Source organism: Vulpes vulpes, chromosome 13, assembly GCF_048418805.1.
Source record: "Vulpes vulpes isolate BD-2025 chromosome 13, VulVul3, whole genome shotgun sequence".
NCBI classification, from domain to species: domain Eukaryota; kingdom Metazoa; phylum Chordata; class Mammalia; order Carnivora; family Canidae; genus Vulpes; species Vulpes vulpes.
Genome location: NC_132792.1, coordinates 132,919,296 through 133,063,474, shown reverse-complemented (window position 1 = coordinate 133,063,474; position 144,179 = coordinate 132,919,296). Strand labels below are relative to the sequence as shown.

The 144,179-nt window shown below is 40.3% G+C and overlaps 2 protein-coding genes across 40 annotated transcripts in view; one reads left to right on the top strand and one right to left on the bottom strand.

Moving 5' to 3' along the window:
- MYOC (myocilin) overlaps positions 1–4,331 on the top strand; it is an 11,660-nt gene extending 7,329 nt beyond the window's left edge. Inside the window, exons 2-3 of the mRNA XM_026003278.2 lie at positions 1,206–1,331; positions 2,985–4,331. Coding sequence (XP_025859063.2) covers positions 1,206–1,331; positions 2,985–3,769 — 911 coding nt within the window. The 3' untranslated portion in view covers positions 3,770–4,331. The remainder of the gene's footprint in view (positions 1–1,205; positions 1,332–2,984) is intronic.
- A 28,730-nt stretch (positions 4,332–33,061) lies between these two features.
- Positions 33,062–134,740, bottom strand: PRRC2C (proline rich coiled-coil 2C). 39 transcript variants are annotated; one of them, XM_026003299.2, is made up of 36 exons: positions 134,476–134,740; positions 103,347–103,508; positions 102,472–102,649; positions 100,741–100,850; positions 99,483–99,608; positions 97,193–97,416; positions 93,449–93,531; positions 92,461–92,594; positions 92,293–92,380; positions 91,112–91,256; positions 89,489–89,542; positions 84,669–85,290; positions 74,726–74,895; positions 74,044–74,293; positions 72,291–72,501; positions 68,633–70,885; positions 66,500–66,708; positions 62,413–62,567; positions 60,852–61,635; positions 60,372–60,457; positions 57,357–57,545; positions 56,960–57,211; positions 55,670–55,762; positions 52,684–52,785; positions 49,078–49,279; positions 45,581–45,784; positions 43,983–44,095; positions 43,467–43,603; positions 40,611–40,842; positions 40,259–40,381; positions 39,021–39,239; positions 38,361–38,464; positions 37,862–37,988; positions 36,698–36,934; positions 35,005–35,057; positions 33,062–34,562 (listed from the first exon to the last, which is right to left on the bottom strand). In XM_026003299.2, exons 2-36 carry the CDS (start codon positions 103,456–103,458, stop codon positions 34,490–34,492), a joined length of 8,454 nt encoding a protein of 2,817 aa, XP_025859084.2. In that variant the 5' UTR covers positions 103,459–103,508; positions 134,476–134,740; the 3' UTR covers positions 33,062–34,489. The 39 variants fall into 39 exon arrangements, with proteins under 39 accessions (XP_025859084.2, XP_072589096.1, XP_072589097.1 ...); XM_072732995.1 differs by having other exon boundaries at positions 40,274–40,381; XM_072732996.1 differs by having other exon boundaries at positions 40,274–40,381; positions 60,372–60,454.
- Positions 134,741–144,179: the final 9,439 nt, after the last annotated feature.

The window sequence follows — 144,179 nt, the reverse complement described above, 5'->3', positions numbered from 1 at the left end:
CCCTTGGGAGCAGTGAGTATAATAAACTGTCTTCCCATTAGCAACCAACTCATCTGTTGGCTTCACCATACCTGAGTCATAAACCTACATTTTAAAACAGCAAAGCCTGCCCCTCGTGACTCTTGCTCTTTTGTTGTATTCAAGGACTCCTGTATAAGCCTAATCCTAGATCAAAGTAGCGAAATGTGACACAGTGTGGCAACTTCATGTCTAACCAGTGTCCTCCCCACCCCTTCCATTCAACATGGGCAACCCCCACCCTGCCCACAAATTCCTGTAGGAATCCTGGACACTTTGTCCTTGTCCAAGAATGGCCTCAGAAAGGAATCTGATAGGTCAACTGAGGATGTAAAGCTGAATATGTTACCTCTCACAGGAATGATTGCATTATGACAGGGAAAAGAACCTTATGTCAGGCACAGAATTGTTAATTGTTGAATTTCAGGTATCCCAGAAGATGCGAGGATCTTCTTCTCAATATCCCTGAATCACACCTCACCTGCTCATAAATTAGGGAATTATTTGAATTGTGTACAAGCTTACTTTATTTTGAATACCCTATTCTGTGCAAGGCACATTGCTATGCAATTTACTATTTTTGCGAGCTTTTTTTTAAGATTTTATTTATTTGAGAGAGAGAGAGAGCGTGAGAGAGAGCATGAGCTGGGAGAAGGAGGAGAGGGACGAGGAGGAGCAGACTCCCCGCTGAGCAGGGAGCCAAACTCAGGATTTGATCTCATGATCCTGGGATCATGACCTGAGCCAAAGGCAGACACTTAACTGACTGAGCCACCCAGGTGCCCTGGGAGCTTGGTGTTATGGACATTTTTCAAATATTCACAAAAGTATCAAGGACAACACGAACCCTGTTGTACCATCACCCAGTTCCAACAGTTGTCTGCTGAGGCCAGTTTTGTTTTACTTCCACCCCCGACACTACATATTTATTATTTTTTAATCTTTTTTAAAGTTTTATTTATTTAAGTAATCTCTACACCCAACATGGAGCTTTGAACCCATGGCCCCCAAGATCAGGAGTCACATGCTCCTCTGACTGAACCAGCCAGGCGCCCCTACATAGTTATTATCTTAAAACAAAACCCAAACACCATCATATCTTTGAAAGCCCATTAAATACCATCCTCAGCATAGTCATTGGGCCGTTTTTCCTCATGGTACAAGTTCGTCTCTTTCTTTTAATACAGTTTCGAAATGGAACGTGGAGACCGTGAACTTCCAGGAACTAAAGTCAGAGTTAACTGAGGTTCCTGCCTCCCGAATCCTGAAGGAGAGTCCATCTGGCCATCCCAGGAATGAGGAGGGAGACTCTGGTATAAAGCTAAATGTCCTCCCTTTTGCACATACATGGTCTTTATCTGTGCCTGGTTGTGTTCAGAGTTGGTCCGCCCACCTTGGGGGGAAGGCGGACCACAGGTCAGCCTGGCAAGAGGCAGGGGAGGGGGAGGGGATGAGCCCCTTCTCTGCTCCCTTTCCAGGGCATGCTGGCAGGGAGTCCGCCTTTCCTAGCACAGCCCTGTGTCTCACCACCCACTCAGGGATCGTGGGCTCAGCTGGGCTGCCCTCGGGGAAGAGGAGAGATGGGTTTATTTCACCCACTGGATTGCCATATAGAGTTAGTTACATTTTTTTAGTAGATCCTTCATATCTTTCTTGATCTTAGGGCCAGATGACACCATGCACCATCTCAGCACATAGTATATACTCAGAAAAGGTATCTTTTGTGAACTTTGGGTACTGAGGGAAAGTACAATCACCCCTCTCCAAAGTGTTCCCTGAAAGCCTGACTTTAAGGCTGGCTGTGGTTTTCAGAAACTGGGACAATCTGTGTTATTGACAATTATTCCCAGCAAAAGAGCAATGCATGGCTATGGGGACGTTCTGAAGTATTTAAAATGCAATTCCCTGAGACATGAGGAGCAAAGACTTCCCAGCTTCTGAGAGTAAATTGAAAAAAGCACAGAGATCTGTTATGTTTGCTTCCGCTAAATCTAAGTTTTCAATCATCTTTACATTTTAAAAATTATGTTCAGGTTTTACTGTATTAAAATGATGCCTGAACTATGTGGTCCATTGGTTTGGGCTTGAAGAACTTTGTTTTATTGAGTTTCTTATAATGACTTGATTTTTGTTTCATTTTTATTAAGAATATTTATTAGGGACACCTGGGTTGCTCAGTGGTTAAGCATCTGCCTTCGGCTCTGGGCATGATCCCGGGGTCCTGGCATCGAGTCCGCATCAGGCTCCCCTCAGGGAGTCTGCTTCTCCCTCTGCCTGTGTCTCTGCCTCTCTGTGTGTCTCTCATGAATAAATAAATTAAATATTTTTTTTTAAAAAGATTATTTATTAGAGAGAGAGAGCATGAGCACACGTGCACACAAGTTGGGGGTGGGGGAGAGGGAGGAGCAGACTCCCCACTGAGCAGGGAGCCCCACGACAGATCATAACCTGAGCCGAAGGCAGATGCTTAACTGACTGAACCACCTGGGTGCTCCTGTTTCATTTTTTAAAATGAAATAAATCAGATATGGAAGTTATAAAGAGTAGTATAACGAACTCGTGAGTTCCTGCCAGGCTTCAATCAAAGATTAGAAATACGGTTTGAAGCCCTCTGTGTAGCCTTCATCTATACACCTGATACCGAGAAGAAGTTCAATTCATATGACACATTGATCACATAATACTTACTGGGCATTTACTCTCTACCCAGTACCTAACACGTGTAGTCACATTTAACATTTACAACATCCCTACTACCCAAAACACTATCCCCTTTCACAAATAATGACAGAGCCAAGGTTGAGGGACCTGCAAGTCACCCCGCCAGCCAGCGGGCGGCAGAGCCCGGATTTAAACCTGGACGCTCTGTGTCTGGGCTTCTGGCTCTTAGTGGCTCTGCCACATGGCCACGTGGCGGGAAGGTGGTGGCAAAGCGATCGGGGTGATGTCTGTCTTTAATTCTCCAGGATGCGGAGAACTGGTTTGGGTAGGAGAGCCGCTCACCCTGAGGACCGCTGAGACAATCACGGGCAAGTACGGGGTGTGGATGAGAGACCCGAAGCCCACCTACCCGCACACCCGGGAGACCACGTGGAGAATCGACACGGTGGGCACGGACATCCGGCAGGTGTTCGAGTACGAGCTGGCCAGCCAGTTCCTGCAGGGCTACCCCTCCAAGGTGCACGTGCTGCCCAGGCCGCTGGAAAGCACAGGCGCCGTGGTGTACCGGGGCAGCCTCTACTTCCAGGGGGCTGGGTCCAGCACGGTGGTCCGCTACGAGCTGACCGCGGAGACGGTGAAGGCCGAGAGGGAGATTCCCGGGGCCGGCTACCACGGACAGTTCCCGTATTCATGGGGCGGCTACACGGACATCGACCTGGCTGTGGACGAGTCGGGCCTCTGGGTCATCTACAGCACCCAGGAGGCCAAAGGTGCCATTGTCCTCTCCAAACTGAACCCGGAGAGTCTGGAGCTTGAACAGACCTGGGAGACTAACATCCGGAAGCAGTCCGTGGCCAATGCCTTCGTCATCTGCGGCCACCTGTACACCATCAGCAGCTACTCCTCCCCGGATGCCACCGTCAACTTCGCCTATGACACAGGCACAGGGCGCAGCAGGGTCCTGAGCATCCCCTTCAAGAACCGCTACAAGTACAGCAGCATGATTGACTACAACCCCCTGGAGAAGAAGCTCTTCGCCTGGGACAACTTCAACATGGTCACCTATGACATCAGGCTCTCCAAGATGTGAAGAGCCCCACATGTCAGGAAAGGCAACAGGAGCTGGTGGTGAGGGCTCCTGAGGGCAGAGCCAGCCGGCCTGTGCCCGTGCAGCTTTTCTCGGCTTTTTAGGCTTTCATTATTAATCCAGAAGAATGTGCGTGGTCACCGGGTCTGACCGTGTGGAAACAGCAGTTGGGATTTAGACAGTGTCACAATCAATGGTCTTTTCTTTGGTCAGCTTTTAAAGGGCGATTTAACCAAAAAACAGTGCAAGTTTCGTGGTGATTTGGGGCAGAAGCTGTCATGCATAGTCATCTCTTCATGGAAACCACAAAGCTTTTGATAAAAGGCCCTTACTGGCTAAAGGGGGCATATTTGGAGGAGAGTTGGGGCAGAACAGCTTACTCCACATGGCACCCAGGGTCGTCCCCTGCCTGTGCCTGGTTACCACAAGCCGTAATTAGAGGAGGGGGAGCAGCTCTTGTGGCCAGCACTGAACACCTGCATAGTGGGCTTCTAAGGCTTCACGTAGCATCCAGTGGGGCATCACATACCCTTTGCCCTGTGAAATAAAGGAATCTTACCTACTATCCTCCTCGACCTTTGTGAAATACTTTGCTCAGAAGAAGAGTACTGATTCTGACCATCAGGTCAGCTCTTCGGGTTGGGAGCTGTGATTGCAGAGCGTTACTGGTGTGTGTGGGGGGGTGGGGGTGGGGGGGCTGAGAGTCTGCACCTGGTTTGGAGGTGCTGCCCAGGAGGACACCAGGCCCGCCGTGGAATCCAGCCCTCCTCTGGTGTTCCTGGTCCTTCCCAAACCATCTTATCTTTCCTCAACTTCCCCTCTCTTCACCCTGGCTCCGTGTTGGTTCTTACTGGCTGTCATGAGCATGAACTTCATAAACTACAACCTCAGCCGAGCAGACCTTCCACCATGACTTTTTGGTAACTGAACCTGCTTACTATCCTCAGGTGCCGCCGTACCTAACAGTAGCACACTTTATCTTGCCAGTTCAGCTTGGACTCTGTCCCATCACATATTTTCAATCAATTCAGGTCGTTCCTCTCCCCCATTCTCCTCTAGGTGGCATCTGTGTTTTTGAGGGAAGCCAGGGCACACCCCCAGGCCAGGAGGGAGGGGAAGCCAGATTCTCATGCCTGCTGTTAGTCACCAGTGTGGTTTCCAGCATTTGCTGCTGGTGCGCACGTCTCCGTGGCCAGTTCCAGCTCAGGCGACCTCCACGTTCTGGTGGCCAGCTCCATCAGACTGCTGCTGTTTTCCCAGCCTGCTCTGTGTCCCGTCAGAAGCTCATGTGCAGGGCAGCCCCCGTGGCTCAGTGGTTTAGCGCCGCCTTCAGCCCAGGGCATGATCCTGGAGACCCGGGTTCGAGTCCCACGTCGGACTCCCTGCATGGAGCCTCCTTCTCCCTCTGCCCGTGTCTCTGCCTCTCTCTGTGTGCCTCTCATGAATAAATAAATAAAATATATATTTTTAAAAAAAGAAGCTCATGTGCACCAGGGGAAGCAAGGGGTGCTCGGACCCTGCCGCCTAGATCCATCTCAGGTTCCCCTTTGCTCTTCGGGCTGGTGCAGGGACACTTCCTGTAGAACTTTGCCACGGCCACAGGATTTATCTGGAAGCAAGAACAAGTTGCTTCTGCCTTCTCATGCTCCAAACTGTCTGGGACACAGAGGCCTGACAAGAACTCTATAGAATCTAAGCTCTCTTCTTCTTCTCTCCTTTTTCCTTGATTCCCCCAGACTTTATGTAGACTATAGGGATGCCACCATTGAGCCCTTTCTCTGTTATCTTTTCAAATACTGTTCATGGGAACCAGGGTTTAGCCCCTTGATTTCCAAGAGAACCAGCACATTAAAAAGTCAAAAGCTTGACTTTAAAGACAATTCTCTCTGTCATGAATTCTAAAGAGCATGCTTCAGAAAGCAAACCCAGCAAAACCCAGAATGACCCACTGAGGGTCAACCCTCAGGAAGGCTATGCATGCCAAGCATGAGCAGGAAGAGAGAGAGCTGTCTCTCTCAGGTATATTCACCTGCTCAGGTCATGGATGGGGTGGCTGAAACTACAGAAATTTACTCTCTCACAGTTCTGGAGGCTAGAAGTCTGAGATCAAGGCCTTTCTTGGCTTGTAGGTAGCTGCCTTCTCCCTGTACCTCCACACGGTCCTCCTTCTGTGTGTGTCTGTGTCCTAATCTCTTTTTTAAGAACAGCAGTCAAACTGCATTTGGGCTCACCCCCATTGACCCCATTGTAATGAAATTACCTCTTTAAAGGTCCTATCTCCAAAGATGGTCACATTCTGATGAATTACTGGTTAAAACTTTGACATACAAATTGGGACGGTGGAGGGACACCATTCAGTCCATACCTCCTGGATATCACCACTGCCTGTACGGACAGCAGACTCTTAAAGACTAGAAAACCTGGGGCAGCCTGGGTGGCTCAGCAGTTTAGCACCTGCCTTCGGCCCAGGGCATGATCCTGGAGACCCGGGATCGAGGCCCATGTCATGTTCCCTGCATGGAGCCTGCTTCTCTCTCTGCCTGTGTCTCTGCCTCTCTTTCACACACTCTCTCTCTCTCTCTGTCTCTCATGAATTAAATAAATAAAATCTTAAAAAAAAAAACAAAAAAAAACTAGACAACCCGGAAGTAGGAACTCATAAACTCATTCACCCTTCTGAGCACCTGTAGCTGCCAAGTGTTGAAGGGAAAAGAGGAAGGTGAGGACACAGCTCTGGATGAGGAGACAGGCAGTCACAGTACACATGCTGGTGAGGCAAATCCCTACACAGACCAGCCCGTGGTTCCTTTTCTTTCCCTCTATCAGCCCCTGCCTCTAGCTTTGGGATGGAAGGAGGGAGTGAATGAAGAAGGAACAGAGGGAAGAAAGAAATCTGTCTGCACTTAGCTTCCAGGATATTAGACTCCCCCTACATCACTGATTGCTCATTTTGGTTTCTTTTGCTGGTTCCTCCTCCTCGCCTATATTGGGTCCTCGAGAGAAACAGAACCAGTAGAAGACAGAGGTATGAAGAGAGACTTAGTATGAGGAATTGTCTCATGCCGACCATAGAAGCTGAGACGTCCCACCATCTGCTTTCTGCAAGCTGGAGACCCAGGAGTCTGGTGGTGTAATTCAGTCCAAGTCTGAGGGCTTAGGAACTGGGGGAGCTGATGGCATAACCCCCAGTGCAGGCACAGGAAGGCAGATGTCCCTGCTCAAGCAGGCCAGCAGGCAGGCAGGAAGCAGAAGGGGTGAATTCCTACTTCCTTCAGCTTTTTGCTCTATTCAGGCCCTACATTGAATGATGATTGAATGATGCCGACCCACACTGGGGAGGGCAGTCTACTGAGTCCACTGATTCAAAGGCTAATCTGATCTGAAGTCACTCTCACATCACACTCACAAACAATGTTTAATCTGGGCACACCTGGGTCCAGTCCAGTTGACACACAAAATTCACAATCACATAGCCTCAACCTCTTAAGATTGAAGTGCTTCTGGGCTCAGTTTATGGTTCTCCTTTTTACCTGCTCATTCTTCTGGTCTCAGCTAGCATTGGGGCTCTAAAGGCCATATCTATGCTGATAACCCCCAAATTTATACCTCCAGCCCAAACCTTACTTCTAAACTCCAGATTCATATATTTATTTGCACGCTAGACCTCTCCCCTTAAATCTCTATTAGGCAGGGGCACCTGGCTGGCTCAGTCACTGCAGTGTGCAACTCTTGATCTCATGGTTGTGAGTTCAAGCTCTATGTTGGGTGTAGAGATTACTTAAAAATAAAATCTTAAAAAAATGTCTATTAGGTATATCAAATCAGCAAAAACAGAACTTTTGAGTTTCCATACCCCACCCCTGTAATACATGCTAAATCTGTTCTCCTTGGAGCTGGAGAGTATCTCTATTCCTCCAGCTGCTCGAGCCAAAACTCTTAGAGTCATCCTTTACTTCTTGCTCTCAAATCCCACGTCCAGTCCCTCAGAAACTTTTGTTGGTTCCATCTTCAAATATGTATGTGCAGAATCTGAGCACATTTCTCACCAGGCCAACAGCTAGTTATTCAGATTCCCATTGCCTTTTTCCTGGATTGCTGCGGAGCCTCTGGAGTGTTTCTGTTCCTTCCATCCCCCTCCCAGACAGCCTAGTCACCATAACAGCCAGGATGACCCCCTTAAAATATAAGCCAGATCTTGCCTCTCCTTCCAGAAAACCTCGCATAGCCTCCCATTTCAAAGTCAAAGTCTGAATCCTTGAAAAGTCCCCCATGATCCTTCCCCCGCGCCTGTGACTTCACCTTTTACTGATGTCCCTGATTCTCTCTACTCCAGCCAAATCGCACTGTCCTGCTTACTCTCCTCTGAATACTCCAGGCACATTCTGATCTTGAGCCCTTTGCACTGACTCTTCCCTCTGCCCCAGATGTCCATGCACCTAACTTCCTCTCATGTCTTTACTCAACTGTCACCTTCCTAAGTAGGCCAACCCAGACAACCCTATTTAAAATTGCAACTGACTGGCTGTTTTGTCTGCTACTTCCAATCTTCCCGACCCTGTCTGATTATGTAAAATTTTCCTTTCCTTTCCATTAATCATTTCCTGACATATGATATAATCCATTGATTTTAAATTGCATATACTTTTCATCAGACTTCTCTCTCTGGAATGTTGTGGAAGGTCCTTGAGAAGACATGACTGCCAGTTGACGTGTGAGCTAGACGTTGGCAGTTGGAGGCTCCTAACCCCTTCCCCTGTCCTTGCATGTGGGTTCCCCTTGTTTTTCCTGTCCCCCAGTGGTTGCTCCAAGGATGCAGCCTTGAGATAGTGGTGTGTGGTGTTAAGAACACCTTCACCGCTCATAAACTGAACCCAGTTAAGGGCTCCTTATAAACTTTTGAGATGTGGAGGGTGGGTGTGAGGATCCACTTGTCTTGCTGCCATTTAACACAAGGCTTATATGGATGTTCCCTTGCTTATTAAACCTGAGACCCCCCAACCTGGAGTGGCTGTTTCCTTCTTCAATCTCTCCCTGCCCTCTCAGTGCTGGGGCCAGTTTCAGATTGCACCCAGGAAGCTGCCAAGGGGATTATGAACCAACAAGTAGTGAGCCTGCCTGGAGAGAGAAGGAATGAGGCACCTGTGGGGAGACCCCAGGTTGCCAGCTGCCTCTCTTTGTGGCGGGAATGGGGGTCGGGGAGCCTGGTTTGTTAGATGCTTGTGGACTGTCTCATGAGTATGGGGACACCCCGCAAAATGCCAGGTGCTATCAGGAGCTTATTTGAGAAAGTGTGCATCGCTCACTGCAGCAGAGCAGAGAAACAAATGGATGGCGAGATGGGCTGGCCTCTCCTGTGGACATCTAGAGGCTGAGCTTGAGTTAGAAAGCTAGAAAAGCTGAGGTTAGAGAAGAGTGTGGGAGTGTCCACTAGTCCGCTGGCTTTGGGGCTGGCAGGCAGGTGGGGGAGCAGGATAATAAGTGAGAGGCCTCAGCATGCCACTCTGCGGAGCTAACATCTGGGCACTCGCAACAAAGCCTGGTCAGGACATGAAGATGTGGAATCTCTGGGAAAGTGATGAGAATGAAGAGGAGGGTGGAGTGGTGATTGATGAGGAAACAGACAAAATGCCCCCTGCCCTCCGAAAACAAAGGAAATTTTAAACAGCAGTTCCCCCAAAATTCAATAAAAAGTACTTTGTCGGGTGTCTGATAACAGACTAATTTGCCTCATGTGGGAGGGACAAAATAAACCTTTCAAACCTTTCCCCCAAGGCTACCTGCACAGCCTGAGACCCGTCCCTGTCGAGCTTCCCCACAAGTAAAGCAGGCCCATTACACTGATGATAGGACACTGCCATGTGAAGATTTGCCTCTGCTGCAGGACACCTCGCAGATTAGGTTCCTGGAGCATCTGTTTTGTGTTGTTGTTGTTTTAGTAATCTCTACACCCAACATGGGGCTCAAACACATGACCCCAAGATCAAGAGTAGTGTGCGCTACAACTGAGGCAGCTGGGCATCCCTGCTGGAGCACCCATGAGGGAGGGGATGGACAGTGAAACCACAGAATCAAGGCTCAGGCACCACCATAAGGTTTTGGGAGCTGTCTGGTCAGATAAGACTCACGTTGTCCCACAGGCTGTGATCCATAAGGTACAAGCTTACCCAAACCCTAAGAATGTGAAAGAGGTACGCAACTTTGTCAGGATTTTGGAGTCTGGAGGACTTTTATTCCCCACCTGGCACAGAGCCTCTGACCCTTATGTGGTCTGGTAAAGAAAAGGCCTGTATGGGCAGAGGGAAGAGCAACAAGCCGCCTTTGAGAAAGCAAAAATATGAATGAAACAGACAAAGCTCTGGACATCTTCCAAGCAGGGCTGCCACTGAGTTAGATGTGTCTGTGACTCCAGAAGGTATGGGTTAGGCCCTGTGGCAGAAAATAACACACAAGGAGAAAGTGCCCAAAGGATACACAATTCAGCTCTGGGAGGACAGAGCCCAGTATACCCCCATGAACACAAGCTCCTAAGTACACACAGCTCTCCTCCAGGTAGCCTTTCATACAGCATCCAGGAGGCTGAGCTCAGCATGGTCTGGTTAGTGATTATGTATGGGCCCCAGCCATTAACCCTCTGCACTCATGACTCTGACCGTGAGAAGCCAAGGGATGGATGATCATGAATAAGACTTTGTGGGATCAGGATATGTGGCAAGACATCGGGGGGCATCTGCCAGAGAGCAAGGCATTCCTCACTTTTTTCCATGTCCCAGCTCATGAGGCACTGACACCCCCTGGCTACTAGGAAGCTGGTGCCCTGTTGGTAAGAGCCCTAACTACTAACTCTTCACCCAGCAGATAGGGTGCACAGGAAGGGTGGCCACCACAGTGCCCAAGGAAGATGACGTATTGGTAAGAATGCTGGATTGTCCTTGAAGTACAGTGACATAGTCAATGCAGTAATAGCATGTCTGGGTGTTCCCAACGATGCCCAAGGCAACCACCATGGTAACCATTCACCAGAGTTCCTAGTTGATGAGGGATTGACAAATTGATTACATTGGCCCTCTTCTTCCGAGTGAGGGCTCTAAATATGCCTTGGTTTGTGGACACTGCATGTGGCCTGTAACCAGCTTTCCTCTGTCACCACACAAACCTGGTTGCCACAATTAGGGGGGAAGAAAAACTATCATGGGTAGACACCCTCATCAACTAGACTGCCATATCACAAATCATGACATGCTAGACTGGGCAACAGAACAGGACATTGAACAGATGTTCTGTCTCTCCTGAAATGCACAGGCAACAGGGTTGGTAGAAAGAAAAAAAAAAGGAATATTAAAGGAGCAGATCAAATTACTAACAATGGTGGGGTGGGCTGAAGTTCTGACTCAGTCTTTAAGACATTTGAATCATCAACCAGTAGGGCCTGTTGCCCATATACCAGACTGGTGACCCCTATGGAGGCACAGGATACTGTAAAAGTATGGAAGTCATGAGAAACAGCCAGTACCCCGACTCTCACTGTGGATGAATGTGCTATGCTGCTGAGGATGCCAAGCCCCATCACACCCAGGAAATGAGTTGTCTACTGAATGTATGGGATGCCCCAGCAGGATGGATGAGTTACTTGGCATTGCTAGGTGATGGGAAAGTGCTCAATCTCCACTGGAATCTGTTGTCAAGACCTTTGAAATGCACACTGAGGGGCACCTGGGTAGCTCAGTTGGTTAAGCATCTGCTTTAGGGTCAGGTCATGATCTCAAAGTCCTGGGATCGAGTCCCATATTGGGCTCCCTGCTCAGCGAGGAGTCTGCTTCTCCCTCTCCCTCCACACCACTTTGGCACTTGTGTTCTCTCTCAAATAAAATCTTTAAGGAAAAAAAAAAAGTTCACCTAGCAAGTCCTAAATAGCTGTTAAGCCTGCCCTTACTGAACATTGAAATGACTCTACGTTTTCCAAATAGAATGTTGTGTGTTCATACTGAGAGTGGTAATGTGTCATCTTTATTAAATCATGTGACACAAGTGAACACCCTGATGATCCAAACTCCAGCTTAGGGGACTTGATAAATCAGTAATTCAGATCATAGGCTCTTGTAGAAAAATGTGTCACTGCTTTTGGGAATCATTGGCATATGCCAGTGCTCCAGGTAGCTAGCACAGGAGCCAGCTCCATGCTAGGGAAACTCCTTGCTGACCTCTCAGGGCCCGTTGCAGAAGAGGGGGCTTTAAGAGTGGTCATGAGGAGGTAGTGTTGGGCAAGGTCATCAACAAGAGGGGACTGGGAGTTGCCTGTGATTTGGACCCGGTGCAATCAGAGGCTCCTCACCTCCCTTCCCTGTGCTTACAGTGTGGCTTCTGCTTGCCTTTCCAGCTCCCAGAGGCTGCTTGAAGGGTACGGCCTTGAGACGGTGATGTGATATTGAAGACACCTGCATGGCATACATACCCCAGCCCAGTTAAGGCCTCCATATAAACCTCTAAGATGTAGCAAGTATTGCAAGGACCCACTCATCTGCTGCCACCCAAGGCAAGCAAAGCTACCTTTGCTTACTAAATCTGCCACCTACAAACCTGGAGTGGGCTCTTTCTCCTCTTTTCCCTGCCTTCTCAGTGCATGGGCTGGTTTCAGATTTCACCTGGGAAGCTCCCGAGGTGGTTGTGAACCAACAAATAACATTCCATGAGGTCAGGAGTTGATGGTTCTCTTCAAAAAGTCCTTAGAGCAGTGCTTGACTCACATAGTAGATAATAAAAAAATCTAAAATAGACCATTTTTTTCAGTCCATGTTCTGAGTGCAGAGATTACTTAAAAATAAAATCTTCTAAAAAAGAAACTGGAAATAAAATACCATAAGGTTAGTCTTTCTCACATTTGCTCTCCTGGATTCTATTCTTAACTGTTTGACCTTAGACAAGTCACTTAACTTCTGTTCCAGCACTATCCAGAACTTTCTGTAATGATAGTCATGTTCTATAGCTGTAACATCCAATATGGTGGCCACTAGCCACATACAGTTACTGAGTATTTGAAATGTGGCTAGTGCAACGGAGGAACTGAATTTTATTTAATCTTCCTGAATGTTTTTTTAATCTTCCTGAATTTAAATTTAAGTAGCCACATGTGGCTAGTGGCTACCCTATTGAACAGCATAGCTTCCTTGTCTGACCAATGAGGAGCTCGTGTGTATGTGGAGTACCCAGCTGGCAAGGACAGGAACTCCGCACATGCTCCTGCCCATCCCCTGCCCCATGCTGCTGCAGCAGACCACAAGCAAGGAACCCGACCTGATCGGAGGCACAGTCCCCTATGCGGGTAGGGGGGACCAGAGTACATTTTTAAGGGCAAGCTTGGAGAGAGAACACCAATGAGGACCCTATGAAGAAGTAGATGAAATAAAAGCACCTCAGGACATTTCCCATAGGTGGATTTAGATGATCACATTTTTTATGCTTTCAGACTGCTCAGAAGTCCTTAGAAGTGCTTTGGGATCAGTGGAGAGTCTTGTACATGGGATCTGAGCCATGGACTTCTTTCCCACTCTGCACTTAGCTGGTTTTCAGGTTGGGTTTCTTCTGTTACAGGGTTTAAAATTCACTTAAATCTCCTAAAACACACCTTGGAAATACAGTCCATAAATGTGAAACACAGCCAGCTTGGCACTAGCACAGGAGATATGGTGCAGCTCAGTTAAACTAGTGCAAAAGGCCATAAAATTGTAGTGTCCCAGGCTGAGTTTTGAAAACTCAAATAACTCGTGGTTCTTTGGATCTCAAATCTTCAGATTTAAAGTCACAGATTCCTGGACTTTTTTATTCATCCATATTTAATAACAAACATTGAAACCTGATCTTTTTTTTTTAATTCCAATACAATTTACTACGTTCTATAGAAGGACACAAATTAAAGACCAAATGTGGACACATATCAGGGACTTGACTTGAACGACCAAAGATGGCTCTACATGCACTAGTGAGGATAAACAACACTCAGCAGTGATTGACAAAAATAGGAAAGAAAGAAGAAAGATGTTTCAAGACTGTCTTCAAAGACACCCCCAAAGACATCAGGGGAACTTTGCTAGAATGATATAGAAGCCCACTTAGATTCTGCAGTCTTCTACTGGTGAAGGAGGAGGGGCCGGAGGTTCTGTAGGGCCAGCCACACTAGAAGGGACTTGCTCCAGATCCAGAGTGGAGGATATCGCCCTGGCTTCATCGCTTTTCTTAGTAAATCGCTCTTTTCTGGGAGGAAAGGCACAGTGAATGTTTTCTAAATACATGTAGGATTAAAAAAAAAAAAAAAACAAAAACAAAACAAAAAAAAAAAAAACAGATCCCAGCACCTAAAGAGAACGAGTCAATATTTTGAAGGACAGTTTTCCTGACTCATCTACCCAGTCTCACAGGACTATCAGCTGGCAAGGGGGAGACGTACAATTCTCAGCTTCAATTCTCAGCTCTCCTCAGAGCTCAGCTGTCTCCAGCGGCCCCATGGGTCCGGCCCTACCAGCCAGCATTCTGGAATTTCAGCTGAGGCCAAGCTCTGTCTCAAGGTTTTATTTGCACTCCAGCTATTCTCTGGCTAGTTTTTTTTTTTTTTTTTAACGATTATTTTAAAGTTTATTCCTTCATTTATTGAGAGGGAGAGGCATAGGACAAGAGAGAATCCCAAGCAGACTCCCCACTGAGTGCAGAGCCCAACACAGGGCTCCATCCCACAACCCTAAGGTCAGGACCTGAGCGGAAACCAAGAGCCACTCACTCAACGGACAGAGCCACCCAGGCGCCCCTGGCCAGCTCAGCCTTAAGTTCACTTGGCCTCTCCTTGCTACCTTACTGCGCCCCCTGCACACACGACCCCCGCGCCCCCACCCCCCCAAGCCTGCAGGCTGTCCTGCCCTTCTCTGGAGTCTAGCAGGGTGTTCCCATCCTCCTCAGGGCTGGGCAAGCCCCGTCTTCAGGAGAAGAGGACTAGCCTGTCAAGTGCTTAAAGAGTCAGATCAGAGTCAACCGTTGCCCTGAAAATCTGCTGGGCTCCAGGAACCGGAGCAAGCTGCTCCTGACCTGCAGGTTCACAGCCACCCCTCCCGCTAAGCTGCTCAGAGGAGGAGGCTGAGACAGAAGGCCATCTGCCTGCTCAGGGGCTCGTAACGGGCCGAACTGGAACCCAGTCTCCGGTCTCCAGACCACAAGTACCAGCGCATCTCCCAGTCCGAGCAGAGCCCTAACTTGGCTGACGGGATAGGAGGTGCGGGGAGTGGGGACTAGGAGAGGCTTCAGAGTTGTGGAGGCTCATCCTTCTTCAGTAGATGCTAGAGCCCAGTGACCCCAGGCCCTCTCACAAGGCCTCACATCATCAACCCATGGTGTCAAAGCTGCCATGTAACCCTGTCAATGAAGGTTTCCAACACCCCGAATCTTTAAGAAATTGTATATAATTTTTTTTTTTTTAATCAACTGGCCAAAGTCTTCCATCCCCCAAAACTCTATGGTCTTAAGTAGCATTGTGAATAATACTGGATAGAGGTATTGGTATTTCAAACCAATCATTTTTATTTTTTGCCCAACAACACATCAGTTCCAATAAAGCCATTATTCTTACATTCCCACCATACCTGACAAAGAACGCAAGCCAAAAGTGCCAGCTCTGCCAATTTTTGTCATTTATGCGTGATGAGAATCCTTTCAAGCCAGGTTTCTTGGTGGAAATTTCATTAGGCTGCTCGTCTCTTTTGAGTAGTAACACATTGAGTAGTAACACAACGTGTAGATCCACTTAACCAACACAAGTAAATTGTAATGTGTTCGCATTTGCTGCAAGTGAGTGAAGCAGCCTCCTAGATTTCCCCCAGCTTGTAGCTCCCATCCCCCCCCCCCCCCCCCCCCCGCCCCAGAGGAAAGTCTCTGACTTGACACCTGACCACCTGACACCCAGGCAAGGAACTGCATCGAGCCAGACATCAATTTCAATAGAGCTCGGTTTTCATATAAATTGGAGTATAACCTTTTCTTTCTGCACCTTTATATAGCAGATATCTTGGGCACCCAACCAGATCAGAGGAGCTCAGCCCAGAGAGAGGACAGGGAACTCCCAGAGGCCATTATGAGCTTGTCAGAATTAGCAGACAAAAATACAGGGTACCCAGTTAAATCTGAATTTCAGATAAACAGCTGATTTTTTACTCTGAGCAGATCACAAATATTGCACAGATGTACTTAGGCCAAGAAAACTTCTTGTTTCTTGTTTTTTATTTAAAATTCCAATTTCAGGGCAAGACCTTAGGGGGGTTTGGCGCCCGCCTTTGGCCCAGGGTGTAATCGTGGAGACCGGGGATCGAGTCCCACATCGGGCTTCCTGCATGGAACCTGCTTCTCCCTCTGCCTGTGTCTCTGCCTCTCTCTCTCTCTGCCTCTCATGAATAAATAAATAAAATCTTTTTTTTTAAAAAAAAAAGAAGTCTCTTAAAAAATTTCCAATTTTACTAGGACATCCTGTATTGTATCCACCAGCCCCATCACCATCAGGGGAAGGCGTCAGGCAGCGGAGGTTCAGAACTCCGACCTGCCCCACAGGTCCTGGCTGCTGCCTGGCCGGCAAAGCCTCTCAGCGGGCCCAGAGCAGCTGTTGGCAGCTCTTCCAAAGGCCGGCCAGCTTGGTCCCGGGCGCGGGGCATGCACCGGTGGGGAGGAAAACTGCCTGCCTGCAGGGAGCTTACAGCCTAGTTGGGAATGAGGACAAGCTTCCCAGAGTCCACGCTGTCCCCAAACTTGGCAAAGTCACACGTTTTTATATCGGGAGGGTGCATGGCAACTCCCATCCAATTACCAAAGTGATCCCCACCCCCCGATGAAGAGCCACTGATCTGAAGTTCATCTCAGCACCCTTATCATCACCTGCTGAAAGACACATAAATCTGTTTCCCAGGGTGAGTGACAAAGTGCTTTCTCACCCATAAGATCTGCCTTGAAGCAACGAATGAATGCATTTGAACAGATTTATGCAAACCAGTGTCTCCTGCAGTTTCAGGTATCTGTGGGATCAGCACTTATGCTCCATCCCTGCCCCTCCCCCAGTGCACCAAAAGCTCTCAAGTACCTGGTGGCCATGGTGACTCTGCGTCTGGTCACCTCAGAGGCCAGGTCTCCATAGGGCAGGTTGTTGCCATTGATTGTGGGGCTCTTCTGAGCCATGGCCTTACATGCAGAGGACTCAAGGAATTTGGGTTCACCGCACCTGTGAATCTGTAATACAAACGCCAGTAAACATCCCTCAGGGGTCAGATGTGGGTCCAGCACAGGATGGTTTGCAGAGCATTTCTGCTGCCACGTCCTCAGCGGGTCCTCCCTACAACCCCACCCCCTCATACTCCCCAAGCCTCACCTGTCTCGAGGCAGATATTTCTTCAAAATCGAGGGCAGTTATGATTACCCCCAAGTAAAAAGCTGGGGAAATAGAGGCCCAGAGAGGTGACCCGTCTCTCCCCAGGTTGCACAGCCAGGCCCTGTGCCGTCCTCCTTCCCCTCTAACAAGTGCTCCTCCCACGGAGCCCTCCCCTCCCAGAGCTGTTTGGCATCACTGACGCGTGCAGAGCTTTATTCCCAGAGTGCTTGCCTTCTAAGGAACAGGAAGGGGACACGGGCCAAGCTGGGGCTGACAAGGCTACTTGTTCAGATGCACACCTGGCATAGACTCTGGGCGCTTGATTGTTAACAAAGTCCCAGCAGCCATCCATTTAGGGCCGGCTACCCTGGGATGTCCTTTTACGTTCTCTTATGTGACAACCACAGTAACTGTGCAAGGAAAGTTCTAGGATCCCCGTCGAATGAACAGGGAACCGGAGCTGATTCAGTGGCTTCCCTGGCAGGGGGTGGGGCACGGAGCTGGAATCTGAACTGAGGCCTGCCTGGCTTCAAAGACTCCACTATGCAGCCAAGCGACCCCCAAGTTCTGTCCCAGGGACAAGCCACCTCAAAGGAACAGGCGAGGAGGCTCCATCACACTCTCGAGGTGACCCTGTGGCGTCAACTGCGGTGGCCTGAGCTCACCAGCCTGATCTTCTGGCTGGGAATTTTGTTCTTAGGAGGACTCTAGACCCATTTACCTTTTGATCCCAGCTCGGCTCGGCGTAGGACCCCTTCCACACTTCAGCTCATGGTCCCGGGGAGGAATGCCCCATACAGACTCCGTACCCACAGGGCAGCTACGCCTCCTCCTCAGAGAAGGGAAAGACCAACATGCCACCGCTGTCAGCCCACGCTTGTTTTATTCCCATGTAGTCAGGTGCTCTCGGGAGCTGCCCTTAATGGGATTGCTTGGCCCCTGGGAAGGTAGCAGCTGATGCAAATTTTCCCTGAAGACATGCCTTGATCAGGAACCCCCACAGATGTTGCAGGGAGAAGAGCAGCGGAAGGGCCCTGTGGCACGTGGGATGCGAGGAAGCCCCGCCTTAGATGCTGCTAATCGTGACATCCTGACATGTGATCTAACGACCACGTTTTCTCAAGCGAATTCACGTGCACTCCTCCCCCTAGCCTTGCTCCCAGCCTTGCTGATGATTCACAGCACTTGGCTGTGACTGTGCCTCACCCTGCTGAGGCGGCAGGTGCTTCGGCTTTGAGGTGGAAAGGATTGGTTTCAGGACTCTCGCTTTTGAGCTGAGCGATCTTGGGCAAGTGATTTCACCTCTATGAGCCTCGGTTTTCTTACCTGCAATAGGGGAGTGACACTCTTCCTCCTAGGGCAGTAGTGATGGTTGAGAAAATATTTGCAAAAATCCCTCATTTTTACATTTTTTCACTTAAAAGTGTTTAAATATATGCCCTAGGATGTATATAGATGTATACATACATTTAGCCCCAGGATGAATACAGAGCTGTGTGTATACATAGGTTGCCCCTCATGTCATGCCGTTGATGGAAACCTTTTCCTCACAACTATAGTTTTTGAAAGCAGGAGCTCTATTTTTCCCTACCCTCCCCTCCCGGGGCCTGGCAGAGTGTTGAGATCCTAGTGGGAGCCCAACAATGACTTACATTGAGTTGGAATCTGTGATAGCATTGTGCTCCCATGTTTTCTTCAGCCATATGATTAGGGAAGTCTCTGAAGTATGTAGGATTTTCAAAGTGTAAACAAATATCTGCATTGTGTTTGAATATGTCACAAGCAACTGTTACGTGTCAACTTCGGAAGGGACACAGTGACTGCATTGATTTCTTAAAATGGTTTTGTGTTTGCTACTGTTTGACACAATAGCTTTGGAGGACATTTCAGCTTTAGATAGAAACCTTTGTTTGCTATCATTCAGATACATCTAGAGCAATTAAATGCATTACAAACCCGGTCACTTCCTCCTACACTAGGTATCCTTTATGATGGTCCATATGTATCTGAGACATGTTTCCGAGTTGTGACATCCAAGCACAAAGTTTTCGGTCCAGATGGGTAAGAAGCAGCGCTGGTAATAAAGCAGTTTGGCAGTAAGAGGGTCTTTCCTCACACTGAGCACAATAAAACCCCAATGGAAGGAAACTGCTGCTTGCAGAGCTGGGATTCCAAATATCATCTGCCTGGCATCAAAGTTTACAAACTTAACCATGTTTGTCCACTCATGAAACACATGGGTGGGTAAGATAAAATGGGAACGTGTATTCTCTAGAAACAACAAATATATACAACTACCAACATGATTATTAATTGTAAATAGTGGCAGTGAACCTTCTGTTAGGCTCTCTTAGTTAAATGCATGGCACACGGAGTGAGGTGATTTGAGTGATAGGAACTGCTGTGAGGGTCCACACAGCAGAAGAGGGATGGGAATCCTCTTGGGAGAACAGGATGGGCGACCCTACTGGGCTTCCCAGGAAGACGTGAACTGGAAAGTCTAGGGACTCCATTACTTTGCCATTCCTACAACAACAGGTGCCCAAGGCTCCAGGACTCTACCACGACTGTGACTCACTCACAATCACGGGGAACCTTACAAACCCGGTATGATGTCTGTAGATTGTAGGATAAGCAGCACTAACGTGAGATTGTGAGCCCCTGCCGGTACTCAACCCCCTGGCCCACTCCAAAGTCTTTGCACTGCTTGGCTAGTGCCAACCTGAGGCATGCTCACCTCCCGCAGCTGTGACTCATCTCACTTTAAAGTTGTGACTGCAAACTTCAAGTGGGAGCTTATCCCAGGCCTAGAAACTTCTCATCTCAAACCTCAGACACTTCTTCCCAGTCTTCATTCTGCGTGGGAGGCTGAAGCAGTGGTAAGAACCCGCAAAGCACATCTCCCCATATTCTTCGCCTCTTCATCCACACCTACAGTTGAACCACCGGCCGTCTGAACCCTTTTCCGAAGTCACGCTCACACTCGAGCACCAGACTTCATCCTCCCTCACCCACTCACGCGTGGTCTTTGCTCAGCAGTCCTACCCTCCCAAACATCAACTTTCCGCTCTCTGTTGGCTCTTTCCCAACAGGGTACAAGCATGTTATTTCTTCTGTCTTAAAACCCTCTCTTGAACCCACTGATTTTTTCCCACACAAAACAAATAAGCAAAAGTTTCTTGGAAAAGAGTGGTCTGTATCTGCTGTCCCTAATTCCTTTCCTTCCATGCTCCATCAAACCCACTCCAGTGGCACTGGAAACCATCAACGGCTCCCTCCTTCTGGAGACACTTTCTTCCTTGACTTCCAGGACACCACATTCCCCTGCTTCAAGTGCACTGGTTACTCCCTCAGTTCCTTGGCTTGTTTTTTCCTATCTTCCTACCATTGGAGCATCCTAGGCTCAATCCTTGAATCTCTTCTGTTCTCTGCACACATTTCCCTGTGATCTCACTTAGTTGTATCATTTAAATACCATCCATAGGATGATGACAACCCTCTGTCTTTCTGTGGTCCAGATCTGTCCCCTGCACTCCAAATTCAGACATAAAAAAAATGATAATAAAAAATAAAAATAAAAAAACAAATTCAGACATCAGCTGCCTACTGGACATCTGCATTTAACTAATAACCATTTAGGAGCGACATGGCCAAGACTGAGCTCCAATCAACTCCTTCAAATATGTGCCACCATCTTTCTCATTTCTTTTCATGGCAGCCCCCGCCCCCATCCTTTTGGCTGTATGAGCCTCAAATCTGGAAGTCATCTTTGCCTTTATCTCTCTCTCTCTCTCTCTTTTTCTCAGATTCACATTTAGTTCATCATCAGGTGAAGTTTTAGCTCCGATCTTTAAGTTATACTCAGAATGCAGGCAGTTCTCACCACATTCACTGTCACGCCCTGGCCCACAGCTCATCATCTTTGGCTGAATAATTGCAATGCCTCCTAACTGGTCTGCCTGTTGCATCCTTGTCCCTCTGTCAGCCTGTTCTCAACACACAGCCAGAGTGATCCTTTTAAATTACATCATGTACTCTTCTGCCTCAAACTCTCCAGTGGCTTTCCATCTCACTCAGAGGAAAAGCCAGAAGCCTTTACAGTGGCATTCAAGGCCCAGTACAGTCTGCCCTCTTCACTCAGCCCCAATTTTTCTGACCCCAACAATGATCACTTTCTCCTTTTCTGACTCTGCTTCAACTTCTAGCCTCCTTACTGTTCCATAAACACCCAGGGACACTCCCTCTTTAAGAAGCCAGGCTTTGCACTTGTTGTCCTCTGCCTGGACAACTCTTGCTGCAAATATCTAATCTAAAGTCTGACTCCTCTCTTCCTTCATGTGTCTGTCTGTTCAGTGCTGCCTGAACAGCGAGGCCTTCCTGGAGCGCTCCAAAAAGTAGGAGAGTGAACGTCTGCTATGTTCACTGCCGTATCTCAACACCTAAAAACAATGTTTTGGCATTTCGGCGTGTGGTAGTGGATGCTGTGGTGTGCCCTCCGGATCTGCTTTCGGACAAGGGCCTTGTCATCCTGGCTGCTGGCAATGTTGGTGGCTGACAGCTTTCAGCTGCAGACAGGTGCCTCCGCCAAGTTCATGCCCCTCCCCTAGAGACAAAGGAGAGCCCTCATCCAGCCCAATGTGGGGGGATGAATGCCCAGCCTCCTTGCCTCACTTTGGAATCGCCGGATGGATGTGGGATGTCCGGATCTGCAGCTGCCTGTAGAATAAGCTGAGGCCTTTATTGTAACTCCTCCTACTTGCTCTGCTCTCCTGCAGGTCCTGACATGGAGGCCCCTCCACCAGTGAACTTCCCACACATAAATCGTCACTTCAGGGGCACCTGGGTGGCTCAGTGGTTGTGCGTCTGCCTTTGTCTCAGGTCATGATCCTGGGGTCCTGGGATCAAGTCCCACATCAGGCTGCCCACAGGAAGCCTGCTTCTCCCTCTGCCTGTGTCTCTGCCTCTCTGTGTGTCTCTGATGAATAATCAATCAAACAATCAATCAATCAGTCAATCTTCAGTGTTTCCCAGGAAACTCAAACTAACACCCGTGGGCGCCAGCAGTGCTTTGAGGAAGTGGAGCCTAAAAACAGATTTTGGCGGTGGGTTACCAGGCAAAGGCGGCCCGGTCACCGGTGGCAAGCGGAGCACTCATAGCCCCTGGCAGTGGTAACGGCCAGTTGTTCAGGTTTTCATCGGTGGTGCATGGGGACGGGATTCTGCTGAATAGTACGGTATCTCACGCTTTTGAAAGGCTCCGGGGAAGTACTGTGAGGACTTCCTGCCGAGGATGGAAAGCTAGCAGTGCTTTTGGGAGAGGCCAGGAGAAGCGTAGCTCTTGATCTGCAGTTGAAGGGGAGGTGAGGAGGAAGCCACCTTGGCAGCATGGAAAAGGACCCTACTTCTCCCTGACCAAAGGACAGCGGACGCGGGGGGTACGGCGAAGACTTCAGTTCTGAGCTACATAGCATCCCAGAGAAGGCGGGCTTCTCGGTCCCAGCAAGGCAGGAAAGGAGACTTGGGATGAAGACTTGTGGGGGCTACATTTGGAGGCCGTGAAAGCCCTGATGCACCTGCTCCCTCAGGGCTGCGGGAGTGACCCCGTGCTCCCCACTGGAGACCCGCACTCCTGCCTGAAGATGCGCCAGGGGCCGCTGCCTTGTGAGGCAACACACGCGCCCTCAGGATGCCCCTTCTGGCCAGCAGACCGCTATGGGTGTCCGGTCACCAGGTAACTCACCAGAAGGTGCCAGGTCCGCTGAGAGAGGAAGGGACTAGAGTAGGAAGTGGCTGCAGCACTCGACTGGTTCCCAGGAAGCCACTGGGTCCCGAGAACACTGGGCCAGGAGGGGCTGGGAGATGACTCTCCTGAGCTATGCTTCATTCCCCAGCGGGGACCCTGGGGGATGGCGCCCACCTGCTCCCATGACGGCTCTTGGAAGCTGGGAGTAAGGGACAGCCCACACTGAATAAAGTAGAAATTCTAGAACAGAGGGAAGAAGGGAACAAAAGGATTAGAGAAATGGACATCCTAGACCGGAAATAATGTAGAAAGGGCAGAAAACTCGCCAGTTGAGTACGCTCTGCGGGTGAGCCTGGAGGATACTCACTTTACCAAAGGGACAAAGTAATTCCTGCACTAACGGGTTCCAGCATTACTGGGAAACTCAGGGGGTGGCTGACCTCTGTAGGCCGAGGTCACAGCACGAGATGCAATTGTTGCAATTGGCCTCACAGAGCAGTGAGCAAAAGAGGTTATAAAATAAGAGGTCAGTTGGGATCCCTGGGTGGCTCAGTGGTTAAGCATCTGCCTTCAGCTCAGGGCCTGATCCTGGAGACCCAGGATCGAGTCCTGCGTCAGGCTTCCTGCATGGAGCTTGCTTCTCCCTCTGCCTCTGTCTCTGCCTCTTTCCGTGTGTGTCTTTGACTTTTATGAATAAATAAATAAAATTAAAAAAAAAAAAGAAAAGAAAAGAGGTCAGCTAGGCGTGCGCAATGATCAGAAACATAGAGGCCAGGAATAGAGAGTCCTGGTCCAGGTGTGACCCAGTGAGTCCCCTCGGTCTATGCTCAGTGGACATTTCCAGATGTTTTGAATATATAATTGGACATACTTGTAGGCTGGCAGTATTCTAACATGGGGCCCTGGCCTCAAGGCAGAGCTGTTACAGTGGAAAATGCTAGGTTGCCTCCCCTCCCAGCAGAGTAAATAAATGTCTGGGGGTAAAGTGGGAACAGCCCTGGTCAATGCTCTCCTTAGAAACCTAAAGGGTGGGACACCTGGGTGGCTCAGCGGTTGGGCGTCTGCCTTCAGCTCAGGGCATGATCCTGGAATATGGGATCGAGTCCTGTGTCAGGCTCCCTGCGAGGAGCCCACTTCTCTCTCTCTCTCTCTCTGTGTGTGTCTCTCATGAATAAATAAATAAAATCTTAAAAAAAAAAAAAAAAAGAAAGAAAGAAACCTAAAGGGTGCAGGGGTAGTAGTTCCTAGAACATCCCTATTTAATTTGTCCCTCTGGCCTTTACAAAAACCACACTGAAGACGATACAGCAAACTCAGCAGTTGTAACCCGATGTAGTTGCAGCTGCCACGTTCAAAGTCCTGTTTGTTAGAGCAGACTGATGTGGGCCTACCCCACCAGTGAAGTTTTTAGGGATCCAACGGTCTGGGGCATGCTGTTCCATTACCTCCCAATTAAGGGACTAAATATCATTCCTCCCACCACTCACCACTCATCTTAGAAGAGCATGGTGACCGGCAGGCTTCTTTGGATTCCGAAGCAGCATGTTCCAGACTCAGGAACACTGCTCCACCTACATACCGAGCGACGTGGAAGTGTGCCAGCTCTGAGCAGGTTCTGAAACAGGGGAAGCCCCTCCAGGTGCAGATGGTGGGGCAGGTGCAGTCACAGCCACTTGGTCAGTATTACCTAGAAGGCCTCAGGGCATTAAAGGTACTGGTGATGAAACAAGCTGTTGTGTGCGAAGCTCCAGTAGGAGAATTGCAATGCAAGGCCATCTGTGATGGAGTTTTATACAAGCTTCCTGGGGGATACTGAGCCCCTGTCCTTGGGATACGAAGGGATGAAATGGCCAGAACTGCCCGTCTTGAGTGGTTCTGCTAGACCCTCAGAGCCCTGAGTCTGAGCAGGCCCTGCTACGATCCATCGCAAGAGGCAAGTGACACCTCCAGAACAGCAGAAGTAAGGCCCAAGGGACAAGCAGGTGACTCAGGGCCCCACAGCTTCCAGCAGTATCACACCAGAACCTCTCCCTAAGCTCACCCCAGTGTGTGCATGAAAGGTCCCTGATGGTCAGCTCAGACAGAAGGGAAAACCTCCAGTCTGGTTCTTGTCAATTCGACATGTGGGTCTGACCCACAATTGGATATGTGGCCTCGAACCACAGCGATGAGGGCAAATCGTCCTGCACTTGGGTGACTGGAATGGACACATTGTAGATGTGGTTTCGCTTTTTCTGCCTGCAGGACCTCAGCTGGCATCGGCGGAGAGCTTATGGAGTGTTTTTCCATCCTGGTGGCATCCTGTGTGTCTTTGGACCACAGAACCTACATGACGTCAAGAGACGTGTAGTGGGCATATGGCAGGGAGCCACTCTGTTTTTTTTTTTTTTAAAGATTTTATTTATTCATGAGAGACAGAGAGAGAGAGAGACAGAGAGACAGAGACACAGGCAGAGGGAGAAGCAGGCTCCATGCAGGGAGCCTGACATGGGACTTGATCCTGGGGCTCCAAGATCACATCCTGGCCGGAAGACAGATGCTACACCGCTGAGCCACCCAGGGATCCCCGGAGCCACTCTGTCTCTACACCTGCTACCCCCTAAAAGCTGCCAGCCCGCTAGGATGGAAGGGCCTTCTGAAGACACAGTGGAGGGGTCATGTGAGGGAGAGGAGAATACACTCCCGGGTGCTGTGGCAGGAAGCGTCTAAGACTCCCTGATGATCCTGGCCTCCTGTCATCCACCACTTTGTGCAATCTCCGCCCCTTGAGTGTGCACCTACTGACTGACTCCTAAGAAACTGAATATGGACAAGTGACAGGACGTTACTTCCAAGACAGTGTTACAGGAAGACCGTGGATTCTGTCTTGGGTGCTTTCTCACTGCCTCTCGGATGGATTGCTTGGAAGCCAGCAGTCATAACAGGAGGCGGCCCCGTCGAGAGGCCCAGTGACCAGGGGCCTGAGGGCTGCTGACAAGCATGAGTGATCTTGGAAGAGGATGGTCTCCCCGTGAGCCCTAAAATGAGGCTGCAGCCTGTCATGAGCTTTACGGCACTCACAAAAGGCCTAGAGCCAGAGGCACCTGGCTGCCCCGCACCTGTTTTCTTGATCCACCAAAAGAGACAATATTTGTCATTTAAGCCACCAAGTTTTGGGATAATTTGTTACACAGCATTGGGTAAAATAGATGGATTACCCTTTTAGAAACCAAGGGTGGAGAGGAGTTTACCATCACTCCCAGTGACCCACTTGGAGAATTTGGGTTTCCTATCCCTGCAATGCTGGGCCCTGTGGGGTTAGAAATTGCTCTGAGAAGAGGAATACATCTACTAGTGACACAGGAACATACCCCTTCAACTTTTTTTTTTTTTTTAAGATTTTATTTATTTTCTTAGAGAACAGGAGCAGGGAGAGGGGGGAGAGTGAGGGAGAATTTCATCGCTGAGCATAGAGCCTCACTCAGGGCTTGATCTCATCATGACCCCGAGATCATAACCCTATGATCGTGACCGGAGTCGAAATCAAGAGTTGGATGCTTAATGGACTGAGCCACTCAGGTGTCCCAGGAACATACCCATTAAACTTTATAGCTTAGAGTTATTTTGGGATCATTTGACAAGGAACAAGTGAGGAAAGAAGTTACTGTTGGGCAGAGATACTTGACTCTAGTCACGAGGAGGCTGGACCAGGGAAGAATATGTCTGGCCTCAAGCCATCTGCGGCGGGAGACATGCAGCTGCCCGTTGTAGACAGGCCTGGTGAACAAGGCCTCGGACTCCCTCGGTGATCAGGACCTGGTTAAGGCATCCTGACTAGCAGAGGGGTGAGCCAACAGAGCAATCTAGGATGAGGAAAGATGTCACTCTGGCCTAGAGACCAGCTGCAATGGCAGGGTCTATGTTTTGCCCACTAGCCTTCCTCCAGGAGGAAACCAACCAGAGTCTGAAGCTCTTCCCAGCAGGGCTTCTCTGAGCATATGTGAGTGGCGAGAGGGTGGACTAGGCTGGAGGCTGTGGTGGCCCAGCCTTGACTCTGAGATGGAGGCGCTCAGATCCCCAGCGGCCGAGTGTGTGGGCTCAAGCTAAGTCTCCTGCCCAGAATTGCCCTCAGCTGAAGACTGCCCCCACCCCCAAATGAGGCGCTCCCTCCTCCTCCCAATAATCAAGGTGAAGGTAGACGACGTCTGGCCCTCTTGCCTCAAGGATACTCAAAGAATATCCTGTTTCCAGAGCATCTCGCAGCATCTCCACAGCTTTTGTTGTAATAGCATCTCAGTTCGATACCTCCCGCTGCCCAACCCTCCTTTTCACTTCCTCACAAGTGTTGACCCCAGGGGCAGGCCCCACTAAACGTCCTGTGAGCACCTTTTACACTGTTTCCTATGGTCCCTGACACAAACATGGTAGCAGCTGGACAAACAGTCATTGGGTGCTGTGCTGGCCCTAACCCGTATCACCCAGTTACACAGAACTATGAGAACTGCGGTGAGCTCGGATCTATGCAGGCACCTTTGAATAGGTAGAGAGTTCAAACCATCAAACTGGGAAAGATGTCAGTGGTCTTCAACCATTGACAATGGTCAAGCTTCAGTCTCTTTTTGGGAGAGAACCACTTTTTTAGAGGTGGAATCTTATGTGGGATCTCAGCACCTGGGAGCAAGTGTAGAGGGAGTTCGAAGTCCTCTCCACCAGGTGGCTTCTCTCAGCGAAACACCTCTGAGGAAGGAGGCATAATCTGAGGTGGGAAAGAGAAACCCTGGCCTCATCCCATGCTTACAGAAGGCACTGAACTCTAGCACATTCCAGCTTTCTGAAGAGCACAGGCACTAGATTAAGCCATACAGGTTTCACAAGGCAATGAAGTTCTCACTTTCTTTGCAACCTGCCAAACACCTGGCCTTCTATTCACACATATACATTTATATTTGGATAAATACAAATACATTCTATTTATAAAGCCCTGTGAAGAAAATGATCATTTCCATTTTAGAATAGGGAAAAACCGAGGCAGAGTTGTGACTTTTCTTTTTCTTTTTAAAAAGATTTTATTTATTCACAAGAGACACAGAGAGAGGCAGAGACATAAGCAGAGGGAGAAGCAGGCTCCCCATGGGGAATCTGATGCGAGACTCGATCCTAGGACTCCAGGATCACGACCTGAGCCAAAGGCAGATGCTCAACCACTGAGCCATCCAGGTGTCCCAGTTGTGACTTTTCTTAGTAACTTCAAGTCCCGTGCTGCCCATAGCTCTGCCCCATGCTCTGATATCAGCAAGTGCGGACCAAACCCTGGCTCCTCTCCTGTGATCTCTGGGCAAGTTATCGATGCCTCACCCTTCTGCTGCCCAAGTGAGACAGAAAATAGGACGTACAAGGATGTTGGGAGGAATCGGCTGATACACACTGATTAGAACAGTGCCTGGCACACTGGCACTTTCTAAATGGTTGCTCTTTTTACACAGACATAGCAAGACTAAGGAAGCAGCTAGTTTTGGACATGTGGGGTCAGAGTATTACCTTTGTGACCACTACTTTTCTCCTGCAACCTCTTGTCAAAATAGAGCTGGGAAATGCCTCTGTGCTAGAGTATGGATGGCAAGCTGAGGAGGAGCAGCATGGTCTGGCCCCAGTGGCCAGACTGTCCCATCAGTGACCTAAACCACCAAGGAAGGAAGTAGCACTCCCGTCTCTCACACTCCCTGGCTCTTTGACTAAACTGAGTTCATGGGATGGTGGAATCGCACTTTTTTGGGATGTGGGATCTAGCAAGGATGATGCCTGCCACGTGTCAGGTGCTACACAAATGCTTCTGGAATAAAGTCTCCCATGTACTCTTTTGCATGGGTAAGAACGGGGCTGACTTGTGGGAGGCCTATTCACCATTCTGTGCTTTCTGATCACATCTCAAAGTCCCTTTGGTACAAAGGTTAAAAAATTCAAGTACTTGAACCATGCCCTGATTCTGGGCTGCTGGGGGTGGGGGGTGAGGGGTAGGGACAATGTGGGTAAAGTTTATGAGTAACTCCATTTTTCCCCTGTAAGGCTTTAAGCTGGATATAAAATCTGGTAACATAAGCATTTAAGAGGAAAATTTGTAACATCCTTTTCTATCCCCAGATAGAAATCCAATACCCAGTCAAAGCCCCCCCCCCCCCCCCCCGATGGGCATCACTAGCAGCTTCTGTGGGGAGTGTAGTTTTACTCTTGGTGTGATACTCTTTTCAGCCTCTCATACCGAAGTTTGACAGCAGCTCCTCCTTGGCACCGATTAACTTTATTTACGTTAGTATTTACATTTTGTGCCAAATATTAAAAACTGCCTCGGTTGAACAGTATGTGTACTTTCAGTTTGAAAACCACAGCCCTAAGTCAGAACACCAGGTATCATTCCACAAAGAGCAGCAGGACATTAACGGACATCGAACACTGTCCCTCTGGACAAGCCAGGATACATCTGTCCCTCCTCTTTGTGCATCTCCACACTATCCTTGGACCGGAGACTTAACTCATCTGGAAGCACAGGCCTGCTTGAGGACATTTCCCTGCTCTAATTCTGCACTGAACACTAACACACTTGGGGGCTCCCTTTTTACTTCAGATAAGCACTGCTGGCTTCAGCTTTTTTTGCTCAGAAACCTGTAAGATCAAAATTTACAAATGAGCTTACGTAGCTGGTGTGTCAAATGGGAAGAAACAAAGCCAGGTGAGTACTGCCTAAATGCCTTTAGAAGATCTTAACCATCAGTTAGAAACCTAAGCAGTGGAGATAGACGGAGGGGGGATGGAAGATGGCTCAAGGCATCCAGCAAACATGTCAGGTTCCTAGTGATGGCAGTCTGACCGGCCTCAGGCTCCAGCTGTGCCTCTGCCTCTTCCACCACACTATGCTAAGACTCGGACTTCCGTATTCCCAGCAACTGATACATGGTTAATTCTTGACCCCTTGCCTAATGTTACCAGAGTTTTATCTCTTGCTTAAACTCTCCAGTTGAGGTAAAATTTTCTTCTCCTATGGTACCTATTCCTCTGTTGAAGGGAAGGTGTTTTTAAAAATTCTTACAGTGGAATATGGAGTGCATTAGTGAGTCTTAAGCACACTTCAACCACTTGCTAGATTTCACTCACGTGATGCCCACAGGTGGTTGGCTGTTAAGTCTATATTATTCAATTGCTACCAATTTAGCCCTAAAAAATTATTAAATTAGGTGTGGGGAAAACTAAAGAATCTGGAAAATTCAAAGGAACTCTGTACTTACCTTAGGTAAAAGACACTACCAGGCATCTCAAAGAAATGGCATAGGCTTCATCAAAAGACTGGATGGAAAATCAAGATACACCTAAAATCAAGGGATTAGGCTACCCATACTTTTTGATTTCCCAGTCCAAAAAGACCTGAGGCCTTATTTTTTAAGATTTTAATTTCTACATCCCACGTGGGGTTCAAATTTACAACTCTGAGATTAAGAGTTGCATGCTCTACTGACTGAGACAGCCAGGTGCCTGAGATCTGAGGGCTTCTACTTAAGAATCCAAGTGACAGGGATCCCTGGGTGGTGCAGCGGTTTGGCGCCTGCCTTTGGCCCAGGGCATGATCCTGGAGACCCGGGATGGAATCCCACGTCGGGCTCCCGGCGCATGGAGCCTGCTTCTCCCTCTGCCTGTGTCTCTGCCTCTCTGTGTGTGTGACTATCATAAATAAATAAAAATTAAAAAAAAAAAAAAAAAAAAGAATCCAAGTGACACCAGGTCAGAAGCTTCATTTCTGTGTTAGGGTGAATATGACCTGCCAACCCATTGTACCTCAAGGAAGGCTGAAAGTCAATAGCACTCTCGGCCTGAAATATGTTGTCATTGCCTTTGGGACTATTTCAGAAAAACCATATAGAGCCACCACTTTGAGCACCAACAGCAGACTCAACCATACCCTGAGGGTATCAATGAAGACCAGTACACAGGAGGAGGAAAGGGGCCAAGCAAATGATTTCCTTGGGCAACATGCGAACACCAAGATGGCCAGGGTGACATTAAGACATCAGTGTCCAGTTATTTTCATTACACAAGCAGAGATATTATGGCTGAAATTTCTTAATCACTTAAGATACAATCAAATTAAGATGCTTTCCACAAACAGATCAACTGTGGCTAACTGGATTATGGGTAGAAAGGAGACTAGGAAGGGAACGTGGAAATACTGCTGACACCAATGAGCTGTGAGATCCGCTGGGTACAGGAAACTGCTGGGGACCTGCTAGAAGACCTTGTGCTGGACACATTTACCTAAGGGTCCTCTCAGCTTTTTTACACCTAGGGTATATTCTGATTCTATCTGCTACATCTAGACTCCAGCCAAGAGTATGTTGGAACTTTGTTATCTGTACTGTGAAAATAAGCAAATTAAATCTTTTCAAACTATCTTTCATTCCCCAACCTGCTTCCTCCAATTACTCTTCCATCATAAAGCACAATTCATTATTAACAAGGACAAAAACACCATCATGAGTACAGTTCAAGCAGGGAAGTTCAAAAAGTTATGTGACTAAAGCTACTGCTGACGACTAATTGCAACATCTTTTGGGGCATCTAGTTGTATGCCAGAAGAGCCAGAGGGAAGAACTGCATGACCGAACTGTGGAGAATAATTTACATAAATATCTTACTTTCACTGGATGCATTTTTTAAGGGGTTGGGGGTGTGGAGGGAGGTTCCATGCCCAGAGCAGAGCCCAACACAGGACTGGATTTTATAGCCCTGAGATCATGACCTGAGCAGAAATCGACTTGGGTGTTTAACTGACTAAGCCACCCAGGAACCCCAAGGCCTCAGGATATGTTTTTGTTCCCATTTCTCCCACTATATGATCCTACCTAGCAAAGAGCCTAAGGTGATCATGGTTTCCAGTTAATACAACCCACTCAACAGCACACATGTGGTTGCTTGCAAACATAGAGTGCAAACTATACAGGTGGTCACTTAACAATTAGGAGGATTGAACTTAAGGATTAGGATATGAAAAACGGGGGCAACTGAATTGACTTAGTAAGGCAAATACGTGAAGTGGTGATTACAGTTCTTTTGGTACACGTCTGTGATCCTAGCCTTAGTCACCCATAAACTTTAAAAGTGAAAAGCCTGGCCATCTAGGTAGGGCTGAAGAGTACTTGAGTGTTCTATGTATTTCAGAATTACAGCATCCATGAGTAAAAGAAGGCACACAGGTCATCAGTAAGTGAATTACTAATTTTCCTAAAGCTGGGCCTGGAAGCAATGTGTTCTGGATATGGAATTTTAGGCAATTAAAATCCCTCAGCACCTCACTTTAAAAATGAGTAATGATACAGCAAATCCCTTACAGACAGTTCATATCAGTGATAAGGACTGTGGATGTGCTGGGAAAAATACGAAAAATAAATATGTCAGCACTGAGATCTCCTTTGGGCCCTTTCAGTATCAGCCCTGAAGAACAGCAAAGCTGTCTTCTTCACTCAGCACTTGGCATCATCCAGAAAGACTGCTCTCCTCCTCGACAGACTTGTTCTCAACACGAGTACAGCTACCCTATTAGCCTCCATGACAACAATGACTCTGACTGAATAAACTTTATAGTTCTTAAAAGTCAGAATCAAGTCTTTGGATGATAATATTTTCCTAGAGCATAATGTACTCTTGATCACTAGTTTTTAGTATGTGACAGATCTTGCTCCAGATTTTAGGAATGGATTAGAAGTTCCAAGATTCATTATTTAGAGAATACTTTATTAGTTTCTGTAATCAAACCCATGTAGATAAGACCTTACATATTTAATACAGTGCGTTACCCCTGTACAAATGGAAAAAATTATGTTTAACATTTCTAGACCAATATGGCTGTTAATTTCTGTACAATGCCAACCCAACACGGTACAACTGGGATACTTTTTCCAAAGTTGACAGCACAGCTAAAGTTTCCAAAAATTCAAATTATTTATATATATATATGTATATGTATGTATATATATATATTTATTTATTTATATAAAAAGACCAATAGCAGTATGTTATGCATCAATAGCAGCAACAGCTTTTCCAGGTTCTGCAGTCATCTGAACAAAATTATAGAGACATCCAGCACACTCCATTAATAAAAAAGAAAAAAAGGGTAAAAAAAACAAAACCCCAGAAAACAGCAAAGTTCTGTTACTGTTGTGGTACCTGGCACCATTTTTTTATTAGTTTCTCAATCATCATCTGGAAAGAAAACATTCTAGAATAACGTCATTAAAAACAGCTCTCATAAAGCACAGTCACTATTACGTATCATAAAGCAGGTACAAGATATTTTACATTCACAGAGGTATGATACAGTACTGTCCTACATCTATAATACTACAGGATACAATTAAAAAGGCATTATTTGAGACTTGATTCTACTTTTCCAGCAGAGGGCCCAAGGGATGGTATAACACAGCTCTGGTAAAGAAATGCACCTTCTTAGATAGGATTTCCTTCCATTAAGGGCACAGTTCTAGGTATCACTGCTCTTGATGAACATCAGCTAAAAACCGTTAAAACAAACAAACAAACAAAAAAAACCCCACTGGATTCATACAAAGATAACCTAGTGGAGGCAAGCCAGACTCAACCTAAATAGTATTTTACCCAATCTGTCACGTTTTAAGACATGACAACTCTGTGGAAGAAAGGAGACACCAAGTAGCACTTCAAAGCTTCGGGCCACAACTCAAACACAGCATCATTTCAAACAGAAGCAGTAGCCAAACCCTACCCGCTTGGACATGTCCAAGGAGGTGGACAGCATATTTCATCACCTGCTCACTCATCCAGGAAGAGGGGGAGATCAGTGACTGTACTTTGATTGTGTTCAACTCAATCAATGTTACAAAAATAGCAAGCTGCCATAATAAAAAATAAGGCTCCTCTATCCAGCACCAGTTATCTTCAGTTCTTGACCACCAAGCCCACAAATGCCACAATCACATCCAAAGAACATAAGGGAACAAAAAGACCACACCTGATGTCTTAGCTGGAATCACCATTGTTCAGGCTCAGCTATTCCCCAGCGGGGTTATTTTCCTCCTAATTCTGGTGTTTCATCTAACCATAAGGATTTCAGTTTTAAATGATATGCACTCAAGGAACATGTGCAGATATTTGTATATAAATTCTGCCTGAAGATGCGTGGTCATCAACAGAGTGCGCATTATACAGTAGGTGCAAGCTGGCAAAGCCTCATTTTACTGGTGCAGCAGCTGTGTGTCCATGTACACTGCTCCTATGTCCCCTGTACACCTCCCAGCTCTAGAATGGATAACGTCACAGACCATTTTACCCCTTTGGCTGCTGGCATTATCCGACTTCATTCTCCCTCGTTCCCCTCTCCCCCTCCCCCAACCCCCTGCAATAAACCACAGCCTTTATGATTTTGTTTCTTCCGTTTTGATGGCCTGAGGTTTGATTGGTCCAGTTCTAACAGGTTTGGTGGCTATGGTAGGTGCAGGAGGTGGCTTTTCTTCTACTTTTTCCTGACAGACACCAGGAGGGTCAGTCAGTGTTTCAGGAGGTTTACTTGAATCACTGTCCACTTTTGGAGCTTTGCTTCCTATCTGTTTGCTCTGTTGTTGTTCAGAGAAGAACCGCTGCGTGGACTGAAGAACCTCTGCTCTCTGCTTTGCCTTAAAAAATGAGAAACAATGACTGAGAACGCAGCAGCGTTAGCTAAGCCTGTCCGTCCATCTCCGTTCACTCTTTACCAACCACAAATCCATTTTCCCCATGTGTTTTGCCCAAACCAAAAGTACCTCAATGATCTTTCAGCTTTTAATGGATAGATTTCTTCCTATCTTGGCAAACATTCCATGTGATTTTTTTTAAAACATTTGAAAACAATAGGACCACCTCCCACCACATTTTCAAAGTTTGCCCTCTTATAAAATAATAAGACAGAAATTGCTGTTGGTCTGTATCTTTTCCGGAACAAAACTTATTGATATCAAATTCTATTTAGGGAAGCTGCTCGCAAATTTGAAGACATATATATGTAACACTTAAAACTTCTAGTTATCAATATGTGGTCTACAATAAAACGAAAAGGAAGCACTTATATTGTGGCATTACCAACACCTAGGACCAAATGTCTTGTGGCTGAGTCCTCTTCCCACAGCTCTCTTCTGCAGGGGAAGAGCATCAGAAATTAGTAACTACAACTTCACTTGATCACTAAGTTCTGATAGCTCCTACCACATTCTGAGCTGGTAAAATAATTTCCTACGTTTATTGACTATGTGTCCCAAAGAATATACTTACGTCAATCTGTAAACTATACCACTGTAACGTACACAATTAAACCTTAAGTTTCTGTACCTCTTGCATATAACAAAGAGCCCTTCATGTTCTATAGGAAACCTGTACTATCCAAAGATCTAAAGCAATTTCAAGAAATTTTTACCCTCCCCCACCCCATTCTAAGCTCTAATGTCATTTCCAAAACGGGAATGTATGAAAATCAAGTGCCAAGGAGACAGAACAACAACTGGAAACCATGAACAAATAGTTTCCAAAGATTTCTACACATACAAGTATTTTTAATAGTTATGAACAGAAGGAAATCCTAGGCACACAGCCTTAATAAAAGTAGATCATATTTAACAAGAGTTCCACTGCAGAGTAGTTTTTAAATTTGATTATTCAGGATGAGAAATGAGGGATATCAATGTAGGAAGGAACTAGCCAGTCAACTAAATTTTCTAATAGGATTATCATAAACATGTTTCTAATTCAGAGTAAAGCATACTATGGACATTGCCCTGTTTTAAGGCAGCAAGCTTTTCTTTGTTCTAGTCTGACCTTATATCTGTGTGTGTGTGTGTGTGTGTGTGTGTGAATGTATATACACACACACACATACACACATACATATACATAGTGACAAAACAGGCAAAATTACTAAGACCTCTAAAGTCAAGTCTAAATACAGAATAAATGGATTCAGCTGGCTGTACAGGCAGACAGGTAAGGTTTACACTATGGAAACTGTCCCCACACAGACTCCTCAAGGCACTCTTCTGCATCAGCAAACCTCACGTTTACCAGTGCCTTTTATTATGAAGGATCCCAAAGTGCTTTTTTCAGTTCTTCATCTATAACTGCACAATCTGTTGTGGTATACAGCCAACTCAAGTGGCAGGCAAAAACAAAACAAAACAAAACAAAAAACCAAAAATCAAAAACCAAAAAAAAAAAAAAAAAAAAAGTATGGAAACAGTTTGAGAAGAAAACTGTACCTGGATGACTCATGAATAAAGAAATAAAAATCAAGATAGGTAAAATCTCTTACCCACTCCAGAGTTTTCACATAACCATGATTTATATCTTAAGTCTGGGAAAGGGGAGGGAGGGATAAAAAAGAAAATAAAGGGAAAAAATGAAAGAAAATGGGGAAGCTTATAATAATCCACATTACTTTTTTGCTCTTCAAAAAAATGTAGCAGCTGAACTCAGATCTCCCTCAAATGTTTATTTTATAAGCAATTCACTTTGCCAGAGTTTAAAATGTTAACTTGTTTGCTAACTACAGTTTCAAAAAACTAAAAAAAATAAAAATAAAAATAAAAATAAAAAAAAAGAAAAAAGGGGGGAATAAGGGAGAAAAAAAAAGAAATAAAAAAGAAAGGAATGAATAAAAGTAGTTAGCTTAGTTAAATCAGCTAAGACAATGAATGCCTGGATATGTGGTTATGGGTCCAGAGGCATCTTAAGACATGGTTCAGAGACAGATTCTTGCTCTGTTGGCTGTTAACACTGTACTAACCTTCATGTCTTGTTCAGCCTTCAACGCAGCCTGGGCCTGATTACCTCTGACTCCAGATAGTGATCCACAAGGACCCCTGGCTACATGTGGCAAACGAGCATGGCTCATGAGGCCTGTGGTCAGCGGAGGAGGCATCTGACTGGCCAGTGCCATTGGCGGCCTCTGAACAGGCGCTGGGAAGGTGTTAGTATGTGGGGCTCTTACCAATGGAGGGACCAGGTTAGGCTGAGAGAGAATCTGAGTGAAAAAAACAAAACATACAACATTGAACTGTTAAAAAAAAAATTTTTTTTGCCAACCAGATCAGGTTGGCTTATCTCAGAGTAAATCTGTGCCCATTCTGCCAAATGAAAGGAAGTGTAGGGATATGTGCCATTCTATTACAGGGACCAAGAACAAACAGGCCATACTTGGAGAATCTAATAGAAAAATTAGGCAAAGCATGCTATGGCACTGCAGTTTGATCTAGCATTTCAGCTACAAATTCTGAAGGGGAGATAGAAAAGCTATTAATTAGGATAATGTTTTTAAAAAGATAGAATTGCAGAAAAGGCACACACTTATACCAAACATAATCTGAAGATAAACAAAAACAACACCAATTCAACAAATTGTTTTTTCAGGAACCAATTCTAGTTTGTGATAGTTACTAGTTAGTCTTTCCATTCGATCAGCAAAGGGGAAGAGAAGCCAATGTTTTTACACATATATTAGAACATCTTTTGGAAATTTTACCTTAACTACACAGTTATCTAAAAAAACAAAAACAAAAACAAAAAAACAAAAAACAAAACAAAACACGACACAACAAAAAAAACTTTAAACCTAGAAAACTTTAAGCACTGGGACCCTTCTCAGAAAAGTCCACTTCTTCAAAAAATATAAAAGAAACAGGACTGAAATGACCAGAGCTGTGTGGGGAATCTTTTGACTGTTTCTCTTGTCTGCTTTAGAACTAGACGGTTACTACCTATATCTCGCTAAAAACTGCTGAGAATATATATGAATGTTATAAATGTACTGTTAAATAAGAAACTGTTTCTCATTAAAAACTATGTCTCTAAACTAGTTATAATATGGCAAGATTATGAATTCAGAGAATTAGCCAGAATAGCAATTCATTTGCAAGTAAATAATACTCATTTCTCACTCGTATCTGCCCACCTGGGGTGCAAACTGTGTAGGAAATGGTTGTGTCATTCTCACAGTGGCAGGGGCTGACTGGAACTGCTTCTGATAGACAATGCTGTTCATTTTGCTGGACTGGCTGTTCGGACTTGTGGAAGTAGCCCTTGGGAAAAAGCCATCACTGGTCAGTACAGTAGTGCCAAATAAATAATGCTGTTAGATTTTGAGAGACATTGCTCTTGGTAGATTCTTCATATGTGGTAGCTGATAAAAATTTACCAAAGTGAGTTACCAAACATTATGGTAGTGGGGAGACAGTGGAGGGGCAGAGGTGAGAAAGAATACTAGCTAGATTTACCCTGTATTAAAAAAAAAAAAAACTTAATATAGTGTGATATACATTCTTAATTAAATAGCTTAACATTTTACATAAAGCTCTAAGAACGTCTTGTGCTTACCACAGGCCTGGTGACATAGTAAGTATCTAACAAACAAACTGTGCTTAGTTGTTTGGAAATTCAAATGCCCATTTTACCGGAAGGGACTAGATGTTGGTGTGGTGCTTCTACCGCTGATTGGCGGTGTGCCTGGTTTTATATCAATGCCACTTCCAAAGGCCTTCAGTTCCATTTCAGACATCTGAGAAAACACACAGGGTGGACTTAGCATTTCTGGAATTCCATAAGCTAAAATGCTATGCTCAGTATTCGAAATATGAATATTTATTCCAGCAACGGGCAAAGAGCCTTAGTACAAAAATCCTGTAATTAAGTTTCAAATACCATGGAATTATTAAAGCCAATTTGTGGGTAAAAAGAGATTACGTAAACCCAATTCTGCCACAAAATTTGTGATTTTTTTGTTATTAGGTAAAAACCAGAGGAAGTGAAACACATTAAAAAGTAAATTTAAAGTAAACAAAACAAAACACAAAAAACATTGGGGCTTGGGGTGCCTGGCTGGCTCAGTTGGTGAACTGTGCAACTCTTGATCTCAGGGTTGTGAGTTCAACCCCCATGATGGATGTAGAGATTAATCTTTTAAAAAATTTAAAAAAATCTTAAAAAAAAAACAAAACAAAACAACCTACCACCCTGGAGGATGGTAAAAACTGGTGCATTTACAGATACACAGATACATATATCTAAACACATGGCCTTAAATTCTCAGAGAAATTGGTAAATTTTTCACTTACTTTTCCTGTGGTTGCGATCATGCTATGCTGTGTTCCAGCAGGGATCAATCCTCTGAAAGGCTGGCTTACTTGTGCAGGACGACTCAGGCTCTGGGCCTGGGCCTGTGGGGTGGTATGCTGTAATGGGGGCTGAAGAGTCTGTGGCAGAGCAATTAAAGGCTGCCCCGTGGATCCAAAATTAGGCAATGAAAGCTGGGATGCTGGTAAAGGTACTGTAACCTAAAAAATAAGTGAACAGAAACTGCAGCAATTCACTTATACCTGTTGTCTGTATATCCCTGTAACACTAACAATTCTTCAAAAAACTTTTGAATAACATTTTAAACAGCATACATCAATCTATTAATAAATTTCACATATAATCTTTTACTTAGTAACTACCTCCATGCTTTCATTAAAGGTGTAATAACAGAACAGATTAGTAGTGCAGACGCCATGTAACCAAAATCATTATGACTATCTTTGAATAACTCCATGGTTACGTGTCTAATAGACCCATAATACAACAATAGTTATGGGATACAATTAAGGAAAGTAGTGATGTTACAACTTCCCAAACAGACATTTCTATACTGTTTTCATGTCTGATCAAAATGAGCTCTGACAAGAAGAAAAATAACCGTTCCGTTTTTATACAAACAGTATTTGATTTGAATGGCAATAAGGTAATAAATACATGTATAAATTTTCACCCCTAAAATAGTCACCAGAATTCGTTATAAGACATTGACTAATGGTTTGTCTCTCTCCTTCAGTCCTCCATGAATTTTTAAAAAGAGATTAATGACATGCTAAGAGTTAGTGCATGTCTGTCATTTACACAATTCATACTCTGCCACACCGTTCAAAGCATTTTATTAACCAGTGTGGTGGTCCTTAGTCTTCCTTCCCTTCTAGCATAGATGGGTAAAGCTGCCTCTCTTGCTTATATGTAACTATATATCCTAGACAATGTTTCTCGAACTTTTATATTCATGGAATCCTTTGTTAAAATGATTACATGGAAACCAGTTTGAAACAAAGAGCCAAAAAGCAGAAGTGACTAAAGTGGGGTTGAGCAGGTTCCACCACTAGTGGACCCCATAGAATTCCTAGGACACCTCAGGGGAAAGTATGAAAACCACTGCATATTCTCCCCATCTTGGTTCTATTTAAGCTACCAAGCAACAACTAAAGTAATAATAATAATAATAATAATAATAATAATAATAATAATAAAGAAAATTGAGGAAATTTACCATGCCATAGTTTACCTGCTGGAGAGCACTTGGTGACTGGGCAGTGTTATAAAAATTTGTCTGACCAGGCTGTTGTACTTGTCCAGAATAAAGATTTGAAGCCTGGGTAAGATTTGCTCTAGCCTAGAAAAAAATTTTGTGAGAAAATAGCATTAAGATTGAAAAATTACCAATTCAGACATCCAGGGTGTGGCTTCAAAGCACTCTAAGAATTTTAGTATTAGATAGAAAGACCCTGGTTTTTCTCACCATGTCTTTTAACATTTTTTCTTTAAAAACTGTTTCCTTACATAATGTGCTACACAGGAATAGAGTGATAGTGCATGATTCTAGCCCCTTTGTTACTTCTTACCTGGAGAAGATGTGTATCAATTAGTTGGGAACCTCCTAGTCCTGATGCCTGACCCAGCTGATGTTCATACAATATAGGAATAGGCTGTGTATTTGAAGTTTGTTGAAAGGCAAGACCGGATTGTGCCTTTGCAAGTTCCTGGTGTTGGACAGCTGGAAAGTTGTGGATGGCAGTACCAGAAAGTACCACAGATGGCTGGGACAGGCTGCTTTGCATAAAGGCTGGCTGAGATCTATAGGGGTATTGAAGAGAAAAGACGTGTGTTAGTAGTCAGTTCTATTTTGGAATCTGGAAATCTTGGGAATGAGTATCCCAAATGACCAAGTATTCTACTAAAAACAGTTAAGAAGAGAGAGAGAGAGTATACTGTGTCTAAGGCATTTGTTTCATGAGTTAGAGCCCCATACACAACAAAGTTCTAGGAAAAGGGTTGCTTTTCCGGAGAAACAGGGTTTTCTCCTCTTTTTTATGTGTTCACTAGCAAGCTCAGAAACAAATCTGTTTCTCTTTGGTATTGACATCTTATTCAAATTTATAACACTAAAAGCTGATTTTATTATTTGTATTTCATTACTCCCTCCATACACACACACACACGTGTGTGTGTGTATATATATATATATATATAAAGATTTTATTTATTTGAGAGAGAGCAAGCTGTAATGAGTAGGGGGAGGGTCTGAGGGAGAGGGAAAGGGAAAGGATCTCAAGCAAACTCTGTGCTCAGAGCCTGACACGAAGCTTAATCTTATGACCCTGAGATCATGACCTGAGCTGAAACCAAGCAATGGACTCTGATTGAGCCACCCAGGTGCCCCGTATATTTCCTGTAAGACATCTCAAGATTTCTATGAAATGAAGCAGAGTAGTAATTCACCATCAGGATCACTCATAAAATTTCTATTTTTATTGAGGTATAATTGACATATAATATTGTATTAGTCTCAGGTTTACAATATAATCAATTAATATTTATATGTGTTATGAAATAATCAGTTAAGTTTAGTTAACATCTGTCTCAATAGTTACAAAAAAATCTTTCTTCTGATGAGAATTTTTAAGATATACTTTCTCAGCAAATTTCTGGGTTTTTTTTTGTTTGTTTGTTTTTTTATAGAGGAAGAGAATGAAGGGAGATGAGGGGCAAAGGATGAGAGAATCCCAAAAAGGCTCCATGCCCAGAGTTGAGGCTGACACCAGGCTTGATCTCACAACCCTCAGATCATGACCTGAGCTGAGATCAAGAGTCTGATGCTTAACGGACTGAACCACCTAGGTGCCCCTCAGCAACTTTCAAATTCACAACAGAGTATTATGGTGAAGGGCATAAACTGCTAGTTATTTATAAAGTAAGTCATGGGGATGTAATGTACAGCATGGTAGCTATAGTTAATAATACTGTATTACATATTCGAATGGTTTTAAAAAAAATACAGTGCTGGAATCTAACTCTAGACTACCCTTTTACCTCTGGAATGGGGGCCTTCAACAAGCTATACTTTTAAAAATGCTAAAATAAAGAGTTACTAATCAAAGTAGTAGATTAAAGATAGTATCATCCATAAATAACATTATGCTTTGTTAAAATTGACATATGTGGCAGAAACAAAAGCCATTAAGCAGGAGTGCTGGCCTAGGGTCACAAGCAATCTTTATACTGTGTATGTGTCAAATATAAAATGGGAAAACATAAGCATACTGTTATAAACTACCCAGTCCTAAGATGCCTGGGTGATGCAGTTGATTAAGTGACTCCTTGGATTCAGCTCAGGTTGTGGTCTCAGGGTCCTGAGATAGAACCCTGTATCGGCTGGGCAGCCCGGGTGGCTCAGTAGTTTAGTGTCGCCTTTGGCCCAGGCATGATCCTGGAGACCTGGGATTGAGTCCCACATCAGGCTCCCTGCTTCTCTCTCTGCCTCTCTCTCTCTCTCAGTGTCTCTCTTGAATAAATAAATAAAATCTTAAAAACAAAACAAACAAAACAAAACAAAAAAAACCCTGTGTTGGGTTCTGTGCTCAACGTGGAGTCTGCTTTAGACTCTTTCTCCTCTGTCCCTTCCCTCTACCCCGTGTGCTCTCTCAGTAAAATAATCTTAAAAAAAAAAAAAAAAAAAAAAAAAAAAAAAAAAAAAACCAAAACTAACTAACTAAATAAATAAATAAACAATAGTAATAATAATAATAGTAGTAGTAATAGTAATAATAGTAATAGTAATAATAAAACAAAAACATAAACCCGCAACTACTCTGTCCTGGCAGAAGTTAGTTCAGGGATTCTATATTAATAAACACTATGCTGATGAGGTTGAGAGCAAGACTAGCAGAATGATGTGACAGGGATACAAACAACTGCTTTCAGAGTCTAAACTGGCACTTTCCAATACAGCTGTCATTAGTCACAATTATACATACAGCTTACATTATCTTTCTATGGAACAGGCCTATCTTAAGAAGTACATCTTTCAAGGCAATCATTAAAATGGAGATGGATTACAGGGGCACTTGTGTGGCTCAGTCAGGTTAAGCGTCTGCCTTTAGCTCAAGTTGTGATCTCAGAATCCTTGGATAGAGTCCCACATTGGGCTCCTTGCTCAGTGGGGAGTCTGCTCCTCCCTCTTCTTCTGCCCCTTCCCTGGCTTGTGCTCTCTCCTCCCTCACTCACTTTCTCTCTCAAATAAATTAATAAAGTCTTAAAAAAAATAAATTGGCTGAAATGACCAGAAATTAAGTTTCAGGACATAATCAATATGCTTATCATTTAAAGGAATTTTGTAACAGGATCATCCTAGCTTCTGGGGGGAAAGAAAGAACAGTAGGGATATGGCAAGAAGGCTCAGTAATTACAAAAGCATGTACCTATATGGTTGAAGTGAAGAGGTGAATAACTCCTGAGCCTGGGAAACAGCAGGTCCAGCACCCAAACTCAGTTGGGCCTGATGCTGTCCTTGTAGTGGTGCATAAATAGGGATCGGGATTTGTTGAACTGAAGCTGGCTGCAATGCAATAAAATACAATACGTGAACACCATATACACAAATCATAGCATTTGGGAAAATAAAAGTTTGAGATATGAAAAGAATAAAGACTAATAAAGGATATGTTTATATCAACTCCCTTTTAAAATAAAACCAAATGTAAGCATCTAAAATTTCCTTTCAATACATTTATTCTACATTGTTAATCATTAAGCTTTGACAAATTTGGTAAAGTTTGAAAATTTTGCCAATACATATCAAGGTAATCATGGATCGTCCCATGTTGCCAATAGATGATTTTAACTTCAAAGAGCCTTTATTTGTAGCCCAAGAAAACTGTCACACCTTTAGCATGACAAGAAACAAATACAGGATGAGAGAAGTCCATGGTATTTACCTGTGAAAGACCTGGTTGGAAGCCCTGCTGCTGAGCCAAGGATGGTGGAGCCAAGCGTGCATGTTGGGTATTGAATAAATGACTTGTGTCCATATAGAAAGCAGGGATTTGAGCTATAGACCACCAGGAAAAAACAAGCAGTTTTAAGTATCTAAGTTTCAAAATTTTCCAAATAGTAACTAAAAACCAAGTTTTGTAGCAGATTTCAAATTAAAAGAGCCCTCTGAAAATTAACACAGCCAAGGAAAAACTAGAAAGACACAAAATTTCTAGCAGACAGTTATAAGCAATTTAAAACAATATACCTCTAGTACAGTTGACCCTTGCAAACATTGGTTTGAATTGCAAATTTTTTTCAAATAATTCACTGAGGTATTATAAATGTATTTTCTCCTTATGATTTTCATGGTAACATTTTCTCTTCTCCAGCTTTATTATAAGAATATATTGTATAACACACGTAACATACAAAATAGTGTTAATGAACTGTTTATGTTATTAATAAAGCTTCTGGTCAACAATACGCTATTTGTAGTTAAATCTGGGGAAGTGAAAAGTTAAATGTGGATTTTTGACTGTGTAGTGTGCCGGCATTCCTAACCCTTGCATTGTTCAATGGTTAGTTGTATTTGTTGTGAAGGTATGGAAAAACAGACGCTCAGATACTGCTAATGGAATACAAACAAGTGAAATCTGACACGATCTTCTAAAAGTGAAAATGAACCTACTGGTTTACCAGCAAATCTACTCTAATTTTCTATCTACTTACTAGAATTTAACAAAATATTTCAGAGGAATTGGCATTTAATAACTGAAAGTATTTGGTATAGATTCTTAACGGATCTCTATATATTACATAAACTATATTGTGATTTGATTTCATATGATAGCATGTTTTGGAGAACTTCCCGTATTCTTTTTAACTTATCACTACTATAAACAATAACTGCAATGAATGAACACTCTATGTCTCTGAATAAAAAGTAAGTTTATTTATATAAGATTCCTATGAAAACGGTTACTACAGTTAAGTATGTACACATAAAATAGAGATATTTTTCTAAAAGAATTATGTCAATTTATATACTCACCAGCAACACGCCTTAAAAAACTGCTAATAATAACTGTGACCCTTAGAGAAACTGGGCATTATCTATCTTTCTACTAGGTATTATCAATCTTTCTAATATTTCTCACACAGAAAGGCAAGAAATTGCCTCATTGTTCTTTTATTTTGAATTTAAATCATTAGTGAGTTTGAATATTTTTCAAGTATTTACTATTTAAGATTAACACTGTGATATTTAGCAGGATAAGTTATCCCAATACCCCCAACATATAATTTTTTTCTTCTTTGCTCATCTTAGGCTTATTCTTCCCTATGAATTTTACTATCACTTTATCAAGTTTTAGGTAACAAAGTATTCTAACTTGACTGGAATAGCATTAAGTGTATAAGTTACTTTGCAAATTGAATTCTAGGAGGAAACAAATCTGCAGAGCAGATCAAAAAATACTTAAACTTGAAAAAGAGAAAAAAAATATTTTAAAAAGTCTTCATTTTCTAAATTCCTTATACCTAATCCTAAAAATCTTACCTGCTGCAGATTGAGACACATACACTTGTGGACTCTGTTGTTGCTGGGCAATAAGGGAAGGCATACAGCTCAATTGTGAAAAATGACTTGCAGAAGGCAGGCTGCTTGTCTGTAATTGCTGGGGTTTCACTTTACAAATATTAGGAGGGTCTGATGTGGTTGTAGATTTTGTACTCAAAGAAGAGGTAGTATATGTACCAGCTCCTATATGTGGGAGAGGGAGAAAGGCAGATATTTTAAAGTGCCACTGTTCTACACTGTAAAACAACTCAAATGCCAGCTGGACACTGGAAAATTAATGTTTATGCCCTGCATGTACTTACCACATACTTAAGTAACAATCACCAATTGTAAACAAGACTATAAAACCTGGAGAAATATATTAAATAGAAAAATGCAAAGAGAAGGAAATTAAAAAATAAAACTCACAAAATAAGGTGGCCAAGAGCCTACAGGGTTGTTATAGTTTAGCCTCAAGCTAATAGTTTTTTAATCGTCACAAAGACAAGGATGGTCAAGCGCTTCATTCATTTATAGCTAGGCATAAAAGTAACAACAAAGAAGGACAAAATGCTGCACCTTAGGAATATTTAAGAATACAGGGGTGCCTGGTTGGCTCAGTTTGAACAGCACTGACTCCCGATCTTGGAGTCATAAATATAAGCCCCACACTGGGTGTAGAGATTGATAAATAAAATAAACTTAAAAAAACATGTAAATAGACCTGAGGAGATCACAACTGCTCCTAAAAAGTCATGTAAATTAAAGGTTAGATTTTATTCTTCTTTCCAGAAACATACCTTAAGGGTAATCTTAAGAGCTTCATTATTTAGGAATAAATATTTAAACATCTACTAAGTCAGGCATAGACATAAGAACACAGAAGAACAAAGCACTGAACCTTAATAATAATTAATGTAAAGGGGCCTTCTCCTAGACAGCCATATAAGATTAAAGCTACAGTTAGTTCTTTCTCTCCTTGTATATATACCAGCAAAAAACCAGGTGTATAATAATGCCTTAAAAGGAAAAAAAAAACAAACTATTTTTTTAAATTTATTTAATCATGAGAGGCACACAAAGAAAGTCCAAGACACAGGTAGAGGGAGAAGTAGGCTCCCCACGGAGAGACTGATGTAAGACTCAATTCCAAAACCCCGGGATCACAACCCGAGCCAAAGGTAGATGCTGAACCACTGAGCCACCAAGGCATCCCTAAAGAAAACCTATTAATAAATAAGAATTATACAACTTAAGATCTAGAAGGGTCAAGTAGTTCTGTTGATCTGTGGGTGTTAATGACGGTAATAATACAGTGAATGGCAATAGTCCTATCCGATTAAAAAGTGAAATGCAGTCATTATTTTCAGACTTCAAATGATGTTTTATCTAAGAGAGAACTAAGGTCAAAGCACCTTTGTTCTTCCACTTGAGTCTCCACCAGTAGGATAACTGGGCAAGAAGTATAAACATTTATCCTAGTCAAGCACAGTGGGGAAATCAGACCTGGAAGAAGGAAGGACACTTGACCCACGAACAACACAGATTTAAACTGTGTGTGGGTCTACTTACATGCAGATTTCTTTTCAATACAGTACAGTATTGTAAATGTATCTTCTCTCATGATTTTAATACCATTCTTTCCCTACATTATTGTAAGAATACAGTCTATAATAAATATACAAAATATGTGTTAATTGGCTATGTATGTTATCAGTTAAGGCTGCCAGTCAATAGTGGCTGTTGGGGGGGGGGGGGGGGAGTGGAGAGGAGGAGGAGGAGTCAAAAGTTATAACCAGGGGAAAAAGTTATATTCCATTTTTGACTGCATATGTGTTATTGGCAGCTGTCAGTTCCCTTAACCCCCTGCGTTGTTTAAGGTTCAACTGTGACTGAACCTTCCCAGTCCCTTTATTTCCTAATCTCCCCACATTACTCTCCTCCTGCTTGCTTTATAGCCCCAACCCCTACGCACCCAATGACTGGGGCCCAAGCTAGTAAACATTATGAAGATGTCTTGCAAATTCGTGGTAGGGAATGCATGAAAAGAGGGAAGAGAAGTGGAACACCCTCTTTGATTTGAATATGTGTGTCTTAATATATACTTTTCATCCCATATAACATCAAAATCACCATAATACATCCCAAAGACCAATTCTTTTGGTACACAATGCCAGAATAGTGAAAAACAATAATGCAATCACTAAATGAAAACCAGTCAGAAGGTAAAATCTGTCCTGGATAGATCTCGTTATCTGTTGGAAAGCAGCTCCTGCTGCTTTCGAAATATTAGAGAATATTGGGAAAATTTGAAAGGAAATTTGTTTTCTTTTTTTTTTTTTTTAATTTTATTTATTTATTCAGAGAGAGAGAGAGAGAGACAGAGAGACAGAGAGAGACAGAGATAGGCAGAGGGAGAAGCAGGCATCATACAGAGAGAGCCTGACGTGGGACTTGATCCAGGGTCTCCAGGATCACGCCCTGGGCTGCAGGCGGTGCTAAACAGTTGAGCCACAGGGGCTGCCCCGGAAATTTGTTTTCAACAGAAGAAACATTGTTAGACATATGGTAAAAGGGTGTACTTTCCTAGAGTCAACCATTTTAGAAATGTAATTATTTAAAAACCGTAAAGCTCCCAAATGAGATATAGTTTAATGAAAGGATTATACGTTAGTGAAATATTTAAGGAAGAAAAGCACTTTCTAACCTGGGATGTTGATGGATTCCCTTTAAAAACAAAAAAAAACCCAATAAATATCTACTCAAATAAGAAACTGGAAATTCTCTATCCCTAACCCTTCACTAGAAAATATATGTCATCCCAATAGATTTAGGCCAATAGCTCCCTCAAATTAGATACAGACCACAAAAATTTACAACCTGTGTGATTCTGTTTTATTTGAGTTGGACTAATTAGCTGTATAAGAGTTAAAAAATAAAAATCAAAAGGTGAATTCTACAGAAAAATTTAGATGAATAAACATCTTTTCACCAACTACTTATTAATATCTATAATGGGGAGAGGAGCATGACACAAAGGGCAGAGCATAGGGGTGGGCAGAAGGTCCAGCAAGCAAAATTTTAATAAGCCATCAAAAACTTTTTGTTTGGGCAGCCCCAGTGGCACAGCGGTTTAGTGCCGCCTGCAGCCCGGGGTGTGATCTGGAGACCCTGGATCGAGTCCCACGTCAGGCTCTCTGCATGGAGCCTGCTTCTCCCTCTGCCTGTGTCTCTGCCTCTCTCTATCTCTGCATCTCTATGAATAAATAAATAAAATCTTAAAAAAAAACAAAAAACTTTTTGTTTAAAATTAGGAGAGGGCTAAGAGAGGGGAAGGCATAAGAATAGCAAGAGCTTACTACAAAATAGCTGATAATTAGATCTTGTGAAGTCTTATACATTTTATAAATAGTAAGTTTGGGGGGGATAGTAAATAGGAAAAGATCATAAGAAATTTTAAATAAGATATTTAAAGGAAAGGTACCAAAAACTTCTACCTGATAGTGATGTTGTGGGAGTGACTGAAGCAACAGGAATCTGAGGCATTGATGCGCTTGAGAATGAGTTGTAGTTAGCAGTGCTTGGTCCGCTGGCACTACTGCTGACTCCACTTGCAATTGGAGGTGCTGTGGAAGTTACTGGCGATCCCTTCTCCCTTACATTTGGAGAATTCTCCCATGCCTTACGTGCAGACTCCATCTGCAATAAAATGGACATTGTCTTAAAGCAAAACAAAACAAACAACAAAAAAACAAAAAAACCCCAAAACACACCAAAAAACCTGTAACACAATATATACATACACAAACATACATACGTGTGTGTATATATCTCAATTCCAAATATAAGCTTTCAAAACACTGCAAAAAAGACAAGATTAGGATTCCTAAGGCTTTCCAACCTTTCACTTTGCCGTTTATCTTTCTTTGTTCCCTTATTCTAATTGGGAGGCAGTGAACTATGTCTCTAAAGAGAGCTTGTTGACAGCTCTGGCGAAGAAGTTAGCAAAATATAAAGTCAGTGCTCTTGTACCCTTGTGGTGAGTAAGGAAACAGGAAGGTCATGCCTCTTTAGGACTAACCAAAGGCCCTGACTCCAGGGGGAAGTGCACTGAAAGGCCCTCCATAAATACTCACTCCTTCCATTCTCTCTCTATAAGGTAGCAGTTCTCAAGCAATTATCAGGTACCTTTTGTTTGGCTGGTTTATGTTCAGTGTTTTAAACGGCAAAGTAACCAGATAGGTTTTAGGCTTGGGTGCAGAGGAAATATGTCTTGTTCTACATCCAGATTTCATCAAGCATTTCAGATACTGACTATTGCCATTTGTACTTGTGGCTAACAGGTTTTAGCTATAGTGTCCTCGTTTTTTAAAATGCAGAAACAGACTGAGGTGCCTGGGTGCCTCAGTCAGTTAAGCACCCAACTCTTTGTCTTGACTCCCGGTCATGATCTCAGGGTTGTTGGACAGAGCCCTATACTGAGCTCTGCGCTCAGTTCAGTCAGCTGGAGATTCTCCCCCTCCTTGTGCCCCCTCTGCCCCCGGCTTGTGCGCCCCTTCCCTTCTCTTTCCAAGACAATAAAATCTTTTTTAAAAATATAGAAACAGATCTATCTAGACCAGTGCTATTCAAAAGACATATAAATGCAAGTCATATTATAATTTTAAATTTTCTAATAGCCACATTTTAAAAAATAAAGAGGTAATACGAACTTGATAGCATTTTTAACCCAATTTTTATCTAATATAACTTAAACCTGTAATCAACACAAAAGTTGACATGTTTTAATTTTAAATATTAACATTTCAGATCCAGTGTCTATTGTATTTTTACACACTTACAGCGCATACTTCAACTTAGATTAGCCACATTTAAGCACTTACTAACTACATGTGGCTAGTGGATCCTAAACTGGCAGGCACAGATGTAGATCCTCAACAGGAAGTGAACAGATACATAGACTTTCAAGTTTTTAGATCTACTAGTTAAAAACAGGAAAACAAACCCAAGGTAAACTATAAAATTCAGCTGCAAAAGAAATCCAGTAACAATCTTTAATGCCATAGTTAGGAAGCTGTCAGTCCTTGAAGCACCAACTGTAAAATTTTTCACCTTATTTTAAGAATGAGATATAATTACATATCTTCCCTGCTTTCTTGTTAAAACACATAGTACATATAATCTAACTTTTTCTCAGATGACTAATACCATCACTGTAATACCAAAACATTGGGATGTTTTTATGATTGCTTGAGTCTTCTCATAATCACCTTGCTACTTTCAAATGTGTTTTATTTTAAAATAAGAGTCTTGGGGGGGGGGGGGGGTTGTAAAAAATAAATTTAGGAAGTTAGAGAAAATGCAATTTGCTTGTACTGTCTGAGATTCTATGGTTTAGAGCAGTTTTACAGAGCACACAATGCCTTTTATACTAATTCTACTGTGTTGGGAACACGTCAATTATAGCTAATCAAACTTGTATAATATACAGGCCACACACATTTGGCTTCATTTCATTTCTTTAGCAACAAGGAAATTTCGATTCTCTATTTTTGGAAAATCAAGGAAACAAGTACTACTATTTAATTATACCTAATCTTCCCCTTGACAAATACGCTGTCAATAAAATCCACCCAATAAAACTTTTCTATATTTTATATATTATCCAAGTAGAGAGATGTCAGAGAAATATAAAAAGTGAAGAAATTAGAGAAATTTTTATGCTAATGAAATTTAATTTAAATTCACCTTAATTCTAAATGTATATAGTTCTTCTTGGAATGTTAAAAACATTAGGCAAGGCTGAATGGGTTCTCTGAAGAATTAACAGCTGGCCTAAAGAATAATTTATGATATTCTATTTGCTTATGTGAAACTGGACTAGCCTTGACTAGCATACAGTCAAAACCACACATAAGACACAGTATGAGACACGGACTGAGACAGTCACTCCCATGGGAAAACCAGAAAGATCGAACAGGAACTGGGAGGAGACTAAGGAGAGTGGGCAACGACTGGGCCTGACACAAAGTACAAGTGGTTGTCTCATAAAATTTTACTTTCAAACTTCTAGAAGTGAACGTTCAAAGATTCACTGTCAACCAATGCAGCATTAGGAAGTCCTGCTAATAGAGGTTAAATACTTGCCCAGATTCTAAAACTGAACAAACATCACCAATGGGATAAATCAATGCACTTAAAAAAAGAAATTCACTAAATTTCATGCCATTTTTGTTAACCACTGACTAATCTGGGTGAACAACAGATTTAAAATTCTCTCAAATAACCCAACTAAAAAAAAGCATAATACAGCTCAATATTATAAACACAACAGGAGGGGGAAAAAAGCCGACATGCATCTCTTGATAGAAAAAAACACATGTCTATAATCTCTTTTGCCCTCTTATTACAAAATTGTCCAAAAAAATCAGATCAAAATCACCTCCATTAATCAATCAAGAGGTATCTTCATAAAATATTCCTTTTTTAAAAAAAAGATTTTATTTATTTATTCATGAGAGACACAGAGAGAGAAAAGGCAGAGACACAGGCAGAGCGAGAAGCAGGCTCCATGCAGGGAGCCTGATGTGGGACTCGATCCTGGGTCTTCAGGATCAGGCCCTGCCTGTGCTGAAGGCTGCGCTAAACTGTTGAGCCACCCGGGCTGCCCTTCATAAAATATTCTTATTACAAAGCATTCATTTAATTCACACAACTTACAAGAAAGACAGAAAATTAGCAGTCTTATCATTATGGGACCATAGGATAAGAAAAAACATGCAAGACACCGTGCCAGTTGGTTTGTTTTGTATACAACTAATATATCCAAAACTTAAGGTCTCTAAGAAGGACTCAGTATAAACATGAAATATAAGTGCTTGCCTATATTTTTAAGATAAAATTCACAAGTGTAACAGGCCTCCCTTTAAAATGGTATTAGAAGTTAATAAAATGTTAAGATATAATTTGACAGAACTCTATTTCCTCAGCTTAGTATTGTTGCTTACCATACAAAACAAGTAAAAATACCAAAAGAGTATTTTTAACTTATGCCCCCTTGCATGCAATCATCAAGGACTTTTAGAGAAGGAGGTTGTACATACCTTGAAGGTGAGGCTGAAAGTAGTGGGAGGAGCTGAAGTTAGGCTGGAGCTCTGTTGTATAGTCTCCCTCTTAGGGAGGGGGAGGGTGTTGGGCAGGGGCACCTGAAAAGGTAGGCAACACATATCACAATCTAACTAAGTCTGCTACAAAAGCCCCACTACAGACAACACTAATTGTACTGGTCTAGGGGTATTTTTCATCAGAGCCAAAAGGAATATTTGATTACTTAGAATTACACTGTGTCTGCACTAATTGATAATTTTGGATATCTTAGAGAAATACTACCTGCTTTTTTATGCATATAATTACAGAAAAAAGAATCTGTCCAAAATATAAGGTATATACTTGAAGGCACTGCCTCAGATATTTTAATGTGTATAACAGTCACCTGGGATGTTATTAAAGTGCAGATTCTGGTCAGTTGGTATGGGGGATAAGGCCTGAAATTCTGCATTTCAAATGAGTTCCCAAGTGATGCTGATACTGCTGGTCCATGGACCATACACGGTGTAGCAAAGCTCTAAGGAATACAATTTCCACCTTTAAGATTCTATCAGAAGCACTTGACACAATACTGCAAATATTAGAAATTAATCTCTTTCCTGCAAAATAGCCAACATTCTTATAACTAGACTAAAGAACAGAAGTAAAATCGGGAGGGAAGTATGGAATATCACACCACCCTGTTACACTAAACAAACTGCTTCCTGGTAGTTATAACATGATTATGGCGAATATTTTTTAAAAACATGAAGATATTAAGATACTCAGATTTTGTTTTTCCCTCTAAGTCTCTGGATCTTGAAATTTTATTATGTACTATTGTATGACTGATTCTAATGGTTCACTTAGTTATTCTTAGATAAAATGAGATGCTTGGAGGTTATATGATAATCACTTTGTGATACTATGGAGTATCTAACACAGATTGATAATATATGGACTACTTAACAGAGATTATATATGAATATTCAAAAACACCACCAGCATTTAAATCTTCAAGATACTCAAGATTCAAAATGATTGTAATAATAGGTAACACTAAGCAATAAATAGCCAAATGAAGATCCTTAAAGAGTAGATTAAACTTTGATGAGGGATATAAGCCGTAATCAAGAACAGTTTTTTCAAAAGACAAAAAATCTATGCATAAAATGGAACCCTCAACCACACTAGGGATAAAAAAGAAACCTTTCAAAAGGTCGTAAAATTTTTCCCATGTATGACATTTGTTTTTAACACTACATTAAATTAATTAGTTCAGAATCAACACCACACTTGGCACAAATACACACCACTGTGAAATCATTTCAAACTGATGACCATTTATAATGTTCCCTGACCCAAACTGGATGTTCCTGTTTTCAAACATGCTCTGGAGACACAGCTAAAAATTAAATGCAGACTATTTGCTTAGATACAAGAATGGTCTCTCCCCTTCAGTTATCCTGCATGCATATTACATTTTAATTAGATCACACAGAAACCATTAAAACACTCATATGGATATTTCCTTTTTTTTTTAAATTTTTTTTTAAAATTTATTTATGATAGTCACACACACACAGAGAGAGAGAGAGAGGCAGAGACACAGGCAGAGGGAGAAGCAGGCTCCATGCACCGGGAGCCCGATGTGGGATTCAATCCCGGGTCTCCAGGATCGCGCCCTGGGCCAAAGGCAAGCGCCAAACCACTGCGCCACCCAGGGATCCCCTCATATGGATATTTTCAATCACATTTAAGGGTACTGAGAATAATGATTTTTCCTTATTTGTATTTCATAAATCACCTTTAGAGAGTAATTTGGCATACAGCATCGTATACTTTCTTGAAAAAGTGACACCTAAGAAATACTATATTTTTTAAATGAGAAGACACAGGTAAAATTAAACTTTATTGATGCATTACTGATTCAGCATTTGATAATTGACATAGTGGCACGGACTCCCTGATCATTGACAGGGAGTCTTTTTACCCTTCCTAATTTCCCATTACTTCTTACAGGAAGCTAAAAAATTTTAGGATTTCCTCCAAAAGGTCAGGGAAAAAGGATTTGGCACATTGAGTGAAATTCTACTACATCTGAAAGCTAGAGAAATTCTATGAATTGGTTCCTACAAAGCTCTCCCACCACAAAGAGAAACTGTACACTTGCTTTTCTCTCTTTTCCTCCATCCTACAGCCTGACAACAAAGTTGGATTTAACTACCCTAAAAACATCTCACATCTCTACAATTCTATACTAGATGCTAGAAGGAAGCATAGATAGCATAAGAAAAATGCTCTAAGACATAAAATTCTTCTTCTCAAAATGATATAGAAAGCTATATTTAAAAAAGGGAGCAGCTGAGCAAATTTCTACCACATCTCCAGAACAAGGGCCATCCATGTAACTTCTAAAGTGGTCTTCTACAGAGGGTTACCCAACTTGTCTGGGTTTACAATTTTTTGTCAGCCAATGAACAAGGCAAAATGATGGACTGTACTGCCTTAACATAATCTTTAATTATAACATGGACATTCTGGAAAACTACAGCCAAATTTACATGACTATCACTTTTTAACACAGCATTGAAGAGTCTGAAGTGCTTACATATACATTTCAGCTCAATCTTCACAACAGGCATGTTGCTAAGGTAAAGATTTTAAGTTCAAAAAGAGACTTGGTAACACTCTTTGTTGAGTGACTTTTTAATGCATTGTAAAAAGTTTTCATTTAAGAACACCAATACCAACAAAATAAATTACTGAACCTGAAGAATGTGGGAAGGAGGAATATAAATTCTTAACGAAACCAGGTTAATAGGATTAGTACTTATGAAACTGAGCCTAAGTGTTGCCTATTTTTGCTAAGTATTAGTGCTCCAAAATGCAAATTTACTACAACCCTTTCCCAGAGAAGAATTAAATACTGGTCACACAGTACATATTAGAGAATAGCCAGGTTCCTAAGCATACTTTCCATATCTGAGGTTGATTACTTACATTATTAACCAAAGTATCCTCCATCTTTGCATTATTAGTAGCCACAGTGTTAGGCAGAGAAGAAGAAGGTGTAGTATAGTCTGTTACAGACTCCTGTGGAGTAGTAATAGAAAAAAATACACTGTAAACTAAATTAATGACTCACTTTCTAATGGCAGCCTAACAGTTGTAAAGTTGTTTTGGAGGAAAGCAGGAGAGGAGAGCATCTCTTAAGACTCAAATCTTAGAGACAATACTGTGATAAAACAAACATGGACTCACTACTGAAGTGGTACATTTCAACTAGAGCCGAGGTCCTGTACATTTTTTTCAAATGCATTGCTCTCTTATGTCAACTATACTTCCAATTAAAAGTTTTTTTTTATTTTTTTAAAACTTAAATACACTTCACAGTACTAGGAGGTTGCCAACAGTACTATTTCTGGGATTACTAAAAGAACTCTGTGTCGTTCTCATAATCTATAGCTTATTTCCAACCACTGATTTTTCATGCTCTTCAAAAAACAACATAGATAAATGAATGTCAAGATCTTTGTTGTTGCAATTAGGTTTTAGGATAAACTTGTTTATCATCATGAATCTCTTCTTTAAATATGGTAGAGGTAGATCTTAGTTTTTTATTTACATACATTGATTGTATAGCAATTAAAAAGACAAAAATATTCAAATAACATGAAAGTTTCCACTTACCTTTCTTAATATGTACCAGAGTGAACACAAAATGGCAGATATAAACTTTGCATCTTGTCTTAATGAGTATTTTTAAAGATACGCACCTTTCAATGTGGTTCCTAAATGCAAATTACTTCCTCTGGTGCTCAATCAATAAAACAGTGATCTATTCCAATCGTGAAAGAAAACTGGCTATTTTGGAATTACTAAAAATTTAATTTGACTTAATTTCTGTCTTGAAAATCTTACTAGTGAGTGGGCAAGATAAGGCTCCACTATAACTCTTAATAAAATAAAAATATAGTGCAATCCTTTCAAAGCCTGTAAACCCAGTGAAAAACATTCTATGTACATATTTTTCACTTTGAACCATTTAACTGTCCAGAATTAAGAGTAAATTTCCACATAAAGAAATCATTTACTTAGGAATTTCTTCTTCAGATCACAAATGCATATGATGGAATAAAATATTCTCTGCAGATATAATAACCCATATAGTTTACAGAATTGTATGCCTCAAACCAAAATAAAAGAAAAAGAACAACAGAAAAAACGAGTACTGGTGTTTTCCCCACATGGTTTGCACCAATGAGCCGGTGGCTGGGGCATGTTGCCTACCTTCACATTAGCGCCGTATTCTGTGGATGATACCGAAATCATTGCTCCTATTTCAGTAGACATTTCTGAAACTGTTTTGGTTTCCTTTGTTGTTACAGAATCTGTACTTCTGACTGTAGCAGGGCTTGGTTTCTCTTGTCCTTCTGGCTCCACCTGTTGGGCATCTTTTACTTTTCTATTTTTCAATGAACGCTCTTTTCCAATAGGACCTGGTTTGTGTTCCTTATTTTCTACTGGACTCAAATCTGGAAGCTAAAAATCCAATGTTTATGACAAAAATGTATCATGATCAAAGAGATTTATTGAAAATCAAATTCAACTTCAACACCATTACTAGTTCTCCCATAAGTATTAGTGGCTTTCATACAGTTCTATCTACAATATCAATTATATTTACCTTCTGGGCTTTGATAGGGCCTGCCCGTGGCTGCTTCTGCCGTTGTTCTTTAGGTTCGGGTATCTTGTCAGTAGTTTTTTCCGAAAGTACAGGCACAATTTCATTTTCATTCCCATTTGAGGCTGGAGCACCAAACTGAATTGTGTCAATTCCAATTTCAACACCGCTTTCTTGACCATTCTTTGTTCCCTAGAAAGATAGTATTTTAAAACTTCCTTATCAAAGCAAACAGTCAAATGTGACTGAATGATGTATATAGAAGCATGCATTTCAAAAGTACAATGGAAGGAAGTTTGAAGATACTGATGGTGTTTTGAAAACTTTCCTTTAGCTACAATTGATCTGTATTAAAAAGCAATAAAATGAAAACCAGGATAAGACTTTGGTTGTTACTTGTTTATTTTTAAAGATTTATTTGAGAGCGAGAGAAACTATGCATGCAAAAAGGCAGGAGCGGGGTTGAAGGGTGGGGGAGAGGGCTAAAGAGAGAAGCAGACTCTATGCTGAGCCTGGAGTCCAGCAAAGGGTTCTATCTCGAAACACTGAGATCATGACTTGAGCTGAAATTAAGAGTCAGATGCTCAACTGACTGATCCACCAAGGTGCCCCAAGACTTCAGTTTTTCAAAGTCCTGGCTTTTAAGTGTCATGAGTTTTGCTGTGAGCAAATTACAGCAAGTTATTTGTTCCTTTAAAATAAATTTAAAGCAACAAAGATAGCATTAGCAACAAATAAACAGATGAATGAATAATGGAGAGAAGAAAGATAGCAACACTAGTGTCACCTACTTTTAAAAAGTATACTTGGAAATAAAATGAAATAATGTCCATTAAAATACTCTGTGATTGGTAATAAAGTGCACGCACCTTAGGAATCCAATTAAACTGCTAATTTCTATGGCATCTTCTTTGTGCTAGGCACTGACCAAGATAGACACTAAGAATCTAACTTACAGAACTTGCATTATATAGTGAATGGAGAAAATGAACAACTAGAAAATCAGATAAGAGATATGCAAAAATCAAAATATGGTTAAGCCACTTTAGATTGGTAGACAGAAAAAGACCCTGAGGAGGTCAAACTGTTACTCAATCTACAAGACAAAAAAAATCAGGGCACCTGGGTGGCTCAGTTGATTAAATGTCTGCCTTTAGCTCAGGTCACGATCCTGTGGGTCAAGCCCCGATCCTGTGGGTCAAGCCCCGTGGTGGGCTCCCTGCTTCGTGGGGAGACTGCCCAAACTCTCCCTGTCCTCTCACCCTCCTCTCTCTCAAATAAATAGTCTTAAAAAAAAAAAAAAAGACAAAAGCAGCGGGAAGTGTTCCTGGCAGAGCAAACACCTAGTGTAAAGGTTAAGACTGAAAAAAAGGCTACTGAGGCTGGAATATGGCAGGTTTTAAGAGCAGTGGTAGAAGGTGAACATGCAGAAGGCTAGACAAAACAGGGTTTTATAAGTCAGAGGATGTTTATAACAATACTTAACATTTTCAGAAAAAATAGACAAAAGTCAGGACAACGTTCAACTTCAGGCACCAGTCTTACAATCCAATCATAGTTCCTATCAGTTTCGGTAGCCCTGAACTTAAGGTATCAATTACTGTATAAGGTTATGATTGTATTTATCAGTGTAACAATGTCAACAATACGAACAAGTCATGCTCTTTAGATTTATTATTAATATCTGAATATTCTCTTTCAAATACAGGCAAACATTATTGATATGACTTAGAATGTCTATTTGGGGATCCCTGGGTGGCGCAGCGGTTTGGCGCCTGCCTTTGGCCCAGGGCGCGATCCTGGAGACCCGGGATCGAATCCCACGTCGGGCTCCCGGTGCATGGAGCCTGCTTCTCCCTCTGCCTATGTCTCTGCCTCTCTCTCTCTCTCTCTGTGACTATCATAAATAAATAAAAATTAAAAATAAAAAGATCCATACAATGAAATATTAAAAAAAAAAGAATCTCTATTTGCTTCAGTCAATGCTGAAATTCTAGTCAACTTAAATATACAGTTAGTAGTATAAAAGTGAAACAGTGCAGTAATTAATCACTGAAAGCTACTGATTTTATGTACAGAAAGAATTAACTTATAAATAGTCCAATGAAATGCAAAAACAGATGGACAATAGAACTATTAGAGAATGGTAGTTTTAGGAAGAATATAATATACTTTGAAATAAAAATGGTGTATAAAATATATATAATACAATGAAGGGTAGTAACACTTAGACCATACAATCTTATCAATCTTTGTGAGTCTATTTAGTGTATCTAACGTTTATATCATTGAACAAAATAATCATTAAGTTGTCTCCAGATCCCTTGAGAAATTTCTTATGCACTTTCCCTACTTTGCTTTTCTCCTCAGCACTGATCACCATTTAACATACTATATGGTATGTATTATTGGTCCCACCTCCATCTACAATGGGAGCCCCCCAAGTGCAGGGCTTTTTGTCCTTTTTGTCACACTCTTTCCCTGTTCTGTAAGTCCACAGGTTAGAACACTGCCTGATAGATCACAAGTGCTCAAGAAATTTTTGTTCAATAAGTAAGTGAAAAACTGCTAACCTAAGTTCTCATTTACCAATACTGCACATTCAAGAAATTATGTTAGAATTTCCTGTAAACTCTGCTTCTAAGTAATTTTATTACCTAATTTTCAGGCTAAAAATATGGTAGAAAAGTTGAAAAACTAATCATTGCACTCATATTCTCTGTATCACAAGCACTTTTATTGAGACTTCAATTTAAAAATGTTAAGCTTAGGATGTCTAAAGGTGAGAAGCAACTTATATATAGGGATCCAGCAGCAATAATATTACCTGGGAACTTGTTGGAAATGTACTCAGGTTTCAATTAAACCGAATGAAACAGAAACTTTGAGCATGAATCTCAGCAATCTATTTTACTTAGCTGTCCGAGTGACTGGGATGCACATTCCAGTTTGAAAAACTGTTTTAAGGTAACTCTGCTCCACTAACTCTGCTAAGGCCATTATGACATCTACTCCTACCTCTGATGAAGCAGCCGATCCAAACGATGTTAGGGGCTTACTCCACGCACTGACTGAGGGTGGCTGTGGTGGACTAATGGGACCTACTGGAAAGAAGGAGTCATTGCAAATGCAACCATTAAAATTTAGAGGCTAATAATCCTAAGTACTTTATCTTTTCCTTAAATGGCACCTAGACAAAAAAACAAAGGTTTTCACAATACACTCAGATTTTTGAATACCTAAATAAATATAAGGTCCCCCCCCAACAAACCTGTATTTTTTAATCAATGCAAAAATTGTGCCCATAAAATATGCTATTAAAAGTGTAACACATTTGTTTTAGAAACAAAGGCTTTAAGAAAGGAAACTAATAAAAATTACTGCTTCTTATTAAGAAAAAGGAAGTGGCTACCAAAAACCAATCTGAGCATATAATCAAAAAAACAAACCCCAACATCTCAGGCCATACCCCCTCCTTCTCTTCTCTGTTGAACTTACATTTCTTTGAGAGGTCATTCAGCACAGCTGGTGGGGCCACCTTGTTATCCCATAATTCAGTTGTAATTGTGCCATGTGACTGTGAAGTCTGGATAGACTTTCCTGTGGCTACGTATTCTGTGCCATTAGGTGTCTGAGCTGAAGGTAGTCTAATTGAAGGTGGTGGCTGTTTTGAAGACTGTGTTGTAGTCTGTAGCTGACTCTGGGCTGGTTTATGAGTCTGTCCCTGAGTCTGAGATGGTGCACTGGGGGCTGGAGCAGGGATGGGGACCAGGGCTGGGGCTGAAGCTGAGGCAGGAACTAGGGTGGAGGCAGGGGCCGGGGCTGGGGTTGGAATTGGGGCTGGAGTGGCAGGGGCTGAGGTGGGGGCTACTGGGGCTGAGGTGGCGGGGGCTGGAGCTGAAGCTGAAGTTGGGGCTAGGGCTGAAGCAAGGATGGGTATTGAGGCTGAGGTGAGGATGGGCACAGAAGCTGGGGATGAAGCTGAGGCAAGAATAGGGGTTGGAGCTGGAGCTGAAGAAGACACTGTGGCTGGAGCTGAGGTGGAGGGTGGAACTGGTGTGGAGGCAGAGCTCGGGAGTGGAGCTGGCGCTGAAGTCAGGACTGGAGCTGGGGCTGAGGCTGGCACTGGGGCAGAGGTTGAGGCTAGACCTGGAGTCGAGGCTGGAACTGGAGCCAGAGCCTGTGCTTGCTGGGTCCCCGTAGCCTGTTTTTTGGCAAACCGTGGAGGAAGCTTAGAAGTCTGACTTCTTCCTTTCTCATTTGCATTCTTTTTATTCCAGACCTGAAAAAATTGGTAGGAACCATTTTTGTCAATAATGTAACTAAAAGCATAGTTCACCAACACAGTCTCTGACAAGATCAAGTAATTTAACTCATTTACTTTTCAAAATAGGCACTTAATAAGAGTAAAAACGTCAAGGCTGCAAGGATGCTACAGGGGGAAAAAAAGACAAGTAAGTATTTATTATACATTCTTGATAAACAGTTCTACAATCTCTCTTCCATAATTTTAAAATTCAAGTTATGGAATTTTTCAATGAATTCACTCGGCAGCAAAATCTGATCCAATCTGACAAAGAGCTACTTATTGACTTCACTCATGTTTGCCACAGAAACATTAATCTGTGGTGTTGCTGGGGTGTATGCTGTACAATTTTTACCTTATAAAGTAAATGAATACACAAATGAATGAATTCTAAAAATACCTAGTCTCAAGGCTTATATTCAACTTAATATTACCATTCACGTATGACTTTTACAGTGTTTGTTTTTGAGGCTTCTCATCTATTAGAGCATGTTATCACTATGATCTATGTGTTTTACTTAGTTTTATCCTGTGTCACCGTTTAGCAAAATGGGTGTTTGGGATGATTTAAACAGAATAACTGACCTTGATTCATACCATGAGTATAAATGAACTAATGTAGATTATAATCACAAAACCTTTATAGGTGAAGAGTCTGCAATTTATTGATCATAGCAGTTGTGTTCACTGGATTTCAAAGATTATATTTTGGGCAACAATCTCAATAACTAGCAACAAACTAAAACACTAAACCTGTATGATTTGTTCTTCCTTCTTTCGACGTTCTTCATCCTGTAAACGCTTTTGTTGTTTTTTGGAAACCACTTCAGTAAAACCGTCATCATTCAAATTTGACTGGGGATCTTCAACTACTGTTACTTCAGGATGGTCGTCAATTATAACAACACCTTTGAGTATGGAAAAAGATTTAAAATGATATATATTTTTTCAACTGAAAAGGTAAATAAAAATATTTAGTCCAGTAGTGATTAAAAAAGAAGGGCGAGACAAAAATCTAGTTCTTATAACTCACAATATAACCCAATTCCCATCCCACACAATGGCCATTAGTAATTATTTGAAAAGAATGCATAAACATGAAAATATTTCACAAACAAGCTTAAAAAGTCTTTTGACTTTTAAAGTACTTTGAATGATATAGATCTTTCTTTTCTTCAATAATATAGTGGTGATGTCTTAAAACAATCAGTATCATTCTACTTTCTTCAAATTGCTTAATCTCTATAACTGTGCTATAAGGGTCTGTAATGGGCTATAAAGGCCTACGCAGCACCTCACTTCATTTGCATCTAACCATTCTTAGAGGTGCATATTAGTATTGTTTCCCCTTTCTAAAGGATGAAATAAACTCTGAGAGGCTGATATGCTAAAGATGAGCTGGTGAATACCCAAGCGAGTCTTATGGCTCTTAATGACTGTTTTAGGGAGACCATTTGTTTACAACATGTAGATGTTAAAAACAAATGAAATATATGGGAAAGTTCTACGTGAATGTAAAGTGGCATAGATATACATACATCAAAATAACCTAGCAGATAACTAACTTAAGATGTATCTTGAACTCACTGTTTAACTAACAGTTATTTGGGCGATGTCCTGAAAAATCATATATCCCAGTAAATTTAAGAAATCTGGATCCCTTAAGTTTAATATCTAAAACCAAAATTAAAATAGTTCAAGCAATGCAACCTGTGATTGCAGACATGTTTCCAAAACAAATGTAAGAAAGGGGTGAGGCAATTCAAATAAATTGTTTTAATTTTGCAAATAATGCATGTTTTAGTTGGGGAACACACAATAAAAATAGGTTGTTTGCTTGGGAATTTTACATATACAACTCAAGATGGTGATAACTTGTGAGGGATAGCAAGAGAGTCTTATTAGAGAGTGATTCATAGGGAATCCACCTGCAAACAACTCTCTTTGAATGGCTAACAATTTGCATTTATGTAAATAATGAGAAAAACAAAACAAAGACTAAAACTGGCTTTCACTCTCTAAAATAAATTTATTTATTTATTTATTTATTTATTTGTTTATTTATTTATGAGAGAGATGGGGTGTGAGCAGGCGATGCATCTGCAAGCAGGGGGAGGGGCAAAGGGAGATGGAGAGGGACAAGTAGACACTGTGCTGAGTGTGGAGCCCCACTTAGGTAGATCTCACAATCCTAAGTTCATGATCTGAGCTGAAATCAAGAGTCGGATGTTCAACTGACTGAACCACCAAAGTGCTGCTGGCTTCCTCTCTTTAAAAACCTATTACTGTTGTTTTTTAAATACTTATTTAAGTGCTTTCTACACCCAAAGTGGAGCTCAAACTCATGACCTTAAGATCATGAGTCCACCAACTGAGCTACCTAGGTGCCCCATGTTATTGTTTTTCTAACAAAAGCCTCATTGGTTCTGATTTATCTATGATAGTTCTACACGTGTTTTAAATCCTTAAGAGATTAACTCTGAAATAGCATAATGCTCATTTCAAATAAAAGGCCTTAGTCAAACATCTCAGCAGATGCCATACACTCCATTGCTTCACAGTGGCAAAGAGACCTCTTTATATTTCTAAATTCATCTCAGTCTTCCACTTTGACTAAAAATGTGTGTTGAAACTTTTCCTCATAGCCATACCATCACCCATTATTTTAATTTTCTTGTCAAAGAGCTTCTTTAGAACCTTTCAAGAGTTAGTTTACTCAACTATGTGAAGCAAAAATTTGAAGAATACTTTATGTTCATTTTCAACACGCCTGGTGCTTTGTAACAATTTGGCCTAAACATAAATTACTTAACAAGTATTAGAAAAACAACCTAAAGAGGAGTAATTCTTTTTTTTAAAGATTTTATTTATTTATTTATTTATTTATTTATTTATTTATTTATTTATTTATTAATTAAAGATTTTATTTATTTATTCATGAGAGACATGGAAAGAGAGGCAGAGACATAGGCAGAGGGAAAGGCAGACTCCATGCAGGGAGCCCGATGCAGGACTCGATCCCGGGACTCCAGGATCACGCCCTGAGCTGAAGGCAGATGCTCAACCGCTGAGCCACCCAGGCGTCCCAAGAGGAGTAATTCTTAATGAGTTTTTAAAATGCATAGCTCAGTTTCCACCATCAACTCAGAATTATATATGGAGTTCTTAACCTTTTTACGTCTTTTATGTCTTAATTCAATAATATAATACTTTGGGAATTTTCTACCCTAAGAGTTCTCTGGAAGAAGGGAAAGTGGTAAACAGTTATTTGGGAAGACATATCTGCTATGTTTTGTGGACTTTTTAAATAAAGATTTTATTTATACATTCACGAGACACACAGAGACAGAGAGAGGCAGAGGCACAGGCAGAGGGAGAAGCAGGCTCCATGCAGGGAGCCCGACAGGAACTCGATCCCAGGACTCCAGGATCACGTCCTGGGCTGAAGGCGGCGCCAAACCACTGTGCCACTCCGGCTGCCTGTTTTGCAGACTTCTTGTAATCTTCATTTGTCATTTTCCAAATGTGTGTTTAGACTCTCCTCTCTCTCTACGGACCACCACAAGGTTGGCACCCAAGCTTCCTAAAAGTCTACTTTTTTCTCTCTAGATCAGCGCTTTCCAAACTCAACACTACCAGTATTCTGAGGTGGCCATCCTGTGCACCCTAGGATGTTAAGCAACATCCCTGGCCTATATCTAATATGTCAGTAGCACCCAGCCCCACACTAGGACAATCAAAACTGTCTTCGGAGATTGCCAAATGTTCCCTGGGGCACAAAATTACTCCTGTGGAGAACCACTGCTCTACATAAACTAACTAAAAATTCTTAAACATGCAATTAAGCTAAGTTTATTTCTTTCCCATGTGAATCCTAAAATGGTATTCTAGAACAATAGTTCTCAAGTATTTGTGTGCGTTAAAATCACCTGGAGAATTCTATAAGATATAGATTGCGAGTTTCTGAATTTAGGTCTGAGATAGAGGTCAACATTCTGCATTTCTCACAACTTTCTAGGTGAGGCTGATGATCTGGGGACCACCCATTGAGAATTACTGGTCTAGAAATAATGCCAAGGTCCTGGGCCCAAATCAAGTTTAAATAACCATTAACTAGGTGAAAATCCTCATCTTTATTTTCAATACTGGAATAACAGTGCCTAACCTAACTTTGCCATTACTACTATCTGGTCTTAGTAAATCTCAATTTTACACAGTATTTCCAGCTGAAGTCTCATCTGAATGAACAGCAAATAGTGCATTTTTACATGTATAAATGCCTTCTCATAGATATTCCTTTTTTCTTTTTTCCCCCTCGTTAATGTCTTCAACAAATATTTTCTTATTGCTTGTGTTATCCTTCGCATTTGGTATCTAATTATTTATGGCTTTCTGAAAGTATTTATCCAGAGCAACACTGCCTCCCATCCTATTATTCTCTATTTATCATGCCTTAAATACCAATTTTATCAAGGGCGTAAGTCACTGAGATTAAGATTTCTTTCACAGAAGATAAAGCATATGTACAGATCTAATTAAGCAACCTCATTTAGTCTTCAATGCTTTCCTACATCTGTTTGGCAAAGTGGAGTGGTTAATTTTCTCCTTTTTTATGAAGAAAAATGAAATCCAGCAGATTATCTTTAACAAGAACTTGATCAAGCACACAAGGCTGTGCTAAAAACTAGTTCATTTTATTAATTAGTGATTCATCATCAGCCTTTATCTCAATCTTATAGTTCTAATTCTTTCCCTCTTTTCCCTCTTCCCCCCTTTCTGTATTTTAGTATCAACTCAAATATGACAGATAATATATGCATAAAAGGAACCTAAGACATACTTGCATAATTGTTGAGATCAAACTGTGATAATGCATCTACTTTCTCTTTGGGTTTTTTAGGGCCTGATTTGGGGTCTTCTCTTTTTTTCCCTGTGGAATCTTTGGCATTCTTTTGTCCTGTACCATTAGGTGTTCCCTCCTGGTGGTGTGCAGAACTGCCATTAACAGGATCAACAACAGTTGTGCCTGCAGACTGGTCATCAAATGGCCTGCAAAACAACAAGTTGAGTTACTGCTACCTCCACATAACTGAACAAAAGAAAAATTATTACTGGCAGTTTCTACAGTTTAAGATAAAATAGCCATGGGACAGAAGACTCTCAAATTAATAAGCTTCAGTGATTTTTATTGAGTACAACTTCACTAAAACTGAGCTTTCCAATTAAGAAGGTGAACAGAATTTTTTCCAGGAATTAAATTCAGAATTCCAACTGTGCCCTGAAGGTTCTTATTGTGTCTATCATGGTATGTATACGGCAATCAACATGGTTTATAGCAGAAAATTCCTATGATCCAAACAAGTTCAAAGTATTCACTGCTGGATCTTCTCCACAACAGGACAGCATATGAAAAATTTAAAAAGCATTCTGTTAACACTATGAACATTTTTTTTAGAAGTTCAATCAGATTTATAATTAACGAAAGCATATAAAAAAAACACTTTTAATAGGGAAATACTTCACAAACCAATGTATTTCTATAGTTTTTGTTTCCTATCAAATTAATTCATTTTCATCTTAGCCAATAGTTTCACTTGAGATAAAAGCTTACCTAAGTACTTGACACAAAGCATGAACTCAAATATTTGCAGAATAAAATGATTTCTTCTAAGTGGGACTCTTTCAAAAGATTTATTTTAATTACAATCTGTAACTGCTATTTCTGCAGGTTCAAAGTTATTGTCAACATGTCACAAAAATCTTGCTAAGTTGTTGAAATCTACATTACACAAAAACCATATCAAGATTTCCCCTGAATATTATTACTCAAAACTCTAATAGTTCAGTTTTAGTCAATAACTACATTGCAACTATATATGCTATCCTAATTATTTTGGCCCTATAAAGAGAGGTTCTAATTCCGTGTTATGAAGGTACTCTGGAAACACAACTGGTGGCAATTATTTCCCTAAATTTTTTTTCTGAGTTATCAGAAAGCAGAAATATTTTTGTTGATGGGTATAGTAACCTGAAATATTAAGTGTATTGTAACTAACAAATGCAGATTAGTATTATTTGGATAAATTTTTTAACAGCTCAGGCTGCAAACCTGGAAATTTGATCAAAAACCAGGGCACACTCTAATAACAGATGCTTACTATTTATCAGGTATGTTAATACAGTTCACAAATATGTCTGTAATCTTTACCAATCTTTAAAAGTATGATTACTTTCTCCCTATTTTACTGGTGAGGAAGCAGGGTTTATAAAGGCAGTAAATAGCAGAACCTACATTTAAAACTAGGCAAATGAATAAATAAAACTAGGCATACCGATACTGTAATTTTTCCTGATATTAAAGAAATTAATAATTTACTATAAACAGCATTTTAATAGTTAAAAGAACAGATCAAGCTTAGCACAGAGAAATTATTTTAAAATAAATCCAACATATTTATGTTGCTGGTGGCCTTAATGGCAGTTCTGTGCCTCTATCCAGCTGGATCATTTATTGTAGTTTGCAACTCCAGAGGAAGATATAGTTTATTCCTAAGGTTCAATGTTCACTTCCTAGCAACCAATACAGAGTAATAAAGCATATGCTTAAAATGTATTCATTTAAGCCCCAGAAGACACCTATGAACACCAGTTTTTTGTAAAAAGAAACCAAAAAAGGAAGAAGGGCTGTTCATCAATAAGATGACTTACCAAAAGGAAGACACTTTTACAGGTCCCTCCTTTAGGTGTACAAATTCTCCCAAAGCTACAAATTCCTAAGAGAATTCTAGAAAATGTTAACGAAAGAGGCAAAAGCTTCTGAGACCCATTAACCTCTCTTGCTCAGGCACCCTTACACTTCAAGAATGAACAAACAAAAAAATTAGGGAAGAACAATGTCTGGATCCTATATCCAGACTGGCTCCTTTGCTCAGTTCATGTATGAAAGCAAGTATACTGAAAACAAAGTACTCACCCTCGCTTCCCAGTCTTTGATGGTGGGCCACCACTTCTCCTTTCATTTCTAGGACCTGAGAAATTCCTTCCGGATTTTGGTGGACCACTGTTGCCACGCCGATTCTGGCGATCTACACCAGGTCTCTGGCTAGAAAAACTTCTCTTTGCTATTTCCCTTTTTGGAGGTAAAGCATTCTCTCCAGTCTTTGTAACTGCTTGTGCATTCAAATCAGCATTTTTTTTTTCATCTCTTTCACGCCTCTCATTGAAATCACTGCTTTCTGAAGCTGTTTCCCATTCTTCATTTGCCTGATCTGAAGAGTTCTGGTTAGATAAGTCTGGTGTCTTGTTCCCAGAAATATCCCCAGCAGGATTAACTGGTTCCTGAACCACATTATTAACTGTGCCATTTGCAGGCACTGCCACCTCATTGGTTTTGGAAGCAGCCTCCCTCTCCCTGAGACGTCTAAATCGAGGCGGCTTGTCTTGCCTCGGTGGTCGGGTAGGACGTTGTCGTCGGGGCCTTTCTCTAGCTGGGTCAAATTTTCGCTCAAATTTTGGAGGTCGTTTATCTGCTGGTATAGGAATAAACTGCTCGTGTCTTCTTGGTGGCTCCCCATCATCTAGTTTTGGAGCTTCTGCCTGCCTTGGGTTCCACTGATTGTCCCGATAAGCAGGTCTTCGTAAGGTGGAAGGGCGAGACGGCCTGCCTCCAGGATCCCTTCCCCCACGTCTGAATGTCCCCCCTCTGCCTCGCCGTGTAGGCTCTCCTTTAGGAAGGAAGCCTGGTTTAGACTTATCATCATCCCTCACATAAGCTTTTTCGAGGGGTCTATTATCTATTCTGATATGATTTTCGGGCTTGAAAGAAGACTGAGGCTTTACAGGCTTTTTGTTCTCAGACCGTTCCTCTCTTTTGGGAAGTTTGCCTTTGCTTAAACTATCCTTGTCACTCGCACTTTCATGAACTTCACTGTCCGTGTCAGTCTCTGAACCCCGCTGTCGTCTTCTTTTGGGAACAACTTCAAAATCAGAGCTCTCACTTCGTGTTTCACTTTCTTCTCGCTGTCTAAGAGGTCCTGAGGGCACATGCTCTGTCCGTGGCTTAGTGTCTCTATATTGGGGATAATCTCGAGTATGCCCTCTCCCACCTCGGCCACGTCCTCCATAAGAACCCCTATAGCTTCGGCCTCTCGAATAGTATTCACCCCGGCCTCGACCCCTGTATCCTTGATCTGGAAACCAATCTCTATCTCTAGCTTCTTTCCAATAGGTCCTGGGGGGTAAAGTAGATTCTTTCTTAACTGCTGGTCTTGAATCTGGTCGAGGCCTCTCTAAAAGAAGATCTTTGCTACCGAGTTTCTCAGGTTGTTTTTCTTCTTTGACTGTTGGTGCTGTGATGGTTTGCTGGTTTACAGTTTTAGCCACAGGCTCTACTTCAACACTACTTACAGGTTCCGAGGGCTTCTCAGCATCTTGAGGTGGCTTTGGAACCAAGGCTGAAGTTTCTGTTGAAGGAAATTTCTCTAATTCTGGTTGAGGTGGTAGTGGAACAGACTGTGGTTGAACCGGTGCTGCAGGTGGTGGGACTGGAGGAATAGGATCTTTCTTTTCTGTTTTTTCAGGTTTGACAACTTTTTCGGTGACCTTTTCTCCCTTTTCCCCTTCTTTCTCTTTCCGCTGCTCTCGTTCCTCTTTCATATCTCTAAGTATAGGTTTTTTAATGGGACCTGATCTTCTCACGGGCCTATCATTACCTTCTTCTCTTCTGTTGGAGCTTGGCCTTGGGCCCCAACGAGTTTCCGATTTAGATTTATATAGTTTTTCAGGTTTTGGTCCTTCAGATGATCGTATAAAGCCATCCTTCTTTGGTTTTTCCTCTGTTCTTTCTGCTGGTTCCTTTGAATCCATGCATCTGCTGGTTACTTTAGGAATGCTTGCAGATGGATCACTTCTTTGCTCCTCTGATTTTTGAGTATGGTTGGAACCATGGGAAACACTTCTTTTCCGGGCAGGCTGACTTTCTACAGCTGAGATCCGCTCTTCCTGAGGAGTGGATATGGTTTTCTGATCAGGTACATCAAAACAGGCAGACTGACTGACCGTGTCAGTATGGCGAGGTCTAACGTCTTCCACAGATCTGCTTAAAAACTTCTGTACTTCCATCTCACTCGATTCTCTGACAAAGTCCGCTTTTGGATGAACCTCTAACTGACTCTGTTCTACAGGATAAGCAGCAGTAATCTGCTCCTGATCCAGTGGGGCTTCAGGCCTAAAATAATGAAGAATTCAGAGGTGTAACTACCAAAACAAACTCCTTCTCACAAGTGTACAGCAAAATAATCCCTCTAATTATAAAACACAAATGGATCCTAATCATAAAAACCATTTAGAGGATTCTAATCTTTATGCCTCCTTAAAAACTTTAGCGCAGCATTACATAATAGCCAAGGGGTGGAAACAACCCTAAATATCCAATGACAGGTGAATGGATTAAGAAAACGTGGGCAGCCCGGGTGGCTCAGCGGTTTAGTGTTGCCTTCGGCCCAGAGCGTGATCCTGTTGAGCCGGGATAGAGTACCGCATCAGGCTCCCTGCATGGAGCCTGCTTCTCCCTCTGCCTGTGTCTCTGCCTCTCTCTCTCTCTCATGAATAAATAAATGAGATCTTTTTTTAAAAAAAAAAAAAGAAAGAAAACATGGTATATACATACAATAGAATAGTCTTTAGCCATCAAAAAAGGGAAAATACTGTTATATACCATCAGATGGATGAGAATATTATGCTAAGTGAAATGAATAATCACAGGACAAGTACTGTAGGATTCTACTTATATGAGATATATAATTTAATAGAACTCATCCAAGCATAAAGCAGAATGATGATTGCCAGGGACTAGGAGGAATGGAAAAATTATTTACTACTCAGTGGGGATAAAATTTCAGTCATACAAAATGAAGAAATTCTAGAGATGTGCTGTAAAACACCATGCTTATAGAACAACACTGAACCGAACACTCAAACTTTCATTGACGGTAGAAGCCACAATTAAAAACAAATGAACTTCATTCCTTAAGAAAAAAGGACGTTTAGGCCATGTTGATGGGAATTTTTAGTCCATCAAGACTACTAATTTCTACCTATAATTCAAGAGTACACTAGAGTAGGTCTATCTTCCCCTAATGAATCAGCATTACAAAATACACTCCTTAAAAGGGCAGAAGTTCTAAGTTTATGGTTATAAATTATCACAGGTCACCAATTGCTACTTCGAATTATCTCTGTAAATTAGTATTTGTCCTTATATTGGCATTAGAAGACTTCCACAAGGTATGGACAATCAAATCTCTACCACTTCTCCTTAGTAGAAAACAAGTATCAACACCTTAAGCTAGACTACATGTCAAATATCTAATCAACCGTAGAAACTGGCCAATTTTACATCCAATGTTGAATTTCAGTATTTAATTCAGTGTACAAAAATACGTGTGATAAAATGCTCTAATCAATACAGAAATGACAGAAAAAGCATGTCCAAAAATGAGAAGACATACACTCAAATGGGAGGAAATCAGATTTGTGGCTCAATTCTAAATCAAAATGATCTTCAGGGAATGCTACACAGTTTTCATTTTACCACAATATTAATTTGGTCTATTAACAATTTTTGTAATTACCTTGCATCTTCAGGTTCTTCTGTTGCTTTGGGAGTAGTGGCCTGCTGAGGTTCAGTATGAGGATAGGGATCTGATCCCCACATTACACGAGGTTCAGAGAGGGAGATTGCATGATCTCTTGCAGATCGTGCAATATGCTCAAATGACTCAGAACTGTTTGGCGATCCTTCCATCTGCTCTCTTCTCATTAATGGCTTAGGAGGAATCATTCCTATACAGAACATCAGAAAAAGATGGGAAAAACACATCACATAGAAATCTGGGTTATTATTATTTAGAACTTTATACTTAAACTATAAAGCAATGATCAATGAAAACTGTACAAGTTTTTCCATAAATGAGATTTTTATTGCTGCTATTAAATAGATTTAAGAATTGAGGAAGCAAACTAAGCAAACCACAACAGTAGCCTATCTTTACTTTAAAAGGAAAAAAAATACAATGCCTATAAAAGTCAGGTAACATGTATGAAGCCTCTATGTGTCTCAATAAAAACATAATGAGGATTACACCAACAGTGATAGATTTCCAGAGGAAATATATCCTACAGAAAATTCTATTAATAGTCTAAGTAGTTGATCAATGCTATTAATTACACGTTTTAAATTCTAAAATTGCAGTATAAATTTTAAAATTAAGACATTATTATTGATCATATTTTTATCACTCCTAAATTTTCCTCATTTTGGTAATGAATTATCTGGATTTACTCTGATAGATTCCATACATGATTGCTAATTCATTTGTTTTTCAGCTAACCTATGTGAAAACTCAAGTATACAGCAGAGAAAATTGAAAAGCTAGAATACAGAATATAAGGACAAAATTCAAATGCTTAAACAGAAGAATGAAAATAACTTAGCAAATAACAGAATGTTTTCAGACTCAAACATTTTTAATATTTACATACAGAAAATAACTAGTGTTTTGGTCTTATCATACTGTTCATACAGTGTCTGGCATTTATGTACTCTGGTAAAAGTTACAGAATTTTTAAATTAAAAATCTAGACACCCTGGCGACACCTGAGTGTGTCAGTCAGTTAAGCATTTGATTCTTGATTTCAGCTCAGGTCATGATCTCAGGCTCATGAGACTGAGCCCCACATGGGGCTCCCATGCTCAGTGGCGAGTCTACTTGAGGTTCTCTCTCCCTCACTGTCTACCCCTCCCCTTGCTTGTGCATGCATGCTCTCTCTAAAATAAATCTTTTAAATAAAATCTAGGCCCCTGGGGGCACCTGGGTGACACAGTTAAACGTCTGGTCTCTGCTCAGGTCTTGATTTCAGGGTAGTAAGATTGAGCCCCGTGTCACACACTCTGTACTCAGTGGAAAATCTGCTTGAGATTCTCTCTCCCTTTCCCCCTCCTGCTCATGCACTCTCTCTCTAAAATAAATAAATAAAATCTTAAAAAAACTAGGGGCACCTAGGTTGACTCAGTTAAGCATCCAACTTCAGCTGAGGTCATGATCTCAGGGTCCTGAGATCAAGCCCTACATCAGGCTCCCTGCTGGGGGAGGGGTTGTGTCTGCTTGTCTCTCTCCCTTTCCCTCTGCACCCCCTCTCCACTAGTGCTCATGTGCTCTCTCTCTCAAATAAATAAATAAAATCTTTAAAAGAAAATATCAAGCCACCCTACTTAAGTGCTTACTAAATTATACCTCTTAAAGGAATAAAAATGGGAGGAAGATGAAAACCTCTGATCTTGCATAACTGCCAGTGAGCCATGAAACAACATCAATTTTAACTTACCAGGATGAATGGGTGGAATATCCATAGCAGGTCTACCTGATATCATTCGAGGATCCATGTAGGACTGCATCATGAGCCACCTTGGATCAAAACCCATAGAAGCCAAATGCTGAGGGTGAGGCTGCATGGGTTGGTAGAGAGGTCTGTGTGGTGGAGGAGGGACAGCACCACTGGATGGCTGTGAAGGGACTGTCTGGGGAAGTACACCTTGCTGCTGCTGCTGCTGCCACTGCTGCTGTTTCATCTGTTCCTAGAAAAGCAGGATCCCACGTCTTGAGATTTTAGTTCCACGTGATAACATAATCAATCATATTAGAAAATAATAGGGTTTTTTAAAATCCTCCAGGGAAAAGAATTCAAAAGACATTTAACAGTGAGAGGTGGTAACACAAAAGAACAAAAGATAAGTTATGACATTTTGCCTTAAATTAACTACTCATAAATCATACTATAGAAATCATTTCACAGAAAGGAAGATACTACCTATAATGAGGCAGAGGGGGGGAAATGACACAAGTTTATGGTAAAACCTATGATCAATAAACTTTTATTAAAAGGGGAAAGAATTTCAGGGAAAATTTGTGTGCTTTATTTTAGGTTTCATGTCAAAATACCTCTCAGACTACCCTGAACAATAAACCTTTTCAATCACATATACATGATAAAATGTTTTTACTATTACCTGCTGTCGCTGGAATCGAGGTGGTAAAGACTTCTGAAACTGTTTAAAATAACCTGATAATACAGCAGGTCGAGGCTGAGACCCTGAGTCTGGCTCCGTTTCATGTGCCACTTGTGTGGTCTCTTTTTCACTACGATTGCTGTCTTGTCTAGTGAAAACTGGGTCATCCTCTGTCCAAATGAAAAGGTGAATAATAATGTTATTCATCTATGACACATCACATACATGATGTGTGCACCGGCATGAAGTTATTGGATTGATATATTAAAAAAGGTTGATGATGAAGAAAGCATCCATAACATCCCCCAAAAATGTTCTGTATGCTAATACTGGTAACTATCAATGAAGTTAACATTAAATTAACAAAACCTTAGAGTTCCTCATAGCTAGATTCTTAAGATAGAGATCACATGTCCAAATGCTTTACCAAGCAAAATTTTTTTGATATTTTAGGATAATAAAACACTTCAAATACTATTTCCCAATGTTGCAATGAATATTAATCCTGTCAGTATTTACCTGTGGTTCACTAGGACTTATGTAAAAACACAAAGAGCCTAAACGTAAAATGTAACACAACAGTCTGCTTTTTGATCAAGAGACTATTAAGAAAACCAACGAATAAAAGTCTAACAACATTGATCACCAGCTATCCTCAAACATATAAATTATTCTACGTAAAGAATATGAAGAATGATGCCAAAAAGAACTATATACACTGATTTACTAACTAAATAACAACTGTTCATCCTAAAGAAAACCACAGCCATATTTGTTCTAGAGAATGTCACTTGTCCCAATTACAATGCCAACCTTGTTATAAATTCTTTTCTCAGGGAACTAGGGATGAATTTTAAAAGGATGTTTATTTTGTCAATGTAAAAACCAAATTTTCTCACTGGCATTACATTCATTGTTAAGAATGCTGTAAAGGGCAGCCCTGGCGGCCCAGCAGTTTAGCGCTGCCTTCGGCCCGGGGTGTGATCCTGGAGACCAAGGATTGAGTCCTGCGCCGGGTTCCCTGCATGGAGCCTGCTTCTCCCTCTGCCTGTCTCTCTTTATCTCTGTCATGAATAAATAATTTTTAAAATCTTAAAAAAAAAAAAAGAATGCTGTAAATAGGAAAGTAAAATATTGGAAAGAAAAAAGCCAGTATGTGTAACACGTAAAAATCAAAAGGGTAGGGGATCCCTGGGTGGCTCAGTGGTTCAGTGCTTGCCTTCAGCCCAGGCCGTAATCCTGGAGTCATGGGATTGAGTCCCACATCGGGCTCCCTGCATGGAGACTGCTTCTCCCTCTGCCCTGTGTCTCTGCCTCTCTCTCTCTCTCTCTGTCTCTTCATGAATAAATAAATGGAATCTTAAAAAAAAAAAATCAAAAGGGTACATCATGCTGATAAACCTAACTAAAGTTAAACTGCCATCATAAAACATACAAGATATGAATGAAAATAAAAGCACCATGAAATAATGATTAAAAAGAAAAGCTAGGGGATCCCTGGGTGGCTCAGCAGTATAGCGCCTGACTTTAGCCCAGGGCGTGATCCTGGAGTCCTGGGATCGAGTCCCACGTCGGGCTCCCGGCATGGAGCCTGCTTCTCCCTCTGCCTGTGTCTCTGCCTCTATCTCTATCATAAACAAATAAAATCTTAAAAAAAAAAAAAAGCTAAATAATTTGTGTAAATATAGTCTCCACTGACAAACTAATCAGTTGGGGTGAATACTGTGTATTCATTGGCAAAACAAGGACCTAATAAATATGAATTTCCTTACTTCGAATCTATAGTCCCTTCTCATTATCTATTAATGAGATTCCCTAATGTTGTTCTTAACATCCATGGATATTAAAGTATGCCAAAGTTTTTCATTTTTTTAAAAAAGATTTTATTTATTTATGAGAGAGAGAGAGAGGCAGAGACACAGGCAGAGGGAGAAGCAGGCTCCACGCAGGGAGCCTGACGTGGGACTCGATTCTGGGTCTCCAGGATCATGCCCTGGGCTGAAGGTGGCGCTAAACCGCTGAGCCATCCAGGCTGCCCCATTTTTCATTTTTAAAAAATTATTTAATTAATTAATTTATTTATTTACTTACTTACTTACTTACTTACTTACTTGAGAGAGTGTGTGCATGAGAAGGGTAAGGGGCAGACGGAGAGGGAGAAAGAGAATCCTTAAGCAGATTTTTCTTTTCTTTTCTTTTCTTTTCTTTCTCTCTCTCTCTTTCTTTCTTTTTCTTTTTTAAGATTTTATTTATTTATTCATGAGAGACACAGAGAGAAAGGCAGAGAAAGAAGCAGGCTCCCTGCAAGGAGCCCGATGTGGGACTCGATCCCGGACCCTGGGATCAGGTACTGAGCCAAAGGCAGATGCCCAACCAGTGAGCCACCCATGTGTCCCCCCCACCTTTTTTTTAAAAAGATTTTATCTCAAGCAGATTTCTCATGGAGCGCTGAGCCAGACTCAGGGTTTGCTTGATCCCAGGACCCTGAGATCATGACCTGAGTCCCAAGGCAGACAGTTAACGGATTGAGCATCACCCAAGTGCCCCATTTTTCATCCCTATAGTGAAAAACTTTACTTTTTTAGTATTATCAGCAATCTGTGTTTATAATATAATAAAAGCCCATTATCAATATCAAATTATCTCTATATGCATTAATATGAAAATTTATGAAATCTGGCTGGGCCTTATCTCACTAAAAAAAGTTAAAGTATCACTCCTTTTATGGTTACGTTAAGAGCCAAATTTGATGACAAGCCTACGTATAAATACAAAATTAAAGGAAAATTTTAAATAGCTCTATGTATTTCAAGCAGCAGGGTCTTGTAGAAAGACCATAGGTTTTGAGATAAAAACAAAGTTTCAGTATTTCTATATCAGAGAATAGTGAAATTGACCTATTTCTATTTTAAGTCACTGTTAAGCTGTTCTTTAAGAATGAGCTTTACCACACTTCAGAGCAAGGTTTAACACTATATTTTAATTCTGCTAATTAGTTTATAAGCCAATGAGGAGAAAAACAAAAGCGTTGATTACAGCCAGAAAATTTTTGTTTAAAGAATAATTACAGTCTGGTAAGCATATCAACTACACTTGAAAGCTTTTATATTTAAACAGGCAGAAAAACAAATCTGAAATCATGAACTGGATGTAGTCATTTAATTATAACAATCCCAAAATTTCCATTAAGCTCTATTCAACTAAAGTTTTGGAAGTATTAATATAGGTATACAAATGAAAACTTAAATGTCTTAGAATCAGAAAAAAGTAGAAGATGAGTATATGTGACTATGAAACCAACACAATTTTGCAGACAAAACAGAACTGAAGTTCATCTAACAACTTTAAGAAACACAAGAGAGACTTTGTTTCCTTGCAGAATAACTCCACAATTATCCTTCCCCAAACCCAGTAACTTGTTTCTTTCAACACCCTTTATTGTAAATATAAAATAAGAAAAAATGGCTCTAGTGCATGTTTTATAGTGCAAATGTTGTCTTCACACCCTTTTATATAAGACACAGAGTATCTGGAGATGACGGCGGAGAAGGAAACACCAAACATCTCTTTCCCAACCCAGACAACAAAACTGCACTGGCACAATCTGTCTGATCTAATTACTCAACTCCAGAGTCTATTAAAGGCATGCAACTTTCAAGGGAAGGCTTGGAGGATAAAACTGCAGTTGATATCAATTAGAGTTCTTAGCACAGTATCAGCTACACAGCCCCCACCTCATGTATTTTTTAAAAGATTTACCAGAAAGAGAGAGTGCCTGAGTGAGTGGGTGTACGTGTATTAGGAGTGGCAGGGGATCCCTGGGTGGCGCAGTGGTTTAGCGCCTGCCTTTGGCCCAGGGCGCGATCCTGGAGACCCGGGATCAAATCCCACATCGGGCTCCCAGTGCATGGAGCCTGCTTCTCCCTCTGCCTGTCTCTCTCTCTCTGTGTGTGACTATCATAAATAAATAAAAATTAAAAAAAAAAAAAAAAAGGAGTGGCAACAGGAGAGAATCCTCAAGTAGACCCCCGCCCCCGCACGAGCTGAAGCCTGATGCTGGGCTGGATCCCACAACCCATGAAATCATGACCTGAGCTGAAACTAAGAGTCAGATGCCTAACCAACTGAACTACCCAGGTGCCCACCCGGTTAACATTTAAACCCACATATGAGCAAGGAGAACAGAGAACTCGCAAACCTGAAGATAGGACGATGGAAATTATGAAGTCTGAGGAACAGAACAACAATAACAAAAACAGAGCTTTAGGTATCTATAAAACAAGATCAACAGAATAAATGTACACACTGAGGGAGTCCAGAAGGAGAGAGACAAAGGACAGAGGGACTATTTGAAGAAATTAATGGCCAAAATCATCTCAAATTTGATGATAACGTGAATATAACTTCTAAGAAGCTCTAAGAACTGAGACACATTATAATCAAACTTTAAAAAGACAAAGAGAGAATCTTGAAACTAGAAGGTTAGCACCAAGGAGGTCACATACAAGGAATTCTCAGTAAAACAATCAGATTTCTCATCAGAAAGATTAAAGGTTACAAATCATCACAAAATATTAAAAGAAAAAAAGTTATCAACCAAGAAATCCTTTCTCTGGCAAAACTGCTCTTCAAAAATGAGGGAGAAACTGAAAGATTTGAAATATTTCCAGATAAATCTATGAAAGAGTTCATTACCACAAGGCCTGCCCTCCAACAAATGCTCAAGGGAGTCCTGCAGGGTAAAAAAGGAAAGGATCGCACACAGTAAACCAAAACTGCATGACAAAATAATGATCTTAATAAAGGCAAATACATATAGACATTATGTCCACATGATTTAAGAAATGAATACTTTTCTTAAAGTAATCATTAGTCTAAAAGCTAATAACACTATGCTTTGGTTTGTAAGTCTACACGGTTTTCCACATGATTTAAGAAACTAATGCATTTAAAATAATTATTAGTTTGTTTCTGGGGATACGAAGTAAAAAGCTGTAATTCTGTGACATCAACAACCAAAAGGAATACAAATGGAACTGTTAAAGGAAAAAGAACAAGTTTTTGTATATTATCAAAGTTAAGATGATATAAATTCAGTGTTACAACTTTTGGATGCTTATGTAATCCCGTTGTAAAAACAAAGAAAAGTAGATACAGAATTGAAGCAAAAGGAAATGAGAAAAGAATGTAACATGATTCAACGAAAAATCAACTAAACACAGAAGGCAGTAATGCAGGAAACAAGGGAAACAAATGATATAAGGCATATAAGAACCAAATACCAAAATGTCAGAAATAAATCCCTTCTAATCAACACTTAAATAAATTGAACTAGATTCCAATCAAAAAACAAAGTCCCAAATTGATAAAAACATGTGATCCAACTACGTTATCTCCAAGAATCACATTTAAGATCCCAAAGACACAGACTGAAATTGAAAAGATGAACAGATACTTCATTAACAATAGAAACCAAGAGAGCAACACACCAAATCAGCTACGCTAATATCAGACAAGCAAGGCTTTGTATTCAAAGTTTTACAAGAGACAAAGGAGGACATTATATACTAATAAAAGGTTCAGCGCAGCAAGATATAGCCACTATAAATATTTACACATTTGTTTTTAATTTTTTTAAAAAAAGTTTATGTTTTTACTCATGAGAGAGAGAGAGAGAACGCCAGAGACAAAGGCAGAGGGAGGAGTATGCAGGACTTGATCCCAGGACCCTGGGATCATGACATGAACTGAAGACAGACAACCACTGAGGCACCCAGGTGGGCACCTATTTACACATATTTAAGGTATGTGTCAAGAACAGACCATCAAAATATATGAAGCAAAATACTGACAGAGATGAAGGGAAAGACTTATACTTTTATAGTTTGACACTTCAATACCTTATTCTCAATAATGGATAGAACTAGACAGAAGGTAAGTGAGGAAACAAAGGACTAAATACAATAAACCAACACATTCTTCTTAAGTGCACATAAGATATTTTCCAAGACAAGACTGTATGTTAGGCCACAATATCAATGCTCAATAGATTTAAAAAGATAAATCTCATATGAAATATTTTCTCTAACCATGATGGGATGAAGTTAGAAATCAAAAAAGATAAGTGAGCCTGGGTGGCTCAGGGCATGATCCTGGAGACCCAGGATCGAGTCCCACCTTGGGCTCCCTGCATGGAGCCTGCCCTCTGCCTGTTTCTCTGCCTCTCTTTGTGTCTCTCATGAATAAATAAATAAAATCTTTTAAAAAAAATGGGGGGAAGGGGAGAGTGAAACAGGAAAATTCATGAATCTGTGGAAATTAAACGAAACTCTTAACTAAGAGATCAAAGAATAAATGACAAGGGAAATTAGAAAATACTCAAGAGATGAATGAAAACAAAAAACATAACATCCCAAAATTTATAGAATGCAGCAAAAGAAATACAAAGAGGGTGTGGGATTTATAGCTATAAATGTTTACATTAAAAAGATCTCCAATCCAAAACCCAGTGTTACAACGTAAGAAAAGAGATTAAGAACAAAGTAAACCCAAGGTTACTGGCAGAAAGGCAGAAAAGATCAATACAGAGATACAAAAATAGAGAAAATTAATGCAGCTAAAAGTGGGTTCTTTGAAAAGATCAACAAAATTGACAGAACTTTAACTAGGTAGGTCATCTAAGGCAAAAAAAGAAAAGACTGAAACTACTAAAATCAGAATTAGAAATTGGGATATTACCACTAATTCTACAGAAATAAAAATGATTATGAGAATATTATGGATAACTGTATACCAACAAATAGGAAAGCCAAGATGAAATGAACAAATTCCTAAAAAACAAACTTCGTAGTTTAAATCCCAATGTGGGAGTCCTCCATCTTTGTTACTTTATTTCAAGATGGTTTTAGCTATTCTGGATCCCTTGAGATTTATGGTATAAATCTATATAGTATATTACTCTATATAAGATTGTATCATCTGCTCACATCACCTGCATCTCTAGTATACCAATAATGATCTAAAAAAGGAAATTACAAAAACAATTCCATTTACAATGGGATCAAAAAGAATAAAATGCTTAAGAATTTTTAAAAAGTTTTTATTTAAGTAATCTCTACACCCAATGTGAGGCTTGAATTCATGGCCCTGAAATCAAGAGCTACACACTCCCCAAAGTGAGCAAGCCAGGTACCCCTAAAATACTTAAGAATTAACCAAAGAGGAAAAGCCTTATACCTACAAAATATTGCTGGAAGAAATTAAGGAAGACATAAATGGAAACACACCCCATGTTTACAGAACAAAAAACTTAATATTGTTAACATTATGAATACTACCTCAAAGCAACTTATACTTATGCAACCCCTATCAAAATCTCAATTGCTTTCTTTACAGAAATAGAAACATCCATCTTAAAATTCATATGGACTCTCAGGGGGACCCAGAATAGCCAAAACCTTCATGGAAAAGAAAGTAACAAAGATGGAGGACTCACATACCTGGATATAAAAACATACGGCAAGGGGATCCTTGGGTGGCTCTGCAGTTTAGCTTCTGCCTTCAGCCCCGGGCGTGATCCTGGAGTCCCGGGATCGAGTCCCAAATCAGGCTCCCAGCATGGAGCCTGCTTCTCCCTCTGCCTGTGTCTCTGCCCGCCCCCCCCCCCCCCCCCCCCGTCTCTCTCATGAAAAAATCAAATCTTTCAAAAGACAAAAAATAAAAACATATGGCAAAGCTACAGTAATAAAAACAGTATGACACCAATATAAAGTCAGGCAGATAGATCACTGGTATAGAATCAAGACCCCAAAATAAACCATCGTATAGGGATGCCTGGGTGGTTCAGCAGTTGGGCACCTGCCTTTGGCTCGGGTGGTGATCCCCGGATCTGGGATCAAGTACTGCACTGGGCTCCCTGTGGGGAGCCTGCTTCTCCCTCTGCCCGTGTCTCTGCCTCTCCTCTCAATCTGTGTCTCTCATGTATAAATAAATAAATCTTTTTTAAAAATAAAAAAAAATTGAAAAATAAACCGTCGCATACATGGTAGAATGATTTTAGTTTTAGGAGAGGCTGCTAAAGACCATTCAATGGGGGAAAACAATAGTATTTCCAACAATTCTGAATGTCCACATGCAAAAGAATGAAGCTGGACCCTTACCTAACACAATGTATAACACTTAACTCTAAATAGGTAAAAGATTAAATAAATAAATAAATAATATGAATGTAAGACATAAAACTATCAAACTCTTAGAAGAAAACAGAAAAAGCTTCACGATATTAGATTTGGCCATGACTTCGTGGATTTGACACCAAAGGCCAGAGGCAACAAAAACTAGAATAATTTCATGAAAACTTAAAAGTTTTGTGTATGAAAAGGATATCCACAGTTAAAAGGCAACCTATGTAAAGAGAGACATAATTGGCAGATTATGTATCTGGTAAGGGATTAACATCTAGGATGTATAGCCAACTCCTAAAACTTAACAGTCTGATTAAAAAAATGAACAAAGGATTTGGACTTTTCTCCAAAGATACATAAATGGCCAAAAAACACAATAATTCTCAACACCACTAATCATCAGCAAAGCTACAGTGTACATCAAAGCTACAGTGAGATATCACTTTACACTTAATAGGAAGGCTACTATCAAAAAACCCATAGAAAATAACAAACGTTGGTGAGGATGTGGGGAGATTAGAACCCTTGCGTACTGTAGGTGGAAATGTAAAATGGTAAAGCTGCTGTGAAAAACAGTATGGTGGTTCCTCAAAAAATTAAAAATAGAATTGCCATGTAATCTGAAAATCCCATCTCTGAGTATGTAATCAAAGAAATGAAAGCAAAGTCTCAACAAGATATCTGTACATTCACATTCACAAAAGCATTACTCAAAATAGGTAAAATATGGAATCAACCCAAGTGCCTGTCAACAAAGATAAGCAAACTGTGGTTTTAAATTTTTTTTTTTTTAATTTTTATTTATTTACGATAGTCACAGAGAGATAGAGAGAGAGGCAGAGACACAGGCAGAGGGAGAAGCAGGCTCCATGCACCGGGAGCCCGACATGGGATTCGATCCCGGGTCTCCAGGATCGCGCCCTGGGCCAAAGGCAGGCGCCAAACCGCTGCGCCACCCAGGGATCCCCGCAAACTGTGGTTTTATATATAGATTACTAACCTAAAAAAGGATGAAAATTCTGCAGTACGAAAAGAACTTTGAAGACATTATACTAAATGAAATAAGCCAGTCACAAAAAGATAAACATTGTACGAGGCACTGAGAACAGTCAAAATCAGAGAAAGAAATTAGAATAGTGGTGGCCAGGGGCTGAGGAGAGGGGAGAATAGGGAACTACTGTTTAGTAAGACAGAGATTCAGTTTTATGGGATGGAAAGAGTTCTAGAGATGGACAATGGTAATGATTGCACATTATGAATGTATTTGATACTGTACACCTAAAAATGATTAAGATGCTAAATTTCATATTACGTGTATTTTATCAAAATAAAAATTATCGGAAAAAAGTATATTAAAATATCCAATGAAATTCAACTTCTTTTTAAAAAAAAAAGCAACAAAACTCAATTTGGGCACCTGGGTAGCTCCGTTGGTTAAGTGTCTGACTCTTGACTTTAGCTCAGGTCATGATCTCAGGGTCCTGGGATCCACCCCACCGTTGGACTGGGCACTCCATGGAGAATCTGCTTGAGATTCTCTATCTCCCTTTCCATCTGCCCCCACCCCTTCACACGTGTGCAGGCTCAATCTCTGTCTTTTTAAAATAAATAATAAAATCAATCTTAAACACAAAAAAAAACCAACCCTCAATTACTCACATCTGGATTATATACATATATTAAAATACACAAACAGCCACACCAGAGAAGTATTATGAAGCCTTTATAAGCTAACGTAAGAACAAACAGGACTCTCATACCTTTATTACAGTTGGTTTCACTTTCTGGTTTTTCTACCATAGGCTCTAATGTAGGTTCTTTGTGTTCAATTTTTTCCTCCACTTTTTCCCTTTCTTTCTTCTCCAACTCACATTCCTTTTCCTGTTCCTTGATCTTTTGCAGTTCTTTTTCCTTTTCCTGCTGTTGTTCTAGTTCTTTCTCTTTTTCTTGCTTTCTTTCCTTTTCCAGTTCTCTCTGTTTTTCCTGCTCTCTCTCCAGTTCTTTCTCCTTTTCCTGTTGCCTCTCCCTTTCTTTTTCCCTCTCCTTCTCTCGTTCCCGTTCCTGTTCTCTTTCAAGTTCTTTCTCACGCTCTCGTTCTTTTTCTCGTTCCCTTTCTCTAATCTCCTCTGGAGATGGCTGTTTGTCCACTATGCCAAGTTTTTCATCCAATCGTTTCAGCTTCTCTGCACATGCTGCCTTCCTTTGTTCTTCCATTCTTCTCTCTTCCTCTTCACGCCGCTTTCGAGCGCGTTCCACTGCTGCAGAAAGTTCTGACTGTTGTCGTCTTCTTTGCTTCCATATTTCATCTTCATCTGGTACTTGCTGCTTGGGGGGGAAAGGGCCTGGTCTTCCAGGTACTGTCTGTCGGTCTGGAGGAGGATGCTGAAACATTACGATAAATTATCAGATGACTATGACAGATCTATTTCCATCCAACAATGGATACCACAGACATGAAGAAGGAAGGAAAAATTCTGCAAAATGCCACTAGTGTTTCTGATAAAACATACCTAATAAAATGCAAACAAGTAGCAACATAAGGAAAATATTAAATTTAGAGAATTCCTCAAACTTAGACAAGAAAAATTAATCTAGGCCATATACCTATTTTTGTGGTAGACATTATTGCTCATATAGCATTTGTTGAATAAAATTAGAAGCTGTCATAACACGAATTTCAAAATCTAAATTTAGACATGAAAGAAATCTAGAACATGAATGTTTTTCAGAGCAGCAACTGTTAGAGATGGAATGCCTAAAGAGGGAGAAAAATCCATAAAGATCAACAACAGTGTCATGTGAGCCCTGAGAAGACAAAGGTGCATTTACAGGGCAAAAACAGCCAGCCAGAGGTGTTAAGTAAAGAAGGTGGAAACACTACTACTGCTGACACTTTAAAGGAGGAAAAATTCCTAATCTTTTCATTAAAAGATCTAGAAATGGATACCTATAACCCATAGTAGAATGTGGGATATTGCTTGAGAGACTTGAGTTTTAATGATCTACTTTCTAATTGATATGTTTTAAAACAACTATAATCACTGCCAGCAACTACACAAAATAAGCAGAATAAAAAAGAGCACTTGAAGGGCTGAAATGTTAAGGAATTAAAAAAAAATTTTTTTGTTTTAAAGATACTGATTTTAATGGCTAGTATGATGAAGAAACCTGAGAAGTCACATAACCAGTCAGAATCCTTACAAATGAGAAAATATTAGTATGATGAAAACACTGGACTAAACATAAAAAAAATATATATATGATCCAGTCTCTATCATTTACTAACAGTGTTGTCTTATCTGCCAGTACCCCTAACCCCAAACAACTGTTAGTCTACTTCTGGCAATAGAGAGTAGTTTTATCTTTCCTAGAATTTCAATACATATGACTACTTCAAATTATATTTTTTGTATCTGGCTTCTCATGCTCAGGATAACAGTTTTGAGGTGTCTATCAGAAATCTGTTTTATTCCATTGCTGGACAGTATTCCATCACAGACACATTTGTGGATGGACATGTGGACTGCTTCTAGTTTTTTTTAACCATGAATAAATAGTTATGGACATTCATGCCTAAGTCTTTGTGCAAATGCATGTTTCATTTTTAACTCTGAATAAACAGTCATGGACTTTTGTGCCTAAGTCTTCATGTAAATGCATATGTTTTCATTTCTCTTGGATAAATATTTAGAAGTGGAACTGCTTATTCATGTGGTAGGTATATCTTTCCACTTTATTAAAACACTGCCAAACTGTTTTCCAAAGTGATTAAAAGGTTTTATAGCCGCACCAGTTAATATATAAGGGTGCTAGCTACTTTATACCCTTACCAATATTTGGTATCTCTAGCCCTTTAAATTTTGGAAGTGCAACAAAATCTCACTGTGGTCTCAATTTGCTTTCCCTGGTGATTAAAGATGGTGAACATCATTTCATGAGCTTACTGGCCACCTGTCTATCTCGTTTTGTGAAGTGAATGTTCAAATCATTTTGTTGGGCTATGTATCCTATTATTGATAAGAGTCTTTTGTTTGTTCTTTTTTAAAAAAATATATATATTCCAGGACATGTTCTTGGTCAGACGTATTAGTAATATTTTTTGTGGACATATTTTTCATCACCTCAGATTTTCTTTTTAAAAGATTTTTATTTATTCATGAGAGACATAGAGAGAGAGAGACAGAGGCAGAGACACAGGCAGAGGGAGAAGCAGGCTCCATGCAGGGAGCCTGACGTGGGACCTGATCCCAGGTCTCCAGGATCACGCCCTGGGCTGAAGGCGGCGCTAAACCGCTAAGCCACCAGGGCTGCCCTCTAGTCCAACTGACAGATGTTTTTTTTCTAAGTCATGCTTTTTGTGTCTTATCCAAGAACATCTCTGTTGACCTGAATTTAAAGATTTCCTTCTACAATTTTCCTCTAGATGTTTAGTTTTAGCTTGTTTGCATATAAAAATACTATAAAGAGCACTCAGTGGTTACAAGGAAAATGACTGGCAGAGGTGATGGTTGATAGGTATGCCTACCACAGCAGGATGATTTGGGAATGCCTATTAAGTGGTAACACCTGAGCAATAAATTTGATCAGAAGAGTCCTCTTTCGGATGGAGGTGATGGATAAGGAGGAACAAGAGTGGAAAATAAGACCTTTAAGGATCTACTAGGATAGTTCAAATGAAAAGTAACAGATAGTAGACAAGTACTCAGTGTAGGAATATATTCGGAAATAAGGGTAAGGTAATTTGCTGATAGATTAGGCTGTATGTACAATAAAAATTAATGAAGAAAGTTCTAGATTTTAACCTGAGCAAATGGGTGAATGATAATGCCATTACCTAAGATGGTAAGATAAGGGAAGAAGCAGGGCTGCATGGGTGTTGTGTATGGGGGGGAAAATGTTATGGTCTGGACAATATCTATCAGAAATCCAAGTGATTGCCTCATTAAAACTTTCCTATGTTGAATCCACCTCATTCAATTTTCCCTGCATTGTAATAAAAAAAAGTCCTACCTCTGAAAAAAAAAAAGAAAGAAAGAAATCCAAGTGAAAGGATGATAGGTGGCTCAGTTGGTTAAGCAACCAAATCCTGATTTCAGCTCAGGTCATGATCTTGGGATCATGAGACCCACATAGAGCTCAGAGGGGAGTCTACTTGAGATTTTCCCTCTACCCCTCCCTGAGCTCATGCTATCAAAAATAAATAAATCTTAAAAAAAAAAAAAAAAAAAAGAAGAAATCCAAGTGGAGATGCTTAATTGATCACTAAATACATGACTCTTGAAGTTAGGGTAGAGCTTTAAGGGCTACAGATAATATATATTTAACTACCAAAAGCACATATATGAAATCCTCTCTAGGAAAGAATACAGTCAGAAAAAGGAAAAAGAACATAGCCCTTAACTCTCCAACATCCAGGGGTACCTGAGTGGCTTAGTCAGTTAAGTTTCCAACTCTTGATCTGAGTTCAGGTCTTGATCTCAGGGTGGTGAGACTGAGTCCCGCACTGGGCTCAATGCTCAGTGGGGAGTCTAGTTGGGATTAGCGCTCTCCCTCTGCCCCTCCCCCTTCCTATATGTGTGAACTCCCTTCCTCTCTCCTTCTAATAAGTAAATAAATAAATCTTTAATAAACAAAACAGACCCCCCTCAACCAAAAAGTATTAAAGGCCGGAAGAAATACAAATTGAAGAAAGAGAACACAATAGCGTGATGTAGCAAAAGTAAAAAAAAAAATAGTCTTTTAAGAAGGATGGAAAGATTAGCTATTGTCAACTGCTACTGCGATTGGGTAAAATGAAGTCAAGAGAATTGAATTTGGCAAGATGGGAATCATTACTGACCTTCATGATAATAGTTTCAAAGGTATAGTGGTAGATGAAAAGCGTTACTTATAAAGGGTTAATGAGAGAGAAAGTGAAGATAGTACGGGTAAATAGCTCACTAATATTTTGCCATGAAGGAGAACCGATAAATAGGGTAGAAACTACGGGGGGGGGGGACAGTAGTGAGAGTTAAAGGAGGGTCGTTTTTTTCTTTCTTTAAGTCTCTTAAGATGGGAGATAATATTACCCATAAGTGATAGAAGAGGGGGGCCAGAGAAATAGTAAGAATTGCCCGTTAGTAGGAAGACAGGCAGAAGGGGATCCCTGGGTGGCTCAGAGGTTTAGCGCCTGCCTTTGGCAGGGGACGTGATCCTGGAGTCCTGGGATCAAGTCCCGCGTCGGGCTCCCTGCATGGACCCTGCTTCTCCCCCTCTGCCTGTGTCTCTGCCTCTCTCTCTCTCTCTCTATGTCTATCATGAATAAAAATTTAAAAAAAATTTTTTTTAAAAAAAGGAAGACAGGAAGAAGTCAGAATAATAAGGGCACTGAAATGAGATAAACAGTTGCTTCTCATTTTCTTAGTGAAATCAGGACCATGTCTATCAGCTGAGAAGAAAGAAAGATACGCAAAAAGCTAACAAGGTAAAATTCATAATTGTATCATAAAAGTTATAAATAAGAAGCATACAGAAATCTTTCCCTTAAAATAAATAAAATCAAATGATACAGACAGACCCCAAATAAGATTTTAAGATTTACCGGCTGAGCAAGCAGTTTTGGAGGTGGTGGCAGGTGTGAAGATGGTCCGCGTTCCTATCATAAAAATAAGGACTATTACAAAATAACAACATAAAAGATATCTACTGGAAACATTTCTGAACATACGTAATTTTTTTCGGTGACACTACAAGATTGCAAAAAGTAAACTATCTTCATCTTTTTCTCTTTTTTAAATAAAGAGTAACTTTATTAAAGTTATTGCACGGTAACTTTATATTCTACAAAATCACTGTCATTTAAGAAGATCAGAATTTCAAATGGATTTTGCAAAAAAACAGAATTTAATTGTATGAATTCTGAAATTCTACCACAGGTAATAATTTGGCTATGGAGAAGTATGCCTTTAATTTTGAAATTTTATTTACATAAGCCCTATTTTCTTTTTAATTTCTTCCTAATGGCAACCTAAATGTATGAGATTTACCTAAAGAAACGAAACATCTAAAACATATTGGAATCAAATATAATACATAGCCTATTCACTTGCTAATATATAGATAGATCAGTGACAGGCACAAATCAAGACATCAAGATATGGCATAGGATACTCCTCTATTCTTTCATAAGAAAGGCATTATCACTCCCCATATTAAGCCAGTAAGTTAAAGTCACATAAAACATGAATTTTATTTAAAAAAAAAAAAAAAACTTGAAAAATCCTTTTTCAGAGTTCACAAATTTATTCTCCAATGAACTAATGCTTTAAGAATAAAACTCAAAGTTCCTCGTATAGCATACTCATTGTTACACAGTTCTCTTATTCCTCTCCTCTATCAAACTACCAGGGACTTCTAGAATGTGCCATGCTTTCTTATGGTTCTCTATTCTGAACATGTTCCCACTGCTTAAAATTTTTCTCTTTCTTTTGTTTACTGGCTAACTCCCACCTCAAGTACCAAATCTTTTGCAAAACCTTTTCCAGAGAATGCTCTAAGAACTAATTATGTGTGCTCTGTCACAACACTTAACACTCATTGTATTGCAACTGATATTTGATGTCTTTTCATTTTACAGAGATTGATAGCTACCTACTTTTATTCCCTTGAAGGGACTAGTTCCTCCATCTGTTTTGTGTAAGTTCAACATATAAATGCTGAGTACACCGTGAATTAAGTGGACTCTCTGGATGACAGCCAGTTTGCAATGCTGTTTCTTGGAAGCAGGATCAAGTGAATCTCTTTACTCACATTATTTCCTTTCTTTAACAATGTTCTTCAAAATAACTCACACCTAATAGATTTCTCTACTCCTTACTTCCCAATTCAGCATACTATTTCACATATGACTACTGATTAGAATTTACAAAGTATTCAATAAACCATAGAGCACTTGGCAATGTTCGGAAAGAAGTTTATCCCTCCACTTTCATAGGACTAAACTGTTACAGAAAAGAAAAAAAGTGAAACTTTAGTTTCTACCTGATAATTTTAGATACTGTATTGATAGTTCCTGTTAACATGCAATAAAATTATAGTTTAGATCTACAACTATTCAAGACAAAAAATAGTCTCATTTTCCTAATTCTTCTTTCAACTTTATGATTATAAAATTAATTCAACCAAAGTACATGTAGTGACAATGATATCCTTGAGTCCAACAAACCTGATTAAATGAAGGTCCCTTCCCATAGGGACCTTTTGATACTGATGGCTGGGTAGGTATCTGAGAAGATGATTTAGTGTTGCACGTTTCATCTGCTTCTTTTCGGTTTTCAGTGTTTTCAGAGGCTTTTGAACCTTGATCTTCACTAAGGAATCAAAATCCAAGTGGAATAAAAAAGTAAAGTGGACAGACCACACTGTAAGTAAAAGCATTTTGTCTATATAAAAACGATTATTTCTATTTAATTTTAGTGGGGGTGAGTGGAGTATATCAAGGAATGAAATGGTTTTGTGATCTAGTGGTGCTATTCATTCATTCAGTAAATATATACTATATATCTAAAACATGGTGGGAAATGGGTTTGGTCAGGTTATCATCACAAAATAAAAAGTAGAGTAGTTGTCAAATATGGACATTCACACTTACACACAACTTGGCAAAAGAATATAATGCCACTATTTTCTATCACCCCCTGCCCAAAAAGTCTCATCTAACTGCATCCAAGTAATATTATAATTAACACCTGTATTCTAATTTATTCTGACTTTGTGACAGAAGAGAAGTCAAACTACAATATTTTTTTAAGATCACAAGTCCCAGGTATCTCCCAACTGGTTATGAAACAGCACTGTATTACAATGTGATGGCTAGAAAACTCTACTAACACATGCATGCAAGCTCCTTGTATTTTAACAGCCCAATTTTTATGGTATATAACCCATATATTTCTGACTCTGACGCCCCTATATTAGAGAAGAGATTAAAAGTTGCCATTTTTTCAAACTTTAATGTTACTTGTTGAAGTTTATAAAAATCAAAGACTCAATGAAAGCAGCTATAGTACCTCAATTTTTCTCCCAATTTTGTAAATATGAATCCATTCAAGCAAGTAACAAGTTTGAAATGGTCTTTCAAAATATCTCCAATTATACAGCCAAACTAAACATCTTTTTTAAAATATGTATTTTCTTTAGAAACATCAAAACTTTAATTCATTGATTAGCTGTACTTTTAAAACTTGGCTTATTAATCACCTTCCCAGTCAGTAAGATCTTAGAATAAAATGTAGAAATTCTATAAAAAGGAACAAATGACTATTAATGAACCCTCTCTGCATAAATGGATAATGTTGTAACAGTAAATTCATACTATTACTCGTGGAAGATATTCCAACAGCTTACCTGCTGTTTTCTTTAGGACTGCTACTTCCTTGCTCATCATCATCACTGAAATTCAGCTGTTCTGTATAATCTACTTCCATCTGAGCACCTATTAAAGTTAAGGAAAACTCAGATTGACTGCTGAAAAAAACCCAAAAACTAAAATGCTTAATTGATTTTGCCTCTTACCTGCCCAACCTTCATCAGCTTCAGCATCTAGATTATCAAATTTATCAAGCTCCTTTAGTTCTGATGCACTAAGGATGGAGGGGCGTTCAGGCTCAGAGGCCCATGGAGGTGGTGGGCCCCTTCCTCGAAGACCTCTAACGAACAAGAGGTTAGGAGGGAAAAAGATGCAAAGTTTTAATGATTCTAAATTGATAAATATTCAAAAATTGGAAATCAGTTCATTTCCATTCATTATCAGTACTGACTGATGTACAAAATATTTTATACCTGACACATATATGAAAAAATCCTAATATCAATACATAAATTCAGGACAATATATAATTCTTTTTCAAGTATTTCATAACTGACAATGGGTTTTTTTAATTGCCAAAATTTTAAATAAAACAAATATGTTAAAGAATAATAGGGCTAAAACTAATACTAATATCAAAATGAAGCACTTTAAGAAAAATGAGGAGATTGGACACCTGGGTGGCTCAGCGGTTGAGCACCTGCCTTTGGCCCAGGGCGTGATCCTGGAGTAATGGGATCGAGTCCCACATCGGGCTCCCTGCATGGAGCCTGCTTCTCTCTCTGCCTATGTCTCTGCCTCTCTCTCTGTATCTCTCATGAATAAATACATAAAATCTTTAAAAAAAAAAAAAAGAAAGAAAGAAAGAAAGAAAAATGAGGAGAATGCTTGTCTCACATGAAGAGAGAAAAAAAGAAATTAGGAGTCATTAACATCACGGAAGGAAGAAGGGATAAACAACTGTCATGTCTTGTTAGGGCCATGATTTTCAGTTTTCAGAATCTGTATTTTTGTTCTATCTTATAAAAGTCAATTATTTATCCATGGCAACTGTACTCTAAGGCCAAAATACTGAATCAATCATCATAACCTCCAGAAAAATCTTTTGTTTTTTTTCTTTCAACCTCCAGAAAATCTTAATTACCATCTATGTGCCTTTCTGCCCTGGTAACTTTTATCATTTAATAGTCTTACTTGTTCGTTTCAGATAAAGAAGGTGGAAACCTCATGGGACCATGAAGAGGAGGATACGCCATCCTCGGATACTGTTGAAACATCTGCATGAAGAAAACAAAATTGATAAATTTTGCAACCAAGTTTTATAGATAGATAGATAGATAGATAGATAGATAGATAGATATAGATCACCCCAACTAAACTTGAGATTACAATTTATAGGAATATCAAAATAAAACATATCATGAATAATTAATTGCATCAGCTGGAATCATCATTCACCCTCAATTAACAAGTCATCTGTTAAGACTACTGGTCTAGCAAGACTTTACAAACATAGATCATGACCAGGACATATCCTAGGAAGAACTTCTGCTAGTCCATTAACAAAATCACATAAATAATTATGTACTAACATGAAAATCCTAAAAAGACAACATGCATGGCACCCCAGAGAACTACAAAGCCCTAACCAAGTTCAAAGACTTGAAAGGATATAATGTGTGACTTTATCATAATGCGGTAGATTAAGTGCAGACAGATTTGTTGGTAAAGCAAAACTCAGTTCCCAAAAAGGATGGTCAAATGCAGGGGAATTAGGAAGAAAGTGGGTATGGGAAATTTCCCATGGGTGGGTTATAGGTGAATTCTGCTTCAAGTTAATATACAGATCGTTATCACAAACTGAGGTAACAAAGATTTTGCTCTCTATGGGAACGTGGATTTGAGAGGCTAAGTTTAGGAGAAGTTCTAAGATATATTATAAATATGGTAACACCAACAAGAGAAGAAATGTCAAAAGAGGCGCTTGTAACTATTTACTCATAACCAGGCCGAAAGAAAGAAAAGAAAGAAAAAAAAGAGGGAAGGAAAGAGGAAAAAAGGGAAAAAAAAAAGAGGTTGGGAGGAAAGGGGAAAGGAAGGCAGGCAAGAAAGAAAAGACTGTATTACCTTAAATATGTCATTTATATCCTGAAATAGATTAGCTTTTCTTTCAAAAAAAAACAAAACCCTGTTATGCAAAGAAATTATTCTGTACTTGAAGAAAGGCTGCTTATATGATTAGTCCATCTAAAGATACAATTTCTAAGTAGAGTTAGAGCAAAGTTAATCAAGTTAATTAAGTAAGCAGCAGATGAACCTCAAATGGAAAAACTTTTTGTCTAGGGAATACTCAGAATTTTTGGTTACATCATCTTGTACTGAGGTTAGCAAAAACACTGTTGGAGGCAAGCGTTTATAGGTAAAATTTCATTAGATCCCTCCTCTACTGATTAGTCAGGCACAGATTAATTTCATATATCAAATGCTTAAAATTTAGGAATTTGCCACAAAATTATTTACAGAAGCAATCTTTAAATTCTCAATATACAGTAATGCTTTTAAAAACACTTTTTGTCTTGGGCGCCTGGGTGGCTCAGTGGTTGAGTGCCTACCTTCAGCTCAGGTCATGATCCCAGGGTCCAGGGACTGAGTCCTACAAGTTCCTGCAGGGAGCCTGCTTCTCCCTTTGCCTATGTCTCTGCCTCTCTCTGTGCGTGTCTCTCATAAATAAAAAAATAAAATCTGGGACGCCTGGGGGGCTCAGTGGTTTAGTGCCTGCCTTTGGGCATGATCCTGGAGTTCCGGGATCGAGTCCCACATCGGGCTCCCTGCATGGAGCCTGCTTCTCCCTCTGCCTGTGCCTCTGCTCCCTCCCCCCTCTCTGTGTCTCTCATGAATAAACAAATAAAAAATCTTTAAAAATTTTTTTTAAAAAATAAGTAAAAAAAATAAAATCTTAAAAAAACCCACAAAACTCTTTTGTCTTTGTTAATTAGTGGAATACATTTTTCAAATAAAATGACTGATGAAACCATGAACAAAAGCCACTTGGTCTCCCTTTTTACTTTTCCTTCTATCATCCTACCCACACACCCGAAAATTCAGAGGTATTTGGAAACTATGAGGAGACAGATGTAAATAATTTTTCAAGGCCAATTTACCACATTAAGACTGATTTTTATCATGCTCCCACAGGAAAAAAAAAGCAATCATATTTCATCATTTATTTCCCTCCTGTACCTACGAATAACTAAGTCATACAAAGAAATAAAAATTATCAAAAAATACGGGTAATTAGAGCCTGTAGACTTAGGAATTAAATCATAATAAAAATAAATATAACCAGATACTCTGAGATTAATGGTCTCCTGAAAATGTTAATTTACTTACTTGGGCACATGTAATTTGTCGTATCATTTCACAGGAGGCTGAGCAAACAAATGTATGAGGGTCCCAAATCTAACTATTAATTTGTAGAAATATATGGGGTCAGAATTATATACTAAATAAAAATACAATGACAGAATTCAGCAAAATCCAGACTATGAAAAACTCCACAGGATAACTAATAAATTATAATAAGCTCAAAAAAAAAGAGTGGAAGGAAAGTAGTAACCAAAGACAACAGGATTCCTAAGAAAAATATCAACCAATCTCAAAGAATAGATGTTATTTGGATCCTACTATGAAGAAAAAAAAAAATGGATCCTACTATGAGATAATCAGAGAAATTAGAATACTGACATGTTTGAAAAACCTTTCTTTGTAGGGTCACCTGGGTGGCACAGTCATTTGGGCGTCTGACTTGGTTTTAGCTCAGGTTGTGATCTCTGGGTCAAGATGCAGCTCCATGTCAGGCTCTGCACTTAGGGTAGAGTCTGCATAAGACTCTTTCTGCCTCTCCCTCATAAATAAATCTTTTCAAAAATAATTTTATAACTTAAAAAAAAAAAAAAAACCTTACTTTTTAGGTATGATAATGCCATGATGGATTTTTCTCCTAATCTTTATGTTTTAAAACACAACCTAAAATACGTATGGACAAAATAATGTGTCTAGGATTTGCTTCACTAATTGGAGGTGGTGGGAAATAGGTGAAACAAGACTGACCACAAGTTGAGAACTACTGGGACACCTGGGTGGCTCAATGGTTGAGGGTCTGCCTTTTGCTAAGGCGTGATCCCAGGACCCAGGATTGAGTCCCACATCGGGCTCCCTGTAGGGAGCCTGCTTCTCCCTCTGCCTATCTCTGTCTCTCATGAATAAATAAAATCTTAAAAAAAAAAAAGTTGAGTACTCCTGAAGATGGATGGTAGATATGGAAGAAGAGGGAGGTTCCACTGTACTATTATTTCTGTTTTTGCCTATGTTCAAAATATTCCATAATAAAAAGTTAAAAAGAATGTAAAGGTACATTTACCAATAAAAATTTTAGAACTAAAGCACACATTAATCTTTTATGTGCCATGAACAACCCCTCTGGCAGTCTGTAAATCCTATGAATTTCTTCTCATAGAAATCCATAATCTAAAATAAGGAGTACTACAAAAGAAAACAATTCTAAACAATGCTAAAATTTTGTTAACACAACATTTTTAAAAAATTTGTGATATGGTGAAGTATGTGCTTTCATTAAATAATAGGTGGGTTTACCCAGGGGTCTAATAAATTATGTGGAAGTATTACTGAGTATATATTGCTATATCCACAGCAATGTGATAATAGGAAAATATCTACGATCCCTATTAGTAATAACAACTACGGTACTCCTAACACTTCTGTAATTTGTTGCCTGCATTCATAATCAAGGAAAATGCTGATTTTTTTAGCTAGATGTTAATACAAATAAAAACCTAAACTTTTCACCATTCCAATTCTCTCCTCGAAACCCAGAGCAAAAACCTCTTACTTAAGAACTTGCTTCTTTACAATACTTACATAAGGAGGCATCATAGCTCTGTACTGGGAAGCAAGAGGAGGCTGCTGTCCATTCAGTTTAGCCTGTGGAGGACCACAAGCTATCCTCTTTTCCACCACTTTGAGGATATCATTTTGTTCTGATGTTCCTGCTGTGCTTTCATCCTGGCCAGAGAGCTTTTCATCTTGGTCAGATGTTAAAGGTGAGCCAGCTGACTTACCACCATCTCTCCAACAAGCAACATCTGGTATGGAGAGAGGTAAGAAATTTAATTAAAACAAAGAAACGTCACCTTAGAATTCAGGATTGAAATTTAAGGGGTTGAGGGGGAAGGGGCTAAGAAAAAAGCTGAAAATAGAACACAGAAATCTCAAACCAGGCAGATTTCAAAACTGAATAAAGTAACAAAATGCAGGGAAGCAGCAATAAAAGTCTGATCTAGGTCCTAATGCTTTCAAAGTGTTTAGGTAATCAGGAACAGTGGCTTCCAAAGCAGAGGAGATGTACCAAAGAGGGTACCACCAATAGCAAATACTGGAGTTGGGGCAGAAAATATTAGAACCTCTCTATCAAGCTTTACCAATATTTGATATAGAAATTAAAGTCACTGTTAAACCTAAGTCCTGAGGGAAGAGGGCTAGGAGTTCTATAGTGACAGTGATGCTCTCATTTGTTTTTAGGCTACTACGGTTAGTTATATACACGTGTCCAAGGGGGCAAATTCAGTGACCACATTATCTGGTAAAACTACACTCAAAATAGGTAAATGGTTTTACAAGGGTATCTTTTTGGTAGGTAGCCTCCAAGATGCCCCAGATGGGTTTCTATCTCCTGGTATTCATACCCTAGTAGTAGTCTCCTCTCACAGTATACCAGGATTATCTGTGTCACCTACAGAATAAAGCAGAAATGATGACATGTCTCTTACAGAATTAAGTTATAAAAGATAAAAGATCTTTCTTAATACAAGATATAAGGTTTCCATCTTGAGCGGGAATAGTCCTGTCTCTCTTTATGTGGGGAAGCAATACTGTGAGCAGCCCACACACAAAGAAGAGTGTTCCCGAGCCACAACTCCTAGCTAAGCAGCTCCCAGATTCCTGACCCTTGGATACTCTGAAATTAAGGCCAGTTCAGTTTATTGTTCTAAGCTGATAAATCTGTTATGCAGGAAGAGATAACTGGTGAAAATCAACTGAACAAGAAAATAGTAGAGGGTGCCTGGTTGGCTCAGTGCATAAAGCATGCAGCTCCTGATGTCAGGCTTGTAAGTTCAAGCCCCATGTTGCGTGTAGAGATCACTTAAAATTTTTTAAATGAACAAATGAATCAATGAAAGAGAAAGAAAGAGGAAAGAAAATAGAGCTGACACATCTATTTCTAATATGCATCAATTATACATTAGCAATTAAAAATAAAAATAAGAAAAAGATGATTTACCCAGACCATAAAAGAAATAAGCCATAAAAAATATGAAATGTGTCAGGTTATCAGAAATATAGATTGGAGGGCAGTCTGGATGGCTCAGCAGTTTAGCACCACTTAAGCCAAGGGCCATATCCTGGAGACCCGGCATCGAGTCCCATGTCGGGCTCCCTGCATGGAGCCTGCTTCTCCCTCTGCCGGTGTCTCTGACTCTCTCTCTCTGTGTATCTCTCATGAATAAATAAATAAAATCTTAAAAAAAAAATAGAAATATAGATTGGTAACCATCACTGAAAACAGAGATCTCCCATGTAATACAGGATCCTTAGAGATATTTGGTAATGACAATTGGAATATAATATGATTAATAAAAAAGACAATCTGAAGCATTTCCTATTTCTTTCTTAATACAAATATTTCTCACTCACTATCCAAATTTATTTGGTTCTTTGGTGTGAGTTCAGAAAGGAAAGGATCCTTGAATGTTAACAGAATAGCAAGTAAATGGATATAATTTAAAAATTAAAATTTGCACATTAGGGAGGTTGGCTCAAAATTTTTACTATAAAAATGACCAATATTAATGTGCAAAGAACTCACCCAGTATCAGAAAAGATACTAAAAGAGCTCAAAGAACTCACCCAGGAATCTTGTTAAAATATAAATATCTAATTTAGGGGGTTGGGTGTGAGGCCAAAGACCTACATTTCCAACATGTTAATTTATACCAATGCTGCACGTGTAAAAACCACACTGGAATGAGAGCAGTTACTGTCTTTTCAAACTAGGCAAGTCACACATATAATAATATTGGGCAGAAGGTTACAAAATAAAATACAAATATAATCTCATTCACTATTTTTATGAAATAGAAAATATTCTTACTTGGTGGGCGTAAACTGGGTCCAGGTCCGTAATTTTCATCATTTGTTTCTTTTTCTTTTTTCTCCTGATCCCCAGCTGCCTGCAGGCTGGGAAATTCTTGCTGAAAATGACTATTCACCTGGATTCCTACAGATTTTTTTAAAATATTAAATGTAACTTTTATACTGAAGATAATAAAAAAAACCCTCCCAGGACAGAGGTCTCTGCTTTCTCTAATAAATTATTCCAATTTTGTGTGTGTATATATGTATATATAATTATATATATTATATCATATATATATATATATAATTATTCCACTGTTCACATTCATAAAACTTTAAATTTTAGAATTAGAATCCCTTGGAAAGTTAATGAACAGCCATGAGGAGATAAAAATCTAAGAAAGGAATCTGCCAGACATTGTCCAGGACTCATTAAAGATGATGAGGCAAAAGAGGAGAGTTTCACTTGTTTCTCTTCTACTCTTTACATTTTCAAAAAGTCAAATTCTTTTGCTAATAACTCTAAAAATCAAATAATATTACTGAAATAGAATACATGAATCAATACTGCAAGTATCACAGTAAGGCCTTCAACGAATTTATAACTGAGATACTGGTTTACACCTCACTAGTCACTCATTCACTCATCTACCCACCTACCTGCCTATTTATATACTTCTATAAGTGAAAAGATCTGATTTTTATTAGCTTGAGAGCCTAGATAGGTTTTTCCATACAATGTTTTATAGATCTTTCCTGTTTTGCAAGTAGGAAATTTCCATTTTGCTGGGGAATCCGTCATTCCTTGGTGAGGGGGTAGGGGGCAGAGTATAACAGCTACTGTGCTTTATAGCTACTGTCTAGCTCTTCTCTACTATGGAAATCCTGAGTAGCACATATTTGAAATAGAAAAGGTTAGGGAGCACAGATGGTGATGAATAAGGTTTCTAGCAATCTACACAATGACTGGGTACTTTTATGCCCCAAAGAGCAGAAGCTACAAAGTTTTTTCTGGTCACATAGGGTAAAGATAAAAACAATGTGGGACAGAGGGTATCGTAAAGATTCCTTTTTAAATCCCTATCACTGGCTCATACATGGGTCTTGGCACTGAAACTTAACTACACCAATTGATGACAGAAAGACCCTTTTTGAGGGTCTGAGTATATTCTTGACAATGTTCTCTGCCCCTGCCAAAATCCACCCCTTATCTGCTGCATGGCTGTTCAGTAACTGTCAAACCTAGCCAGTTTCCCCAGCTAATGTCCACTTACCATCTCCTTGCCCACCTTGCTTGTTACTGGCCCAAGATTTGGGAGCAGGTGCTACTTCTGGGGGAGCTGCAACCCCAGGTTTTGGCTGTGCTGGTGGAACTTCTGGTGTTCTTAAAAAAAATATGAATCCATTATTTCAGACATTATACGATCAAATCAAATAAAAACAAATATTGTAGTTAAGGTAAATTTGTGTACAGAATGTTTTGGCTACATATTTACTCACAGATGCATCTCCCACAAATGCTTTTCCTTTGCAACATTCCTTCAAATAAAGTATAGCTATTCTATCCCCTTTCATTTCTACCTTTTAAGATAGCTTTGTTCTTTATTTTATGAAAACACACACACACACACACACACACACACACACACACACACACCACACCCAAAAAAATGAAACACTCATTACTGAGCACAGCTACCAAGAGTCTGTTTGGAAGAAGTAAATACTTACATATAATTAGAAATAACAAATTCTCTATTTGGGAGTCAACAGGTTCATCACTGTACTTACTATTGTTATTCAGAGAGGTAACAGCAACTTGCCTGATTCATCCCCATGAGTAAGAGGTGTTTGTGTTTTCTTTGTTTTAAGAGAGGGACTGATGGAGGGGTTGGGGATGGTAAGAGAGAATCTTAAGCAGGCTCCACCCCCAACAGAGAGCCTGATGCAAGACTGGATCACAACCCCGAGGTCATGACCTGAGCCAAAATCAAGAGTTGGACACTTAACTAAGCCACCCAGGTGCCCAAGTAAAAGGTGTTTTAAAAAAAAAATCTACAGTTTTATTCAATCACTGTAATGATTTAGTGCCTGAAAATGAAAAAGGTAGTAGTTAAGAGACTTAAGGGAGGCAATATATTCCTGGTATATACTCAGACCTGTAACTGACCTAGTACTACAAAATAATGCTACAACTAAGAAATGGAGAACAAGGTCTTTGACAAGTTTTATCCAAGTAAAGCCAAATTTTACTACATAAAGCTCCCCAAACAGGAGTACAGAAATTTGGTAACAAATATAGGCAAAAAGCATAAAAAACCCAAATGCTGATATTATTTTTCTAAATCACTACTTTGCTTGGTCATTCAAGAAACTAAAAGCCCAGCATAATTCCCAAAATACAGAATGCCAAATATATGCTGAATAAATAAAAGGGACATTATTAATTCCATCATAGCCTGCTTGCTAATTCTTTATTCATTCAAACAGTATTACTTGAGCACTTACAGAGTACATCAGGTATAGTTTCAGTGAACTAGGCAGACAGATATTCTTAGCATCATGGAAATTATTTACCAGAATCAACTCTTACTTATCTTAGAAAGTGAATGCCTAATATGGTGGGAGTTTGAGGGAGCCTGACGTGGTACATAGGAAAAGCTGTGATTAGCAATTCTGTCATCTGTTCTACCTTGACATGTGGAAATACTACCACTAAACCTACTCACAAAAGAAAATTCATTTAAAGTTGACTATGTAAAATGACTTTAAATGGCCTGAGATATCCAACATACATAATATAATGTCTAGCACACAGAACGAACTCAAACGGAAGTTGCCTACAGGGGCACCTGGCTGGCTCAGTCGCTGGAGCATGCAGCTCTTGATCTCAGGGTTGTGGGTTCAAGCCTCATGTTGAGATTACTTAAAAATAAAAGCTTTAAAAAAATAGTAAGTTCCCTACAAAGGGGAATAGTTTTAATTTTTAGTTGACTTTGACTCACTTTTCCTCTTCATGCTGTTCTTGTTTGGATGCCCATCCTGTGCCATCTTTAGGTACAATGTTTACATTAGGGTCATTGCCTTTGTTTTCTGCTTTGAGACTTGGGAGGTTAGCAGGTGGAGGCATACGTCGTGAAATACCAACTTTTCCAAGACTCTGTAATCCATGTCGAGCTGCAACTAAAGATCAATAACATCAACTTTCTTAGAACATCTATTTTATTGCTCCATTTTTTCTTAAAATATATAAAGACAATAAAAATTAATGGAATCTTGGACTATTTCCTTTTATTTTAAAATAAGAATTTTAAAACAGCCACACCTGCAACATTAAACCAATACAGAAATTATATTAAACTACGGAGCCACTGAAAAGAGGATTTAAGCATTCTAACAACCCTATATACTATGAAAAGGAAAATACAGGCGATAACTGGTTTTGTAATCTTTTCAAGGAATCTATTTTAAACTCAAAATTTAGTACATTACAGAATATGCTAACTTTACATTCATAATCAACATTTGACAGTTCACTATAAACACTAGGCTCAAGGTATCAAAAATACAAAAGACCCCAGGACCATCTCTTCCATAACTAGAAATGGTAGCAAACACCCACTAATATATATTCCTAAACCTATCATTCTCATTGACCAAATCCCCTTTTGCAGCCACAGTTCTACTTAACTTTCTGACAAACAGTAAAAGAAAAAAAGATATATATTTTAAAACATTTAAATTTTCTTCTATAAGATACTTATTCATCCTGTGAAAAATGAGTGCAAACAATGGTTGCATAAACATGGGTTTGTCCTAGCTCCTAACAGCAATAGTTCCATGAAAATCATAAAAAAAAAAGCCACTTGATTTTACTCACCTGTAGTTTTCTGAGTTTCTAAAGATTTACCCTTGTAAGTATTAAATAAACTGAGTGTTGCATACTTTTTCCCATCCTTTGCTTTTGTGCTCTGGCCTGACTTCTCCGACATTTCGGTGGAAACTCATCGAGTCCAAAACCTCCTGCCGCACCCCTTCAAACCTTTAAAACACATTAGAAAGAAAAATGAGGAAAAATTTAACTTACTTTAAGAAACTCTCAGTAAATTAAAATGTTCTCAGAAATTCTGAAAAATAAAAACACTAAGGAATGAAATCCATCTTCAATAACTTGTATCAATAATAATATCACAGACTTGTTCAATACTCTCAAACTCCAAGAACCAACACACAATAAAATGAATCAAACTAACCTGCCTTGCATTGAGTGAACACCTGAGTTATTTTTTTTTTATTTTTTTTTTAATTTTGTTTATTTATGATAGGCACACAGTGAGAGAGAGAGAAGCAGAGACATAGGCAGAGGGAGAAGCAGGCTCCATGCACCGGGAGCCCGACATGGGATTCGATCCCGGGTCTCCAGGATCGCGCCCTGGGCCAAAGGCAGGCGCCAAACCGCTGCGCCACCCAGGGATCCCAAACACCTGAGTTATTTACGGTTTGTAAGTGCTTAACTATATCATAGAGAATAAGAATTTTAATCCAGAGGAACCTGGCTGGCTTGGTGGGTAGAACAAGATTCTCTTGATCTCAGAATTGTGTTCAGGCCCCATATTGCATGTAAAGTCTACTTAAGAAAAATAAATTTAACATGAACAGTTCAAATACAATAAACCTATGAAGACTGTCTATCTTACAAATAGAGGTATCAATCAGTACCTACATATGGAATATATATGATAGGAGGATTACCATCATTCCTCTATAAATTGTATGCCTCTGTTTTCTGTGGTATGTATCTAACAAAGCTGTAGTAATTTAACAATATAAAATAAAAAGAAACATTCTATTTTCACTGCATTCTGCAAAGGGTAGAACATTTCCTTATAAACTCCTTCGTACTTAAAAACAGTATTCTATTTCATGGCTATGGATTAAGTGCTCAACAAATGGTAAGTTATTAGAAGAAAACAGCATTTTAATGACCACTCATATACAAAGATAATTTCATCTTTGGAGTTAATGTGTCCTAATGTGAGGTGCACCTTAAAACTAGTTTACTAATAAACAGCAAAAATACACAAATTAGTTCTCCTATTAGTTCCCTTCCATTTAATGAAGTATACATACATCAACCTTTTATGGTTTTTCTTTTTCTTTCTCCTTTTTTGAGTGGTTAGGGTATCAGTAGGGCAAAAGATGGTCAATTCTACCAAACATTAATAGTTCTTTGAGAACTGAAGCACAGGAATTAAAGACAGAGAATTGACAGGTACATCAAGCAAAAAGTACTGAAAGTCAAGTAAGGGCCATGTAGGCCCTATTATTATGAAAGTCATTTTATCTACTGGTTCACATGTCAATTGCAGAATCAGCCTTACAGGCAGAGGTGTGGTTTCATACATGTCAACTGCCACACTATGTGTATAGTTCCGTAAAATTTATCAAGAATTTTCACTTTATCTCATTTCAGTATAATAACCTTATGCTACAGTTAGTATCCTGATTTTACAGATGTGGAAACTGATGTTGAGGTAAATGAAACTTGATTTAAAATCAAGGCTCTGGGGATCCCTGGGTGGCGCAGCGGTTTGGCGCCTGCCTTTGGCCCAGGGCACGATCCTGGAGACCCGGGATCAAATCCCACATCGGGCTCCCGGTGCATGGAGCCTGCTTCTCCCTCTGCCGGTGTCTCTGCCTCTCTCTCTCTCTCTCTCTCTCTCTCTCTCTGTGACTATCATAAATAAAAAAAAATAAATAAATAAAAAATAAAATAAAATAAAATCAAGGCTCTGGGTCAGTCCATTATGCTACCTCCTCCCCATGCAACTGCAGAAATAAACAACCTTTCCTTGAGATAAATTGTGAAAAGGACTCACCTGCAATGAAAAGAACTGCATAATATATAAACAGCTTCCTATCTGCTACCACAGAAGAATGCATGCAATTAATTATATCCCAAGAGTGCTAATAATGTTATGAAGAGAGCGGTACTCCCAGAAAATATCCTGTTGACATATTTTCACTAACATGAACAAAGATGTAGGAAAACATACATTCATTTATAGTGACAAAAAAGGGCAATGCATATTTATTAGATGACAAAATTAAGATTCAAGGAGATCTCCAGCTGCAAAAAAGTAACTGATATAGCAAGAAAAAGTCAACTACTTGTTCCTTCATCCTCATCTGATGGCAATTTAGCACCTCAAACCTCTCTTAATATCACAACTATTCATGCAACACTCTTAGTGGACCCTCACAGGCCTACATCAGAGAGAAAGCAACAGTGTAAGACACTCCTGAAACTTAGGGGCAAACCTACAGGCCCACCTGTATCTACATCCATCTTTCTTAATGGTTTCCCTTTCTCCAGCTATTGTCACAAGGTTCTCAATCATTATCTATAAACTTACTAAAAATACAAATTCTCAGGCTCCAACCCAGATCTATCAAATCGAACTCTGAGCATGGGGTGTAGCACTATTTTTAACAAGTCCTCAGATGATGCTGAGACATGGATTAGTTAAGGATAAGTTAAGCTAAAAGCAGACATAATCTAAGCAAAGGTTCTTCATCCTGGAGGCACATTGGAATCGCGTGGGATTTAAAATGCACCAGCAGGGGGGGATCCCTGGGTGGCTCAGGCCTGCCTTCAGAGCAGGGCATGATCCTGGAGTCCCGGGATCAAGTCCCACATCGGGCTCCCTGCATGGAGCCTGCTTCTCCCTCTGCCTATGTCTCTGCGTGTCTCTGCCTTTCTTTCTCTCTCATGAATAAATAAATAAAATCCTTTAATAAATAAATAAATAAATAAAAAATAAAATAAAATGCACCAGCAGGGCAGTCCGGATGGCCCAGCAGTCTAGCGCCGCCTTCAGCCCAGGGCATGATCCTGGAGACCCCAGATCCAGTACCACATCAGTCTCCCTGCAAGGAGCCTGCTTCTCTCTGCCTGTGTCTCTGCCTCTCTCTCTCTCTCTCTCTCTGTCTCTCGTGAATGGATAAATAAAATCTTTTTAAAAAAATAAAAAATAAAATAAAATGCACCAGCATCTGAGGTTTCGAGGTGGAGCTGAGGCAATCCTTAGACTAAAAACTGCTCAGGTGATTCTAATATGTAAGCAATCTTCAAAACTGCAACAGTAAAATGGATGTCTTTTCTCCCATTCCATCGAAGGCCAATCCTGGCTTTTCTGTAGGGAATCTCATCATTCCTATGGCTTCAACAACCAACTGATCATCCCATATTTCTATGGCCAGCCCAAAACTCTGTGTTCCTTAAGAATATATCCTGCTGCCTATTTACATTTCTTCTTTGTTTTGCATAGCTCTAACTTTACCTAGAACACAGGAATCTATTTCATATTAAGGGTTTCAGAAACAAGCCTACCAAAACATCTGCACAGCATGAGAGGAAAATGGTAGTTTAAAAACTATCAACGGACAAAGTATCTCAACATTTGACAAAATGTGGTTATGTAAGAACTCAACAAATTGAAGAAAACGAACTTGAAGGAATAAAATTAATCCTATAAACAAATAGAGAAATACTACCAATAAGCAAATGTATTAAGTATATTCAGTTTCATAAGCAAACAAAACTAAAATTACAAGACACGTTAGCTTGTTTATATGCTTACACAAGGAAAACAATGTAACATTACATCATTTAACCAGACTGACAATATATAATTCGATTCTAGTCATCAAAGAACATTAGAGGAGAGCCCTGGTGGCGCAGTGGTTTAGCGCTGCCTGCAACCCGGAGTGTGATCCTGGAGACCCGGGATCGAGTCCCACATCGGGCTTCCTGCATGAAGCCTGCTTCTCCCTCTGCCTCTCTCTCACTCTCTCTGAATGAATAAATAAGTAAATCTTTAAAAAAAAAAAAAAAAAAAAGAACATTAGAGCTTGGATAGAATCATAAAATAAACCTTAAATAAATACATAAACCTAATTTTTCTACTTAAAAGAAAAACAAAAACTTTCCTATAAATTATAAGGAATTCTCAAATTAAAGAAAGAAAGAAAGAAAGAAAGAAAGAAAGAAAGAAAGAAAGAAAGAAAGAAAGAAAAAGGGGAAATGACCCTAAAAGCCACGCAATAGACTATAAGGTCAAATTAAGTTTCTGCAAATATATTGTAAAACTCAAGTCTGAATAGTTCTTTTTTTTTTAATAGTTCTTTTTAAGGTTCAACATTCTGTGAAGTTTTTCCTCCCACTATTAACAAAATACTCTAAAATATGCCCTTCAGGGGGCACCTGGCTGGTTCAGTTTGGAGAGCATGTGACACTTGATCTTGGGGTCATGAGTTTGAGCCCCACACTGGGTGTAGAAATTACTTAAAAACAAGTAAATACAATATGCCCTTCAGTATGTACTCTTTTCTCAAATGAGGAAAACAAAGTACATACCAGGTGTACTCTGTAGTGAGAAGGATGAACAATCAGGCTACTAGAGTTAAATTTATGCTTTCATATGCTTATAAGCTGCTCTTATTTTTATGTTTTACAGTACCTACTACACCAAAAAATTAAAAAAATAAAATACGCTTGATTGTAATACAAATGAACCAAATGATAATTCCATCAAAAGCTAAGAACTACCACTTAATGTGCGTAACCTAACTGTTATAAAATATGCATTTTTAAGAAACAAAATTTGGGGATCCCTGGGTGGTGCAGCAGTTTGGCGCCTGCCTTTGGCCCAGGGCGTGATCCTGGAGACCCGTGATTGAATCCCACGTCGGGCTCCCGGTGCATGGAGCCTGCTTCTCCCTCTGCCTGTCTCTCTCTCTCTGTCTCTCTCTCTCTCTCTTTGTGTGTGTGTGTGACTATCATAAATAAATAAAAAATTAAAAAAAAAAGAAAGAAAGAAACAAAATTTGTAGCCATAAGCAAGAAGACTATGAATAGGAAAGGCCATTTGCACTATAATGGTTTGTGAATTGGTGTGAGCACTTTTAATTTAAAGCCAAAGTTTAGGGGATCCCTGGGTGGCGCAGCGGTTTGGCGCCTGCCTTTGGCCCAGGGCGCAATCCTGGAGACCCCGGATCGAATCCCACGTCGGGCTCCCGGTGCATGGAGCCTGCTTCGCCCTCTGCCTGTGTCTCTGCCTCTCTCTCTCTCTCTCTCTCTCTCTCTCTCTCTCTGTGACTATCATTAAATAAATAAAAAAATTTTAAAAAGCGCCAAAGTTTAATTTAGCCTTCTTGCTTTTTGGTGTTTTTCTTCTGAAAGGCTTAAGAGATACCGTGAAAGTCCCAATTAGGTTGAAAATTCATTCAACATATACTTTAGAGAAAAGCTAGTGACTTGTTCAAAAATTAAAATTACTTTTAGGACAAAGTATCAAGAGAATCCAACCAATCTAGCCTAAGCGCCATCAAGACTTAGCTTCACTTTGTATAATGTAACTAAAAATATTTTAAAGTGTAATTCCTGTTTGGGTGCTTAAAATGTATCAAAGAATCATGGCTACATGAGTTTTCTAAGCAATAATAATCATGCCTAACAGGCTCACACTTTCACCCAAAATGAAAACAACTCAAAATTTGGATAAAGGGGTGCCTGGATGGGTCAGTCAGTTGAGCATCCAAACTCCTGGTGTTGGCTCTCATGGGTTGTGCGCCTGAGCCCCGTCTGAGCCCTTATGGGACTCTGTACTCAGTGGGGTAGTCTGATTTTCTCCCTCTGCCCTTTCCCTCCTCCAGTACTCTCTCTAAAATAAATAAAATCTTTAAAAAAAAAATTCTTTTAAAGAATCAAACTGTTGCCCAGTAACTGAGTCTCAAATAAAAAGAATATTTATAAAAAGGGAAAAAATATCCAGCACCCAAGAAACTAAAATTTACTCTCTAGCATCCAAATAAAAATCATGCAAAAAAAAAAAAAATGCAGGCAAAGACAGGAAAATATGAATCATTTTCAGGAGAAGAATAAATCAACTGAAACCAACCTGGGTAACCCAGCAGACAAAACCTTAAATCAGTTTTTTTTTTTTTTATTACAACTGCATTCTATGTACTCAAGAAGAAGACTGAATACAAACAGAGACATGAAAGATACTTAAAAATCTAAATTAGGGGATCCCTGGATGGCTCAGCGGTTTAACGCCTGCCTTTGGCCCAGGGTGTGATCCTGGAGACCCAGAATGGAGTCCCACATCGGGATCCCTGCATGGAGCCTGCTTCTCTCTCTGCCTGTGTCTCTGCCTCTCTCTCTCTGCGTGTGTCTCTCATGAATAAACAAATAAAATCTTTTTAAAAAAATCTAAATTAATAAAAATGAAAAACACAGTGGATGGGATTAGCAGCATTTTGGACACTTTGATAAAAAAAATTAAGCTGAAGTCATCAGAAGACAATGAGGAAAAAAAACCATTAAGAAAAAAAAAGAGTATTACTAGGCCTTGAGAGGGCTTCTAGCAGCCTAATCTTAGTGTAACAGAGGTTGACTGAGTAGGGGAAAGACAGAAAAAAAATAATGGCCAAATGCTACAAATTTGATGAAAACTATAAATCCAGATCCAAAAGACTCAGCAAATCAATGAAGAAAACCATACCACATCATACACAAATTGTTCAAAAATAATAAAGACAGGAGCCTGGCAAGCTTAGTCGGTAAAGTATGTGACTCTTGATCTTGGGATTCTGAGTTTGAGCCCCATACTGGGTGTAGAGATTACTTAAAACCAACTAACAATAAGGAGAATATTTTAAAAGCAACAAGAGAAACAAACAAATATAACAGCAGTAGCGCCCTTGTGGGAAATCATGCAACTAAGAAAATGTGGCTGCATGCTTAATGTACTGAATGGAAAAAAAAAAAAAGGTAACTTAGATTCTATATCCAATAAAAATATCTTTCAAAACTGAAGAAGACCAGAAAGGGGGTGAGGGGGCTTTCTCAGACATGGAAAACCTGAGAGAATTCATCAATAGCAGGACCTACACTACAAGAAGTATTAAAGTCCTTCAAACAGGGGGGGGAAAAAAAAAGACCAGAATAAAATCTAAATTGACAGAAAAAATGAACCACATCAGATATGGAACTAAGTGGGTAATAGATGAGATTTGTAAAATATTGAATGCTCACCACCACCCTGCCTCATTCTCCCAAAGATCAGGAGCAAGACAAGGATATCAACTCTTTCTGCTTAACACTGTGCTAAGTTTTAACCGGTGCAGTAAGAAGAAACAAAAGGAATTCAGAATGGAAGGGATGAAATAAAAATTCTTTGTTTTGCTGACCTGATCATATTTGTAGAAAATCTGATGGAGTTTAGAAAAAGCTATTAGAACTAAAAAGAGTTCAGCAAAGTTGCAAAGAAGATCAATATATAAAAATCAATTGTATCAGGGGTGCCTAGCTGGTACAGTAGGTAGAGCATGTGACTCTTGATCTTGGAGTTGTGTCTTCAAACCTCACATTGCGCAGATTACTTAAAAAAACAATAAATAAAAACAATTGTATCACTGCATAGTAGCAATGAACAACCAGAAACTAAAACTAAAGCACAACTTATAACAGCAATTAACAATAGGAAATCCTCAGGGATACATCTGACAAAAAAATGTGCAAGATTTGTATACTGAAAATCACAAAAATTAAAGACAACCTATATATATGATGCTATATGTCCTGTGTGTGTGTGTCAAAACACCCGATATGTAAGATGTGATTCCTTTTGATCTATAGATCAATTTGATCTATAGAGTCAAAGCAATCCTAAACAAAATTACAGAAGGAATTTTGAGGGGAGAGGGTGGTAGAATGTCAAGCTGGTCTAAAATTCATTAAAAAATAGGACCAAGGGGATCCCTGGGTGGCTCAGCGGTTTAGCGCCTGCCTTTGGCCCAGGGCGCGATCCTGGAGTCCCGGGATCGAGTCCCACGTCGGGCTCCCGGGATGGAGCCTGCTTCTCCCTCCTCCTGTGTCTCTGTCTCTGCCTCTCTCTCTCTCTCTATGTCTATCATTAAATAAATAAATAAATAAATAAATAAATCTTAAAAAAAAATATAGGACCAATAAATAAAAGAATTTTTAATTTTTTTAAAAGATTTTATTTATTTATTCATGAGGGACACAGAGAGAGGCAGAGGCACAGGCAGAGGGAGAAGCAGAACCTTACAGGGAACCCGATGTGGGACTGGATCCCAGGTCTCCAGGATCACACCCTGAGCCAAAGGCAGACAGGCTCAACCACTGACCCACCCAGGAGTCTCAAAAAAAGAACTTTAAAAAGCTGGAAGATGAATAGCACCTAATTTCATGATTTTTTAAATAGCCATGAACATAGTGTGGTACTGGCCTAAAAAAAAAAGACAAATCAGGGGCACCTGGGTGGCTCAGTAGGTTAACTGTCTGCCTTCGGTTCAAGTTATAATGAGGTAGTCTAGGAATCAACCACCACATCAGGCTCCCTGCTCAGTGGGGAGTCTGCTTCTCTCTCTGCCCCTCAGTGGGCTCATGCTCATTCTCATTGTCAAATAAATAAATAAAATCTTAAAAAAAAAAGACTGATCAATGAAACAGAATACAGAAATATAAATATACACAGGCATCTGGTATTTACGAATGCACAGAAAACTCAGTGAGTAAGGGATAGTCTTCTTAACAAATGGTGAAGCAATTAGATATACAGGACATAAAAAAATGAATTCTGATCCATACCTCCTACCACATACAAAACAACTCAAAATGGACCACAACAAAGGGTAAAAACTTGAAATTAGAAGACGTGTATGTTCTGGAAATCTAATGCACAGCATTATTATACTCAAAATACTGTATTATACATATCGAAATTGGTAAGAAACAGGACCTTAAACGTTCTCACTACACAAAAAAATAAATGGGTTGTGATGGCAAAGTCTGCTAATGTCACAGTAGTCATTGTGCAACATATAAATGAATCAACATGTACACCTCAAACTTACACAATATTGTATGTTAATATCTCAATTTTTTGTAAAAGGAGCACAGACAAAATGAAAAGACCTAAAATTATAAAAACAGAAAGCAAGGGAGAAAATCCTGCAACCTTGGGTAAAATAAAGAATTCTTTGACAGCACACTAGATCTGCTCTCAGGGGTCTTACTTTCTAGTATTTCAGATGGTGACATATGCTACGAATGAAACTAAACAGGACAATATGAGAAAGTAAGAAAGTAATTATTTTAGATTAGCTGATCATTAAAGGCCTCTCTGAGGGAAAGGCTTCTGATTTGGATCTAAGGGGGAAGGAATCAGCTTCAAGGCTCAAGAAAAAGCAAATGCAAGGCCCCAAGGTCCTGACATGCTTATCATGTCATATATTTAAAAAAAGAAAAAAAAAAAAGCTAGTGAAATAGAAGCTAGGAAAGGGAGAGTTGATTGGATGAGAAGGCCTATCAGACTTTTAAATTTTATCTTGAAAGCAATGCAATTCTTAGTATTCATTCTGAGCAGAGACGTAACTTTGGTTTTCAAAAATATCCTGGCTACAATGTGGAGAATGGATTGTAGGGGGCCAAAGGTGGAACGTGGAAACATCATACTACAAAAACTACAAAACTACAAAAACCTAGGCACAAGATGATGTAGTTGTGGCTGCAAAATGGAAACTAAATAGAGGCCAGGAAAGAGGAAACAAGGACAATCTTGGTCTTGAGCTTGAAAAGCTGGACACATTGGGTGGCTCAGTTGAGCGGCTGCATTCCGCTCAGGGCGTGATCCCGGAGTTCATCCCGGAGTTCGGAGTTCGGAGAGTCTGCTTCTCCCTCTCCCTTCTCTCTGTGTCTCTCATGAATAAATAAATTTTTTAAAAAAGAAAAGCTGGACATGAAACGAGGTGAGGAAGACTAGATTTACAGAAGATCTACAGAAGATGGACATGAAACGAGGTGAGGAAGACTAGATTTACAGAAGATGGGGGAATATGGCAAGAGTTCTCAGCCATATTTAGTTTGAGATCTTTATACAAACAAGCAGGGATCTGTACAGAAAGATACTCAAGACATAGTTAAATAAATAACATATTTATTTTAAGTATTAAAAAGTATTAAAGTTAAGTATTAAAAAAATACAAAATACATGCCAAGTATAAAAGTCTACCAAACCATATCACAAATTATCAGCAGTAGTGAGACTCCTGATAAGGAACTTTGACTTTCTTCATTATATGTACTGCAGTATCTTAATATAAACAGTAAAAGTACTTTGCTTTTTGTAACAGAAAACAAGAAAAAACTGCAAATGTTTTTAATAGCAATGACTTGAAATGAAAAAATAGTTTCAAGACCAGAAAATGAAAAAAATGCATAGGATTTATTAAAAAGAATTTAAAATCTATCCTCACTGATGTAACACAGATCTAAAATATGCAAGAATATTAACAAAGACTATAAGTAAACAAAAAGTAGTTGAATGTGGGCTCATCTGACTTTTTTTTTTTAATTTTTATTTATTATTTATGTATTATAGTCACAGAGAGAGAGAGAGAGAGAGAGAGAGGCAGAGACACAGGCAGAGGAAGAAGCAGGCTCCATGCACCGGGAACCCGATATGGGATTCGATCCCGGGTCTCCAGGATCGCGCCCTGGGCCAAAGGCAGGCGCAGAGAGAGAGAGGCAGAGACACAGGCAGAGGAAGAAGCAGGCTCCATGCACCGGGAACCCGATATGGGATTCGATCCCGGGTCTCCAGGATCGCGCCCTGGGCCAAAGGCAGGCGCTAAACCGCTGCGCCACCCAGGGATCCCCAATCTGACTTCTTTTATCTGCCTTGTGGTTATGCAACAAAAATGGGAGAAAGCAATGAAAACATGCACATAACTAATGTATGTTAAGTGAACGTTCACTGCGCATAACACAACAGTCATTAAGGCTCCTTACACCACAATAGGTACTTGCAAGTATGGTGACACCTCTTCCTTTTGAGCACTGGCATTAGAACCTAACTCACATCCGTAAGTTTCCAAGGGATAACATATCTTGTGTGTGCTCGTCTTTAGATACTAAAACCTTAAATAATGAAACCAATGTCCTCTTAAAGCCTGATGGAGGATTTAATATAATCTCTGAAACACAATTTAGCAAAGCAATCCTCTACAGGTTACACAGAAACAGCAAGCCAGGGATGCCTGGGTGGCTCAGCAACTGAGAGCCTGCGTTCGGTTCAGGGCTTGATTGGAGCCCCAGAATTGAGTCCCACATCAGGCTCCCTGCATGGAGCCTGCTTCTCTCTCTGCCTGTGTCTCTGCCTCTCATGAATAAATAAATAAATAAAATCTTAAAAAAAAAAAAAAAAAAGAAGAAACTGCAAGTCTGAAATTTCCTCCTTACTGCTACAATGACAAATATTCATTCAACAAGATACAACAAATGTGTTAAGAACTAATAAACTGCTAAACTCTGCCTTAGATGTTAAGACACATCATGGAAAGATAGATGATGTCCCTGCCTTCACGGAAGTTTTAACAAAAGGTAATAAAAATAGGAGAATGAAAAAACTCAGCTGGATAAAGAGATAGCAAAGAAGGAAAAGAGACTGGATACTGTGGTAAAGGTCCAAAAGATCTCTCTGGAAAGGTGACATGAGGATAGACAAAATGATCAGTGGTTCTCAACATAGGCTTCAAACCAATCCAGGAAGGTTTTTAAAGATACTACAGTCCCCATGCCAGACCAATTAAGTCAGAAATTTTCTCAGGCATGGTCTGGCAATAGGATTCTTTGCAAACCTCCTCAGGTGTCTCTTAAATATAAGCATACATCACTTTATTGTGTTTTGTAGATACTGTGTTTTTGTTTTTTTGTTTTGTAGAAACAGAAGGTTTGTGGCAACCCTGCATCCAATGAGCAAGTCTGTCAGCACTATTTTTCCTACAGCATTTGCTTATTTCATGTCTGTACCATATTTTGGTAGTTCTCATATTTTGAACTTTTTCATTATTATTATATTTGTTACATGATCTATGATCAGTGATCTTTGATGTTACTATTGTCATTGTTTTGGGACACCACAAACTAGACAGTGAACTTAACTGATAAATGTTGTGTGTGTACTGACTGCCCACCAACAAGCTGTTCCTCGAAACACAATACTGAAATTAGACCAATTAATAACCCTACAATGGTAAGTGTTCAAGTCAAAGGAAGTCTCATGTCTCTCACTTTAAATCAAAAGCTAGAAATGATTAAGTTCAGTAAGAAAGGGATAGCCTAAAAACTAGGCCTCTTGCAGCAAAGTTAGCCAAGTCATAAATTCGACAGAAAAATTCTTAAAGAAAATTAAAAGTGCTACTCCAGTGAACATAGGAACGAAAGTGAAACACTTTTACTACAGATACGGGAGAAAGTTTGAGTGATCTGGATTAAACAGACACATTCCCTTAGGCCAAAGCCCAATTCAGTGTGAGGACCTAACTCACTTAAATTCTATGAAGGCTGGGATGCTGAGTGGGTCAGTGGTTGAGCATCTGCCTTCGGCTCAGGGCATGATTCTGAAGTTCCATGATCGAGTCCCTTATCGGGCTCCTTGCATGGAGCCTGCTTCTCCCTCTGTCTGCCTATGTATCTCTCTCTGTCTCTCATGAATAAATAAATAAAATCTTAAAAAAAAATTCTATGAAGGTTGAGAGAGGTGATGAAGCTAAAGAAAAATTTGAAGCTGGCAGAGGTTGGTTAATGAGGTTAAACGAGAGAAGCCAACTTTATAACATATATGTAAAAGATGAAGCAAGTGCTGATGTAGAGGCTCCAACAAAATAATCCAGAAGACCTAGCTAAAACAATTAATTTTCCACATAGATGAAACAGCCCTCTATTGGAAGAATATTCATCATAGCTACAAAGAAGTCAATGCCTGGCTTCAAAGCTCCAAAGGGCTGACTCTTTTGTTAAGGGTTGATACACCTGATAACTTTGAATTAAAGCCAATGCTCATTTACCATTCTGAAAACTAGCGCCCTTAAGCATTACGCTAAATGTATTCTGCCTACGTTTCAGAAATGAAAGCCTGGATGTCAGCACATCTGTTTACAACATATTTACTGATTTTTTTCTTTTAAGATTTTTAAGTAATCTCTACACTCAGTGTGGGGCTCGAACTCACAACCCCAAGGTTAAGAGTCTCATTTTCCACCAACTGAGCCAGCCAGGTGTCCCTATTTACTGAATATTTTCAGCCCACTGCTGAGACCAACTGCTCAGGAAAAAGATTCCTTTCAAAACATCACTGCTCCAAGAGTTCTACAACAAGATGTTGTTTTCACTCCTGTTGGCACAACATCCACTCTGCAGCCCATGGATCAAGGAATCCCTTCAACTTTCAAGTTTTACTATCTAAGAAATACATTTCATAAGGCTACAGCAGCCATAGATTCCTCTGATGGATCTAAGCAAAGTAAACTGAAAACGTTTTGGAAAAGATTCACTACTCTATATGCCATCAAGAGGTCACACAAAACACCAACACTAACAAGAGTTTGGAAGACACTGATTCCAACCCTCATGGACTGAGGGGTTCAAGACTTCAGTGGAGGAAGCAACTGCAGATGTGGTGGAAAGAGCAAGAGAGCTAGCATGAGAAGTGGAGCCTGAAGATGGGACTGAATTGCCACAATCTTAGGATCAAACCTGAATGGATGAGGAATTACTTCTTATGGATGAACAAAGAAAAGTGTTTAAGATGGAATCTACACCTGGTGAAGATGCTGTGAAAACTGTTGAATGGGTGTTATACACCACTGATGAATTACTAACTTTACATCTGAAACTAATGATGTATTATATGTTGGCTAATTGAATTTAAATAAAAAAAAAACTGTTGAAATGAAAAGGATTTAGAATATTACATAGTTGGTAAAGCAGTGGCAGGGTTTAAGACTAATTTTGAAAAAAGTTCTACAGGTAAAATACTATCAAACACCACCACAATCTACAAAGAAATTGCTCATGAAAGAACAGTCAAGTGATGCAGCAAACTTCACTGTCATCTTATTTCAAGAAACTGCAACAGGCACCCAACCTTCAGCAATCACCATCCTGATCAGTCAGTAGCCATCAACGTGGAGGTCTGATCCTGCACCAGCAAAAAGATTACAACTCTGAAAGCTAAGATGATGGTTAGTATTTTTAGCAGTAAAGTAACTTTTAATTAAGAAATATACATTGTGGGGGCACTAGGGTGGCTCAGTGGCTGAATGTCTGCCTTTGACTCAGGTCATGATCCTGGGGTCCTGGGATCAAGCCCTGCATTGGGCTCCCTGTGGGGAGCCTGCTTCTCCCTCTGCCTATGTTTCTGCCTCTCTGTGTCTCTCATAAATAAAATCTTTTTGAAAGATTAAAAAAATACACACACACACACACACATTGTTGGAGTGCCTGGGTGGTGCAGTCAGTTAAGCATCTGACTCTTGGTTTCAGCTTGGATCATGCTCTCAAGAGTTCTGGGATCAAGCCCCATGTTTGGCTCCATGCTCAGTCTATTTGAGATTCTCTCCCCCCCCCCCCCCGCCCCCATCTGCCACTTTGGCTTGGGCTGTCTCGCTGTCTCTCTCTCTCTCAAATAAATAAAACCTTAAAAAAAAATTTTTTTTAAATATAATGCTAGATACCACCTTACACCAGTCAGAATGACTAAAATTAACCAGTCAGGAAATGACAGATGTTGGCAAGGATGTGGAAAAAGGAGAACCTTCATATACTGTTGGTGGGAATGCAAGCTGGTGCAGCTACTCTGGAAAACATTATGGAGGCTCCTCAAAAAAGTTGAAAATAGGGATCCCTGGGTGGCGCAGCGGTTTGGTGCCTGCCATTGGCCCAGGGCGCAATCCTGGAGACCCGGGATTGAATCCCACGTCGGGCTCCCAGTGCATGGAGCCTGCTTCTCCCTCTGCCTCTCTCTCTCTGTGTGACTATCATAAATTAAAAAAAAAAAAAAAAAAAGTTGAAAATAGACCTATTCTATGACACAGCAATTGCACTACTGGATATTTACCCCAAAAATACAAATGTAATGATCCAAAAGGGCACTTGCACCCCAATATTTATAGCAGCAATGTCCACAATAGCCAAACTATGGAAAGAGCCAAGATGTCCACTGACAGATGAATGGATAATGATGTGGTATATATACACAATGGACTACTAAACGGCCATGAAAAAAGAAATCTTGCCATCTGCAACGACATGGATGGAACTAGAGAATATTGTGCTAAGTGAAATATAAGTCAGAGAAAGACAGTTATATGATCTCAATCACATGTAGAATTTAAGAAACGAAACAGGATCAGGGTAAGAGAGGATAAAATAAAACAAGACAAAAACAGACAAGGAAGAGTACCTGTGTGGCTCAGTGGCTGAGCATGTGCCTGTGGCTCAGATCATGATCCCAGGGTTCTGGGATCGAGTCCCGCATCGGGCTCCCCATGGGGAACTAGCTTCTTCCTCTGCCTATGTCTCTGCCTCTCTCATGAATAAATAAAATCTTTTTTAAAAATAGAGAGGGAAATAAACCATAAGACTCTTAATCACTGGAGAAACAAACTGAGGGTTGCTTGGGGGGTGGGGCAGGGAAAAAATGTCTGCATTTCTGTTCTTAAAAAATAATAGGGCAACCCCTGTGGCTCAGCGGTTTAAGCGCCGCCTTCAGTCCGGCGCGTGATCCTGCAGACCCGGGATCAAGTCCCACATCAGGCTCTCTGCATAGAGCCTGCTTCTCCTTCTGCCTGTGTCTCTGCCTCTCTCTCTGTGTGTGTGTCTCTCATGAATAAATAAATAAAATATTTTTTAAAAAAATAAATAATAAAAACAATGCTATTGTACCTTTACTACACTACGATATAGCAAAAATATAATTTTCATACGCACTGGGAAACCAAAAAAATTTGATTCCCTTTACTGCAATATTTGTTTTATTATACCGTTCTGGAACTGAACCCTCAATATCCCCAAGGTATGCAACTATAGCCACAGTTGAGAACCACTGCAGAGAGGGAGGAAGGGGTGGGGGCAATGACCCAATTTTGATCTGAGATAAGAAGTTTGGTGTAGGGTAGCCTGGGTGGCTCAGCAGGTTTAGCGCCGCCATCAGCCCAGGGCGTGATCCTGGAGACAGGGAGACCCACGTCGAGTCCCACGTCGGGCTCCCTGCATGGAGCCTGCTTCTCCCTCTGCCTGTTTCTCTGCCTTCCTCTCTCTCTGTCTCTCATGAATAAATAAATAAAATCTTAAAAAAAAAAAAAGTTGAGGTGTAAAGGTCATGTCTGGGGGAGAGGCAGGAGAAGAAGTCAGAGTACACAGAAGTCTAGTAGGCTAAGGAGTATTGCCCAGTTTATTCTAAATGCCATGAAGAGCCACTGAAGAAAATCAATAGAAAAATCTCAATTGCTGGGTAAATGCATGGCTGCATTCCACAGATCCACATCTTAAGTAACAAAATGGTACAATTCACATAATTAGTAATTTTAAAAAACCTTGAGAAACAGTAAGCTCAACAGAGGCATTTCTTTTCAACTTGTCATATTCTCATTTCAAAAAATGTACTGTACTGACACAGTCACAGAAGAACAAAGGAACTATATCCTCTACTTGTATCATTTTAAATTTTACAAAGCTTTTTGTTATTTGCATGCTATTCAGAATATTTTTTTACATTACTGTCCTTACTATGTACCTAAAAATCTAAATCATTAGGGTTTGAAGTTTAGTCTACAAAAACAAAGCCTATTGACTAATACACCCCCTTTAAGGGAAGAGAAAGTAATCACATTTCTAAATTCAAGGGTCTGTGACTGAGCAATGATAGTAAGAAATTAGCATTTTTCTTTGAAATTAGATACACCAAAACATGTGCATCTGCATTTTCTAGATTTGAGCAATAAACATATATTACCTGTAAACAATTTTTTTTTCAAAAAAGTGTTAAGATGAAAGAAGAAACCAAGAAGGAAAAAAAGCCTGTGTTTTAAAAGCAAACAATTTACAAAAGGTCTAAGGCAAATTTGGAAGGCAGCAGTTTATCATAATATCAACCTTTAAGATTTTATTTATTTATGTGAGAGAGAGAGAGCAGAGGCAGAGGGAGAAGCAGATTCCCTACCAAGGGAGCCCCATGCCGGGGCTCGATCCCAGGACCCTGGGATCATGACCAGAGAAGAAAGGAGATGCTTAACCAAATGTACCTCACCAAGGCGCCCCAAATATCAACCTTTCAAAATGAAAGGATGACACTCAGCAGTGGTTATAAAGAGATGGCTTTCATGAAAGACAGCTATCATAGGCTGAAATTTTTTTTTTAAATATATGAAGGATTTCCACATCAAAACAAGATTTGCTATTATTTCTAAAATTCCTCCAGTCTCAAAAATTGTGAGATTCTAAGGTTACTCACCATTACAAAAGTATTTAAAACTATTCAATACTAAAAACATTATTTTTAGTTATATTTAAAATCTAGCATTATTGGGGGGAAAACATACTTTCACAAATTGCCAATCTGTTCAATTCAATTAAATGACAATTATCTTTTTGGTTACCATGGGCTTCTAAATATTCAAGCTCTGTTTACCTTTCTTTCCTCATTAATCTTTTTTTTTTTTTTAAGATGTATTTATTCATGAGACAGAGAGAGAGGCAGAGACAGAGGCAGAGGGAGAAGCAGGCTCCATGCAGGGAGCCCGATGTGGGACTCGATCCTGGGACTCCAGGATCACACCCTGGGCCAAAGGGAGGCGCTCAACCACTGAGCCACCCAGCTGTCCCTCCTCATTAATCTTATGTTAAGAGTTTGGTGAGAGTTTAGTTCCTCTGGAAAATGAAGAACAGTGTCCCAATGATTTAAGTACTTAACACTAGAATGCAACCATTTCCAGGTGAGCATACTATAAGCACTCAACAAATATTTTACTGAATAAAAGAAGAATCTCTAGTAAGTAATGTTATCACATACAAATATAAAAATAAACAGGTTCTGTGTAAACCATTTTCTTTGGTTTCTGTGACTCTGGCAGCTCGGTCTCTTTTTTCTATCCTTCTACATAAATGTTAACATGATTTTGCCATCTATATCAGCTCCCTCTATGTGGTTTCTTCCTTGGCCAACTCATCTATTAGGTTCACCGCTTCAGTAAGGATAATTCCCAAAACTTTCCTCCAAGCTACACTCTTTAGACATACATTTTTAATTGTCTATAGAACAAAATGTTTCCACTTAAATTTCTGGCCAGAACTACAAACTCAAAATGTTCGACTCCCCTATTCATTCACAGAAATGTTTATCCAGCACCTCCTGTATTATCAGGCACTATGAGGAACAAATGAAAAAAACATGTTGTCCTCATCAACTGAATGGAGATAACAGGAAATGTGAGGTTAGAAAAGGTTTACAAAGAATTGGGAGGAAAGACAGACAACTAGGCAAACCAGGCATTGACAATCAGTGCAGACATCCCACTAGAGACCTGTGATAGACAGTACTCCCAAGGCTGTACAGTTTGAAGACTCTCATTAAAGTCCAGCAGCACAATCGGGAGTGGTGAGCAAGCACACAGCAGCTGGAATGATAAAGAATTTGAGCTGTGCCATACATGTGTAAAGAAAAGCAAGGGAGAAGATATTGCCAGGAAAATAACATTTCATGCAACTCTTAAGCCTGAGAGTAAAGCAGAAGGTGGAAAAAGAATAAGGAGGACAGCAGAAGGAACTGCCAATTTTTACTATGATTGAATAAAAGCTCCATCAATAGAAATTATTAAATGCTTACTGAGTCAAGCTTACTGTGGATTGCTCTGTTCATTTAATAAAAACAATAGAAGAAAATGTAGTATCTGAATTGAGAAAATTGGAGGCAGAGGAGCTTGTGATTTGAATTTAAAGTTTCAAATAATGAGTGGGTTTAGAACAGCAGACATTAAAAGTCAAGCACACATTCTATATGTGACCCAATGTGCACATGTACACATACCCCCAGAGGGGGTATGATAAATATGGTAAACTATTAACAAATAATAGGGATGAAGGAATACAGGAATTTTCCATACTATTTTTTACTATTTTTCTGTGAGACTCAGATTATTCCAAAAGAAAAAGTTTAAAATGGGTGCCTGCTGGCTTAGTCCATGGAGCATGCAACTTTTAGTCTCGGGGTCAGGAGTTTGAGCCCCATGCTGGGTTTGGAGCCTACTTAAATAGAGAAAAATAAGTTAAAAAGCTCACCTGCTCTCCCAAACAGGTTCTTCTTCCCAACCTCATCATAACTACTTTCCCTGCCCTATAGATATCTTAAGCTTTATTTAAGTAATCTCGACATTCAATATGGGGCTCAAACTCACAACCATGAGATCAAGAGTCGCATGTTCTTTGACTGAGCCAGCCAGATATTCCTCCCCGATCTCTAGATTTAAAACCTTGAGGGACACCTGGGTGGCTCAGTGGTTGGGCACTGCCTGCGGCTCAGGGGCTCAGGTCGTGATCCCAGGTCCTGGGATGGAGTCCTGCATTGGGCTCCCCATGAGGAGCCTGCTTCTTCCTCTGCCTGTGTATCTGCCTCTCTCTGTCTCTCATGAATAAATAAAATCTTTTTAAAAATGAGAGAAAATAAAACCTTGAGTAATCTTCCACATTTATGTCTCCCACTTCTTACATGAAGAGGGATTAACTTCTGTATGTTCTAATGTAGCAATGTCTCTTGCAGCCATTTTCTAAAATTCTGAGCTATAGAGATGTAGAAATATTAGGTTGGGAATAAGAGCTCAAAGCCCAAGTCACCAAAATTTACCAATGAAGAAACCACTTCAGACAAAAATAACTTGCCCTGAACTCATATAGCTATGAAGAGATAGGGGCCAAGATTAAAGCCAGGCTTGATGCCAAAGGCAGTACCCAAGATAACCTCACAAATGAAAATCAGAATTCAATTTTCACTATAAAAGATAAACATCAAACCTTTAAAATATAGTAATAAATAACATGTCATTTTAGACTAAGAAATTCTAACAGAATGAAGTTTTTATTTTCAAAACTTATTCCATTACAATACAGAATAAAATATCAGGGTCTAAAAATTATAGTAACAAGATACAGTAAAAATGTATTCCATCTGTGGTAGAAATATAATAATGTTAAAAGTCTAAGAATCAATGCACTGAAGAGTGTAAAAAAAAGGGGGGGGGGATCCGGGGAGGGCTATGTAGAGAATTGCTTCCCCTCTCAAAATTCATATACTGAGGTCCTAACTCCCAAAGTGACAGATGGTATTCGGAGACAGCCCTTTAGGAAATAATTAGGTTTAGCTGAGGTGATGAGGGTGTGGCCTCATAATGGGATTAGTGCTCTTACAAGAGACAACACCACAGCTTTCTCCCAGCCACATGAAGACACACAACTAGCTAGAGGGATGCCTAGGTGGCTTGGGATGTTAGGGTGGCTCTGCCGTTGAGCATCTGCCTTCGGCTCCAGTCGCAGATCCCAATGTCCTGAGAAGGAGTCCTGCATCGGGCTCCCCTCAGAGAGCCTGCTCCTCCCTTTGCCTGTGTCTCTGCCTCTCTGTCTCTCACGAATAAATAAATAAAATCTTAAAAAAAAAAAAAAGAGGAGGAGGAGCAGGAAGAAGAGGAGGAGGAGGAAAAAACACATAGCTAGAAAGCAGTCACGTGCAAGCCAGGATGACCTCACCAGAACCTGATTATGCGAGGACCCTGATCTTGGTCTAATAGGAATTTATTACAGCTCTAGAGGATAGAAGACCAAGTTAAGTCTATGGTATTTTCTCAAGGCAGCTGGAACTGACAAACGCAAGGGAGACTTATATATTAACTTCAGAAAACATTCTATCAAATTAAACTAAATTTTCCATTTAAAATGAAAAGGTCTTGCTTTGGATAAGAGACTGGTCAACTTCTAAGTTCACTTCAATCTCCAATTGTTATAATCAGTAATTCTAACATTAGAGTGACATCAAATATTTTTAAGGTCACATTTGCTGCTATAATAGAAAAGCTAAGAATACCACCATATGTTGAATGCCTCTACTACAAATAGCACCTCAGCAAAAGTATTAAAAATTGTCATTTTTAAAAACAAAGTGTAATATAAATAAATCTGGTGGAGTTCTAATCAGAATGGTAGAAGGGCTCAGGCTGTTCTTAGAAAAATGAAACATGAATTAAGTTTCTGGGGCAGAATGCCTTAACAGTCAGAAAAGATATGTAGCTATCAGACCTTCTGTACCATAAATTACTGCTCTAGCGAAGTAACAAATCTGTGTCTACCATTTACTAGATGAGGTGATTGCCACATTACTCTTTTTGACAACTTACAATATTTTTAAACTGTTCATGTCACACAATTACTTCTCTTAAAACTAATGTGGTTTAAATTCCAGCTCTAACATTTAGTAGCTAGGTGTTTTTACAGCATAATTGTGGCATATGCATGTTATGGCAGAAGCATTTCCCTAGTCATTAAAAATAATTCTGAATCTTTACTTCCTCATCTGTGGGCTATATCTTCTAGTCTATTATGAGATATAATTAATAAAATATGTATAAAGTTCTCAAAATAGTGTCTGGCACTTAAGCTTTTATTAAGTTTAACAAATGGTAATAATGCTTTCAAAACTTATACATTACAAATAAAAACCAAAGCATAAAAGTTTCTTAATTAATTTTTGCAAGGCAAATATGTTCAATACTTTGGGAGAAAAACAGAAGCATTCCCTTCCACGATGCTCAAGTGTCATCATGAACCACCCTAAACCTTTCATATAAACTAACCAGCTGCCTTTAAGGGTTGGAATTTCAAGTTTAAACTAGAGAACTGGTTAGCATCCCTCCCTGCTAAGCACTGGCTCTATTCCTCTATCATTAAAATGTCTTGTCTCCAGACATGTAAGCCTACCTATTTTTTTTGCTTTCTACTTTTATTCTTTCCTTGTTTCCAATTTGTCATATATAAAATTATACCAAAAAAAAAAAAAAATCCTGATCAAGAAACCAAGCAATCAGCACATGCAGGCCAATTCCTAACTTTTGTTTTATTATTTTTTTTTTTTTTAGTAACCTCTACACCCAATACCAAGCTCTAACCCACAACCCCATTCTCTTCTGACTGAGCCAGCCAGGCACTCCTATTCCTTTTAAATCTTTATTCAACAGTTCTTTTTTCAGCAGGAGATACTTTTTCTGCCTCCAGAATGTCCAAAGACTCTGGCTCTATGGTTCTACATTCTGTATCCTACTTTTTTTTTTTAAGATTTTATTTTTTATTTATTTATTCATGATAGTCACAGAGAGAGGCAGAGACACAGGCAGAGGGAGAAGCAGGCTCCATGCAGGGAGCCCGATGTGGGATTCGATCCTGGGTCTCCAGGATCGCGCCCTGGGTCAAAGGCAGGTGCCAAACCACTGCGCCACCCAGGGATCCCTGTATCCTACTTTTCATGTGAGTTACATGAATCTATATGCATTAAAACTCATAACAAGTTCCAATTTTTATCTAAATTTCAAAAACTCATACAGAAATATAATCAATCTCTGCTTCTGTCAAGAGCCTCATTTCATGGGATGCCTGGGTGGCTTATTGGTTGAGCACCTGCCTTTGGCTCAAGGCATAATCCCAAGGTCCCAGGGTTGAGTCCCACATCGGGCTCCCTGCATGGAGCCTGCTTCTCCCTCTGCCTACGTCTCTGCTCTCTGTCTCTCATGAATACATAAATACAATCTTAAAAAAAAAAAAAGAAGGAGATCCCTGGGTGGCTCAGGGGTTCAGCACCTGCCTTTGGCCCAGGGCATGATCCTGGAGACCCGGGATTGAGTTCCGCATCAGGCTCCCGGCATGGAGCCTGCTTCCCTCTGCCTGTGTCTCTGCCTCTCTCTCTCTCTCTCTCTCTCTCTCTATGTCTATCATGAATAAATAAATAAAATCTTAAAAAAAAAAAAAAGCCTCATTTCAATAACATGAATTTTTTTTTACTTTTCATACTTTTAAAATAAAATTTCTCTATTCCATTTTCCTGACCTTCAGAAGTTAATTCCGTATGTCTTACATTGTGTTTCTTAAGATCTACATATAGGGGCGCCTGGGTGGCTCAGGTTGTGATCCCAGGGACCTGGGGATCCAGTCCTGTGTGGGGCTCCCCGCGTGGAGCCTGCTTCTCCCTCTGCCTATGTCTCTGCCTTTCTCTGTGTCTCTCATGAATAAATAAATAAAATCTTTTAAAAAATTACTTATAATGGTCTGTTTTTACAGGAAATATTTAATAAGTTACAAGAAATATTTAATAAGTTACATACAATATTCATCTTTAAAATACATTGGATAGGGTGCCTGGGTGGCTCAGGGGTTGACCATCTGCCTTTGGCTCAGGTTGTGATCCTGGGGTCCTGGGATCAAGTCCCTCATCAGGCTCTCCTCAGGGAGCCTGCTTTTCCTTCTGCCTATGTCTGTGCCTCTCTCGGTGTCTCTTATGAATAAATATATAGAATCTTAAAAAAGAAAGAAAAAATAATAAAGTACATTGGATAGCGGTGCCTAGGTGGCACAAGTGGTCAAGCCTCTGACTCTTGGTTTCAGCTCAGGTGGTGATCTCAGGGTTGTTGAGATGGAGCCCTCCATCCGGCTCCACACTCAGACCAGAGTCTGCTTGAGACTCCCTCTGTCCCTTCTGTTCGTGTGTGCACATGCGCTCTCTCTGAAGTAAACAAATCTTTAAAATAAAGTACATGGATAAAATAAATGTGTACTTGCCCAACTACTTAACCCCTTTCAGTAAGAAGTACTGAGCTTTTTGCTTGTTGGTGACCATTTCTGCAGTCTCCCAACGGTTTTTGGTTTTGTTCTAAATGTATCCTTAATATATCTCCTTGGGCAGGCCTGGGTGGCTCAGTGGTTTAGCGCCACTTTCAGCCCAGGGTGTGATCCTGGGGACCTGGGATGGAGTCCCGCATCGGGCTCCCTGCATGGAGCCTGCTTTTCCCTCTGCCTGTGTCTCTGCCTCTCTCTCTCTGTGCCTCTCATGAATAAATAAATAAAATCTCTAAAATATGTGTGTGTGTGTGTGTGTGTATCTCCTTACACCTACTTTGGAGTCTTTCAGAGCATCCACTGGTCTCCAAAGGGCCTTTGCGCAAATAGAAAAACCTATCCTTCTGGGAAGATACAGGTGATCCTCTGGGTGAGGTGCTGATGGATTGGGATAAAGGGTAGAAGTGAAGGCACAATTATCCCTGGGAGGCCTGGCCAGAGCACAGGACTCTGCAAGTAGAACATGGAGCTTTCAGTCCTTACTGCCTCAGCAATATCAGCCCAGCACATTTGTGCAGCCCACAAACTGCACAATCATACACATCAGCCCTACGTTTTCAGATTACTCATTAGGAAAAAGGAAAGAAGATCAAGTATTCTCCAACCATATATGCATCCACCTTTTTCTTAATAAACTCAGGATTTATTTAAAAAGGATGTTCCAACATCATGGAGAACCTACCCTCCCTTTATATTTATTAACTTTTTATTTTTCATAGTTCTCTTCTATTTTAAATATGGTCAAGGATCATGTAATATCAAAGAATATAAAAATTCAAAACATACATAGGAACACATTTAATGTGATCTTTGCAACAATCCTCTGAAATAGGGGATGTGGGTATTTTCCTTATTTCACAGGTGAACAAACAGGTTTCCCCGGCTATCAGAAAGCAAAGTGTTTTGAAACCTGTAAGCTGAAATGGCTACAGCAAAGAAACAATTACCATAATTTTTTTTTAAATTTTTTTTTTTTAATTTTTATTTATTTATGATAGTCACACAGAGAGAGAGAGAGAGAGAGAGAAAGAGAGAGAGAGAGAGGCCACAGGCAGAGGGAGAAGCAGGCTCCATGCACCGGGAGCCCGACGTGGGATTCGATCCCGGGTCTCCAGGATCGCGCCCTGGGCCAAAGGCAGGCGCCAAACCGCTGCGCCACCCAGGGATCCCCAATTACCATAATTTATATGGAAAATTTTTTGCACTATTCCCAGACTCAAAAAATAACCTCTCTTAGCCTTTTCTGATACCTTCTGACACATCTTACTAACAAATTCACAAAATGTATCATGATAAAGTACAGACACTTACAAACAGTTCAAAGCCACCATGGCTAGATGCTGAGGGTAGTTCCAAGGGAAGGAGCTTGGTGGCACCACTATCGCTGCTCAGGGTGTGCCCTGCCTCTATAATGGCTCACTGCTGAATACTATTTTCACTTTCTGCCTTTTTCCATGAAAACAAAAATCCTCTTTAGAATTTAGTTAGCGGGATCCCTGGGTGGCGCGGCGGTTTGGCGCCTGCCTTTGGCCCAGGGCGCGATCCTGGAGACTCGGGATCGAATCCCACGTGAGGCTCCCGGTGCATGGAGCCTGCTTCTCCCTCTGCCTGTGTCTCTGCCTCTCTCTCTCACTGTGTGCCTATCATAAATAAATAAAATAAAATTTAAAAAAATAAAAAAGATTAAAAAAAAAAGAATTTAGTTAGCAAAAGCAAGTACAAATGTATATCTTTCATAAAAGCAAAGTGGGGTGCGAACCTTCAAAGAGCACAGAATACCTGGATCTAAAATTTGAAGAAGCCACGTTACTTGCCCCCAAAGTTAACAGCAGGAACAAGAAAAAAACGTAGGTGACAAAAGGACTAAACCCAGGTTTTTAAACTCATAGTCCAGAGGTCATACTAAGTATTCAAGTCACCTAAAAGTCAAGAAGTCTCACTACTTATTCCTCCCTGCTTAACCTTCTACTACCCTCATTACTTGACCTAAATTCTTTTAGGGTCACCAAAGATGTCTCAGCCAAACCCAATGGTCACTTCTCTTATATTTTTCTGAATTCCTCTGCATTTGCCTGTAATAATCATATTTTTTGGATTATTCTCTTCCATCTTGATTTTTGTAATGGTTTCCTTCTTCACTTATTCATTGTTGCTCTCCTCCTCTTGCCATAGATTGTCTTAAGACATCCTGCTACATTTCTGTCTAAACAAATATCTTCACTTTGCAGTTTATCATGGAAATGCTTGTCCCAAGGATGTAGGTAAGGCTCTAATTTCAGTTCCTCTCCTGTAATGCTGCCATTTTCTGTGATGAATCTATTCCACTCTAGGCTTTCATCACTTCTGGCTTTCATTAATTCCAACTGTTGCCTGATCTATCCCAGCATTCATTTCTTATAGTGGTTATGTCCCTAAAAGTTGAAATACCTAAGACTACTGATGACCTATTAGATGATTTTATGTGGTCCATAGAAGCATATTTAAAAAAAAAAAAAATTAAAAAAAAGAAGCATATTTAAAATGTTTATTCTGAAACACAGCGAAAGAAACAAACTGTAACATGAAAAAACCATGTATATTCTTCTTGAAAATCATTTAATTGAAAGATCGTTTAAGTTGAATTAAAGAAATATATTGGCTAAGACAGGTGGTTTGAAGATTTAAAAAGTCATGACTGGTCTTAAGTTTGGGCCATACTAGTCACTGGGAAATCCATGTAGTGTGGAAGTTAAGCACTCAGGCTCTGAGTCGATGACCTGAATCGCATTTACTAGCTAAGTTAACTTGAACGAATTACTTAAACCTCTTTAAATTCCAGTTTTCTAGTTGCATAACAGGCATAAAATAATTTACCTCTTAGGCTTACTGTATACATTGAAAAAGATAACCTACAAAATTATCTTAGCTCAGTGCCTGCATGGAAAGTGCCCAACATGGGATCCCTGGGTGGCGCAGCGGTTTGGCACCTGCCTTTGGCCCAGGGCGCGATCCTGGAGACCCGGGATCGAATCCCACATCGGGCTCCCGGTGCATGGAGCCTGCTTCTCCCTCCGCCTGTGTCTCTGCCTCTCTCTCTCTCTCTGTGACTATCATAAATAAATAAATAAAAAAAAAAAAAGAAAGTGCCCAACAAATAAATTGCAATTCATTCTTTTTTTTTTTGAAATAATTGCAATGATTGATTCTCTTGGCCACCATACCTTCTTCACTTGTAATCAACTAGACATGTGATCTATACTATAGCAAATTTTCATATATGGATTTTTTGCCCATTATAGCTTATATGTTCATTTTTTCTTTTGATATAAATCCAAAGATCACATAACTTTTAACATTAATCTTTAAAATTGTGAACATCTTGGCAGCAGCAACCAAAAGCCATATTCCTGATTCACTAAGCCTTACAAAATTAAAAGAATCTTTAATGTTTGCTGAATAAATCTAAAAACTAGAAAGGAAAATCTGCTGCAAATAAATCTCATAATGCATAGTACATAAACTATTTGAAAGCATCTGACACCATTCTGATACGTAAATAAAGGGGGGAAAGGACAAGATATTCTTTTTTTTTTTTTTTAAGATTTTATTCATTTACTCATGAGAGACAGAGAGAGAGAGAGAGAGAGAGGCAGGGACATAGGCAGAGGGAGAAGCAGGCTCCATGCAAGGAGCCTGACGTGGGACTCGATCCAGGGACTCCAGGATCAGGCCCTGGACCGAAGGCAGGTGTCAAACCGCTGAGCCACCCAGGGATCCCCAGGACAAGGTATTCTTTTGCTCCACTAAGATCTGTGTCAGTTCAATCTCGGTTGTGGGTCTATTCTTCTGTTTTCTAATTTCACTCATTCAATAATAAAATCAAGATATATGCCAACTACCACACAAGGTGATGAAGACATGAAAACAGTTTAGTAAAAGAAAACAGACTAATATTGGAACACAGACAAGTAAAAGGAAAATTACTAGATAATATACTATGTAAATACTACCCAAGTTTTTTTTATATTAGATATGCTCCACAAATGCTGATTATAACCCCATCCTCTTTCAATGTAGAGCACCTAGCAGCACCACATAGGGGTGAGAACATTAAATCACATTGACAGTAATGACTTTATTGCTACCTTATATTCAGACTGTAGTTACATGCTAACCATTTAAGTTTCTGTCTGCCAACTAGAGGACTGTTGAAATTCACTAATAGTCCTTTTTCATCTGATTTGCTGGCAAATATGCACACACACACAGGCCCTAAAACATGCCTGGCATTCTGTTAATCTACAGCAAAACGACTACAAATATAACTGGCGAAAGATCAGTTTATATTTAGACTTTCTGGGGATTGGGAAAAAACATACAATAGAACATGCTCAGTGCAAGTTACCATCTCTAGAAAATACTTTTACCCACAAAGATATCCTGACTGATGCATCAAAGGCTTTATGGAGACGTTAAGAATGTTATGACTCAGAAAACATTAATTCTCAAGCTTCTAAACAACAGTTAACATTGACTAAGATAAACTATCACTGTTACCCTATTCATAAGTTGATAAATCGCACTTTACTGAAAGTTTATTAGTCATAAGTCAGTGAGACACAACTCTTGGATCTCTTCACTGTAAGAATAGGGTTCTGTACCAATTTGTGTAACATTTTATCAATAATCAATCCCTTTCTTACACAAATATGGCATAAGTAGCATCTGAAACAAGTTACTCAACTGGCTTACAAGTTGAAGCAGTGTTTGGGGGGGGGGGGGGGACAAAAGGAAACCACTTGGAGGGAGGGGGAAAATATAATATTCAAAGACATTTTACCAGAAAAGGCGGTAGGGTGACATAAGGGTAGGGGAGGCAAGGGCTGGAATGAGTCAGAACTTCTGTATTTTCAGCTGTGCTCAACATACTGAACCCAAGGTTACTGACTGCAAAGCATGAAGAAATCTTTAAAAAACAAAATCTAGTAAGTGTTAAAAAAAATAAAACTATTTAAATTCCCAAAGAATATATACTTCTAAGAATATACAGATTACTTACTTGGGAGAGTACTTTCTTCTACCAACATTTTGCCATTCCACTATTAGTTGGCCTTTTACTATGTGCTGAGCACAGCAATAACCCCTCACACACATTATTAATACTACAACAAAACTTGGAGGGAATTATTATCATCACCTCAATTTTACAGATGAAGAACTATTTTATCAACAATACGGGCCAGATCTCAAAATTTTAAAATTGTATGACATATTATACAGTTAAGTATTAACCAACTGGCTTTTAAATAGAAAAGGGTAGAAAAAAAAAAAGGGGGGGTAGAAAAACTAGCTTCTCTCCTATCCCCAGAGTAGTTATAAGTTATTTTTTATACCTTGCAACACTGTCACCACTGTATGCAACAATGTTTCTATACTGAAATCAAGCGGGGGTAAAAAAAAAAACTAGGTTAACAATGCTGCACCTTTAGTTACTACCGTTCCTAAAATTACAAGGAACAGGAAGGCAGTTTGAGGACCCAGAACATCCTTTGTATTTAGACAGTCTGGGTTTGAATCTCTACAGCACCACGAACTCGAGTGACCTTGGTCAAATTAGTATCTTAGATTTCACTTCCTCATCTGTAAAATGGGATGATAATAACAGAACATCCTTCAAGCACTTTCTGTAAGACTAGAAAAGATCGTGTATGTAAAGGGCTTATTACTATGCTCAGTACACAGTAAAAGGTCAACTAATGGTGGAGAGAACACAGCCACATGTATAAGCTCACCAAGCCAAAACATAAAAGTAAAAAGCCTAGATTCTTACAAGTCCATTATAGAAAAGAAAGTTACTATTTGACTACACGCTAAAGATAAAATTCAAATTCAATCTTTTCCTATTTTTTTTTTTTAGGGGATCAATGCATTTGAGGTGGACCAGAAATGATGCTGCAGTGCATCTGTGACACACACCTAAAAATGGCTCCAGTCAGAGCAGCATCTAAATCACCAACAGAGGAGGTTAAATACTTTTAACAAATGCTGGAGTTAGACTTGGTGGGCGCTTAAATACCACCCTACCGTTTTTATTTGCAGGAGTAAGCCGTCAAGCACCTAATCACAAATTCTGATTCTTGTGCTGCATTCATTCCACACGAAAACCTTACAGCACAGCTGCCTACCGTACCATCCCAAGTACCCTAGCGAGGTCTGACTCTATAAACCTAAGAGCGGCCAATGCAGAAATCTGGGTAGCCTTTAGGAGCCAGCACACACCAGGCATGTTGGAAACCTCAAAAAAAAAAAAAAAAAAAAAAATCTCAAAGCTTAAAACAAATATGCACCCCCCTTGAAAGGAGCTCGACGCATTCCTCTCGGGCATAAAGAACAATTTATCAGTGTTCTCGTTGCCCCCCCCCCCCCATGCCTTTTCCTTCAAGTCCTAACGTGGGGCCTCTCCCGTAGCACGGGTAACATTAACGCTATCTCAAAGAGCGGGCGAGCCGCAGAGCGGGATTCACTGCGCAGGTTAGGGGATGGCGAGGCCTAGGGCCACGAAACGACGACCAAACCCTCCTCTGGAGTCGGGGCAGCACGTCCCTAGCGGAAGCAGGGTCGGTCCAGATCCCCCCAAGAGCCGCCCACGGAGTCAGGTCTTTACCGCCCCCCCCCCCCCCGGTCCCTCTCACCCAACACCAACACTGTTCGCTACAAATTCCCCCTTCACTCCACACGGAAAAGAAGTCGGCAGTCGAGGCCCTGGGTGAGCCCTTGAGTTGCTGGGGGGACGCATCCCACACGTTACAGGGAAAAAAAAAAAAAGACCGCGCGGCCGCCTCTCCCAAGGATGGAAACTCCCTCCTTCGGGCCGCAGCGCAAGTGAATCCCCGCGGAGGGCCCGAGTCGGGGGCCGGGTGGGGAAGCGAGGCCGACGGGCCCGGAACTCCCGCGGCAGACCACATGGGGCGGGTCTGGCTCCGGTTTCCCGCTCCCCGACCAGGAGGCCGAGACTTCCCCCCAGACGCGGACAGGATGGGAGCTTAAAAAAGAAAAAAAAGAGAGAGGGAGGGAGGGAGGGAGGGAGGCTGGACCCCAGGCCGTCTGCAGGCGGCCTCGGCGCGTCCGCCCGCCGGAAGCAGGGTCGGGTGCGCTCCCACGCCCCGGGCGGCCCCACGCCCGCCCTCCGCGACGGGGCCCGCTTTGATCGCAGCTCCTACGCCCTCGCTTTCCTTACCGGCCAGGGCGAGTGTCAAGCGGAGCGTGGCTGCGCACCTCGAGAGTCTCCGCCGGGCTCCGATCGAGGGAAGGGGGAGGGGAGGCTGGGGTGGGGGGCTGGAAGGACCACCCGACTGGAAAGCCCAAGCCGCGGATGGACAAACCGCCAAAGCACTTTCGCTGCTTCCCGACAGGGAGAGAGCGAGCGAGAAAAAGAAGCAAGATGGCGGCTAGCCAGCCCCTACGTCCTACGTCACGCCGCGGCGTACGTAAGGCCGGTCCCCGCAAGACCGCCCTCCGGCGCGGAGACGGCCGGGTCACGTGGAGCCTCCGTGGCGGCGCAAGCCCGGCGGAAGGCGACGGCGCCTCCTGCCGGCAGGAGGGAGTTCCTGCGGCCCGAGTTCCCGCGGCCCGGCGATTTGCCTGCGCTCTCTCCCCGGCCGCTCCGGAGGAGACCGCGGCTGCACGGTGATGGGCCTCGCGGGAGGGAGCCCTTGTGTGTGGTGGGTGGGTCTGAGAGGTGGTTCAGCAGCTTGGCGCTTTGTAGCAACGTTGCACCGTGCACGATCTTTAACCTTGATATTTGACAGTCTTGGGATTTTCCAGAAATGGGAATACAATATTCCTAATACCGAAACTTGGCCGTTGATAAAGATATTTAAATGCATTATGATACATCCACATAATGGACTATTCTGAACCCATTAAATTCAGATTAATACTTAATGACCGGGGGAATGCTTATGCCATAACTGTGCTGTAAAAACACCCGCATATGTGCGTATCGATGGAAAAGACTAAAAACATGTACTCTGGATGTTAATGATGTTGATGTCAACAATAGTTTTCTTAGTGCAGATATTTTTTAAAAGATTTATTTATTTATTTATTCGTGAGACGCACACACACACACACACACAGAGGCAGAGACACAGGCAGAGGGAGAAGCAGGCTCCATGCAGGGAGCCCGACGTGGGACTCGATCCCAGGTCTCCAGGATCACATCCTGGGCTGCAGGCGGTGCTAAACCGCTGAGCCACCCGGCTGCCCCAATGCAGATTTTTAAAAGTATTCTATGCATGCCTTTCTGTAAGTTCCAGATTTTATAGTCAGAAATCACTTTTAATGTGTAATGAAAACTTTGTGAGTCATAAAATTATGACACACAAATGATCAATGTGTGCATACATCTAGTGTATACACTATGCATTTAACTATATATGGCATTGGATTTATTTACATTTCATAAAGTATATATTCTTCAGGTTTTAGAATAAGACAAGAACATGTTCTGCTAACTAATTGCTCTGTATTGAGCAAGTTACTTAGATTCTGTTTTCTTATGTGTAATATGGAGATAATGCCTATTTCTCTCTCTTTTTTTTTGGAATTGTATTTTTTTTAATTTTTTTTATTTATTTATGATAGTCACAGAGAGAGCGAGAGAGAGAGGCAGAGACACAGGCAGAGGGAGAAGCAGGCTCCATGCACCGGGAGCCCAACGTGGGATTCGATCCCGGGTCTCCAGGATCGTGCCCTGGGCCAAAGGCAGGCGCTAAACCACTGCGCCACCCAGGGATCCCCCTATTTCTCTCTATATCAATTGAACTACAATTAAAAAACATAAGAGGGACGCCTGGGTGGCTCAGTGGTGTAGTGCCTGCCTTCCGCCTGGGGCGTGATCCTGGGGTCCCAGGATTGAGTCCCCATGGTGCTTCTCCCTCTGCCTATGTCTCTACCTCTCTCTCTGTGTCTCTCATGAATAAATAAATAAAATCTTTTTAAAAAACCATAATAAAATATTTTAAGAATTGTTCTTCCACAAAAACATAATAATACCTACTTCTCAAGTTTGTGTTACTTACTCACCAAATATGTATTGAGCACCTATTATCTGTGTTAGGTACTGGGTATTTAAAGGTATAGAACAATTTAGACTTTGGTCCTAAGGCAATGGTCTAGGGATACAGACCAAATAATAGATTTGGATATGTGAAATGAAGGAAACAAACAGGATATCAAGATAAAAAATAACCAGGGAAAAGAGCTGGAGGAATTTATGTTAGAAAGTGTGGTTACTGAGTGCCTTTCTGAGAAGGGGCCATATTGCTGGGACCTAAATGATAACAAGAAGCAGTAATTTGCAGTGCCTGGATGGCTCAGTTGGTTAAGGGTCTGCCTTCAGCTTGGGTCATCATCTCAGGGTCCTGGGTTTGAGTCCAGAGTCAGGGCTCCCAGCTAAGTGTGGAGTCGGCTTCTCCCTGCCCTTTCTCTCTCCCCCTCCCATCCACCTGTGCTCATTCTCTAAAATAAAAAAAATAAAATTGTAAAAAAAAAAGTAGTAATGCAAAGAATAGGTGAAAAGTGCTCTGGACCAAGTGAACTACAATTGCAAATGCCCTAATCTGGGAAAGAGCTTGGAATGTTCTAAGAACTAGAAGAGGAGTGTGTCTGGAACTTAGTTAAGAGAGAGAGTGACAAAAGATGGCACTAGAAGGAGAGACAAGAGCCGGAATCAGAGGGGCCTTAGAAGCCAGGTTAGGGAGTTCAGAATGTCATCTAGGTGCAGTGAAAAGCATTTGGAAGGTTTTTTTTCTTTTTCTTTTTTTTTTTTTAGAGACATGGGGGATTTCATTTTTTATTTTATTTTTTTTTAATTTTTATTTATTTATGATAGTCACACATTGAGAGAGAGAGAGAGAGAGAGAGGCGGAGACATAGGCAGAGGGAGAAGCAGGCTCCATGCACCGGGAGCCCGATGTGGGACTCGATCCTGGATCTCCAGGATCGCACCCTGGGCCAAAGGCAGGCGCTAAACCGCTGCGCCACCCAGGGATCCCTGAAAGGCTTTAAGAACAGGAACCACACGATCTGATATTTTGCATTTTAAGATCATCGTTACTGCCGAGTGAAGAGCATGAAAAATAGATTGGGGGAGGCAAGAAAGGAAACCAGGAGCCCTGTTAGGCAATAATGAAGTAATTACAGTGGTGAAGAATGACAGTGGCCTGTACTAGGATGGAGGCAGTGGAGATAGAAATTGATATGGCATATATTTTGGAGCTAAAATATACTTGCTTGTGGGACATTATGGCTTCTAAATGTGGGAGAAGAAAATCTATGATGACAGATTTATGGCTTGAGCAACTGGGTGAATGACAGCAACATTTATAGAGATTATGGTGTTGGAAGAGGGAAGGAAAATCATTTGGTTGGTGGAGCAATATTAAAAAGAAAAATTGGGGAAAATTAAATTTTGGACATGCGAAATTTGAGATGTTTGTGTAATGTCTAACTGTAGATCAAGTATGCAGTTGACATGCATGTCTAGAACTCAGAGGGGAGTTGGAGTTGGAGAGAGATTTGAATCTCATAGACATGGGCTTCACACTTATACACACACATTTCATAGACATATGTTTAAAGTGCTGGAAGCAGATGATATCACTTAGGGATAGAATAGGGAAAGAAGAAAAAATGGCCAGCTCTAAGGAACAGTGATATGTAAAGGTTAGGTGGAGGTGGAGGCAGTAGCAAAGAACACTGAGGAGAAGCCAGAGAACTGTCAGAAGATGATGATGTCACAGAAGCCAAGAGAGGAGAGGATTACAAGACGGCATGAACATTCACATAAGTTGAATGCTGCTGAGAGGTCAAGTCATACAAAGGAGGAGCCAAAAGTGTCCATTGTTTTTGGCAACCTGGAAGTTACTAATATCTTTTATAGGAAGTTTTGGTGGAGTAATGAGGTCAGAAAGTCATATGCTGGTGAGTTGAAAAGGAGATAGATGTTGAGAAAGTAGAGAAGACCATGGATAAACAATTATTTCCAGAAGAACTTGAATTTTGCCATGAGATAAAAAACAAGGTAGTTGGAAGGAATGTGGAGTAAAGAGAGTCATTTTTAAGTATTGGAGACAGTAGATCATGTTTGTATGATGATGGGCATAATCCAGAAGGAGGAGGATAACAATTAGATAGAAGAGAGGAAATGCTAAGGCAGGGAGGCCCATGAGAAGGTGTGAAGGGGGATTCAGAGCTCCGAAGGAGGAGGATTTACATATAGTAGTTGCAGCTATAGGGAATATTGATGATTCGATGTTGGAAACAAAAGGGAAATCCCACTGATAGCATGTTTTCTCAGTGAAGTAGAGAGGGAGGAAACCTGCTGAGAGGGCTTGACTTGTAGGAGTTTGAGGGGAAGATTCAAAAGTAAAAGAGTGAAAAATTAAGCCTAGTGTGAGGAGGAGTGTAGGATTGGCATGCTCTGCTGAGAGCGGTTTTAAAGTTTGTGATAATCGATGTAAAAATATGCCATTCAGTTTATTTATATGATTTCTCCAGCAGTGTGCAGCTCTTTGGTACAGCTATGAAGAAGACAGGTAGATTGATCCATGCTGGGCTTTACCAGGCAAGTATAAGATAGGGCCGTGAGGGTATCTGTAACTAAGGGACCATAATGATGATAATATTGACTTTGAGCATATGGTAGACATGTGGTAAGTGGAAACTTGCATCCACTTTATGAATTATATATGGTATATTTTAAATTCAAGAATTCCCTGCCATCTCTCCTGGTCTGAGCTGTCTTTCCCACCAATATGGTCAAGGATTGTCACTGTAGCAATGTTAGAATAAATAGAATAATAAACACAATTAAGTCACAAGCACACACTAACACCCTGTTCCCCCCACCCAGCATTGATATCAATGGTCTTTTGAAATAGAAAAGTTTGGATGATATAGGGTCATTGCCAGGGGAAGCCCCAAGAGGACAGGGAAACCTTACCTTAGTGAATTTTTCCCAACCCTTTAAGATCTGGCTTACAGTATTTTAATCTCAGAAGTACCTAAAATAGCTCCAGCAATCAGATGAGTTTATATTATCCAAGGTGATGAGAATTTTATATATATATATATATATAATATAAACAGAATATTAATGCTAGTTTTCAATTTATATACCAGAAAACTCAAGATTTCAAAGTCAGTGTGTTTTCTACATAAACAAGGCTTACCTAGGAAACCTAGGCATTATCAGAAGGCAACTTGATGAACACAGATTCAGAACAAGTAGGCTTATGTGTATAGATTGTTCTTGATTCATCTATCTCTATGGCAGGATGATTTTGTCCCAAAGATAGAAATACTCAATTTCCATGGTTGCAACTTTCTAATTGATTTCCAAGAGTAGGGACATCCTGGCATGCTATTGATTTGAGCATCTTCTCTCCTTGACAGCACTTGGATGGGCACTGGCCCAGAAGTGCCCCTATATGCTCCTTTCTGTTTCCACGGCTACCCAAAACCTCTTAGCAATCTTATGTCAATGAAAATCAAGTTGCAGTCAGGTCAGGCCAGTTTGTGTTTTATAGGTGACTTTACTTACTTCTGGTCTTATCCGTTGTGTGTATTCTTAAAGTTTAGCTCTCAAAGAGCAATCTTATTTCCCTTATTTCCAATATCCTGGGAGGAAGTGGACTGAAATCTGTAGGTATTGGTACGATGTCCAGAGCCAAATAATATTCTTTTAAAATTTACTTTGTATTGTATTACTCGCACCTCTCCTAACATCCCTTCAGCATAGGTAAATTTGTCATAATGGAAATGTTCTCATAACATAGTGAATGGAAACTTGTCATTCAACTTCCAGTTCTACTTTTTAAAAATTAATTTTAGGATTACATTATCAAATTGCCAATTGGCAATCTGCAATCAAGCAAACTGTTTCTTACTGGAAACAAACTGATTCTCCAAATAATATGACCTCTTTTCTTTGTGATTCTCCAGTCTTATTTGCTAATGTTTTTTTTTTTCAAGAGAGAGTGTACACATACACACAGACACACACACATACGTGTGAGAGAAGGGGGTGGGGGGCAAAAGAGGAGGGGGGTAGAGAGAATCCAAAGCTGGCTCTGATGTAGTTTTTATTTTTTTATTTTTTATTTTTATTTTTTGTAGTTTTTAAATATAGGTGAGATTCGGTGGGTGGGATCCAGAGCCAAGACCAATAAAGAATTCTTGAGATATCGTGGGTGCAAACAGGTAGTTTTATTAAAGCAGGAGGGCAGGACCCATGGGCAGGAAGAGCTGCTGCCCTGGGATTGTGAGGGGTGACTGATTATATACTTGGGAGTTAGGGGTAAGAAAAAAGGGAGGTTTTTTTAAAAAAGATTTTATTTATTCGAGAGAGAGAGAGAGAGAGAGAGAGAGAGAAGCAGAGACAGAGGCAGAGGGAGAATCAGGCTCCATGTAGGGAGCCCGATGTGGAACTCGATCCTGGGACTGAGGGATCACAACCTGAGCCAAAGGAGACGTTCAACCGCTGAGTCACCCAGGCATCCCTCAAAAGAATTTTTTTTTAAGATTTTATTTATTCATGAGAGACACACACACAGAGAGAGAGAGAGAGAGAGAGGCAGAGACATGGGCAGAGGGAGAAGCAGGCTCCATGCAGGAAGTCCGACATGAGACTCCATCCCCAGTCTCCAGGATCACACCCTGGACTGAAGGCGGCACTAAACTGCTGAGCCACCTGGGCTGCCCTCAAAAGAATTTTTGTAGCTAAAGAGGACCTACAAGATATTGAAGGCCTTGCCATTGTCAAGTTAAGGTTGTTTTTCCCTCTAGTAAACCATTAATATTAAAACAGTTGGCAGTTTCCTTCTAGAAATTAGGTTATTGATGAGAATGCTTTATTTCTTGTAAATCACTAAGACATTTTTAAACTGAGGGAGACATAGGTCTTACTGGACTGTGATTTCTATTAGTTTAACCATTTGTTTTTCCTTCCCTTAGCTTTAGGGCAGCCAGGTCACACAGATCCCACCTGGGAGTTGAGGGGGGTTGTTGTATAGTGTCAGCTTGTGCTTTGTCCTCAGCTTGCCTTTTCCTTTCTGATCAGCTCCACACTAAGTGTGAAGCCTGACAGGGAGCTCAGTCTCACAACCCTGAGACCATGATCTGAGCAGAAATCAAGACTTAGATGCTTAACCGACTGAGCCACCTAGATGCCCCTTGCTAATGGTTTTATTGTCTCTACCCTTCTCATTGGATTGATTCTATAAACGTAGAGGCACTGAAGATTTATGAGATGTTAGACAAAAAATAAAAGAATCAATGACCATATCATATTTTATTAGCCGAAGTATTTCTTAGAGGTTTATGTGCACATGGCAATTTTGATTTCTTTTCACCAATGATCCAGCAAATCATATTTAGTAAAACTGTGAAACATTATAAGTTGATACAATGAAAATCATAATACCCAAGTATTATATGAAAATGTAATCTCACTTACTTAACTTCAACAGATATTGAACTTTATTAATAAAGAAAAATATTGACAGTGCCTCAAAAATTGTCTTTTGTAAAGTTAGAATAGGTTATTTTTTTTAATTTTTACTTATTTATGATAGTCACACACAGAGAGAGAGAGAGAGGCAGAGACACAGGCAGAGGGAGAAGCAGGCTCCATGCACCGGGAGCCCGACGTGGGATTCGATCCCGGGTCTCCAGGATCGCGCCCTGGGCCAAAGGCAGGCGCCAAACCGCTGCGCCACCCAGGGATCCCAGAATAGGTTATTAAATATATGTCGTATATAAAATATTACATTATACATAATGTGGAATAAATATTTTTGTTCTTATCAGTCTATTATTAATTGGGTCAACAAACCCTTCTTATAATGGAATAAAAGGTACAATCTGGTTTATTTATTTTTATTTTTATTTTTTTAAAGATTTTATTTATTTATTCATGAGAGAGAGAGAGAGAAGCAGAGAGAGAAGCAGGCTCCATGCAGGGAGCCCGATGTGGGACTCAATCTTGGGACTCCAGGATCATGCCCTGGGCCAAAGGTAGGTGCTAAACCGCTGATCCACCCAGGGATCCCTACAATCTGGTTTAAAGTGTTTATCACAAATCCATTTATCACAAATCCCGTGTTAATGAAATCTGAATTAACTAGAATTCCTCTCCACCTGAAATTTCCCCAGATTTTTCTTAACTAAGAGAAGCAACTAAATTCTTGGAGCAGTGGACCCAAGTCAACAGAGAAAACAATATTTGGGAGCATAGGGAAGGAGGGGAGGTGGGAGGAGATGGGAGAAAACAAAATTGCCAGGCTCACAGCTTTGCCTTGGGCTGGAATTTCACCGGAGTCAGAAAGTGAGTAATGATAAAGGACAAGAATCTAAAGACCAAAGGGAAAGAGGGTGGGTCTAGGGAAAGCAGAGCAGAAAAGGTTCAAAAGGAAGCTAGCCAGGGGGTAATTGAAAGTACAGAATAGAGGATGTCTTAACTTGTAAGGCCAGAAAATAGAAACTTGACACATTATTGATGGATATACAGTGCTCAATAATTACCTCTAAAACTGTAACACTGACTGCTGCCTGTCGCATTCCTCAAAGTATAAGGCACTTTTTTTCCTGCCCAACCAATTATATATACAATGTAAAAATGAAACCACCCAGTTTCAAATCTTTTATTGCTCCATGGTAATTAAGAGAAGTAAGGTTGATAGTACATTTCTTTGTTAGCACTGGGACTGGGTATTTTATTTTTAACTGACTATAGTTCACGTACAATATTATATTAGTTTCAGGTGTATAATGATGATTCAACATTTATATACATTATGAAATCCTCACCTTGATAAATCAGTGTAGTGTAGTTAACACCTGTCACCATACAAAGTTAATATAATAGTATTTACTATTTTCCTTATGCTGTACTTTTCATCCCTGTGATTTACTTGTTTTATAACTGGAAGTTTGTACCTTTTAATCCCCTTCATCTATTTTTACCCATCTCCCTTCCCCCTCTCCCCTCTGGCAACCATCAGTTTGTTCTATTTGTGAGTCTGTTTCTGGTTGTTTGTTTTGTTGATTCCACATATAAGTGAAATCATGTGGCATTTGTCTTTCTGAGTCTGACTTATTTTATTCAGCATAGTGCCCTCTGATCCATCCATGTCATACATGGCAAGATTTCATTCTTTTTTAAGGGCCAAGTAGTATTCCAATATATATATATATATATATATATATATATATATATATATATATATCAATCACAAATATATATATATATATCACAAATATATATATATCACATATATAGAGAGAGTATATATACACATGCACACACACACACACATCATCTTTATCCATTCATCTATTGATGGACACTTAAATTGCCCCCCTATCTTGGCTATTGTAAGCAATTCTATACTTTTAGGCTTCCTATAGAAAAGAGAAGTTCATGTATTACGAAGTATCAGTATTCCATGCCTAGTTCGGGTTTTGTTTCTCTGTATTCCCCACTCTTATTTCAGCAAGGTTTAATTAAACAGTTATTTCAGAATTATTTCTTTGAGTTGCTGAGAGTCTCAGTGAGATGATTGCTTCACATGGGAATTCATAGTACAATACTCCAGGGATTGGGCCATTGTTAACCTTATAGGACACAGTCTTAATACGAAGAAGAGAGAAAAGGAATAGTGATCAAAAGGATTGAGAAAAAGCTTCTCAAAGTATTTAACAACCTGGTTAAATTGTAGTGAAATGAATCTCTCTTCATTTTAATATTCCATATTACCTATATGAAATTTTTAATTGGAAAGCCTTATTTATTATAATGATTAATAAAATTGTGCTACCTTTTAAGCTACATGTAACCAGGCCACTTGTCCAACCTTGAGAAGATGCTGGTACGTT

Coding starts and splice junctions, on each gene's coding strand:
- PRRC2C (XM_026003291.2), bottom strand. CDS start 103,458: ATGTCGGAGAAGTCAGGCCAGAGCACAAAAGCAAAGGATGGGAAAAAG. Junction 72,502..74,043: donor TATTCCACCCATTCATCCTG/GTAAGTTAAAAT, acceptor TGTTCTGTATAG/GAATGATTCCTCCTAAGCCA. Junction 40,382..40,610: donor TTGATACACATCTTCTCCAG/GTAAGAAGTAAC, acceptor ATTTTTTTCTAG/GCTAGAGCAAATCTTACCCA.